General features: G+C 44.5%; 3 protein-coding genes across 5 annotated transcripts in view; 2 read left to right on the top strand and 1 right to left on the bottom strand.

The window, feature by feature from the left end:
- Positions 1–4,163, top strand: part of C13H1orf159 (chromosome 13 C1orf159 homolog) — a 19,502-nt gene extending 15,339 nt beyond the window's left edge. Inside the window, exon 7 of the mRNA XM_060758980.2 lies at positions 1–4,163. This exon is cut by the window's left edge and continues 1,312 nt beyond it. The gene's annotated coding sequence lies outside the window, so the exon portion shown is untranslated.
- A 28,628-nt stretch (positions 4,164–32,791) lies between these two features.
- RNF223 (ring finger protein 223) lies at positions 32,792–50,259 on the top strand. Of its 2 annotated transcripts, none has more exons than XM_060759108.2 (2): positions 32,792–32,972; positions 46,207–50,259. In XM_060759108.2, exon 2 carries the CDS (start codon positions 46,215–46,217, stop codon positions 47,175–47,177), a length of 963 nt encoding a protein of 320 aa, XP_060615091.2. In that variant the 5' UTR covers positions 32,792–32,972; positions 46,207–46,214; the 3' UTR covers positions 47,178–50,259. The 2 variants fall into 2 exon arrangements, with proteins under 2 accessions (XP_060615091.2, XP_060615094.2); XM_060759111.2 differs by lacking the exon at positions 32,792–32,972 and adding an exon at positions 44,332–44,462.
- Positions 50,260–56,178: 5,919 nt separating this feature from the next.
- On the bottom strand, positions 56,179–139,853 carry LOC132764841 (tyrosine-protein phosphatase non-receptor type 11-like). 2 transcript variants are annotated; one of them, XM_067473007.1, is made up of 16 exons: positions 139,773–139,853; positions 108,511–108,633; positions 88,730–88,924; positions 85,284–85,476; positions 82,929–83,048; positions 80,446–80,559; positions 78,664–78,760; positions 77,055–77,134; positions 73,198–73,353; positions 72,845–72,976; positions 68,534–68,688; positions 66,900–66,967; positions 59,705–59,856; positions 57,463–57,563; positions 57,196–57,305; positions 56,179–57,095 (listed from the first exon to the last, which is right to left on the bottom strand). In XM_067473007.1, the coding sequence occupies exons 1-15, from the start codon at positions 139,784–139,786 to the stop codon at positions 57,221–57,223; spliced, it is 1,785 nt and encodes a 594-aa protein (XP_067329108.1). In that variant the 5' UTR covers positions 139,787–139,853; the 3' UTR covers positions 56,179–57,095; positions 57,196–57,220. The 2 variants fall into 2 exon arrangements, with proteins under 2 accessions (XP_067329108.1, XP_067329107.1); XM_067473006.1 differs by lacking the exon at positions 139,773–139,853 and adding an exon at positions 117,821–118,018.
- Positions 139,854–144,179: the final 4,326 nt, after the last annotated feature.

Below are 144,179 nucleotides of genomic sequence, written 5' to 3'. Positions count from 1 at the left end.
GGAGGGGAGAGCAGGTGTGCTTGGTGCATGGCAGTATGATGGGCATGTATGGGCGAGGGAGAATGTGTGAGGCCGAGAGAGGCTCACACCAACAAGCAGGGAGGAGAGAGCAGGCATGCTTGGCGCATGGCAGCGTGATGCGCAGGTACAGGTGAGGGAGAACGTGCGAAGCTGGGGAGGGGCTCATGCCAACAAGCGGGGAGGGGAGAGCAGGTGTGATCGGTGCATGGCGTCTGTGTTCTAAAATGGAGTCTGTGCTCCGAGCAGTCCCAGATCTGATCATGTGGCCAGCAGCCCCTCCCACAACCCCAAGAAATATAGAGTAAAGGGAAAGCTGCATACCAAAACATACATATACAATAGAGTAAGCAAAACTAACAAAATGAAGTTCAACAGGGACAAATGCAAGATGCTCTACTTAGGCAGAAAAAATGAAAAAACATGAGGAAAAACTTCCTAACTGAGAGCTATTCAGCAATGGAACTCTCTCTCTCTGTCCCAGAGTGCGGTGGAGGCTCCTTCTTTGGAGACTTTTAAGTATGGTGGCCATCTGTTAGGGATGCTTTGAATGCAATTTTCCTGCATTCTGGCAGAATGGGGTTGGACTGGATGGCCGACAAGGTCTCTTCCAACTATGATTTTATGACAATGCACGTAGCTCTTGTAGGGAATTTTCACAAGGGAAATAGGTATCGCAGGGAAAGTTAGTATCACAAGCCGTGCCAGTTGTCAGTAGCTCATCAGCTGGCATTGTGGTGAAGGTTAGAGATGAGCATCCTCATTCCGTTTCCCTTCAAGTGAGAAGTTCACACTGCATGGGGGATATCTGGAAAGTAAGGTTACAAGGCACATAGCTCTCACGGAATTTTCACAGGGGAAGTTGGAATCACTGCCGTTTAGCGGGAAACCAGCGGAAGCGAGCGAGCAGTGCCAGTCGTCAGTAGCTCATCAACTGGCATTGTGGTGAAGGTTAGAGATGAGCATCCTCATTCCGTTTCTCTTCAAGTGCGAGGTTGCACTTTACAGGGGATATCCAGAAAGTAAGGTTACAAGGCATGTAGCTCTCACAGGGAATTTTCGCGGGGGAAGTTGGTATCACTACTGTGTAGCGGGAAGCCAGCGGAAGCGAACGAGCAGTGCCAGTCGTCAGTAGCTCATCAACTGGCATTGTAGTGAAGGTTAGAGATGAGTATCCTCATTCCGTTTCCCTCCAAGTGCAAAGTTTCCACTGTATGAGGGATATCTGGAAAGTAAGGTTACAAGGCATGTAGCTTTTGCAGGGAATTTCTGTGGGGGAACTTGGTATCACTGCTGTGTAGCGGGAAACCAACGGAAGCGAACAATCAGTGCCAGTCGTCAGTAGCTCATCAACTGGCATTGTAGTGAAGGTTAGAGATGAGTGTCCTCATTCCGTTTCCCTCCAAGTGCAAAGTTTGCACTGTATGAGGGATATCCGGAAAGTAAGGTTACAAGGCACATAGCTTTTGCAGGGAATTTCTGTGGGGGAACTTGGTATCACTGCTGTGTAGCAGGAAGCCAGTGGAAGCGAACGATCAGTGCCAGTCGTCAGTAGCTCATCACCTGACATTGTGGTGAAGGTTAGAGATGAGCATCCTCATTCCGTTTCTCTTCAAGTGCGAGGTTGCACTTTACAGGGGATATCCAGAAAGTAAGGTTACAAGGCATGTAGCTCTCACAGGGAATTTTCGCGGGGGAAGTTGGTATCACTGCTGTGTAGCGGGAAGCCAGCGGAAGCGAACGAGCAGTGCCAGTCGTCAGTAGCTCATCAACTGGCATTGTAGTGAAGGTTAGAGATGAGTATCCTCATTCCGTTTCCCTCCAAGTGCAAAGTTTGCACTGTATGAGGGATATCTGGAAAGTAAGGTTACAAGGCACGTAGCTCTCACAGGGAATTTTTGCAGGGGAAGTTGGTAGCAGGGAGCTAGCGGAAGCGAATGAGCAGTGCTATCACCTGGCTCATCAACTGGCATTGTGGTGAAGGTTACAGATGAACTATTGACAACTATTTATTTATTTACAGCTTTTATATTCCGCCCTTCTCACCCCGCAGGGGACTCAGGGCAGATTACAATGTACACATATATGGCAAACATTCATTGCCAATTTTGACATGCAAACATATACAGACATACAGGGGAGCTGTCGCTTTCCTCGTCCATCTGCGACGCTGATGAAGCACTTCCACATTCCCCGCATGCTTCCCCGCTGGAATGCTTTGCTGGTCTTATAAATCAGTTTATTTAGTCTCCCCACACTTTTAAGGTGGTACCTAATTTTCCTACTTGACAGATGCAACTGTCTTTCGGGTTGCAAAGGTCGACAACAGGCTACACACAATTGGTTGGAAACCCACTCCAACCTGTGCCGGCTTCGAACTCAAGACCTTTTGGTCCGAGTGATTTTAATGCAGCTGACACTCAGCCAGCTGCACCACAATCCCGGTGCTCGTTCGTTTCCATTGGTTTCCCACTAAATGGCAGTGATACCCACTTCCCCTGTGAAAATTCCCTGTGAGAGCTACATGCCTTGTAACCTTACTTTCTGGATATCCCTTGTACAGTGCGAACTTCGCACTTGGAGGGAAACGGAATGAGGATGCTCATCTCTAACCATCACCTCCATGCCAGTGGATGAGCTACTGATGACTGGCACTGCTCGTTCGCTTCTGCTGGCTTCTCACTACACAGCAGTGATACCAACTTCCGTTGCAAAAATTCCCTGCAAGAGTTATGTTCCTTGTAACCTTACTTTCCGGATATCCCTCGTACAGCGCAATCTTTGCACTTGGAGGGAAACGGAATGAGGATTCTCATCTCTAACCATCACCTCCATGCCAGTGGATGAGCTACTGACGACTGGCACTGCTCGTTTGCTTCTGCTGGCTTCTCGCTACACAGCAGTGATACCAACTTCCATTGCAAAAATTCCCTGTGAGAGCTACGTGCCTTGTAACCTTACTTTCCGGATATCCCACGTACAGTGCAATCTTTGCACTTGGAGGGAAACAGAATGAGGATACTCATCTCTAACCATCACCTCCATGCCAGTGGATGAGCTACTGACGACTGGCACTGCTCGTTCGCTTCTGCTGGCTTCTCGCTACACAGCAGTGATACCAACTTCTCCCATGAGAGCTACGTGCCTTGTAAACTTACTTTCTAGATAACCCTCATAGATTCAAAATCAGGGTTTCCAGAAGAGTCTTCTTGTGCAAATTTCATTCTTCTTTCTCACACAAAAGCTCATCCCTTCCCATCTAAAGAGGATAAAGGACACAGTCAAGATAACACCGTGATGTTTGGATTTGCTCTCAGTTGTCTTTTCTCTCTCTCTTTCTTTCTTTTCAAGCTAGGTAGCGCGTCTCCATTTTTAATGATTCCAAATGCAATATTAAATCGATGTTGAATGTTTCCTTTCTGAGCCGGGAACATGATCTTGAAGGCATCTCCCCCTCCTGAATCTGTAGGCACTTCAGGTACAGAGTCTCCACATGGGTTACGAGTGACCCACCCAACGACAAAGGGTTCACATAGAAATTGAGAGCCTCTTGGCCCTGAAATCTCGAGATAAGTGAGGGATTTTTGCTTCTTCTCATTTCCTTTCCCCGTTCCCATTGGACCAACCCTGTTCCACAAAGGCGGAAATGGTCCACCGACGTTCCAAACTCGATCTCCCCACTCACCGCTTCTGGGTTGGTCGGGATACTATGCAATGATGTTTTCTCATAAGCTAAAGCCAATACTTCCCTACTATGTGCATTTGTGGCTTATTTTAGGTCTGAGAAAAGCCCTTCCTGCCCCGCCTTGACCCTAAAGCACATGCCTATCACTCCTTACAGACTGTGGAAGATGTGTGTTGTTGTCTCACACCCTACAACGAAAGACTCGCTCCTTTTCGTGAGTGTTTCTGCTGCTGCACCATTCAACACCGAGCAAACTGCTCGTACCCACAGTACAATGTTGGCGATTTGGGGACGTTCCTTGTTGGGCTGGTCGATGTGAACACTGGATAGATGCAGCTGCTTCGTTTTCGTATTGTGTCAAATGCAAAAACATGTGTGTTTGTGTAAATCTTATTTTTCCACTCTTCCCCTGCCCCTCACCTACTTTACAAGCTTTAATAAAAGCAGTCCAAATCCTCTATTCAGTGTGTGTCATTTTTAAAACTTTGGATAATGTTTGATGAATAGGGAAGGATTCAGCTAAAAGTTGAGTTGTTGTAGGTTTTTTCAAGCTATATGGCCATGTTCTAGAGGCATTCTCTCCTGACGTTTCGCCTGCATCTTTGGCAGGCATGCTCAGAGGTTGTGAGGCCTGTTAGACCTCACTACCTCTGAGGATGCTTGCCATGGATGCAGGCGAAACGTCAGGAGAGAATGCCTCTAGACCATGGCCATATAGCCCGAAAAAACCTACAACAACCCAGTGATTCTGGCCATGAAAGCCTTCGACAATACATCTAAGAGTTTTCTGGGCTGTCTGGCAATGTCCCAGAAGTATTCTCTCCTGACGTTTCACCCACATCTTTGGCAGGCATCCTCAGAGGTTGTGAGGCCTGTTAGAAACTAGAAAACTGCCATTGAGGGAGGGAGGGAGGAAAGGAAGGAAGGAGAAAGAGGGAGGAAAGAGAAAAGGAAGGAAAGACGGACAGAAGAAAGGAAGGAGAAAGAGGGAGATAGAGAAGGAGGAATGAGGGAAGGAAGGAGAAAGAGGGAGAGAGGGAGGAAAGAAGGAGGGAAAGAAAGAGGGAGGGAGGAAAAAGAGAAGGAAAGACAGAAGGAAGGAGGGAAGAAAGAGGGAGAGAGGGAAAGAGGGAAGAAAGAAGGAAGAAAGGACCAAAGGGGGGGGGGGGAGCTGCACTCACAAAGCTCAGGTGGTGTTGTATTTCAGTTTCCATGTTGACTTTGGTGGAGAGGTGGCTGCCAAGGTAGCAGAAATGATCAACATTTTCTAATGTTACACCAGTAAGCTGTATTTCTGGCATTGGAGAGGGAGAAAGCTACTGTACTCCCAACCCTGCTGTGGCAGCCATCTCTCCACAAACATCAACATTGACACTAAAATACAACACCACCTGAGCTCTGCGAGTGCAGCTTTTTTCCGAATGAAGCAGAGAGTGTTTGAGGACCAGAACATCTGTAGGGAGACCAAGATGCTTGTTTATAAAGCTATTGTCCTCCCAACCCTGCTGTGGCATCCATCTCCACAAAAGTCAACATTGACACTGAGATACAAAACTGCCTGAGCTCTGCAAGTGCAGTTTTTTTCCGAATGAAGGACAGAGTGATCTTGTTTATAAAGCTATTGTCCTCCCAACCCTGCTATACGCCTGCAAGATGTGGACTGTCTACAGACGTTACATGCAACTCCTGGAATGATTCCATCAGCACTGCTTCCAGAAAATCCTGCAAATCTCTTGGGAAGACAAGTGGACAAATGTCAGCATGCTAGAAGAAGCAAAGACCACCAGCATTGAAGCGATGGTCCTCTGCCATCAACTCCACTGTACTGCCACGTTGTCCGGATGCCTGACCACCGTCTCCCAAAGGAGTTGCTCTACTCCGAACTCAAGAACGGAAAACGGAATGTTGGTGGACAGGAAAAGAGATTGAAAGAGGGGCTCAAAACCAGCCTTAAAAACTGGCATAGACACTGAGAACTGGGTAGCCCTGGAGGTCAGCTGTGACCAGCAGTGCTGTAGAATTTGAAGAGGGCGAAAGAGAGAAACGTGCCAAGAGGAAGGCACATCAAGCCAACCCCGACTGAGACTGCCTTCCACCTGGAAATCGATGCCCTCACTGCAAGTCAAGAAAAGGGCTCCACAGTCACGAATCTTGGAAGACAACGAGGGATTGCCTAAGTCAGTGTTTCTCAACCTGGGGGTCGGGACCCCCGAGGGGGTCGTGAGGGGGCGTCAGAGGGGTCACCAAAGACCATCAGAAAACATAGTATTTTCTGTTGGTCATGGGGGTTCTGTATGGAAAGTTTGGTCCAATTCTATTGGTGGGGTTCAGAATGCTATTTCATTGTGGGTGAACTATAAATCCCAACAATTACAACTCCCAAATGGCAAGGTCTATTTTCTCCAAACTCTACCAGTGTTCACATTTGGGCATATTGAGTATTTGTGCCAAGTTTGATCCAGATCCATCATTGCTTGAGTCCACAGTGTTCTTTGGAAGTAGGTGAACTACAACTCCAAAAAAACTCAAGGTCAGTGTCCACCAGACCTTCCCAGTATTTTCTCTTGGTCATGGGAATTCTGTGTGCCAAGTTTGATTCAGTTCCATCATTGGTGGAGTTCCAAAGGCTCTTTGATTTTAGGTGAACTATAAATTCCAGCGACTCCAGGATTATCAAATGACAAAATCAATCATCCCCAACCCCACCAGTATTCAAATTTGGGCATATTGGGTATTTGTGCCAAATTTGGTAAAGTGACTGAAAATACATCCTGCATATCAGATATTTAGATTATGAATCATAACAGTAGCAAAATTAGAGTTGTGAAGTAGCAATGAAAATAACGTTATGGTTGGGGGTCACCACGACATGAGGACCTGTACTAAGGGGTCACGGCATTAGGAAGGCTGAGAACCACTGGCCTAAGTGAATAACCTGGACCCTCCTGTCCTCTAGAGGGAGCCAATCCACTGCTATTTGCAGCCCTGAAGACTGGCAGACTGCCATGTACAGTATTGAAAGGAAAGACCTAGGTATGTTGCCCGTGCGGTGAGATTGACGCCTCGCCGACTTCCTGCTCCCTTCCCAAAAGGAACATGAAGAGCCTGTCATCATAATTCTAAGTCTCTTCATAAAATATTCACAGCCGCGTCGTGAAAGTTGAATGAACCGACAAAAAATATATATATTTCTTGACATACAGCCAAGACGTTTGATTTATACATTGGTTAAATAAAAACCCAAACCAATTACCGCACGGAGCGTTTGAAGTGCCGAAGGGAGTAACGGGATATGCCTACTTGCCCATCTTCTCTGCTCTTTTATTTTCCGCTCTACCCACCTGGGGGAGATCTGGTTTGCTGCAAAGACGGGCGAAATAAAACGCGAAGCAGCATTGTCAAAGCGAGCGGCGATGGTTCCAGCATTCAAAGCAAAGTGACATTGGCGGGTGGGGGGGAAATGGGAGCGAGTGCCGCCGGCAAATTTGTCAGTTGCGCAGCCCCTCTGACCAAAAACGTAATGACCTTCTTCGAGATGACAGCCGCAAAATCAAACGAGCGGGGAACGACAAAGCCGACCGGGCCCGTGACATGTCGCTCTGCGTACCTGAACGACGTTGTCTTGTTTCGAAGGACGAGAAAACAACCCTGACAGCGAGAGCATGCCACGCCTTCAAAAACAAAACCAAAATTATTTTCAAACCGTATGTTGTAAATACCGCTGTGCATGCTGCTACGCCGAAGCCCAATTAGGCTCCCTTCACACAAAAAATATGTTGTTGCTGCTGTTTTTTTTTATCCCTGCATGCATCTTGTCATTCGACAACAGTGAGCACATCTAATAACCCAGCAGAACAGCATGCCTTTGCACTAGGGGTTCTCAATGTAGTGACTGGAGAACAAAATGACACCGTGCTTTGTCGGAAGGGGAAGAGGCTTTTAACGAAGGGCAAGGTGTTTCAGTTCAAATACATACTGGTATCTTCACTCGTTATGCCCGAAGCTGGTCTATAAGGAGCCCAACAGTGAGCACATCAAATAACCCAGCGGAACAGCATGCCTTTGCACTAGGGGTTCTCGATAAAGTGACTGGCGAACAAAATGACACCGTGCTTTGTCGGAAGGGGAAGCAGTTTTAATGAAGGGCAAGGTGTTTCAGTTCAAATGCAGACTGGTATCTTCACTCGTTATGCCCGAAGCTGGTCTATACAGAGCCCAACAGTGAGCACATCAAATAACCCAGCAGAACAGCATGCCTTTGCACTAGGGGTTCTCGATAAAGTGACTGGCGAACAAAATGACACCCTGCTTTTTCGGAAAGGGGAAGCGGGTTTTAACGAAGGGCAAGGTGTTTCAGTTCAAATACAGACCGGTATCTTCACTCGTTATGCCCGAAGCTGGTCTATACAGAGCCCAACAGTGAGTACATCAAATAACCCAGCGGAACAGCATGCCTTTGCACTAGGGGTCCTCGATAAAGTGACTGTCTGATGTTTCTGATGTTCATGCTGATGTTCGTGATGGCAATGGGGGACTCGGGTCTGTTGGCATTGGGGATGAGGGATGAAAGAAGGAAGGACGAAGCTGTCTCAGGAAGATTCACAAGGACACATTCCCTTCTCCCAGCTCAACATCCTCCAGGAGGAAAGAAGGAAGGAAAAAGAGAAGGATGTGAGGAAGGAAGCGTGGAAGGGAATAGAGAGAGGAAAGAGAGAAGGAAGGACAGAAAGAGAGAAGGAAGGAGGGAGGAAAGATGGAAGGATCAAAGGGAGGGAGGGAATGAGGGAAGGACGGAAGAGAAAGAGGGAGAGAGGGAAGGAAGGAGGAAAGGGGAAGGAAGGAAGGACCAAAGGGCAGAAGGGAAGTATGGAAGGAAGTAAGGGAAGAAGGGAGGAAAGAGGGAAGGAAGGAATGATGGGAGGAAGGAAGGAAGGAAGGAAGGAAGGAAGGAAGGAAGGAAGGAGAAAGAGGAAGAGAGAGAAGAAGGGAGGAATGAGGGAAGAAAGGATCGGAGGGAGGGAAGGAAGGAAGGAGAAAGGGAGAGAGAAGGAGGGAGGAATGATGGAAGGAAGGATCAGAGGAAAGGAAGGAAGGAAGGAAGGGGAAAGAGGGAGAGAGAGATGGAGGGAGGAATGAAGGAAGGAAGGAAGGATTGGAGGGAAGGAAGGAGAAAGAGGGAGACAGAAGGAAGGAAGAAGGATCGGAAGGAAGGAAGGAGGAAAGGAAGGAAGGAAGGAAGGAAGGAAGAGGAAAGAGGGAGAGAGAGATGGAGGGAGGAATGAAGGGAGGAAGGATCGGAAGGAAGGAAGGAGAAAGAGGGAGACGGAAGGAGGGAAGGAAGGAAGGAAGGAGAAAGGGAGAGAGAGAAGGAAGGAGGAATGAGGGAAGGAAGGATCAAAGGGCAGAAGGGAAGTATGGGAGGAAGTAAGGGAAGAAGGGAGGAAAGGGAGAAGGAAGGAATGACAGATGGAAGGAAGGAGGAAGAGGGAGGGAGGAAATAGAGAAGGAAAGACGACAGAAGGAATGGAGGAAGGCAGGAAAGAAGGAGAAAGAGGGAGAGAGAGAAGGAAGGAGGAAATAGAGAAGGAAAGACGACAGAAGGAATGGAGGAAGGCAGGAAAGAAGGAGAAAGAGGGAGAGAGAGAAGGAGGGAGGAAATAGAGAAGGAAGTAAGGAGGGAAGAAAGAGGTAAGGAAGGAAGGACGGAAGGAGAAAGAGGGAGGGAAGGCGGGGGGGGGGGGAGAAGGAAGGATGGAGGGAGGAGAAAAGAAAGATGGAAGGACAGAAGGAATGAAGGAAGGAGAAAGAGGGAGGGAGGGAGGAAGGAAGGAAGGAAGGAGAGGAAGAGAGAGAAGGAGGGAGGAATGAGGGAAGGAAGGATCGGAGGGAGGGAGGGAAGGAAGGAGAAAGGGAGAGAGAAAAGGAGGGAGGAATGATGGAAGGAAGGATTGGAGGAAAGGAAGGAAGGAAGGAAGGAAGGAAGGAAGGAAGGAAGGAAGGAAGGAGAAAGAGGGAAGGAAGGAAGGAAGGAAGGGAAGGGAAGGGAAGGGAGGTTGAGAAGGAGGAAGGAATGAGAGAAGGAAGAGGGGATAGGATGGGGAGGGCCTGAGACAAGAGCCCAAGGGACCAAATATGGCCCCCGGGCCTGAGTTTGGGTTTGGGGATGAATGCTGGAAATTGCACTTCCAAATCAGGAGAGCTAAGGCTTGCTAGCATAATGTCAACATGGTTTTCCAGCCATATGGACAGGCCTGGGATTTTTCCACTCCTGCATTTGGAAGCGGTGCGACATGGTTGTGTGTTTACTCTCGGCCAAAGAATCGGCTTCTGGAAGCAGCCGGTTCCAGACAACTAGGCGAGTTGGAAGCCGGGTTCAAAATCCGGGTTCCCTTTCCCTGACTGTTAAACAACGGCACGACGTATTTGATCGCAGTTGTCTTGGTGACACCTTTGTTTTGCAGCCAGGAAAAGGGTGCTGACGTGTCGAGTCGGCTCCCAGGTTGTGCAATAACAGAGATTGATTTGCACGACGCTCCGGAAACGAGATGTGACGATTGGTGGCGCCGTTTGCGTTCAGTCCAGGCAGGAAGTCCAATTGTCCAGCACGGAGAATGCTTCGCAATTCGAATCTATTGTGCATCAATCCAGGGTGATTGGCCACGCAGAAATTCAAACCAGAGTTCTCTTGTAATACGCGGATTACGATGCCACGATGCCTTCTCTTTGAGAACACTCAGATCTCTATAAAGATAGGGAAAATGTCAGAAGATGCACCACCACTGACCTCACTGGCCATGTTCGTGGACACCTCCCTCTCGTAACGGGTTTTGCAAATCCCATAACGGAGTTTTATTGCCTGCACTGAGCTCACCTTTGGAGATGAGAAACCAGAGCAGAGGGAAAACTCAAGGGAGGACTTGGAGTGCTTCTGGTGTCGCTCTGAGAAGGTCCTCCATTGTGCACGTGGCTGCATTGTAGTCGGTGGTCTGTGGTTTGCTCTTCTCCACACTCGCATGTTGTGGACTCCACTTTGGCTCTGTATCTCGTGGTGCCAGAGTGCAATCTGTTCAGTGCCTTCCAAGTCGCCCAAGTTTGCCTTAATCCAACCATGGATTAAGGTCTTAGCCTGCCACTTTTGGACTCTTGCTTGCTGAGGTCTTCCTTAGATGAAGGGCTAGAAGGCATGATCATCAAGTTTGCAGACGACACCAAATTGTGAGGGAGAGCCAAGACTCCAGAGGACAGGAGCAGGATTCAAAACGATCTTGACAGATTAGAGAGATGATTGGCCAAAACTAACAAAATGAAGTTCAACAGTGACAAATGCAAGATACTCCACTTTGGCAGGAAAACCCAAATGCAAAGATACAGAATGGGGGACAATGCCTGGCTCGAGAGCAGTACGTGTGAAAAAGATCTTGGAGTCCTCGTGGACAACAAGTTAAACATGAGCCAGGAATGTGATGTGGCGGCAAAAAAAGCCAATGGGATTTTGGTCTGCATCAATAGGAGCCTAGTGTCTAGATCTAAGGAAGTCATGCTCCCCATGCTCTATTCTGCTTTGGTTAGACCACATCTGGAATATTGTGTCCAATTCTGGGCACCACAATTCAAGAGAGATATTGACAAGCTGGAATGTGTCCAAAGGAGAGCGACTAAAATGATCAAGGGTCTGGAGAACAAGCCCTATGAGGAGCGGCTTAGGGAACTGGGCATGTTTAGCCCGAAGAAGAGAAGGCTGAGAGGAGATAGGATAGCCATGTATAAATATGTGAGAGGAAGCCACAGGGAGGAGGAGGGAGCAAGCTTGTTCTCTGCTTCCTTGGAGACTAGGACGCAATGGAACAATGGCTTCAAACTACAAGAGAGGAGATTCCATCTGAACATGAGGAAGAACTTCCTGACTGTGAGAGCCGTTCAGCAGTGGAACTCTCTGCCCCGGAGTGTGGTGGGGGCTCCTTCTTTGGAAGCTTTTAAGCAGAGGCTGGATGGCCATCTGTCAAGGGTGATTTGAATGCAATATTCCTGCTTCTTGGCAGAATGGGGTTGGACTGGATGGCCCAGGAGGTCTCTTCCAACTCTTTGATTCTATGATTCCTACGAGTATCTCTGTCAATCTTAGGAAGCTATTTCTTGATTTACGGTATTGGCGTGCTAGCTGATATCCAAACAGAGGATAGGCCAGAGATGTTACTGCCTAGGTCCTTTCATTATTGGCTGCTACTTCCCATAGGATGTCAGGTGGTGCAGTACCGATTAAATAATATAATTTCTCCAGCCAGTTCAGTACCTTCCAAGTCACCCCATCTTCTGAGGAAGTCCCTCATCCTGATTCCAGGTTTTAGCCTGCCACTTTTGGACTCTCACTTGCTGAGGTGTTCCTGTGAGTATCTCTGTAGATCTTAGGAAGCTGTTTCTTCATTGAAAGCGTTGGCATGCTGGCTGATATCCGAACAGAGGATGGTCCGGAGATGTCAATGACTTGGTCCTTTCATTGCTGGCTGCAACTTCCCGGCGGATGTCAAGTGGTGCGATACCAACTAAACAATGTAATTTCTCCAGTAGTGTAGAGCACAGACACCCTGTGATAATGCTGCATGTCTCATTAAGACCAACATCCACTGTTGTAACGTGGTGAGATGTATTCCACATTGGGAGTGTATTCAGCAGCAGAGTAGCAAAGCACAAGGGGAGATGTCTTCACTGTGTCTGGTTATGATCCACAGGTTGTGCCAGTCAGCTTTCATACAATATTATTTCTAGCACCCACGTTTTGCCTGATAGCCAAGCACTGCTTCTGGTAAGTCAGAGCATGGTCCGGAGTGACTCCCAGGTCTTTGGGTGTGGTGCAATGCTCCAGTGGGATTCCTTCCCAGGTCATCCTCAGAGCTCAAGATGCATGTCTGTTCTTAAGACAAAAAGCACACGTCTGCATTTTAGATGGATTCGGGATCATCTGGTTTCCCCTGTAATAGGCAGTAAGATCACCTAAAACTTTGGAGACCTTCTGTTCAACCATTTCAAAGCTCCCTTCTTGGGTGGTGATGGCACGATCGTCAGCATAGATGAAACACTCTATCCCTTCTGGCAGTGGCTTTTCATTTGTGTAAACATTGATGGTGGAAGCTGGTTTTCCCTTTAATAGACAGTAAGAGAGGCTAAAGCTTCAAAGATCTTCTGTTCAACCATTTCAAAGCTCCCTTCTTGGGTGGTGATGGCACGATCGTCAGCATAGATGAAACACTCTATCCCTTCTGGCAGTGGCTTTTCATTTGTGTAAACGTTGATTGTGCAATCTAGTTTTCCCTGTAATAGGCAGTAGGAATACCTAAAGCTTCAGAGAGCTTCTGTTCAACCATTTCAAAGCTCCCTGCTTGGGCGGCGATGGCATGATCGTCAGCATAGATGAAACACCCTATCCCTTCTGGCAGTGGCTTTTCATTTGTGTAAACATTGATCGTGCAATCTAGTTTTCCCTGTAATAGGCAGTAGGAATACCTAAAGCTTCAGAGAGCTTCTGTTCAACCATTTCAAAGCTCCCTTCTTGGGTGGTGATGGCACGATCATCAGCATAGATGAAACACTCTATCCCTTCTGGCAGTGGCTTTTCATTTGTGTAAACATTGATTGTGCAATCTAGTTTTCCCTGTAATAGGCAGTAGGAATACCTAAAGCTTCAGAGAGCTTCTGTTCAACCATTTCAAAGCTCCCTTCTTGGGTGGTGATGGCACGATCATCAGCATAGATGAAACACTCTATCCCTTCTGGCAGTGGCTTTTCATTTGTGTAAACATTGATCGTGCAATCTAGTTTTCCCTGTAATAGGCAGTAGGAATACCTAAAGCTTCAGAGAGCTTCTGTTCAACCATTTCAAAGCTCCCTTCTTGGGTGGTGATGGCACGATCATCAGCATAGATGAAACACTCTATCCCTTCTGGCAGTGGCTTTTCATTTGTGTAAACATTGATGGTGGAAGCTGATTTTCCCTTTAATAGGCCGTAGGAATACCTAAAGCTTCAGAGAGCTTCTGTTCAACCATTTCAAAGCTCCCTGCTTGGGCGGTGATGGCACGATCGTCAGCATAGATGAAACACTCTATCCCTTCTGGCAGTGGCTTTTCATTTGTGTAAACATTGATGGTGGAAGCTGATTTTCCCTTTAATAGGCCGTAGGAATACCTAAAGCTTCAGAGAGCTTCTGTTCAACCATTTCAAAGCTCCCTGCTTGGGAGGTGATGGCATGATCGTCAGCATAGATGAAACACTCTGTCCCTTCTGGCTGTGGCTGTTCATTTGTGTAAACATTGATGGTGGAAGCTGATTTTCCCTTTAATAGGGAGTATGAGTACCTAAAGCTTCAGAGAGCTTCTGTTCAAGCATTTCAAAGCTCCCTGCTTGGGCGGTGATGGCACGATCATCAGCATAGATGAAAAACATTATCTCTTCTGACAGTGGCTGGTCATTTGTGTAAATGTTAAACATTGATGGGGCAAGCACGCTCCCCTGAGGCAGGCCGTTCTTCTGTCTTTGTCACCTGCTTCTCTGACCTTGGAACTCAACAAAAAAGCTCCTGTTTTGTAGCAGATTTCCTATGATGAATGCAAGGCTTTTGATATTATGACCTGGGACAGTCAATTGTATTTTACAGTGTTTCCTAGAATTTAGCCCCAAATTCTTAATACTACTGGTTCATAGGAGAATAGAGGTAGCTGTGCGTCTGTACAACAAATTCCAACATCTGGAATTTGTGGGTTTCGCTTATACAGATTTAATTTATCCACAGATCAGCTTGTGACATAAGTTGACTACCGAGTTGTGCTCGAAAACGTTTGACATCATTTTATTTCCGAATCTCTGCATTTTCTCGAATTTTCACGGTTCCACAATCCGCACCTTTCGTCAGCTAAAGTTTTTACTAATTCCTCACATCCGGAACCACTTTGGAAATGACTCACGGAGCCTCAAACGGATTGTGACGTATCTTTCGGCCACGGGCGAATGGCGGGGTTCACTCCAAAGGTGAGATCTGAACTCAGCCCTTCCACCTTCACAGCACGCATAATGCGCCAATCTCGGTAGCACGGCTCGGTGACATTTCCCTCTCCTTGCGGAGCTCCAAAGGCCATATCCATGGCTTAATCCTCTTTTTTGGCTCAGCCGCTCTCTCGAACTCTGCCACCAAGAGCTCCTTCTTATATATATTCCCGCGTAGCTGCAATTTCTATACCGAGCAACGCTTATCTATAAAGCGGCCAGACAAAGCAGCTTTCTCTTATCACATCCCGTTCTTAGCAAACGCCGGCAAGGGGAAATTAATGTCTCTGACGCTAACTGCTTTTCCTCGCAAGAGAAAGAGCCTTGGCCTTCATCGGACTTCAACTGGATGAACTGCAATGTTTTCTCCCCACTTCTTCGCACTATCTGTTTCAAGGTGAAAAGTAAAGAAGGATAGAATCATAGAGTGGGAAGAGACCTCGTGGGCCATCCAGTCCAACCCCATTCTGCCAAGAAGCAGGAACATTGCATTCAAAGCAAAGAGAGAGTTCCACTGCTGAACAGCTCTTCCTGATGCCCATGAAGTGTCTGTGTGTGTTCGGTGTGCGGGAAAGGGCACCCGACATTAGCCAGGTAAGGCTAGGGTTAGGGTTGGAAGGGACCTCGTGGGCCATCCAGTCCAACCCCATTCTGCCAAGAAGCAGGAACATTGCATTCAAAGCAAAGAGAGAGTTCCACTGCTGAACAGCTCTTCCTGATGTCCATGAAGTGTCTGTGTGTGTTCGGTGTGCGGGAATGGGGACCCAAAATTAGCCAGGTAAGGCTAGGTTTAGGGTTGGAAGGGGCCTCATGGGCCATCCAGTCCAACCCCCTGCCAAGAAGCAGGAGAATCAATTCAAAGCACCCCCAACAGATGGCCATCCTGCCTCTGTTTCCAAGCTTCCAAAGAAGGAGCCTCCACCACACTCCGGGGCAGAGAGAGAGTTCCAGTGCTGAACGCCTCTCACAGTCAGGAAGTTCTTCCTAATGTTCAGATGGAATCTCCTGTAAGGAAACGGGGTCCGCAGATCCTCCGGGATCTTACTAGGTCGTTATGGATCACGCCCAGAGTCCAAATAGTAAGCAAAACACAGGTTTATTTCATATTGCACAATAGGAAGGCGGACAGACAGCATACATAGTAGTGCTGATACCAAGCTGCCGCCCCGACTGGCACGACCATTGAGTTTATATACTCTCAGGAGGGCGGTGGTCCAACTTCCCTTCTTCGCCTTATTTAGACATTCCTCGCATGGTGGTAACTTCCCTTCTCGGCCTTATTTGGGCATCGGTACATTGGACCACCCCGAACTCCTCCTCTTCCCAGAAAAACATACATCGGGCAAACCCTTCCAGTAACATAACATGCCCCTTGTACCCTTGTGGTCAACCCTGTGGTCAGCTACCAGTAAACACGTAGCACCTATGTACCCCATTGTTAGCTGTTGTTCCAAGGAGCTATGGGGTAACTATGTTCTCTTCTGGTGGTTCCCTGACATTGTGGGTAAAGTAGTGTTCGCAAGGCTGTTGTCCCCCTCCAGACCCTTTGTCTGCCTCTCTTCCCAAGAGATTTGCAGGATTTTTCAGAGGCAATACTGATGGAATCGTTCTAGGAGTTGCATGTCTGTAGATAGTCCACATCTCGCAAGCGTATAGCAGGGTTGGGAGGACAATAGCTTTATAAACAAGCCCCTTGGTATCCCTACGGATGTCCTGATCCTCAAACACTCTCTGCTTCATTCGGAAAAATGCTGCACTCGCAGAGCTCAGGCGGTGTTGTATTTCAGAGTCAATGTTGACTTTTGTGGAGAGGTGGCTGCCAAGGGACTTTGGTATCCCTACGTATGTCCCGGTCCTCAAACACTCTCTGTTTTATGCAGAAAAAAGCTGCTCTCGCAGAGCTCAGGCAGTGTTGTATTCCAGTGTCAATGTTGACTTTTGTGGAGAGGTGGCTGCCAAGGGACTTTGGTATCCCTACGTATGTCCCGGTCCTCAAACACTCTCTGTTTTATGCAGAAAAAAGCTGCTCTCGCAGAGCTCAGGCAGTGTTGTATTCCAGTGTCAATGTTGACTTTTGTGGAGAGGTGACTTTGGTATCCCTACGTATGTCCCGGTCCTCAAACACTCTCTGCTTCATTTGGAAAAAAACTGCACTCGCAGAGCTCAGGCGGTGTCAGCACTGAAGCGATGCTCCTACGCCATCAACTCCGCTGGACTGAATGGACCATAATAAATGTTGTTGTTATTGTTCCATGATGTTGTTGTTCCGTGATGTGATTGTGTTGTTAATAACGGTACTGCAATGTCAAAAAGCAAAGTCTTGCAAAATAGATTGGAGGAAGGACTGGAATGTTGTTTTATTTGGGGAACGCAAACGCACAACAATATTATGTGTAGGCGACACGTTACTCCTCCTAATCTTTCCCTCTCCCACTTTGGTACTTCATTACCCGGTATAATCCGTCAGTTATTGCCTTTCATATTTTCCTCTTCTTTAATAATGTTATTTATTCATGATGCTTCGGCGCTTGATATATTCATCATATTTATTGTCTTATTAATGTTTTATCATTCTCCCGGACTGATTAACATATTAAGAGATCTTATTAAGGGCTCAATTTTAATTCTCATAAGACGGCTGGCATATTTTTTTGTTTTGATTGTTAAACTTTTAATGACTTTTGAGGGGAAGCAAACACGGAAATCAATTCCGGATGCGATGTTGTCCAATAAAATAACTCTCTGTTTTTTGGTACCAACTCGTTTTTCACTCCAAGAGACAACAACAGCACGAGAATGGTTTGGCCTCATCTCCGTTTGTGGGTTCCCCAGAAGTATATAATTCAAACTATGTGAAGCAAGGTCCAGATATAGCATGCATGGGTAAACTTTCTAAATTGGGGGCCATGTGGTGGGCCAGAGCGGGACCCCCCCCCCCCCCCAGCCATCAAAACCCATTGGGTGACCTGGGGCAAGATCATGGCGAAAACAATATCACAAAGAACTACCACCTCACCCGCTTCATAGAAAATCTGTACAAAACAGGAGCTTTTTTGTTGAGTTCCAAGGCCAGAGAAGCAGATGGCGGAAACAGAAGAACGGCCTGCCTCAGGAGAGTGTGCTTGCCCCATCAATGATTAACATTTACACAAATGACCAGCCACTGCCAGAAGGGAGAGAGAATTCATCTATGCTGATGATTGTGCCATCACCACCCAAGCAGAGAACTTGTTGAACAGAAGCTCTTCAAAGCTTTAGGTGCTCTTACAGCCTATTACAGGGAAAACTAGCTTGCTCCATCAATGATTAACATTTACACAAATGATCAGCCATTGACAGAAGGGAGAGAGAATTCATCCATGCTGACGATCGTGCCATCACCACCCAAGCAAGGAGCTTTGAAATGGTTGAACAGAAGCTCTTCAAAGCTTTAGGTGCTCTTACTGCCTATTACAGGGAAAACTAGCTTGCTCCATCAATGTATAATGTTTACACAAATGATCAGCCACTGCTAGAAGGGAAAGAGAGTTTAATCTATGCTGACAATCATGCCATCACCGCTCAAGCTTTGAAATAGTTGAACAGAAGCTTTCCGAAGCTTTAGGTGCCGTGACTGCCTATTACAGGGAAAACCAAGTTGCACCATCAATGCTTAACATTTACACAAATGACCAGCCACTTCCAGAATGGAGAGAGAATTCATCTATGCTGACGATCGTGCCATCACCACCCAAGCAGAGAGCTTTGAAATTGTTGAACAGAAGCTCTTCGAAGCTTTAGGTGCTCTTACTGCCCATCACAGGGAAAACTAGCTTGCTCCATCAGTGTTTAACATTTACACAAATGACCAGCCACTTCCAGAATGGAGAGAGAATTCATCTATGCTGACGATCGTGCCATCACCACCCTGGCAAGGAGCTTTGAAATGGTTGAACACATCTCTCTGACGCTTTAGCTGCTCTTACTGCCTATTACAGGGGAAAATAGCTTGTTCCATCAATGTTTACCATTTACACAAATGACCAGCCACTTCCAGAAGGGACAGAGTTTTTCATCTATGCTGACGATCGTGCCATCACTGCCCAAGCAGGCAGCTTTGAAATGGTTGAACAGAAGCTCTCTGAAACTTTAGGTGCACTTGGTGCCCGTTACAGGAAAAACCAGCTCATTCTTAATCCATCTAAGTTTTTCCATGACTGGTGTAGAGCCATATGTTGCCATTGCGCTGCATTAGGCATAGGAAAACTTTCTAACTTGGGGGTCGCATGATGGGACAGAGTGGAGTGGACAGGCCGAGAGGGAGATAGGTTCTCCCCAAGCCCCCTCGCTGCCCTTTCCTCCCCTTCCTCTTCTCTTTTGGGGGCAGAAAGTAAAGGAAAGATGGGAAATGTTTGGATCCCAAAAGGGTTGGCCTTGGTCAGGATGAAAACATACAAATGTGAATAGATCAATAGGTACCACTTGTGCAGGAAGGTAACAGCACTCCATGAAGTCATGCCAGCCACATGACCTTGGAGGTGTCTACAGACAACGCTGGCTCTTCAGCTTAGAAATGAAGATGAGCACCTCCCCAAGAGCCGGAAATGAAAGGGGAAGCCTTTGCCTTTGTCTGTGTATTTGTGTGCCATTGTTTGGAGCCCCCAGTAATGCAGTGGATTAAATCACTGAACCTGCTGAACCTGCTGAACCTGCTGACTGAAAGGTCACTGGTTCAAATCCAGGGAGCGGGATGAGCTCCTGCTGTTAGCCCCAGCTTCTGCCAACCTAGCAGTTCAAAACGTGCAAATGTGAGTAGATCAATAGGTACCGTTTCCATGGAACGGTAATAGCGACCCATACAGTCATGCCAGCCACGTGACTTGGAGGTGTCTATGGACAACGCCGGCTCTTCGGCTTAGAAATGGAGATGAGCACCACCCCAAAAAGTCGGACACGACTAGACTTAATGTCAGGGGAAACCTTTACCTTTACTAGTCCAAAATGGCTAGCGGAATTTAACGATAGGATGCCAGAATCTATGACTCTTCTTCCAATGTATACATTCCTTGACCTTTATTTTTAATGTTGTGTTTTGTCCTTCTCGTATTCTCGGTAACCTGCAAACGAGTTTATAGCGTTTCCTTCCAGGAACGGTGTCATTAAGAGATCTCTGCTTATATTGGCAGAAAGCAAAGATATACAGCCGGCTCGAGGGAAGGAGAGCTTGCCTTTGCTAAATGGCTCCTCGTTAAGTTTAAACTGGATTTTGATGTGGGTCCCCCCCCCCCCCAACTTTCCCAAAGTAGTTATTTCCTGCAGTAAACAAAACCGCAACCAACCTGCGTGCCGTTGCAGCCGGGTTGTGTTTCACCTGGAACGGGAGGGTATAACTGTCCAAAAGGGCGTTGAGGTTGGGAAGCCAGCCAATCTCCCAGGAAATCCTTCCACAAACAAACATTAAGTCACTCTGTGTGTGTGTGTTTGCAGAGATACAGCAGTGTGGTACTACTTTATTGGCCATAGATTCATCCCAGAACCTGTGACATAGCATGGGATTTGGCTTAGAATCATAGAATCAAAGAGTTGGAAGAGACCTCATGGGCCATCCAGTCCAACCCCATTCTGCCAAGAAGCAGGAATATTGCATTCAAATCACCCCTGACAGATGGCCATCCAGCCTCTGCTTAAAAGCTTCCAAAGAAGGAGCCTCCACCACAATCCGGGCAGAGAGTTCCACTGCTGAACGGCTCTCACAGTCAGGAAGTTCTTCCTCATGTTCAGATGGAATCTCCTCTCTTGTAGTTTGAAGACATTCTTCCATTGCGTCCTAGTCTCCAGGGAAGCAGAAAACAAGCTTGCTCCCTCCTCCTCCCTGAGGCTTCCTCTTGCATATTTATACATGGCTATCATATCTCCTCTCAGCCTTCTCTTCTTCAGGCTAAACATGTCCAGCTCCTTAAGCCGCTCCTCATAGGGCTTGTTCTCCAGGCCTTTTATCATTTTAGTTGCTCTCCTCTGGACACATTCCAGCTTGTCAATATCTCTCTTGAATTGTGGTGCCCAGAATTGGACACAATATTCCAGGTGTGGTCTAATGAAAGCAGAATAGAGGGGTAGCATTACTTCCCTAGATCTAGACACTATGCTCCTGGGCTCTAGACCAGTGTTTCTCAACCTGGGGGTCGGGACCCTTGGAGGGGTCGCGAAGGGTTGTTAGAGGGGTCGCCAAAGACCATCAGAAAACACAGTATTTTCTGTTGGTCATAGGGTTTCTGTGTGGGAAGTTTGGCCCCATTCTGTCATTGATGGGGTTCAGAATGCTCTTCGATTGTAAGTGAACTATACATCGCAGTAACTACAACTCACAAGTGTCAATGTTTATCTTCTCCAAACTCAACCAGTGTCCACATTTGGGCATATTAAGTATCTGTGCCAAGTTTGGGCCAGATCTATCATTGTTTGAGTCCACAGTACTCTCTGGATGGAGGTGAACCACAACTCCCAAACTCAAGGTCAATGCCCACCAAACCCTTCCAGTATTTTCTATTGGTTGTGTCCACCATGCTCTCTGGATGTAGGTAAGGTACAACTCCTAAACTCAAGGTCAGTGTTCACCAAACCCTTCCAGTATTTTCTATTGGTCATGGGAGTTCTGTGTGCCAAGTTTGGTTCAATTCCATCATTGGTGGAGTTCAGAAGGCTCTTTGATTGTGTTGTTGTTCATTCGTTCAGTCGTCTCCGACTCTTCGTGACCTCATGGACCAGCCCACGCCAGAGCTCCCTGTCAGCCGTCACCACCCCCAGCTCCTTCAAGGTCAGTCCAGTCACTTCAAGGATGCCATCCATCCATCTTGCCTTTGGTCGGCCCCTCTTCCTTTTGCCTTCCACTTTCCCCAGCATCGTCTTCTCTAGGTGACCTCATTGGCCAGCCCATGCCAGAGCTCCCTGTCGGCCGTCACCACCCCCAGCTCCTTCAAGGTCAATCCAATCACTTCAAGGATGCCATCCATCCATCTTGCCCTTGGTCGGCCCCTCTTCCTTTTGCCTTCCACGTTCCCCAGCATCGTCTTCTCTAGGTGACCTCATGGACCAGCCCATGCCAGAGCTCCCTGTTGGCCGTCACCACCCCCAGCTCCTTCAAGGTCAGTCCAGTCACTTCAAGGATGCCATCCATCCACCTTGCCCTTGGTTGTCCCCTCTTCCTTTTGCCTTCCACTTTCCCCAGCATCATCTTCTCTAGGTGACCTCATTGGCCAGCCCATGCCAGAGCTCCCTGTCGGCCGTCACCACCCCCAGCTCCTTCAAGGTCAATCCAATCACTTCAAGGATGCCATCCATCCATCTTGCCCTTGGTCGGCCCCTCTTCCTTTTGCCTTCCACTTTCCCCAGCATCATTCCCTTCTCTAGGCTTTGCTGTCTCCTCATGATGTGGCCAAAGTACTTCAACTTTCCCTCTAGTCTCCTTCCCTCCAGTGAGCAGTCGGGCTTTCTTTCCTGGAGGATGGACTGGTTGGATCTTCTCGCAGTCCAAGGCACTCTCAGAACTTTCCTCCAACACCACAGCTCAAAAGCATCTCTCTTCCTTCGCTCAGCCTTCCCTAAGGTCCAGCTCTCACCTCCGTAGGTGACTACAGGGAAGACCATGGCTTTGACTAGGCGATGGATCTTGGTTGCCAGTCTGATGTCTCTACTCTTCACTATTTTATCGACACTGGACATTGCTCTCCTCCCAAGAAGGAAGCGTCTCCTGACGGGCAAGGGAGAGCATGCGAGACTGGTTAGAGGCTCATGCCAACAAGCGGAGAGGGGAGAACAGGCATGCTTGGCAAATGGTAGCACAGTGCACATGTTCAGGCAAGGGAGAACATGCAAGGCTGGAGGGAGGCTCACGCCAACAAGCGGGGAGGGGAGAGTAGGTGTGCTTAGCACATGGCGTCTGTGTTCTAAAATGGAGTCTGTGCTTGGCCGGCCTCTGCCAAGGAGAGGGCTGTTTCTGAGACTCCAAGCAAAGAGAGAGCAGGCGTGTGCTGTGCATGGCAGCGTGGTGCCATATCTTTGCCAAATTTGGTCCAGATCCATAGTTGTTTGCGTTCAAAGTGCTCTCTGGAGGGAGATGAACTACATCTCCTCTAAATCACTCTCAATTCCTCCCAAGTCCCTGCAGGTGTGGTGTGCATGTGCAGGTGAGGGAGAGTGTGTGAGGCAGGAGGGAGGCTCACATGCCTCATCAAATCCTAGAATTGGGCCGTCCAATCCAACCCTTCCGCCAAGAAGTAGGAAAATCACATTCAAAACACCCCCAACAGATGGCCATCCAAGCCTCCAAAGGAGGAGCCTCCACCACACTCCGAGGCAGACAGTTCCATTGCTGAACAGCTCTCCCACACTTCGGAAGTTCTTCCTCATGTACTTTGAAGCCATTGTTCCGTGTCCTGGTCTCCAGGGCATCTTGCTCCCTCCTCCCTGTGGCTTCCCCTCACATATTTATACATGTCCCTCATCATGTCTTATCTCAGCCTTCTCTTCTTCAGGCTAAACATGCCCAGCTCTTTCAACTGCTCCTCATAGGGCTTGTTCTCCAGATCCTTGATCATTTGAGTTGCCCTCCTCTGGACACATTCCAGCTTAGAGTCAACATCTCCCAACATCTCGCTTACAAGGAACCCAACGTAGATCTAGGGAGGTTTATCCTATGAGCAATGGAGGAACACCACAGTGGTGAACCGTGGGAGAGAGAGCACTCACGTGGATTGCTTCCTTGAGGTATGGAGGGAATGTGGACTAGGGAACCGGTTCACAAGCCTCCCAAGTGAGCCACAAAACAAGGCCTAGAGCAATGGGCATTGTAGGCTTCTTTCCCACGAGTGCTGGCTAGTCATCAAGACTCATTAAGGAGCCATGTTTGGTGAAGGCAAGAGACTTGGGAGCCAAGCTATTTGAGATCTTAGAGTGCTTGTGGTAATAGTGGGCATAGTGTGACCTATAGATTCCATATGTTTTTGAGCATCCCTTACTCCAATATTTCTCAACCTTCCTAATGCCCCTTAATACAGTTCCTCATGTTGTGGTGACCCCCAACCATAACATTATTTTTGTCGCCATTTTGAAACTCTAATACTGGAAGGGCTTGGTGGGCATTGAACTTGAGTTTGGGAGTTGTAGTTCACCTACATCCAGAGAGCACTGTAGACTCAAACAATGATGGGTCAGGACCAAACTTGGCAAGAATACTCAATATGCCCAAATGTGAACACTGGTGTGGTTGGGGAGGGGATTGATTTTGTCATTTGGGAGTTGTAGTTGCTGGGATTTATAGTTCACCTACAATCAAAGAGCATTCTGAACCCCACCAATGATGGAATTGAGCCAAACTTGGCACACAGGCCTCCCATGACCAACAGAAAATACTGGAAGAGCTTGGTGGACATTGATCTTGAGTTTGGGAGTTGTAGTTCACCTACATCAAGAGAGCACTGTTGACTTATACAATGATGGGTCAGGACCAAACTTGGCAAGAATACTCAATATGCCCAAATGGTGGAGTTTGGGGGAAACAGACCTTGACACTTGACAATCAAAGAGCATTCTGAACCCCACCAACAATAGAATTGAACCAAACTTCCCACACAGAACCCCCATGTCTTCAAGGAACTTGTGGATGTGAACCTCCCTCCAGCCCTGGACACTCTCCCTTGCCCGCACATGCGCACTATGGTGCCATATGCCGAGCACGCCTGCTCTCCCCTCCCCGCTTGGAGTCTCAGAAGCATGCAAGCCTCCCTCCAGCCCGGCACGCCCTCCCTCATCCGCACATGTGCACTATGGTGCCATATGCCTAACACCTACTCTCCATTCCCCACTTGGAATCTCAGAAGCATGTGAGCCTCCCTCCAGCCCGGCACGCCCTCCCTCATCCGCACATGTGCACTATGGTGCCATATGCCTAACACCTACTCTCCATTCCCCACTTGGAATCTCAGAAGCATGTGAGCCTTCCTCCAGCCCTGCATGCTCTCCCTCATCCACACATGTGCACTATGCTGCCGTAAACTGAGTATGCCTGCTTTCCCCTCCCTGCTTGGAGTCTCAGAAGCATGCAAGCCTCCCTCCAGCCCTGCACACTCTCCCTCATCCACACATGTGCACTATGGTGCCATATGCCGAGCACGTCTGCTCTCCCCTCCCCACTTGGAGTCTCAGAAGTATGTGAGGCTCCCTCCAGCCTCGCATGCTCTCCCTCACCCACACATGCGCACCATGCTGCCATATGCAGAGCACGCCTGCTCTCCCCTCCCCACTTGGAGACACAGAAGCATGCAAGCCTTCCTCCAGCCTTGCACATTCTCCCTCGCCCACACATGCACACCACGCTGCCATACACAGAGCACGCTTGCTCTCCCCTCCCCACTTGGAGTCTCAAATCAGCCCTCCCCTTGGTTCGGAGACCAGTCAATCACAGTGGAGGAGGGTTTTTGGTGGGAAGATTTGCTGTCTGTTTCCAAAAAGGAAGAGAAGGTTGGGCAGAGATCAACATGTGCTGAGCACGCCTGCTCTCCCCTCCCTGCTTGGAGTCTCAGAAATGGCCTTCCCCTTGCTGAGAGGCTGGCCAATCACAGCGGAGGAGGGCTTCTGGTGGGAGGATTTGCATTCTGTTTCCAAAAAGGAAGAAAAAGTCAGGCAGAGAGCGACATGTGCTAAGCACGCCTGCTCTCCCCTCCCTGCTTGGAGTCTCAGAAATAGCCTTCCCCTTGCTGAGAGGCTGGCCAATCACAGTGGAGGAGAGCTTCTGGTGGGAGGATTCATCGTCTGTTTCCAAAAAGGAAGAGAAGGTCGGGCAGAGATCGACATGTGCTGAGCATGCCTGCTCTCCCCTTCGTGCTTGGAGTCTCAGAAATCGCCTTCCCCTTGGACAGACGGAGGGATCTTCAGCCTTCTCTACCAAAGACCACCAGAAATATATGTTTTCTGATGGTCTTTGGTGACCCCTTCAAAACCCCCTCACAGCCCACCCAAGGTTGGGAAATGCCAGTTTAACCCATTGCAGTACTGGTGAGGACATGGGAGAAAACCGAAGCTGACAAATTCAGCCACTGCGATCTCCAGATTTTAAAGCAAGTAATGGGGAGGAAGACCCCCCAAAGTGTTGCTACCATTCGGAGTAGCCAACCGTAGGCCTGACTCAGCTGATAGCCGCTTCCTCTTGCTATCTTAGCCTCAGTCACTGCCTCCTGACCAGCCACTGCGTGGGAAGAGAGCTTCGTGTTCAGACCAGGAAAATGGATGCTATTCCTGAAATTGTGCAACGGAGGCCTGAGTCACGGAGTCACCCGGCTGTCACGGAGACAGGCATGCCTTCTCTTACACCTCGGAGATGTAATGGTTACATAATCGTTTGCAGAGCTTTCCTGAGTGACGGTGGCAGGAAATGCGCGGTGACCACAGCGGAGGGAAAGGAGCCTCAGATCACCGGGAGTGTCTTGAGATGATCACCAAGGCTGGAGAGAGGCGAGCAGGCGTGCATAACTGAGCAAACCAGTTGGGTGGAAGTCCTGACTCGGCGTCTGGAAACCCAACCATGAAGTCTGGGAGAAGAAGGAAGAAGACTCCCATGTTGATGGAGCAATGGAGCATCTCTACCAGATGTTACTGGGTGGAGTTATGGACCATCAATGGTTTGGTATCTATCCAAGAATCAATAAATGAGGGAGGATAATCTAGTCCGGTGTTTCTCAACCTTCCTAATGCCGCGACCCCTTAATACACTTCTTTCTGTTTAACCATTTCAAAGCTCCCTGCTTGAGCAGTGATGGCATGATCATCAGCATAGATGAAAGTCCCTGCCTCATGTTGTGGTGACCCCCCAACCATAACGTTATTTCCGTTGCGACTTCATCACTGTCATTTTACTCGCGTTGTGATATGCCCACATTTGAATACTGGTGGGGTTGGTTTTGTCATTTGGGAGTTGTAGTTCACCTATAATCAAAGAGCATTCTGAACTCCACCAATGATGGAGTTGAACACAACTTCACACAACTCCCACGACCAACAGAAAATTGGGAGGATTCGCCATCTGTTTCCAAAAAGGAAGAGAAGGACAGGAGGAGAGATCTTCCGCCTTCTCTGCCAAAGGGGTTCCTAAGACCACCAGAAATATGTGTTTTCTGATGGTCTTTGGTAACCCCTCTGAAACCCCCTCCTGACCCCCAGGTTGAGAAACACTGCTCTAAATGAAGGAGAGATAAAATACAGGACATCTGAACAGAAGGCCTTTCACTGACTCCAAAGCAATAATAATAATAATAATAATAATAATAATAATAATAATAATAATAACATACTACCCTCTCATATTTAGAAGAGAGGAGTTAAAGCTTAACTCCAGAAGGCAATGCTGAATTAACATAAAACACACCCCTTTCTGCCCCGGTTGGTCCTGTTTTTTGGGAGTGGTGGCTGTGAGGTTCCAGACTTATGTAAAAGATGTGGTTATGTTGATTAGCGACATTAAGGTAAGGTAATGGTTATGCACTTAGTATATAATAAAGATATTAAGGTGAGTGATCTATTGGGAGGGGGTGAGTGTATAGAGTGACTCAGGACTGGATTTATTTTATTTATCGTGTCAGAAGCGGACCAAGGGTACAGTTGCGTTATACTAAATGTCCCTTCTGACAGTGGCTGGTCATTTGTGTCAATGTTAAACATTGATGGTGCAAGCTAATTTTCCCTTCAGAGAGCTTCTGTTCAACCATTTCAAGGCTCCCTGCTTGGGTGGTGATGGCACCATCGTCGGCAGAGATTAAACACTCTGTCCCTTCTGGCAGTGGCTGGTCATTTGTGTCAATGTTAAACATTGATGGTGCAGGATGGTTTTCCCTGTAAGAGGCAGTAAGAGCACTGAAAGCTTGGGAGAGCTTCTCTTCAACCATTTCAAAGCTCCCGTCTTGGGCAGTGATGGCACGATCCTCAGCATAGATGAAACTCTCTGTCCGTTCTGGCAGTGGGTGATCATTTGTGTAAATGTTAAATATTGATGGTGCAAACTAGTTTTCCCTGTAGTGGGTAATAAGAGCACCAAAAGTTTCGGAGAGCTTCTGTTCAGCCATTTCAAAGCTCCCTGCTTGGATGGTGATGGCACGATCGTCAGCATAGATGAAACTCTTTGTCCATTCTGGCAGTGGCTGGTCATTTGTGTAAATGTTATACACTGATGGTGGAAGCTGGTTTTCCCTGTGATAGGCAGTAAGAGCACCTAAAGCTTCGGAGAGCTTGTTCAGGCATTTCAAAGCTCCCTACTTGGGTGGTGATGGCACGATCATCAGCATAGATGAAACTCTCTGTCCCTTCTGGCAGTGGCTGGTCATTTGTGTAAATGTTAAACATTGAGGGTGCAAGCTAGTTTCCCCTGTAATAGGCAGTAAGAGCACCTAAAGCTTCGGAGAGCTTCTGTTGAGCCATTTCAAAGCTCTCTGCTTGGGTGGTGATGGCATGATCGTTTGCATAGATGAAACTCTCTGTCCCTTCTGGCAGTGGCTGGTCATTTGTGTAAATGTTAAACATTGATGGTGCAAACTAGTTTTACCTAAAATAGGCAGTAAGAGCACCTCAAGCTTTGGAGAGCTTCTGTTCAACCATTTCAAAGCTCCCTGCTTGGGCGGTGATGGCATGATCATCTGCATAGATGAAACTCTTTGTCCGTTCTGGCAATGGCTGACAATTTGTGTAAATGTGAGCTGGAAAGGGATTTTAAAAGGGATTTTTACTACAACATCTAGAATCCATAACAGTGAGGGCCAGATCGGGAATGTAGATGCCTAAGTTAAGATTTCAAGCTCTGTGCTTGTTTATATTGCATCCTTCCAGATGTTGTTGAACAGAAAGTCCAATTTAGAAGAGTCAGAAGAGAGTCTTGTTGGGAATTATAGTTCAGTGACCTCTGCAGTACTATATATTTTCCCCTCGAAATCACAGAGTTCTACAGTTTATTTCGAAGCCTGTTCCATAGTCTGTGTGTTCCCATTTCCTGCTTTTGCTCGTCTTTTCCACAATTTTAAATCCAGGAAAAATGCGTTCAAATAAGTGTATTCTCTGCATGCCCACTGCTCGATCTGCATACCAAAATGAGGCGCCGATGCACCCGCCTGCTTGTTCATTTAGTCGCTCTTTTGCTGCAATCTCTGGAAAGCATCGAAATGCTTAAGGAAATGCAAATGACGCCCGGCAGAAATACATACATGAATATTTCTCCCCGTCACCATTTGCAAAGCCCCTTTGCTCCAAATGCTTATTATTTGCAGCAAACAAAGCCGCACGTTTATTAACAGCCATTACAGAAGCGTAAAGTACTTTAATTGACTCTCTGCTTCTCCTTTCTCCGCAAGGAATACGAGAAGTTTCGGGCTGCTTTGAATAGTTCTGGGGATGGTTGAATAATCTGGGCGACCAGAAGGAGAAAACCCACAGATTATTGAGGACAGAGGCCAGAAAAAGAGGAGTGAGGCTATGCCCTAACAAAAAGATTGCTGGGATTTATAGTTCTCCTACAATAAGAGCATTCTGAACCCCACCAATGATAGAATTGGGCCAAAGAGAGCCACACAGAACACCCCTGCTTTAAACGGACTCACTGGTGTGAGCCTCCCTCCAGCTTCTCACGCTCTCCCTTACCCGCACATGTGCGCTATGCTGCCATGCGCAGAGCACGGCTCCTCCTCCTCCTGCTGACCCTGCTGGGTTACTCTTAAGTCTCACATTACACAGGTGCTTTCCCCCCTGGCTGGAAGAAATTTGTGAGACAACCCTCCAGCCTGTCACGCTCTCTCTTACCTGCACATGTGCACCACGTTGCCATGCGCAGAGCATGCCTGCTTCTCCTCCTCCTGATCCTGCCGGGCTACTTTTAGTTCTACATCACACAGGTGCTTTACCCCCTGCCTGGAAGGAACTTGCAAGACTCCCTTCAGCCTCTCACGCTCCCCCTCACCCCACACATGTGCACCATGCTGCCATGCGCAGAGCACGCCTGCACTTCCTCCTGATCCTTCTAAGCTACTCTTAGTCCCACATCACGTGGGTGTTTTCCCCCTGCCTGGAAGGAACTTGCAAGACTCCCTTCAGCCTCTCACACTCTCCCTTGCATGCACATTATGCTATCATATGCCGAGCACACCTGCTCTCCCCTCCTTGCTTGGAGTCTCAGAAACAGCCTTCTCCTTGCTGAGAGGCCGGCCAATCACAGCGGAGGAGTGCCTTCGGTGGGAAGATGTGCTTTCTGTTTCCAAAAAAGAAGAGAAGCTCGGGCAGAGATAGTCATGTGCTGAGCACACCTGCTCTCCCCTCCCTGCTTGGATTCTGAGAAATAGTCTTCCCCTTTGTGAGAGGCCAGCCAATCACAGTGGAGGAGGGCTTCTGGTGGGAGGATTCGCTGTCTGTTTCCAAAAAGGAAGAGAAGATCGGGCAGAGATCGTAATGTGCCGAGCACGCCTGCTCTCCCCTCCCTGCTTGGAGTCTCAGAAATAGCCTTCCCCTTGCTGAGAGGCTAGCCAGTCATAGTGGAAGAGTCTCTTTGGTGGGAAGATTTGCTGTCTGTTTCCAAAGAGGAAGAAAAGATTGGGCAGAGATCGTAATGTGCCGAGCACGCCTGCTCTCCCCTCCCTGCTTGGAGTCTCAGAAATAGCCTTCCCCTTGCTGAGAGGCTGGCCAATCACAGCGGAGAAGGGCTTCTGGTGGGAAGGTTTGCTTTCTGTTTCCAAAAAAGAAGAGAAGGTCGGGGAGAGTATTGAGTATTCATGCATGTGCCGAGTACACCTGCTCTCCCCTCCCTGCTTGGAGTCTCAGAAATAGCCTTGCTGAGACGCTGGCCAATCACAGTGGAGGAGGGCTTCTGGTGGGAGGATTCGCTGTCTGTTTCCAAAAAGGAAGAGAAGATCGGGCAGAGATCGTAATGTGCCGAGCACGCCTGCTCTCCCCTCCCTGCTTGGAGTCTCAGAAATAGCCTTCCCCTTGCTGAGAGGCTGGCCAGTCATAGTGGAAGAGTCTCTTTGGTGGGAAGATTTGCTGTCTGTTTCCAAAGAGGAAGAAAAGATTGGGCAGAGATCGTAATGTGCCGAGCACGCCTGCTCTCCCCTCCCTGCTTGGAGTCTAAGAAATAGCCTTCCCCTTGCTGAGAGGCTGGCCAATCACAGCGGAGAAGGGCTTCTGGTGGGAAGGTTTGCTTTCTGTTTCCAAAAAAGAAGAGAAGGTCGGGGAGAGTATTGAGTATTCATGCATGTGCCGAGTACACCTGCTCTCCCCTCCCTGCTTGGAGTCTCAGAAATAGCCTTGCTGAGACGCTGGCCAATCACAGTGGAGGAGGGCTTCTGGTGGGAGGATTCGCTGTCTGTTTCCAAAAAGGAAGAGAAGATCGGGCAGAGATCGTAATGTGCCGAGCACGCCTGCTCTCCCCTCCCTGCTTGGAGTCTCAGAAATAGCCTTCCCCTTGCTGAGAGGCTGGCCAGTCATAGTGGAAGAGTCTCTTTGGTGGGAAGATTTGCCGTCTGTTTCCAAAAAGGAAGAGAAGATCGGGCAGAGATCGTAATGTGCCGAGCACGCCTGCTCTCCCCTCCCTGCTTGGAGTCTCAGAAATAGCCTTCCCCTTGCTGAGAGGCTGGCCAGTCACAGCGGAGAAGGTCTTCTGGTGGGAAGATTTGCATTCTGTTTCCAAAAAGGAAGAGAAGATCGGGCAGAGATCGTCATGTGCTGAGCACGCCTGCTCTCCCCTTCCTGCTTGGAGTCTCAGAAATAGCCTTCCCCTTGCTGAGAGGCCAGCCAATCATTATTGATTGTTGTTTTTGTTATGTGATTTATATGATTTGTATTTTATTGATTGTTTATTAATGTTGTGTTATTGATGTTTGTTTGATGTACTTCAGGCTTGGCCTCATGTAAGCCGCACCGGGTCCCTTGGGGAAATGGTAGCGAGGTACAAATAAAGTTTTTATTATTATTATTATTATTATTATTATTATTATTATTATTATTTTACTAGCCGTCCCCTGCCACGCGTTGCTGTGGCACACATGGGGATTCTGTGTGGGAGGTTTGGCCCAATTCTGTCATTGGTGGGTTCAGAATGCTCTGTGAGTGTAGGTGAACTATAAATCCCAGCAACTACAACTCCCAAATGTCAAGATTCTATTTTCCCCAAACTCCACCAGTGTTCACATTTGGCATTATTGAGTATTCATGCAGAGTTCGGCCCAGATCCATCATTGTTTGAGTCCACAGTGATCTCTGGATGTAGGTGAACTACAACTCCAAAACCAAAGGACACTGCCCACCAAACCATTCCAGTATTTTCTGTTGGTCATGGGAGAACTGTCTGCCAAGTTTGGTTCAATTCCATCCTTGGTGGGGTTCAGAATGCTCTTTGATTGTAGGTGAACTATAAATCCCAGCAACTACAACTCCCAAATGTCAAGATTCTATTTTCACCAAACTCCAGAAGTGTTCACATTTGGGTATATTAAGTATTTGTGTAGAGTTTGGTCCAGATCCATCATTGTTTGAGTCCGCAGTGTTCTCTGGATGTAGGTGAACTACAACTCCCAAACTCAAGGTCCAAGCCCACCAAATCCTGTTGGTCATAGGAGAACTGTGTGCCAAGTTTGGTTCAATTCCATCGGTAGGGTTCAGAATGCTCTTTGGCTGTAGGTGAACTCTAAATCCCAGCAACTACAACTCCCAAATGACAAAATCAATGTCATTGATTGAAGATGTGAATGGGAGTCAGAAATATTCCCTAAATGTATGAGATCCACACATGAGTGAGTTTGAGATGCCTTCCCTTTCATCCTTGGAAGAGGATATATGTCTCATGTCCATCTTCCTGCTTAAGCCGCTCGAAGCAGGAATGTTCAGGTATTCCCACTCTTCCGAAAGGCCAAGCCAGGAACTTTGCTCCGTCTGTTGGGAAGCTGCCCGAGCCGGTTGTGTCTGTCAACTCCGGAAGCCCCGCCTCCCTCTCACCTGGGAACTGGGCGAGCCAGCCAATGGGAAGCCTCGCATTGCCATGGTGAAGGACAGGTAACGCTGAGGCATCTCACCTGGCAGGCCGGAAAGCATAAAAGAGCCTGGAGCCATGGCCAGGCTGCTAGAGATGTCAACAGTGTCCTTGGAAGGAAATACTCCGGGAATACTATTCGTGCTGTCCTTTGGGGATAGGAAGAGGAGCTGGAAGATGTTTTCGGGTTGCTGAGAATCCTCCTTTTGGACAGGTAAGTTTTTTTTTGCATATTCTCACTTGGTCTGGATGGTTCTTGGGATCCCTTCCAGGGCTGTGATGACATCGGAACTCCTTTGGTTACAATACTAAAGGTAAAGGTTGTCCCCTAACATTAAGTCCAGTTGTGTCCGACTCTGGGAGTTGGTGCTCATCTCCATTTCTAAGCCGAAGAGCCGGCGTTGTCCATAGACACCTCCAAGGTCATGTGGACAGCATGACTGCATGGAGCAGCGTTACCTTGCCTACCAATCTACTACGATCTACTCACGTTTGCATGTTTTCGAACTGCTCGGTTGGCAGAAGCTGGGGCTAAGAGCGGGAGCTCATCCCGCTCCCCGGATTTGAACCAGTGACCTTTCAGTCAGCAGGTTCAGCAGCTCAGCGATTTAACCCACTGCGTCACTGGGGGCTCCAAACAATGGCACACAAATACACAGACAAAGGCAAAGGCTTCCCCTTTCATCTCCGGCTCTTGGGTCTAACACCACTCCCCGAATTCGAACCGCCAACCTTTCAGTCAGCAAGTCCAGCAGGTCAGCGGTTTAACCGACTGCGCCAGCCTGCCATTATTGCAAAGCATGTTTGTTTGTTGTACGCCTCCCATGTTGTTTTGGACTTATGGTGGCCCTATCATGAGTTTTGGAGCTCCTGGTGATGCGCTGAGCTGCAGAACTTGCTGACCGAAAGGTTCGAATCTGGGGATCTGGGTGAGCTCCCACAGTTAGCCCCATCTTCTGCCAACCTAGCAATTTGAAAACATGTAAATCTGAGTAGATGTAGGTACTTCTTCTGTGGGAAGGTAACAGCCTTCAAGTATTTTCTGTTGGTCAAGGGAGTTGTGTGTGCTAAGTTTGGCCCAATTCCATCATTGGTGGGGTTCAGAATCCTCTTTGATTGCAGGTGAACTATAAATCCAAGCAACTGTAACTCCCAAATGTAAAGTCTATTTCCCCCAAACTCCACCAGTGTTCACATTTGGGCATAGTGAGTGTCCGTGCCAAGGTTGGTCCAGATCCATCATTGTTTGAGTCCACCGTGCTCTCCAGATGTAGGTAAACTACAACTCCCAAACTCAAGGTCAATGCCCACCAAACCCTTCCAGTATATTCTATTGGTCGTGGGAGTTCTGTGTGTCAAGTTTGGATCAATTCCATCATTGGTGCGGTTCAGAATGCTCTTTGATTGAAGGTGAACTATAAATCCCAGCAACTGTAACTCCCAAATGTAAATCCTATTTTCCCATCAGTGTTCACATTTGGGCATATTGAGCGTCCGTGCCAAGTTTGGTCCATTTCCATCATTGTTTGAGTCCACCATGCTCTCTGGATGTAGGTGAACTACAACTCCCAAACGCAAGGTCCGTGCCCACCAAACCCTTCCAGTATTTTCTATTGGTCATAGGAGTTCTGTGTGCCAAGCTTGGATCAATCCCATCGTTGGTGGAGTTCAGAATGCTCTTTGATTATTATTATTATTATTATTATTATTATTATTATTATTATTATCTTTATTTCTACCCCGCTAACATCTCCCGAAGGACTCGATGCGGCTTACAAAGGCCAAGGCCCTTTGATTGTAGGTGAACTATAAATCCCAGCAACTACAACTCCCAAATGTCAAGGTCTATTTCCTCAAACTCCATCAGTGTTCACATTTGCGCATAGTGAGTGTCTGTGCCAAGTTTGGTCCAGATCCATCATTGTCTGAGTTCATCGTGCTCTCTGGATGTAGGTAAACTACAACTCCCAAACTCAAGGTCAATGCCCACCAAACCCTTCCAGTATTTTCTATTGGTCGTGGGAGTTCTGTGTGCCAAGTTTGGATCAATCCCATCATTGGTGGAGTTCAGAATGCTCTTTGATTGTAGGTGAACTATAAATCCCAGCAACTACAACTCCCAAATGTCAAGGTCTATTTCCCCAAACTCCATCAGTGTTCACATTTGGGCATAGTGAGTGTCTGTGCCAAGTTTGGTCCAGATCCATCATTGTCTGAGTTCATCGTGCTCTCTGGATGTAGGTAAACTACAACTCCCAAACTCAAGGTCAATGCCCACCAAACCCTTCCAGTATATTCTATTGGTCGTGGGAGTTCTGTGTGTCAAGTTTGGATCAATTCCATCATTGGTGGGGTTCAGAATGCTCTTTGATTGCAGGCAAACTATAAATCCCAGCAATTACAACTCCCAAATGTCAAGGTCTATTTCCCCCAAACTCCATCAGTGTTCACATTGGGGCATAGTGAGTGTCTGTGCCAAGTTTGTCAAGCTCCATCATTGTTTGAGTCCACAGTGCTCTCTGGATGTAGGTGAACTACAACTCCCAAACTCAAGGTCAATGCCCACCAAACCCTTCCAGTATTTTCTGTTGGTCGTGGAAGTTCAGTGTGCCCACGAGGTCTCTTCCAACTCTAGAATTCTATGCAAAAGGAGGGCCACAATGACAGTTGATGAGCTACTGACGACTGGCAGTGCTCGTTCGCTTCTGTTGGCTTCCTGCTACACGGCAGTGATACCAACATAAGTTGATGGTCAACATCTGCTGGAAGATTTTGCATATTGTGATGAGTTTCGGCATCCCAACTATCCTTGGCAGAGTGCTGCATGCCAGTTCCAATATTTATTTATATTTTAAAGTAGATGAGATGAATGGAGAACTGCTGAGAGGAGGTTAAAGCATAATTGGAATTGCTTCCAGGGCGATGAGGCAGCCTTTTGGAAGAGCACACCTCTGAGCCACAGATTTTGCTTTCCGGTGACTCTTCCTCCTCGGAGACATACTGACTCTTGGTCATTCAATGGCCCGTTGCTGCATGGCAATGGCATGAGATCAAAGGAGGAGGAGGAAGTTGTTGTTGACGTGGGGCCAAGAGGGCTCTGGCATGCCTCCTGGGCACTTGCCTGCAAAGCAGAAAGCAATGAATGCAAGTGACAAGTGGGGCAAATATTTCCAGAATTCTTTTCAGCTCAGGATGACGTTAGGCTGCAACTCCCACTAGTTGCGAGGAGGTGTCAGAGGGGTCTCCAAAGACCACAAGAAAACAGTATTTTCTGATGGTCATGGGGATTCCATGTGGGAGGTTTGAGCCAATTCTATCGTTGGTGGGGTTCAGAATGTTCTTTGATTATAAGTGAACTATAAATCCCAGCAACTACAACTCCCAAATGTCAAGATCTATTTTCCCCAGACTCCACCAGTTTTCACATTTGGGCATATTGAGTAACCGTGCCAAGTTTGGTCCGGATCCACCATTGCATGAGTCCACAGTGCTCTCTGGAAATAGGTGAACTACAACTCCCAAACTCAAGGTCAATGCCCATCAAACCCTTCCAGTATTTTCCATTGGTTATGGGAGCCAAGTCTGGTTCAAATCCATCGCTGGTGGAGTTCAGAATGCTTTTTGATTATAAGTGTACTATAAATCCCAGCAACTAAAACTTCCAAATATCAAGATCTATTTTCCCCAGACTCCACCAGTGTTCACATTTGGGCATATTGAGTATTCGTGCCAAGTTTGGTCCAGATCCACCATTGCATGAGTCCACACTGCTCTCTGGATATAGGTGAACTACAACTCCCAAACTCAAGGTCAATGCCCATCAAACCCTTCCAGTATTTTCCATTGGTTATGGAAGCCAAGTCTGGTTCAAATCCATCACTGGTGGAGTTCAGAATGCTTTTTGATTATAAGTGAACTATAAAATCCCAGCAACTATAACTCACAAAGGTCAAGATCTATTTTCCCCAGACTCCACCAGTGTCCACATTTGGGCATATTGAGTATTCGTGCCAAGTTTGGTCCGGATCCACCATTGCATGAGTCCACAGTGCTCTCTGGAAATAGGTGAACTACAACTCCCAAACTCAAGGTCAATGCCCATCAAACCCTTCCAGTGTTCTCCATTGGTCATGGGAGCCAAGTTTGGTTCAAATCCATCGCTAGAAGAGTTCAGAATGCTTTTTGATTATAAGTGAACTATAAATCCCAGCAACTACAACTCCCAAATGTCAAGATCTATTTTTCCCAGACTCCACCAGTGTGCACATTTGGGCATATTGAGTATTCATGCCAAGTTTGGTCCAGATCCACCATTGCATGAGTCCACACTGCTCTCTGGATATAGGTGAACTACAACTCCCAAACTCAAGGTCAATGCCCATCAAACGCTTCCAGGGTTTTCCATTGGTCATGGGAGCCAAGTTTGGTTCAAATCCATCGCTGGTGGAGTTCAGAATGCTCTTTGATTATAAGTGAACTATAAATCCCAGCAACTACAACTCCCAAATTACAAAATCAATCCTCCCCCAACCCCACTAGCATTCACATTTGGGTGTATTGGGTATTTGTGCCCAGTTTGGTCCAGTGAATGAAAATGCATCCTGCATATCAGATATTTACATCACGATTCATACCAGTAGCAAAATGACTGTTATGAAGTAGCAATGAAAACAATATTATGGTTTGGGGGTCACCACAACATGAGGACTGTATTAAGGGGTCATGGTATTAGGAAGGTTGAGAACCACTAGCTAGTCTCACTAGAATCAATTGAGAGGAATTCTGGGAGTTGTAGTAAAAAAAATATTTTCCTTCTCATCAGTGGATGGAAAGTAATCAATTTTCAATGCCCAGAGAGAAGAAAACAGCCATGAGGGACCATTAGTTGCAGTCCCCACTTCACTCGAGATGTTTTGCGATGATGAAAGGTCTATCATACATACATACATATATGAGGGTTATCCGGAAAGTAAGGATACAAGGCACGTCACTCTCACGAGGAATTTTCTCAGAGGAAGCTGGTATCACTGTCATGTAACAGGAAGCCAGCGGACACGAACGAGCAGTGCCAGTCGTCAGTAGCTCATCAACTAGAATTGTGGTGAAGGTTTGAGATGAACATCCTCATTCTGTTTCCCTCCAAGAGTAAAGTTCACGCTGTACGAAGGATCTCTGGAAAGTAAGGTTACAAGGCACGTAACTCTCATGAGAAGCCAGCGGACACGAACGAGCAGCGCGTCGTCAGTAGCTCATCAATTGGCTTTGTGGTGAAGGTTGGAGATGAGTGTCCTCATTCCGTTTCCCTCCAAGCACAAAGTTTGTGCTGTATGAGGGATATCCGGAAAGTAAGGTTACAAGGCATGTAGCTCTTGCGGGGAATTTTCGTGGGGGAACTTGGTATTACTGCTGTGTAGCAGGAAGCCAGCAGAAGTGAATGAGCAGTGCCAGTCGTCAGTAGCTCATCGACTGGCTTTGTGGTGAAGGTTGGAGATGAGTGTCCTTATTCCGCTTCCCTCCAAGTGCGAAGTTTATGCTGTACGCGGGATATCCGGAACGTAAGGTTACAAGACACGTAACTCTCACAAGAAGCCAACGGAAGCGAACAATCAGTGGCAGTCATTAGTAGCTCATCAACTGGCATTGTGGTGAAGGTTAGAGATGAGTGTCCTCATTCCGTTTCCCTTCAAGTGCGAAGTTTGTATTGTAAGAGGGATATCCGGAAAGTAAGGTTAGGCACTTAGCTTTTGTGGCACTTAAGTGGCACAAAAGGCACTTTTGTGGCACAAAAGGCACTTAGCTTTTGTGAGGAATTTTTTTGGGGGAACTTGGTATTATTGCTGTGTAGTTGGAAGCCAGCGGAAGTGAACGAGCAGTGCCAGTTGTCAGTAGCTCATCAACTAGCTTTGTGGTGAAAGTTGGAGATGAGTGTCCTCATTCTGTTTCCCTCCAAGCACGAAGTTTGTGCTGTACAAGGGATATCCGGAAAGTAAGGTTACAAGACACGTAACTCTCACGAGAAGCCAACGGAAACGAATGAGCACTGCCAGTCATCAGTAGCTCATCAACTGGCTTTGTGGTGAAGGTTAGAGGTGAGTGTCCTCATTTTGTTTCCCTTCAAGCGTGTAGTTTGTACTGTATGAGGGATATCCGGAAAGTAAGCTTACAAGGCATGTAGCTCTTGCGGGGAATTTTCGTGGGGGAACTTGGTATTACTACTGTGTAGCAGGAAGCCAGCAGAAGTGAACGAGCAGCGCCAGTCGTCAGTGGCTCATCGACTGGCTTTGTGGTGAAGGTTGGAGATGAGTGTCCTTATTCCGCTTCCCTCCAAGTGCGAAGTTTATGCTGTATGCGGGATATCCGGAACGTAACGTTACAAGACACATAACTCTCACAAGAAGCCAACGGAAGCGAACGAGCAGTGCCAGTCATCAGTAGTTCATCAACTGGCATTGTAGTGAAGGTTAGAGATGAGTGTCCTCATTCTGTTTTCCTCCAAACACGAAGTTTGTGCTGTACAAGGGATATCCGGAAAGTAAGGTTACAAGACACGTAACTCTCACGAGAAGCCAACGGAAACGAATGAGCACTGCCAGTCATCAGTAGCTCATCAACGGGCTTTGTGGTGAAGGTTAGAGATTAGTGTCCTCATTCCGTTTCCCTCCAAGCACGAAGTTCACACTGTATGAAGGATATCCGGAAAGTAAGGTTACAAGGCACTTAGTTCTTGCGGGGAATTTTTGTGCGGGAACTTGGTATTACTGCTGTGTAGCAGGAAGCCAGAGGAAGTGAACAAGCAGTGCCAGTTGTCAGTAGCTCATCAACTGGTGTTGTGGTGAAGGTTGAGATGAGTGTCCTTATTCTGCTCCCCTCCAAGTGCAAAGTTTATGCTGTACGAGAGATATCCGGAAAGTAAGGTTATAAGGCACGTAGCTCTCGTGGGGAATGTTGGTATCACTGCCGGTAGCAGGAAGGCAACTGAAGTGAACGAGCAGTGCCAGTTGTCAGTAGCTCATCAACTTGTGTTGTGGTGAAGGTTGGAGATGAGTGTTCTCATTCTGTTTCCCTTCAAGTGCAAAGTTTGTACTGTATGAGGGATATCTGGAATGTAAGGTTACAAGGCACTTAGGGGGCCTGGGACAGTTCCACCTTGTCTCCTGCATATGTCATCAGTCAGGGACCCCTCCCCCAGCACCAACTGCGACTCTGGGCCAGAGTGAAGAGAGAGGGGGCCAGGGACAGTTCCGCCTTGTCTCCTGCATATGCCATCAGTTGCGGACCCCTCCTCCAGCACCAACTGCCGCTCTGGGTCAGAGTGAAGAGAGAGGGGGCCAGGGGACAGTTCCATCTTGTCTCCTGCATATGTCATCAGTCAGGGACCCCTCCCCCAGCACCAACTGCGACTCTGGGCCAGAGTGAAGAGAGAGGGGGCCAGGGACAGTTCCGCCTTGTCTCCTGCATATGCCATCAGTTGCGGACCCCTCCTCCAGCACCAACTGCCGCTCTGGGTCAGAGTGAAGAGAGAGGGGGCCAGGGGACAGTTCCATCTTGTCTCCTGCATATGTCATCAGTTGGGGACCCCTCCCCCAACACCAACTACGACTCTGCGCCAGAGTGAAGAGAGAGGGGGCCAGGGACAGTTCCATATTGTCTCCTGTGCTATGCTAATAATATAATATATTGTAATGTAATGTAATATATTGTATATACATATAATATATACAATATTACAATTTAATACAATGCTAATAATAATGATAATTATATATTTTATGTTACACGTAATATTACTAATAATATTACAATACAATGGTATAGTACCATATAGTAATATGTGATACTGATATTGTACTATGCTAATAATATAATGTATTGTATGTATATATATATTGTAAGCCTTTGGGGTGAGAAGGGTGGCATATAAATGTTGTAAATAAATAAGCAAACAAATAGGACGGCCCTTAGTTCTAGTTGAGGAATTCTTGGAACGTTGGTTGAGCTCTGAGTAAGAGATATGCTGCCTTTGAATATGGAAGCTCCTTTGTGATTATGTCAACCACCAGGAATACAGATCCTTAGGCAAGCTCCATGGCTGCTGAACATCCCAGTCAACCTCGGCGCATGTCTAATTACCTTTACACTTCGATATTGGGTGAGTAATACATGCTGCTGTTTCAGCGTTAAGGCACCAGCACCTGACTTGTGGGTGCATCTTTCTCCAGGAATTGTCACATGGACCAGCAGAAGGGAGACAGGTGTGTCACATCCCCACCGGAGTATGCGTTGTGTCAGCATCTCGTGAGGATGACATAGTCCTTCTGGGTTGCATCTGAATTGTCCAGCTCAGTCTCGCTCCTGAAACAGGTTCTACTAGTTTACTTACTTACTTAGGCAATCCCTCGTGGTGTGAGTAGGATTGTCTTCCAAGGTCAGTATCCTAGCAGTGGGTCCGTAGGTCACTATGGAGCCTGATTCTTGATCTGCATGTTCTCCCGCAGTGAGGGCATCAGTTTCCAGGTGGAAGGCAGTCCCGGTTGGAGTTGGCTTGATGCGCCTTCCTCTTGGCATGTTTCTCTCTTTCGCCCTCCATTCAGCACTGCTGGTCACAGCTGACCTCCAGCTCACGATCCCTCCCAGTTCTCAGTGTCTATGCCAGAGTTTACAAGGTTGGCTTTGAGCCCATCTTTCAATCTCTTTTCCTGCCCACCAATGTTCCTGCAAGGAAGCAATCAGAGTGGAGAGAAAGCACAAGTGCTGTCATGTGACAGGAGAGTTGAGGGAAGTTTATTGTTTATTTCTCTGAATTCTGCCACCAACTGGTATAGTGGAGGCCAATTGTTATATGTAATCTATGGTAACTGCCACCAACGTGAGATATGAGGTATTACTGTGAGATATGGCAATACAGACGCAGAATGGATGGAGATGAGACTGTCTGCAACAAAAGCTAACTGGTTTATTGAGTACAAAGCGTGTGGTTGCAAGATTGTAACTTATTTTACAGAACTTTGAATAATACTTGGTTAGTTAAACATTTCACTCTTCCAGGTTACACAGTATCTTACTGAGGTGAAGCTCTTGTTACTAAACAATGTTTCAGTACAGGAATATCTTCCCTGTTTGATCTTTCCTTGATCAAATAAATTAACAAGCTTATCCTTTAGCCTTTCCCTTGACTAAAGAAAACTGGCTATGTTTCTCCTTTCAACCTCCTTAGACTGAGAAACCTCCAGTAGCTATTCACGGCTTCCCCAAAGCCACAATTCTTTTCTTCACACTTCACTCTCCCACTCTACTCTTCACTTCCACTCTTTTACTCCTCTCAGATACAAAATCATTTCCTAACTGACTCTCAAACTGTCTGTTTTTTCAAAACTCTCTCCACTTGGCTCCTCCCACTTCTCCTTCTGCCAGCTTGCCTTGGTCTCCATGGTAACGCTGACTGAGGATCTCTGAAATAGGCTGCTCCAGTGTTACTGTAGTTAACCCAAACACATATATATACAGTTTAAAACATGCAAAGTATTAATAACTTCTGCACAGTTCCGTTTTCTGTTCTTGAGTTCGGAATAAAGCAACTGCTTTGGGAGACGGTGGTCAGGCATCTGGACAACGTGGCCGGTCCAGCGGAGTTGATGGCGGAGGACCATCGCTTCAGTGTTGGTGGTCTTTGTTTCTTCCAGCATGCTGACATATGCCTGCCTGTCTTCCCAAGAGATTTGCAGAATTTTTCGGAGGCAACACTGATGGAATCGTTCTAGGAGTTACATGTGACGTCTGTAGATAATCCACGTCGCGCAAGCATATAGCAGGGTTGGGAGGGGAATAGCTTTATAAATAAGCCCCTTGGTCTCCCTACGGATATCCCGGTCCTCAAACACGCTGTGCTTCTTTCGGAAAAATGCTGCACTTGCAGAGCTCAGGCGGTGTGGTATTTCAGTGTCGATGTTGACTTTTGTGGAGAGACGGCTGCCAAAGGAGCGGAAATGGTCAACATCTTCTAATGTTACACCATTAAGCTGTATTTGTAGCATTGGAGAAGGATTGGCCGGTGACTGCTGGAAGAGCAATTTCGTTTTCTCGATGTTCAATGAGAGGCTGAGCTTCTCGTATGTACTACTCATTTAAGGAGCAGGCACACATTCACATGCCTTCCTTATGGCTCCAAGCATCTCTGGCTGGGTTTGAAAAACTGACTTCATTAGGCGTGGAATTCCTTTTTTATAGTACGCACATAGTAACGAAAATTGAAATACACAGTATGTAACAGCAAATTAGAACTTGAGCTGGGCTGACAGTCGGATGCTCACTCTGACCTGGGCTTCGAACTGGCAACCTTTCGGTTGATAGATCTTATTACTGCTGGTGATTTACCAACTGTGCTATAGCCCGGCCTACAGTACGCACATAGTAACAAAAATTGAAATACACAGCATATAGCAGCAAATTAGAACTTGAGTTGAGCTGACAGTCGGATGCTCACTCTGACTCGGGCTTCGAACTGGCAACCTTTCGGTTGATAGATCTTATTGCTACTGGTGATTTACCAGCTGTGCTATAGCCCAGCCTACAGTACGCACATAGTAACAAAAATTGAAATACACAGCATATAGCAGCAAATTAGAACTTGAGTTGAGCTGACAGTCGGATGCTCACTCTGACCCGAGCTTCGAACTGGCAACCTTTCGGTTGATAGATCTTATTACTACTGGTGATTTACCAGCTGTGCTATAGCCCAGCCTACAGTATGCACATAGTAACAAAAATTGAAATACACAGCATATAGCAGCAAATTAGAACTTGAGCTGGGCTGACAGTCGGATGCTCACGCTGACCCGGGCTTTGAACTGGCAACCTTTCGGTTGATAGATCTTATTACTACTGGTGATTTACCAACTGTGCTATAGCCCGGCCTATAGTACGCACATAGTAACAAAAATTGAAATACACAGCATATAGCAGCAAATTAGAACTTAATTAAAATTAAATTTAAATGCAACCTATTGTATCAAACGCCACTTGGTGGCGCAGTGGGTTAAAACTACTGAGCTGCTGAACTTGCTGACTGAATGGTCGCAGGTTCGAATCCGGGGAGTGGCGTGAGCCTTTACCTATCTATCAACTTTTATCTATCATGAGTTTTGGAGCCCCTGGTGATGCAGTGGGTTAATGCGCTGAGCTGCAGGACTTGCTGATCGAATGGTGGGAGGTTTGAATCCAGGGAGCGGGGTGAGCTCCCGCAGTTAGCCCCAGCTTCTGCCAACCGAGCAGTTTGAAAACATGCAAATGTGAGTAAATCAGTAGGGAAAATAACGGTCCTCCATGCAGTCATGCTGGCCAAATGACCTAGGAGGTGTCTACGGACAATGCCGGCTCTTTGGCTTAGAAATGGAGATGAGCACCACCCCACGGAGTCGGCCATGACTAGACTTAATGTCAAGGGAAACGTTTACCTTTGCTAAGAGATAAGTCCCAGACCTCCAGACTCACCTGTGGGAGACCACTCTCACAATTTATTGTCTAAGTAGGCCTATGTTCAGCTGTCAAATGGGCTTATCTGTCTGTCTTAGGCTCTGGTACGGCCACCACCACCACCTCCTGCCACCACTAAGCAGGGCAGATAGATTCCCTCTCGGGAGATCCCTTGCGGATTTCATGGAGACAGCAACACTCCTCTCTTCTCAGCTGAGGAGAAGCACCGGCTGGGGTATGTTTTTGCATGTTTTTACTTCAGCCACTCTCTCTTGCTTCTTCTTTGCCCTGCTTCAGCGGTGACAGGTGGTGGTGGAACTCATGGCAACCTGAGGTGGCAACGCTAAACCTAAGAATGTCATTGCTTCTCACACAGAACCCCCATGCCTTGAAGGGATTCACTGGTGTGAGCCTCCCTCTAGCCTTGCACGCTCTCCCTCGCTAAATGTGCAGGCGAGGGAGAGCGTGAGAGGCTGGAGGGAGGCTGACGCCAGCGGGTTCCTTCAAGGCGTGGGGTTGTGTGTGGGCTGATGCTTCCACTTACATGCTGGGGAGTGGCTTTCTTGTGTTGCTTCTCGTGCATGGCAGATGGTACTGTTTTGGATCTCATGGCTGAAGTGAGCCTCCCTCCAGTTTCACACGCTCTCCCTCCCCTCCACATGCGTCGACATGATGGAACCTCTCTGCCTGTCCGTCTCTTCCTTTTTGGAAACAGACGGCGAATTCTCCCACCAAAAGCCCTCCTCCGCTGTGATTGGCCGGCTTCTCAGCTAAGGGGAGGGCTGTTTCTGAGACTCCAAGTGTGGAGGGGAGAGCAGGTGTGCTCGGCGCATGTGCAGGGGAGGTAGAGCATGCGAGACTGGAGGGAGGCTCACTTCAGCGAGTCCCTTCAAGGCATGGGGATTCTGTGTGCCAAGTTTGACCCAATTCTATCCTTGGAGTGGTTCAGAATGCTCTTTGATTGTAGGCGAACTATAAATCCCAGCAACTACAACTTCCAAATGTCAAGGTCTATTTTCCCCAAATTCCACCAAATTCCATGTTGAGTATTTTTGCCGTTTGGCCCAGATCTATCATTGTTTGAGTCCACGGTGCTCTCAGGATGAAGGTGAACTACAACTCCAAACCTCCTGGGCCTTACTCCTGTATGTCTTTCCAACAAACAACCTTTGCTCAGAGAAGGTTTGGACTCACAGGTCTGGGTCACAATGGACGGCAGCCATGACGAGTGTTTGCTTGAGGTGCCTTCGTCTTGGCCCCTTCTATTTGTGCCTCTGAAATCCATAGCACTGTTGGTCACAGCTGACCTCCAGTTCTAGGGTCATAGCACTGTTGGTCACAGCTGACCTCCAGCTCTAGGGCCATAGCACTGTTGGTCACAGCTGACCTCCAGCTCTATGTCCATAGCACTGTTGGTCACAGCTGACCTTCAGCTCTAGGGCCATAGCACTGTTGGTAACAGCTGACCGCCAACTCTAGAGCCATAGCACTGTTGGTCACAGCTGACCTCCAGCTCTAGGGCTATAGCACTGTAGGTCACAGCTGACCTCCAGATTTTCTGGCCATACCGTTAAGAAAACTGACAGCAATGCAATGTCTAGTGGGTGAGTATGATTGTCTTCCAGAGATACAGTCTTGGTGGTGGATCCATAAATGACTATGGAGACTTTTCTGGATCCACACAGGCTTTCACATTAAGGACATAAGTTTCCAGATGGATGGCAGTCATGACTAGCATTTGCTTGAGGTGCCTTCTTCTTGTGCCTCCTTGAAATCCATAGCACTGTTGGTCACAGCTGACCTCCAGCTCTAGGGCCATAGCACTGTTGGTCACAGCTGACTTCCAACTCTAGGGCCATAGCATTGTCCAGTGTCTGAGTATGATTGTCTTCCAGAGATACAGTCTTGGTGGTGGATCCAGAAATGACTTTTTGATGCCTCCACTCATAACCTCACTTTTCCTTCTGGTTTCCCCACAGGTTCCATCATGTCCTGCTTCACTCAGATATGGCGCACGGAAGTGCCGGACTCCCCTCCTACCAGCCCCACCAGCCCGGTCCCGGCTGCACCCCATGAGATCCCCATCCCGCTCAGCCCCATTGTCATCACCTCACCCTCCGCGTCCTCCCACTCCTCTGAAAGCAGGCCCTCGGTCTGTTCCCCAGTCTCGTCTTCGGTCTGTTCCCCAGTCTCTTCCTCAGTCTGTTCTCCCGTCTCTTCTTCAACCTCTCCCTCCATCCGGTCTCAGATCTGCTCTCCCATCTGGTCTCCGGTCCGCTCCCCAGTAGACGGGAAGACACGGCTGGGCTCGCCCACGGACAGACCCACCTCTCCCATCGAGTGCTCCATCTGCTTCAACACCTACGACAACCTCTTCAAGACCCCCAAGGTCCTCCAGTGCAACCACACCTTCTGCTTGGAGTGTCTGGCCCGCCTCGCCGCGGCCCGTCCCCGCAACTGTGTCGAGGATGAACTCCCGTGTCCGTTTTGCCGCCAGATCACCGAGATCCCCCTCGAAGGGCCGCCGGGCCTCCAGACCAGCAAGGGCCTCATGGCTACGCTGCCTCCTGAGCACCAGCGAGAGAAGATGATCTGGATGGAAGGCACCAAGATCTGCTGCAGGCAGTCTTCCGACCCAGAGAACGCCGACGACTACATCAGCATTGACATCGCCCCCAGCAAACCCGAGGTCCCCCAGTTGCCCCCGGAGACTTTAATGGGACGCCTGACGCGCTGCGAAATGTGCGACGACTGGAAGCGCGTCCTGCTGCTCTCGGTGTTGATCATCATCCTCTTCTGCATCATCCTATGGCCGCTGCACTGCGCCATGAAGACGGGCAACCTCCGCTGCTTCGCCAGGACGTACACGATGTCCAGGCCCAGCTATGTGACCTATCATCACCCCACCACCCCGGCCCCGACAGTGGGCTCTGTGGAGACTGCAGAGTGACCGGACGCTGCATGTGGGGTGATTTCTCAGGAACGAAGTGGAAGGCTTTTGTGGCTGGAATCACTGGGTTGTTGTGGGGAGAAACGGGCTTCTACTCAACCACGGCATCTGGAGGTCCCATCTTCACTCCCCGGCTCAATAACAATAATATTTCCTCGAATATGACAAGGGAAACCTTCCACTTAAGATGCTGCCAGTCAGCGTGAGACAATTCCAGCAAGTCGGATGGACTAACTCTTACGAGTGAACAGTTCGGACATAACGCACGGACTCTACGTTGCCACTTGATCCGCTCTTGCCGCTCTTCGAATGTATTCAAAGCATTAATGCCACTGTATGTACTTACTTAGGCGATCCCTCGTAGTCCGAGGATTGTCATCCAAGATCGGTGTCCGTAGGTGACTGTGGAACCCTATTGTTGACCTGCATGTTATCCCGCAGTGAGGGCATTGGTTTCCAGACGGAAGGTGGCCCTGGTCGAGGTTGGCTTGATGCACCTTCCTTTTGGCACGTTTCTCTCTTTCGCCCTCTTCAAATTCTACAGCACTGCTGGTCACAGCTGACTTCCATCTGGAGCGCTCAAGGGCCAAGGCTTCTCAGTTCTCAGCGTCCAGAGTTTTTGAGGTTGGATTTGAGCCCATCTTTACACTGATTCAATACCGATGTGGATTCTCAGGAGATATTTAGGATGACCCCACAACCAGGGCCAGCTGTGCAATGAGTCCTGTTGCATAAGGGTGTTGCTATACATTCTTGCCACTCACTAGAAAGGCTGCACATCACATCCATGATGTTAAAGATGATGTAGCATCTAAACCCCTGTTCTTATAAATATACCTCCAGTATATGCGCTGTGGCTTAGACTATTCCAGCATTTCTCAACCTGGGGGCTGCAAGGTGATTTCAGAAGGGTCACAAAAGACCATCAGAAAATATATCTTTCTGATGGTCTTAGGAACCTCTTTGGCAGAGAAGGTTGAAGATCTCTGCCTTCAGTGAGGGCCTCTGCTCTAACTACTAGATCAGTGTTTCTCAACCTGGGGGTCGCGACCACAAAGGGGGTTGCAAGTGGTTTCAGAGGGGTTGCCAAAGACCATCAGAAAACATATATTTCGGACAGTCTTAGGAACCCCTTTGGCCGAGAAGGCTGAAGATCTCTCCACCTGTCCTTCTCTTCCTTTTTGGAAAGAGATGGTGGAGCCTTCCACCAAAAGCCCTCCTCTGCTGAGAATGGAGAGATGTTTCTGAGACTCCAAACATGGAGGGAAGAGCAGGCGTGATGTGCATGTGCAGGCGAACGAGAGCATGTGAAGCTGGAGGGAAGCTCACACCAGTGAATCCCTTCAAGACATAGGGTTCTGTGTGGGACATTTGGCCCAATTCTATCGTTGGTGGGGTTCAGAATGCTCTTTCATTGTAGGTGAACTATAAATCCCAGCAACTACAACTCCCAAATGAAAAAATCAATATCCCCCAAATTCCACCAGTATTCACATTTGGGCATACTGAGTAGTATAGTTTGGTCCAGATCTATCATTGTTTGAGTCCATAGCGCTCATCGTAGGTGAACTATAAATCCCAGCAATTACAACTCCAAAATGTCAAAATTTATTTTCCCCAAATTCCACCAGTGTTCATATTTGGGCATTTTGGGTATCTGTACGTAGTTTGGTTCAGATCTATCATTGTTTGAGTTCACAGCACTCTCTGGATGTAGGTGAACTACAACTCCCAAACTCAACATGAATGCCCACCAAACCCTTCTCTTGGTCTTGGGAGTCCCATGTGCCAAGTTTTATTCAATTCCATAGTTGGTGGAGTTCTGAATGCTCTTTGATTGTATGTAAACTATAAATCCCAGCAACTACAACTCCCAAATGTCAAAGTCTATTTTCCCCAAACTCTACCAGTGTTCACATTTGGGCATATTGAGCATTTATGCCAAGTTTAGTCCAGATCTATCATTGTTTGAGTCCACAGTACACTCTGGATGTGCCAAGTTTGGTTCAACTCCATCTCTGGTGGAGTTCTGCTCTTTCATCATAGGTGAACTATAAATCCCAGCAACTACAACTCCAAAATGTCAAGGTCTACTTCCCTCAAATTCCACCAGTGTTCACATTTGGGCATATTGAGCATTTATGCCAAATTTAGTCGAGATCTATCATTGTTTGAGTCCAAAGTACTCTCTGGATGTGCCAAGTTTGGTTCAACTCCATCTTTGGTGGAGTTCTGCTCTTTCATCGTAGGTGAACTATAAATCCCAGCAACAACTCCAAAATAGAATCATAGAATCAAAGAGTTGGAAGAGACCTCATGGGCCAAGGTCTACTTCCCCCAAATTCCACCAATGTTCAGATTTGGCCATATTGGATATCTGTACGTAGTTTGGCTCAGATCTATCATTGTTTGAGTCCACAGCTCTCTCTGGATGTAGGTGAACTAAAACTCCCAAACTCAACGTCAATGCCCGCTAAACCCTTCGAATATTTTCTGTTGGTCATGGGAGTCCTGTGTACCAAGTTTGGCTCAATTCCATCATTGGTGGAGTTCAGAATGCTCCTTAATTGTGGGTGAACTATAAATCCCAGAAACTACAGCTCCCAAATGACAAAATCAATCCCACCAGTATTCAAATTTGGACTATTAGTGCCAAATTTGGTCTGGTGAATGAGAATACATCCTGCATATCAGATATTTACATGCATAACAGTAGCAACATTACAGATATGGAGTAGCAACGAAAGTAATGTTATGGTTGGGGGTCACCACCACATTAAGGGGTCACAACATTAGGAAGGTTGAGAAATATTGGTCTATTCTCTCTTTTTACTGCATATGACCATCTAAAATACACAAGGGCAGACCTTTCGCAAGCTTAAGACAAGACTGTGATTGCCTCTTTCTCTTCTGGACGTCGACCAAAGACCAGTGTTATCAGTTATGGTGGAAGGATAATTCAAGAGAAGACTTGTACCCACTGATTTTCGTTCTCAGCTCAGATGAAGCTTCCATGTGCCTTAGACTTTTGGGAAAGAGGACGTATTTAATTTTTTATGTGTTAATAAACATTTCAGTTTTATAGAGATGGTGCTGTGTGGTGCTGTTATACGGATAGTGGTTTCCAGAGACTCGCTTTTGTTTCATTTCGCAAGGTCAAGGAAATTGTTCTCAGCCAAAACGAGAGAAAGGCGGTGTGGAGGTCAGATGTTCAGGAGGAGGAGAAAAGTTCCTTGGCTTCCTAACGCAGTGGTTCCCAGCCTTTTGTTGACCAGGGACCACTTTGACCAGGGATCACCTTGATGAGGGACCACTTGACCAGGGGCCACTCTGATCAGGGACCTCTTGACTATGGAACACTTGACCAAGCACCACTTTGACGAGGTCCCACTCGACATGGGACCACTTTGAACAGAGACCACTTGACCAGGGATCACTTAACTAGGGAACATTTGAACAGGAAACACTTGAAAAGTGACCTCTTTGATGAAGGACCACTTTGATGAGAGACCACTTGACCAGGGAACACTTTGATGAGGGACCACTTGACCAGGGACCTCTTTGACAAGGAACCACTAGACCAGGGACCGCTTTGACGAGGACCACTAGAGCAGGGACCACTTGAACAGGGACCTCTTTGACAAGGAACCACTAGACCAGGGACCTCTTTGATGAGGGACAACTAGACCAGGAACCTGTTTGACGAGGGACTACACCAGGGACCACTTGAACAGGAACCACTTTGACAAGGGACCACTTGACCAGGGACCTCTTTGATGAAGGACCACTTGACCAGGGGCCACTTTGATGAGGGACCACTAGACCAGGGACCTCTTTGACAAGGGACCACTAGACCAGGGACCATTGAACAGGGACTTCTTTGACGAGGGACCGCTTGACCAGGGACCTCTTTGACGAGGGACAACCAGACCAGGGACCACTTGAACAGGGACCACTTTGACAAGGGACCACTTGACCGGGGACCTCTTTGATGAGGGACAACTAGACCACGGACCACTTGAACAGGGACCACTTTGACAAGGGACCACTTGACCAGGGACCTCTTTGATGAGGGACCACTTGAACAGGGACCATTTTGACAAGGGACCTCTTTGATGAGGGACCACTTGACCATGACCACTTTGACAAGGGACCATTAGACCAGGGACCACTTTGACAAGGGACCACTTGACCAGGGACCTCTTTGATAAGGAACCACTAGACAAGGGGCCTCTTTGATGAGGGACCACTAGACCAGGAACCTGTTTGACGAGGGACCACTAGACCAGGGACCACTTGAACAGGAACCACTTGACCAGGGACCTCTTTGATGAGGAACTGCTTGACCAGGACTACTTTGACGAGGGACCACTAGACCAGGGACAACGTGACCAGGGACCTCTTTGACGAGGGACCACTTGACCAGGGACCTCTTTGATGAGGGACCACTTGACCAGGGACCTCTTTGATGAGGGGCCACTAGACCAGGGACCACTTTGACGAGGAACCACTTTGACGAGGGACCACTTGACCAGGGACAACTTGACCAGGGACCTCTTTGACGAGGGACCACTTGACCAGGGACCACTTTGACAAGTGACCACTAATCAGGGACCACTTGACCAGCGACCACTTAACCAGGGGCCTCTTATCCAGAGCTAATTTTGAACAGGAACCCCTTTGATGAAGGACCACTTGACAAGGGACCACTTGACCAAAGACCACTTGAGTAGAGACCACTTGACCAGGAAACACTTTGACCAGAGACCTCTTTATCAGGGAACACTTTGACCATGGAGTACTTGACCAGGGACCACTTTGACAAGGAACCACTAGACCAGGGACCTCTTTGATGAGGGAACACTTGACCAGGGACCACTTTGACGAGTGACCACAAATCAGGGACCTCTTGTCCAGAGCTAATTTTGAACAGGAACCCCTTTGACGAGGGACCACTTGACCAGGGACCACTTGACCAGGGACAATTCCCCAACATTGGAACCAAAACGTAGTCAAATTTGGAGGGTATCAGGTTGGGAAAAAGACCAAAAATGTATTTTGGACCCTAGCTCACAGAATCCCCATCAAGCCACGCGATCCGTTTCCAAAAGGAAAGGCTCCTGAGCTCTGATGATGCTGTTGGGGGTTCGTTCTGTATTCCACAGCTAAACAAAACAAACCCTTCAGTTCTATACGTCTCTTAGTAGATGAGCCTCTGATTTTCTGAAGCACGAAAAACACCGAAGCCCCACCATCTCCGTGGTCTGTTCCCTGGTGGTTTCGCAATCCTCAGTATTAAGACATCCGCAAAGCAATCTATATCCTTTTAAGCTGGCAGCAGTCAATTCCACCACCTCCCGATGTGCGCAATGTGAGGGGAAAATATATATATTATACGTATATCCACAACAGTTCCGAGTCACTCATCAGGACTGTTTGCTGAACCTTTTCGGAAACTCATGTTCAGCAAAGGTCACCACGTTCGTACTTATTGCGAGCTTGTTTACGCCATTCAAAGTGGATCGCTGTTAGCAATGTTCAAGGATGATTATATTATATATCCATACTAGCTTGAGAAAGGCATTGTTTGCTTTGGGGAGTTTGGTAATATCTCTGGATGCAGGGTGAACTACAACTCCCAGATCAGAGGTCATTAACGCAACAAACCCTGTCTGTATGCACAGTTGGTCATGTGGGTTTGTGTGCCAGGTTTGGTCCAGATCTGACGTTGTCTGGGTTCAGGGATCTCTGGATTAGGGTGAACTACAACTCCCAACATCAAGGTCCATTACCTCAAACCCCTGCAGTATGTTCAGTTGGTCATGGGGCTTCTTTGTGCCAAGTTTTGCCCCTGTCCATTGTCGTTGGAGGTCTCAGTTTCTCTGGATGCAAGTGAACTATAACTCCCATGAAGGTTAATTTCCCCCAGACATCTCCAGTATGTTCTCTTGGTCATGTGGAGTCTGTGTGCCAAGTTTGGTCCACGTCCGTCATTCGTGGGGGTTGCAGTGGGCTGTGGGAGGCAAATCAGGTGAAGGTACTGCATATCCCATCGTCCGTGGTCCATCCTCCCCCAAACCACACCAGGGTGTATAGTGGGTCATGAGGGGGTCTGGGTGGTCCTGGTCCATCATTCGTGGAGGTTGCAGTGGGCTGTGGGAAGCAAATCAGGTGAAGGTACTGCATATCCCATCATCCGTGGTCTATCCTCACCCAAACCACACCAGGATGTATAGTGGGTCACGGGGGGAGTCTGTGTGCCAAGTTTGGTCCAGGTCCGACATTCATGGAGGTGGCAGTGGGCTGTGGGAGGCAAATCAGGTGAAGGTACTGCATATCCCATCGTCCGTGGTCTATCCTCACCCAAACCACACCAGGATGTATAGTGGGTCACGGGGGGAGTCTGTGTGCCAAGTTTGGTCCAGGTCCGACATTCGTGGAGGTGGCAGTGGGCTGTGGGAGGCAAATCAGGTGAAGGTACTGCATATCCCATCGTCCGTGGTCTATCCTCACCCAAACCACACCAGGATGTATAGTGGGTCACGGGGGGAGTCTGTGTGCCAAGTTTGGTCCAGGTCCGACATTCGTGGAGGTGGCAGTGGAGTGTGGGAGGCAAATCAGGTGAAGGTACTGCATATCCCATCGTCTGTGTGCCAAGTTTGGTCCAGGTCCATCATTCGTGGCAGTTGCAGTGGGTTGTGGGAGGCAAATCAGGTGAAGGTACTGCATATCCCATCGCCCGTGGTCCATCCTCCCCCAAACCACACCAGGATGTATAGTGGGTAATGAGAGGTCTGGGTGCCAAACGTGGTCCTGGTCCGTCATTCGTGGAGGTTGCAGTGTGTTGTGGGAGGCAAATCAGGTGAAGGTACTGTATATCCCATCGTCCGTGGTCTATCCTCACCCAAACCACACCAGGATGTATAGTGGGTCACGGGGGGAGTCTGTATGCCAAGTTTGGTCCAGGTCCGACATTCGTGGAGGTGGCAGTGGGGTGTGGGAGGCAAATCTGGTGAAGGTACTGCATATCCCATCATCTGTGTGCCAAGTTTGGTCCAGGTCCGTCATTCGTGGGGGTTGCAGTGGGCCGTGGGAGGCAAATCAGGTGAAGGTACTGCATATCCCATCGTCCGTGGTCCATCCTCCCTCAAACCACACCAGGATGTATAGTGGGTCATGAGGGGGTTTGGGTGGTCCTGGTCCGTCATTCGTGGAGGTTGCAGTGGGCTGTGGGAAGCAAATCAGGTGAAGGTACTGCATATCCCATCATCCGTGGTCCATCCTCCCCCAAACCACACCAGGATGTATAGTGGGTCATGGGGGATTCTGGGTGCCAAATGTGGTCCTGGTCCGTCATTCGTTGAGGTTGCAGTGGTCTCTGGAACTGAGTGAAGGTACTACAAATCCCACCATCCGTGGCAAGTGTGGTCCAGATCCGTCATTGGTTGGGTTCACAGTGCTCTCTGAATGTATGTGAACTACAACTCTTCTAAATCTTACCAAACCTCTTGTTCAGTTGCAGATCAATTCCTGTTCGCTGTGTGCCATAGGAAGGGGTTAAGTGAGAGGCAGTGCAAATTTGGAGAGAGAAAGGAACCATGGGATATAGATGTGAGAACCAAGATGGCATGAGATGTACATTGGGCTAGGACTCAAATCTTTCATAGCAAAATGGAAAATGTACACAAGGCACAAAGTCCTTCACGCTTAAGCAAATTTGGAGAGAGAAAGGAACCTTGGGATATAGATGTGAGAACGAAGATGACATGGGATGTACATTGGGTTAGGACTCAGATCTTGCATGGCAAAATGGAAATGTACACAAGGCACAAAGCCCTTCATGCTTAAGCAAATCTGGAGAGAGAAAGGAACCTTGGGATATAGATGTGAGAACGAAAATGGCATGGGATGTACATTGGGCTAGGACTCAAATCTTTCATGGCAAAATGGAAATGTACACAAGGCACAAAGCCCTTCATGCTTAAGCAAATTTGGAGAGAGAAAGGAACCTTGGGATATAGATGTGAGAACGAAGATGACATGGGATGTACATTGGGCTAGGACTCAGATCTTTCATGGCAAAATGGAAATGTACACAAGGCACAAAGCCCTTCACGCTTAAGCAAATTTGGAGAGAGAAAGGAACCTTGGGATATAGATGTGAGAACGAAGATGACATGGGATGTACATTGGGTTAGGACTCAGATCTTTCACGGCAAAATGGAAATGTACACAAGGCACAAAGTCCTTCACGCTTAAGCAAATTTGGAGAGAGAAAGGAACCTTGGGATATAGATGTGAGAACGAAAATGGCATGGGATGTACATTGGGCTAGGACTCAGATCTTTCATGGCAAAATGGAAATGTACACAAGGCACAAAGTCCTTCACGCTTAAGCAAATTTGGAGAGAGAAAGGAACCTTGGGATATAGATGTGAGAACGAAAATGGCATGGGATGTACATTGGGCTAGGACTCAGATCTTTCATGGCAAAATGGAAATGTACACAAGGCACAAAGCCCTTCACGCTTAAGCAAATTTGGAGAGAGAAAGGAACCTTGGGATATCGATGTGAGAACAAAGATGGCATGGGATGTACATTGGGCTAGGACTCAAATCTTTCACGGCAAAATGGAAATGTACACAAGGCACAAAGTCCTTCACGCTTAAGCAAATTTGGAGAGAGAAAGGAACCTTGGGATATAGATGTGAGAACGAAGATGACATGGGATGTACATTGGGCTAGGACTCAAATCTTTCACGGCAAAATGAAAAATGTACACAAGGCACAAAGCCCTTCATACTTAAGCAAATTTGGAGGGAGAAAGGAACCCTGGGATGCCCATTTTGGAGGGAAACAAACAGAACATCTAGGATGAAATGGACCCTGAATGAAAGCATTCCTTTTGTGGTTGGTGTTTGGGAAGGACATTGTCAGGGGTTGGGATACTGTCTGTGGTTGTGTATGTAAGTGGACACCTCCTCCACATACACACATACGCACATTTTCACTTTTATTATGCGTATAGATGTGAGAACGAAGATGACATGGGATCTACATCCAACTATGACTCAGATCTTGCATGGCAAAATGGAAAATGTACACAAGGCACAAAGCACTTCATACTTAAGCAAATTTGGAGAGAGAAAGGAACCCTGGGATGCCCATTTTGGAGGGAAACAAACAGAACATCTAGGATGAAATGGACCCTGAATGAAAGCATTCATTTTGTGGTTGGTGTTTGGGAAGGACATTGTCAGGGGTTGGGATACTGTCTGTGGTTGTGTATGTAAGTGGTCACCTCCACCACATACACACATACGCACATTTTCACTTTTATTATGCGTATAGATGTGAGAACGAAGATGACATGGGATCTACATCCAACTATGACTCAGATCTTGCATGGCAAAATGGAAAATGTACACAAGGCACAAAGCCCTTCACGCTTAAGCACATTTGAGGAGAGAAAGGAACCCTGGGATATCCATTTTGAAAAAAAAATTGGAACAAAAATTTCAGAGCGGCCCCGATCTTCCCTCATTTAGCATTTCCCGAACACAAAACATTCATCAACGTAACTGCGAAGTTGATGCATCTCTCTCTCTCTCTGTATATATATATATATATATATTTAGAAAAACAAAGTAAAATTAAATCCGTAAACTCAGCAACAGACGTCCAGAGGCACTTGCAGATCAACTCCAAGTAATCGGTCAAAAGATCAGGGCAGGGGTGGAGTTGGATCTCTCCTGAATAAATTAGGCCACGATTTGTCCCTAACGAGTCGCTCTCCGAAGACCGGCTTATCTGACATTTTGGGGGAAGGCGCTTTGGGAATGAAAGAACGTGGTTTGGTGGTAAAATAAGCAACCATGTTGGTGGCAAACTCCTGCGGCGAGGATCCTCAGGGAGTCCTAGGAATATAAACACAAAGGAACAAAGGTCAACTTGGTAGAATATTTTGCCATCAGATTAAAGACAAGAAGGGTCAGGCACAAATAGAGACGTACGTACCCGTAAACATTGGGGTCCCAAGGTGCTATCTCCCCGACTGGGTTATCCCTGAAACCTTTGCGGCGACGACGTTGAGGTTCTCGTAAACGGCGGCCGGTTCGTCCTCGACTCTAGGTCACAACAAACAGAAAAGAAGGACATTTCTCACACACTGAGGCCTACCTCGCACTGAGGCCTACTAACACTCAGACTGAGGCCTCTCTCAGCCTGGAGTCTTTAAATTCTCTTTACATTCAGTAGCAAGAATGTGAAATTATTGCATCTTACCCCATCTGGACTCTCGGCGAAGGGGGACGGGCTTTGCCTCTGGGTTTCTCCATTGGTGGGTAGCGGATATTCAAGTATTCTTTCTCCTTTCTCATACTTCTCTAAAAGGCAACAAAGGGAAGGGTGTCACTCTGGGATGGATGGGACTGCCTTCCTGGCCCCCTCTCTCCTCACTCTGGGATCAATGGGACTGTCTTCCTGGCTCCCTCTCTCTTCACTCTGGGATCAATGGGACTGTCTTCCTGGCCCCATCTCTCTTCACTCTGGGATGGATGGGACTGTCTTCCTGGCCCCCTCTCTCTTCACTCTGGGATCAATGGGACTGTCTTCCTGCCCCCCCCCCCTCTTCACTCTGGGATGGATGGGATTGTCTTCCTTGCCCCCTCTCTCTTCACTGGGATGGATGGGACTGTCTTCCTGCCCCCCCTCTCTTCACTCTGGGATCAATGGGACTGTCTACCTGCCCCCCCTTCACTCTGGGATTGATGGGACTGTCTTCCTGCCCCTCTTTCACTCTGGGATGGATGGGACTGTCTTCTTGGCCCCCTCTCTCTTCACTGGGATGGATGGAACTGTCTTCCTGGCCCCCCTCTCTTCACTCTGGGATCAATGGGACTGTCTTCCTGCCCCCCCTTCACTCTGGGATTGATGGGACTGTCTTCCTGCCCCACTTTCACTCTGGGATGGATGGGACTTTCTTCCTGCCCCCCTCTCTCTTCACTCTGGGATGGATGGGACTGTCTTCTTGGCCCCCTCTCTCTTCACTCTGGGATGGATGGATGGGACTGTCTTCTTGGCCCCCCCTCTCTTCACTGGGATGGATGGGACTGTCTTGCTGGCCCCCCCCCTCTTCACTCTGGGATCAATGGGACTGTCTTCCTGCCCCCCCTTCACTCTGGGATTGATGGGATTGTCTTCCTGCCCCTCTTTCACTCTGGGATGGATGGGACTGTCTTCCTGTCCCCCTCTCTTCACTCTGGGATGGATGGACTGTCTTCCTGGCCCCCTCTCTCTTCACTCTGGGATGGATGGGACTGTCTTCCTGGCCCCCCCTCTCTGCACTCTGGGATGGATGGGACTGTCTTCCTGGCCCCTCTCTCTTCACTCTGGGATGGATGGGACTGTCTTCCTTGTCCCCTCTCTCTTTACTCTGGGATGGATGGAACTGTTTTCCTTGCCCCCTCTCTCTTCACTCTGGGATGAATAGAACTGTCTTCCTTGTCCCCTCTCTCTTTACTCTGGGATGGATGGAACTGTCTTCCTTGCCCCCTCTCTCTTTATTCTGGGATGGATGGGACTGTCTTCCTTGTCCCCCCTCTCTTTACTCTGGGATGGATGGGACTGTCTTCCTTGTCCCCTCTCTCTTTACTCTGGCATGGATGGGACTGTCTTCCTTGCCCCCTCTCTCTTTACTCTGGGATGGATGGGACTGTCTTCCTTGTCCCCTCTCTCTTTATTCTGGGATGGATGGGACTGTCTTCCTTGTCCCCTCTCTCTTCACTCTTGGATGGATAGAACTGTCTTCCTTGTCCCCTCTCTCTTTACTCTGGGATGGATGGAACTGTCTTCCTTGTCCCCTCTCTCTTTACTCTGGGATGGATGGAACTGTTTTCCTTGCCCCCTCTCTCTTTACTCTGGGATGGATGGGACTGTCTTCCTTACCCCCTCTCTCTTCACTCTGGGATGGATAGGACTGTCTTCCTGGCCCCCTCCCTCTTCACTCTGGGATGGATGGGACTGTCTTCCTTGCCCCCTCTCTCTGCACTCTGGGATGGATGGGACTGTCTTCATGGCCCCCTTTCTCTTCACTCTGGGATGGATGGGACTGTCTTCCTTGCCCCTCTCTCTTCCCTCTGGGAAGGATGGGATTTCTTCCTGGTCCCCTCTCTCTTCGCTCTGGGATGGATGGGATTGTCTTCCTTACCCCTCTCTCTTTACTCTGGGATGGATGGGACTGTCTTACTGGCCCCCTCTCCCTGCACTCTGGGATGGATGGGACTGTCTTCCTGGCCCCCTCTCCCTGCACTCTGGGATGGATGGGACTGTCTTACTGGCCCCCTCTCCCTGCACTCTGGGATGGATGGGACTGTCTTCCTGGCCCCCTCTCTCTGCACTCTGGGATGGATGGGACTGTCTTCCTGGCCCCCTCTCTCTTCTCTCTAGCAGCACCTTGGAGTGGCTGAGCATCCCATGCTGTCTCCTTCTAACATCCAACCAAGCCAAACCCTCTAAGTCCCGCTACCTGTTCCTCTTCTAGCTCCTTCTGCTCCGTTGCAATGTAATGCTGGACGGCCATGTAGACAAACTTGTACTGTGCCTCCGTTTGCACCATTCCTGACCGTTGCCTTCGCACCATCTGGATGGTCTTGGGGATGTCGATGTCACAGTCCAGACCTGTTTGCAGAGGCAAAACCCCAGAGAGGGAGGTGATTTGGGGGAAAGAACAGAAACAAAATGCAAAGTGAGTCCACACACAACAGCCTTGGCTCTCCTGAAGGGATGTCCACACCTCACACAATTAAATGAACATATTCTTCCATTCGAACTATGGAAGAAAACATTTTTGGACGAAATAATGGGCTACATCCGGTCACATTGCAGGTGTAAACACCTTTGGAATAGGTCTCCAAAGGAGGCGTGTCAAAATGTCTCACTCTCCGTTTCACTGAATTTCTCCATATCCCACCAGCATCTTTCTCTGCATTTTTTTTCAGAAATATTCAAAATTAACTAGGTATTTTTAATTACAAAAATGTGAGTCAAGCACCGAAAGTGTTAAACGGATGCAAGGACTCAGCAAAAGCCGCAGCTCTATATAAGCAGGGGTGCCTGTAGCTTAGTAGCCGTCAGTCTGAGGTAAACCTCAGTGGGAGAAAGGTCTCAATCTGCGAGAAGGCCTCACAGTGTGAGGTAGGCCTTAGTCTACTTATGTGTTTATTTATTTATTTATTTACTGTGTTTGTGTACCGCCTTTCTCAGCCAGTTAATAATAATAATGGAATAAATAATAATATAAATATAATAATAAAATAAATATAATATAATAATAGTAATAATAATGATAATGATAATAATTGGATTGAAGAGAAACTACTGGAAATGCTGTCAAGCACCAAAAGTGTTAAATGGATGCAAGGACTCAGCAAAAGCCACAGCTCTATATAAGCAGGGGTGCCTGTAGCTTAGTAGCCGTCAGTCTGAGGTAAACCTCAGTGGGAGAAAGGCCTCTGTGAGAGCGCCTCACAGTGTGAGGTAGGCCTTAGTCTACTTATGTGTTTATTTATTTATTTATTTACTGTATTTGTGTACCGCCTTTCTCAGCCAGTTAATAATAATAATGGAATAAATAATAATATAAATATAATAATAAAATAAATAGAATAGTAATAATAATGATAATGATAATGATAATAATTGGATTGAAGAGAAACTACTGGAAATGCTGTCAAGCACCAAAAGTGTTAAATGGATGCAAGGACTCAGCAAAAGCCACAGCTCTATATAAGCAGGGGTGCCTGTAGCTTAATAGCTGTCAGTCTGAGGTAAACCTCAGTGGGAGAAAGGCCTCAGTCTGTGAGAAGGCCTCACAGTGTGAGGTAGGCCTTAGTCTATTTATTTATTTATTTATTTATTTACTGTGTTTGTATACCACCTTCTCAGCCAGTTAATAATAATAGAATAAATAATAATATAAATATAATAATAAAATAAATATTATAATAATAGAATAAATAATAATATAAATATAATAATAAAATAAATAGAATAATAGAATAAATAATAATATAAATATAATAAAATAAATAGTAATAATAATGATAATGATAATAATAATAATTGGATTGAAGAGAAACTCCTGGAAATGCTGACACGATATGAAGATTTAAAGATCGAACTGCAAAGACTCTGGTACAAGCCAGTCAAGGTGGTCCCAGTGGTGATCGGCACACTGGGTGCAGTGCCTCAAGACCTTGGCCTGCACTTAAACACAATCAGTGCTGACGAAATTACCATCTGCCAGTTGCAGAAGGCCATCTTACTGGGATCTGCATGCATTATTCGCCAATACATCACACAGTCCTAGACACTTGGGAAATGTCCGATGTGTGATCCAATTCAATAGCTGTGGACTCATCTTGTTGTGTTTCAAATAATAATAATAACAACAACAACTTTATTTTTATACCCTGCCTCCATCTCCCCGAATGTAAGACTGTAGGTTTTATATAGCAATATTAAATGATCACTCACAGGCCGGTTTTGCTTGGAAATGAATATATTGCTTGTATCTCTGCAGCAAAGAAAGATACTACTGACTTTTTCCCACCACCACTTCCTTTTATAAACCTTTCCTGCCCATCTGCCCCTCTTCTCAGTTTCCTTATTAGAGCTTGTTGCTTCACAAGGTCCAATACAAGGTTTCCAGCACCTTCTGCTGGCTTCAAAATGTCACAGAGAGAAAACTGAGGCAGCCAGGATGATCCAGTCAGGATGTCACAGAGGGAATTTATGATGTCGTCATGCCGTCAGAAATTGACTCCTGACACTGAAAGGACTCGGGACGGCTTACAGAGGAACAAACCCAAGGAGAAGGCTGAGTGTGAGACAAGGCCTGGTGTGAGAAGCTTCAGTGAAAGAAGGTCCGTGTTGAAAGCCTCATGTGTAAAGCTGGGTGTAAAGCTACTATGTGAAGCTCCTGTGTAAGTTTGTTGTGAGAGGAAGCTCTGTGGAAGCTCTCTCAGACAAGCCTTCTCAGTATGAGAAGGCTCCAGTGTTAGAGAGGCCTCACTGAGAGAAGGGCCTCAGTTTGAGAGAGACCTCAGTGTGGGAGGCTTCAGTATGAGAAGGCTCCAATGTTAGAGAGGCCTCACTGAGAGAAGGGCCTCAGTTTGAGAGAGACCTCAGTGTGGGAGGCTTCAGTATGAGAAGGCTCCACTGTTAGAGAGGCCTCACTGAGAGAAGGGCCTCAGTTTGAGAGAGACCTCAGTGTGGGAGGCTTCAGTATGAGAAGGCTCCAGTGTTAGAGAGGCCTCACTGAGAGAAGGGCCTCAGTTTGAGAGAGACCTCAGTGTGGGAGGCTTCAGTATGAGAAGGCTCCAGTGTTAGAGAGGCCTCACTGAGAGAAGGCCCTCAGTTTGAGGGAGACCTCAGTGTGGGAGGTTTCAGTATGAGAAGGCTCCAGTGTTAGAGAGGCCTCACTGAGAGAAGGGCCTCAGTTTGAGAGAGACCTCAGTGTGGGAGGCTTCAGTATGAGAAGGCTCCAGTGTTAGAGAGGCCTCACTGAGAGAAGGGCCTCAGTTTGAGAGAGACCTCAGTGTGGGAGGCTTCAGTGTGAGAAGGCTCCAGTGTTAGAGAGGCCTCACTGAGAGAAAGACCTCAGTTTGAGAGAGAGTGTGGGAGGCTTCAGTGTGAGAAGGCTCCAGCTTGAGAGATGCCTCAATAAAAATTGGGAAAACATATTGACTCTCAGAGGCCCGAGAGAGGCCTCTCAGCTTGAGAGAGGCCCTATGCAAGCCGCCCCGAGTCCCTTCGAGGATATGTTGTTGTTGTTGTTGTTGTTGTTGTTGTTGTTGTTGTTCTTCTTCTTCTTCTTCTTCTTCTTCTTCTTCTCCTCCTCCTCCTCCTCCTCCTCCTCCTCCTCCTCCTCCTTCTCCTCCTCCTCCTCCTCCTCCTCCTCCTCTTTCTCCTTCTCCTTCTCCTCCTTCTCCTTCTCCTTCTCCTTCTCCTTCAGTCTGAGAGGGACCTCAGTGTTAGTAGGCTTCAGTGTGAGGTAGGCCTCAGTGTGTGAGAGGCCTGGTGTGAGGAGGCTTCGGTGAGAAGAAGCCGCAAGTTGGAAGCCTCATAAGTAAAGCTACTGTATGAAGCTCCAGTGTGATGGCTACTATGTGTAAAGTTGCTGTGTGAAGCTCATGTACAAGTTTGGTGTGAGAAAAGCCTCTGTGAGAGTGAAGATGTTTACCTGCATGAGAAAAGCCCACTCGCACAATAATTTTCTCCCCCATTTTCTATTGGGTTTAAGGCTTAGCGGGTTTTTGGGTTCATGGAGGTTTTATGGGCATTTTAATGTATTTCTCCCCACATATATAGAGAGAGGGGGCCAGGGGACAGTTCCATCTTGTTTCCTGCATATGTCATCGGTTGGGGACCCCTCCCCACAGCACTAACTGCCGTTCTGGGCCAGAGTGAAGAGAGGGGGCCAGGAAGACAGTTCCACCTTGTCTCCTGCATATGTCATCAGTTGGGGACCCCTCCCCACAGTACCAACTGCCGTTCTGGGCCAGAGTGAAGAGAGAGGGGGCCAGGGGACAGTTCCATCTTGTCTCCTGCATATGTCATCAGTTGGGGACCCCTCCCCACAGCACCAACTGCCGTTCTGGGCCAGAGTGAAGAGAGAGGGGGCCAGGAAGACAGTTCTATCTTGCCTCCTGCATATGTCATCAGTCGGGGACCCCTCCCCCAGCACCAACTGCCGCTCTGGGCCAGAATGAAGAGAGAGGGGGCCAGGGGACAGTTCCATCTTGTCTACTGCATATGTCATCAGTTGGGGACCCCTCCCCACAGTACCAACTGCCGTTCTGGGCCAGAGTGAAGAGAGGGGGCCAGGAAGACAGTTCCACCTTGTCTCCTGCATATGTCATCAGTCGGGGACCCCTCCCCCAGCACCAACTGCCGCTCTGGGCCAGAGTGAAGAGAGAGGGGGCCAGGGGACAGTTCCATCTTGTCTCCTGCATATGTCATCAGTTGGGGACCCCTCCCCACAGCACCAACTGCCGTTCTGGGCCAGAGTGAAGAGAGGGGGCCAGGAAGACAGTTCGATCTTGTCTCCTGCATATGTCATCAGTTGGGGACCCCTCCCCACAGTACCAACTGCAACTCTGGGCCAGAGTGAAGAGAGAGGGGGCCAGGGGACAGTTCCATCTTGTTTCCTGCATATGTCATCAGTTGGGGACTCCTCCCCACAGCACCAACTGCCGTTCTGGGCCAGAGTGAAGAGAGGGGGCCAGGAAGACAGTTCCATCTTGTCTCTTGCATATGTCATCAGTTGGGGACCCCTCCCCACAGTACCAACTGCCGTTCTGGGCCAGAGTGAAGAGAGGGGGCCAGGAAGACAGTTCCATCTTGTTTCCTGCATATGTCATCAGTTGGGGACCCCTCCCCACAGCACCAACTGCCGCTCTGGGCCAGAGTGAAGAGAGAGGGGGCCAGGGGACAGTTCCATCTTGTCTCCTGCATATGTCATCAGTTGGGGACCCCTCCCCACAGCACTAACTGCCGTTCTGGGCCAGAGTGGAGAGAGGGGGCCAGGAAGACAGTTCCACCTTGTCTCCTGCATATGTCATCAGTTGGGGACCCCTCCCCACAGTACCAACTGCCGTTCTGGGCCAGAGTGAAGAGAGAGGGGGCCAGGGGACAGTTCCATCTTGTCTCCTGCATATGTCATCAGTTGGGGACCCCTCCCCACAGCACCAACTGCCGTTCTGGGCCAGAGTGAAGAGAGAGGGGGCCAGGAAGACAGTTCTATCTTGCCTCCTGCATATGTCATCAGTCGGGGACCCCTCCCCCAGCACCAACTGCCGCTCTGGGCCAGAGTGAAGAGAGAGGGGGCCAGGGGACAGTTCCATCTTGTCTACTGCATATGTCATCAGTTGGGGACCCCTCCCCCAGCACCAACTGCCGCTCTGGGCCAGAGTGAAGAGAGAGGGGGCCAGGGGACAGTTCCATCTTGTCTACTGCATATGTCATCAGTTGGGGACCCCTCCCCACAGTACCAACTGCCGTTCTGGGCCAGAGTGAAGAGAGGGGGCCAGGAAGAGAGTTCCACCTTGTCTCCTGCATATGTCATCAGTCGGGGACCCCTCCCCCAGCACCAACTGCCGCTCTGGGCCAGAGTGAAGAGAGAGGGGGCCAGGGGACAGTTCCATCTTGTCTCCTGCATATGTCATCAGCTGGGGACCCCTCCCCACAGCACCAACTGCCGTTCTGGGCCAGAGTGAAGAGAGGGGGCCAGGAAGACAGTTCCATCTTGTCTCCTGCATATGTCATCAGTTGGGGACCCCTCCCCACAGTACCAACTGCCGTTCTGGGCCAGAGTGAAGAGAGGGGGCCAGGAAGAGAGTTCCACCTTGTCTCCTGCATATGTCATCAGTCGGGGACCCCTCCCCCAGCACCAACTGCCGCTCTGGGCCAGAGTGAAGAGAGAGGGGGCCAGGGGACAGTTCCATCTTGTCTCCTGCATATGTCATCAGCTGGGGACCCCTCCCCACAGCACCAACTGCCGTTCTGGGCCAGAGTGAAGAGAGGGGGCCAGGAAGACAGTTCCATCTTGTCTCCTGCATATGTCATCAGTTGGGGACCCCTCCCCACAGTACCAACTGCAACTCTGGGCCAGAGTGAAGAGAGAGGGGGCCAGGGGACAGTTCCATCTTGTTTCCTGCATATGTCATCAGTTGGGGACTCCTCCCCACAGCACCAACTGCCGTTCTGGGCCAGAGTGAAGAGAGGGGGCCAGGAAGACAGTTCCATCTTGTCTCTTGCATATGTCATCAGTTGGGGACCCCTCCCCACAGTACCAACTGCCGTTCTGGGCCAGAGTGAAGAGAGGGGGCCAGGAAGACAGTTCCATCTTGTTTCCTGCATATGTCATCAGTTGGGGACCCCTCCCCACAGCACCAACTGCCGCTCTGGGCCAGAGTGAAGAGAGAGGGGCCCAGGAAGACAGTTCCATCTTGTCTCCTGCATATTTAAACAGTCGGGGACCCCTACCCCCAGCACCAACTGCCGCTCTGGGCCAGAGTGAAGAGAGAGGGGCCCAGGAAGACAGTTCCATCTTGTCTCCTGCATATTTAAACAGTCGGGGACCCCTCCCCACAGCACCAACTGCCGCTCTGGGCCAGAGTGAAGAGAGAGGGGGCCAGGAATACAGTTCCATCTTGTCTCCTGCATATTTCATCAGTCGGGGACCCCTCCTCCAGCATCAACTGCCGCTCTGGACCAGAGCGAAGAGAGAGGGGGCCAGGGGACAGTTCCATCTTGTCTCCTGCATATGTCATCAGTCGGGGACCCCTCCCCACAGCACCCACTGCCGCTCTGGGCCAGAGTGAAGAGAAAGGGGCCCAGGAAGACAGTTCCATCTTGTCTCCTGCATATTTAAACAGTCGGGGACCCCTCCCCACAGCACCAACTGCCGCTCTGGGCCAGAGTGAAGAGAGAGGGGGCCAGGGGACAGTTCCATGTTGTCTCCTACATATGTCATGAGTCGGGGACCCCTCCCCACAGCACCAACTGCCGCTCTGGGCCAGAGCGAAGAGAGAGGGGGCCAGGAAGACAGTTCTATCTTGTCTCATGTGCTGTGCTAATAATAATATAATATAATAATATGATATTATAAATATATATTTTATATTACATGAAATATTACTAAAGGAAGTACTATTCACCTTGCCTGTGAATGGTGTCCACCAGGATGTCTATGACGATGATGGTCCCAGTGCGTCCAATCCCAGCGCTGGACAAGCAGAAATGAAAAGGAGCAAATGTTTACAACCATTCAACATGGCGAAGATGACTGCAAAAGATATCCCATTATGGAAAACTAAGTCCAAGGAAGGGCAGCCTTGCAAAATCCAGGCGGTCTACAATTTCCATACAGAAACATCTCATTTGTTCATATACCGTATATACTCGAGTATAAGCCGACCCGAATATAAGCTTCTAACAATAATAGAGAAACATAATGTAATAATAATAAAGTAAAATAATAACTGCGATAATAAAGTAAAATTATAACTGTAATAATAATAGAATAAAATAATGTAAATGTAATAATAATAAGAGAGAAAAATAATAAAGGTAATAATAATAGAGAAAAATAATGTATATAATAATCTTAAATAAAATAATAATAAATGTAATAATAAGAGTAAAACAATAAATGTAAGAAAAATAGAGAAAAATAATACGTGCAATAATAATGAGAGTGAAATAATAAATGTAATAATAATAGAGTGAAATAATAAATGTAAGAAAAATAGAGTGAAATAATAAATGTAATAAAAATAGAGTGAAATAATAAATGTAAGAAAAATAGAGTGAAATAATAAATGTAATAATAATAATAGAGAAATATAATGTAATAATACAGTAAAATAATAACTGCAATAATAAAGTAAAATAATAACTGCAATAATATAGTAAAATGTAATAAAATAGAGTGAAATAATAAATGTAATAATAATAGAGAAGAATAATGTAATAACAATAAAGTAAAAATAATAACAGCAATTAATAAAGTAAAACAATAAATGTAATAATAGAGTAAAATGATAAATGTAATAATAATAATAGAGAAGAATAATGTAATAATAATAAATAAAATAATAACTGCAATAATAAAGTAAAATAATAAATGTAATAAAAATAGAGTGAAATAATAAATGTAATAATAATAGAGCAGAATAATGTAATAATAATAAAATAAAAACAGCAATAATAAAGTAAAATAATAACAGCAATAATAGAGTAAAATAATAAATGTAATAATAGAGTGAAATGATAAATGTAATAATAATAGAGAAGAATAATGTAATAATAATAAAGTAAAAACAGCAATAATAAAGTAAAATAGTAACAGCAATAATAGAGTAAAATAATAAATGTAATAATAGAGTGAAATTATAAATGTAATAATAATAGAGAAGAATAATGTAATAATAATAAAGTAAAATAATAACAGCAATAATAGAGTAAAATAATAAATGTAATAATAATATAGTAAAATAATATAATAAAAATAGAGGAAAAATAACAAATATATAATAATAAAAAGAATAAAATAATAAATGTAATAATAAATGTTATAATAATAATAATAATAATAATAATAACAGAGTAAAATAATCAATAACCCTGACTTGAGTATAAGCCGAGGGTGGGCTTTTTCAGTTTAGAAAAGGGGCCGAAAAACTTGGCTTATACTCAAGTATATATGCAGCATATGCCGCTGTGTCCGCCTTGGTGTCCCAGCAAACACCAGTCTGGCCCAGTTGAGGGGCGCCCCCTCCTGGCCGCTCACCTGCAGTGCACCACAATCGGCCCAGTGCCGGGGACGCTCCTCTGGGCTTTGTTGACTTGATCGAGGAAGCTGAGGACCCCCCCGGGCTCGTTGGGCACGCCGTGGTCGGGCCAGCTGACATACTGGAAGTGCCAGATCAGTCTCGGCTGCTCTTCCTGGAGGAGGGTTGGGAAGAGAGGGCTGAGAACACCCAACGGCAAGCAACACTCTTCCATTTTGCATTTTTTCCCTAATAAATATTAATGGAGGAGGATGGACTGTGGATGATGGGACTTGCTGTACCTTCGCTCACTTCCCGAGACCACTGCTTGACTGATCAAGACCAAACTTGGCAAACATAACCTCCATGACCCCCTTTATGTCCTGGTGAGGTTTGGGGGAGGACGGACAATGGATGATGGGATTTGTAGTACTTTCAAACCTTTCGGTTCCCACAGACCACTGTGGCCCCCAACAAAGACCAAATACACAGGGCCCCCATGACCCACTCTACATCCTGCTGTGGTTTGGAGGAAAATGGACTGTGGATGATGGCACTTGCTGTACCTTCACTCACTCCCCGAGACCACTGCGATCCTCATCCAATGACTGATCAAGACCAAACTTGGCAAACATAACCTCCATGACCCCCTTTATGTCCTGGTGAGGTTTGGGGGAGGATGGACAATGGATGATGGGATTTGTAGTACTTTCAAACCCTTCGGTTCCCACAGACTATTGTGGGGCCCATCAAAGACCAATAAAGACCAAACTTGGCACACAGAGCCCCCATGACCAACATTACATCCTACTGGAGTTTGGAGGAGGGTGGACCATGAATGATGGGACTTGAAGTACCTCCACTCACTTCCTGAAACTGCTGCACCCCTCATCCAATGACTGATCAAGACCAAACTTGGCACACAGAGCCCGCATGAATCACTCAACATCCTGGTGCTGTTTGGAGGACAGACCACAGATTATGGGACTTGCAGTACTTTCACTCACTTCCTGAGACCACAGTGACACTCATCCAATTACCAATAAAGAGCAAACATGGCATAGAGAGCCCCCATGGTCAACTCAACATTCTGGTGAGGTTTGGGGGAGGACAGACTACAGATGATGGGACTTGCAGTACCTTCACTCACTTCCCAAGACCACTGCAACCCTCATCCAATGACTGACCAAAACCAAACTTGGCACGCAGAGCCCCCATGACCCACTCTACATCCTGCTGAAGTTTGGAGTAAGATGGACATCGGATGATGGGGCTTGCAGTACTTTCACTAACTTCCTGAGAGCACTGTGAGCCATATTAATAACTGATAAAGACCAACCTTGCCACACAATGTCTTTCTCAAATAACCTGGGCACAAATAGGCAGGTCCCCAAGCTAGTATATAATAAAAGTCAGTGTTTGTATGCCGAGGGGTGGTGGTGTGTGTGGCAGCTTTCTGATTGGCTGCCACTTTCACAGGCCACTACCACCAGCACGGGTGATGGACTTGGACCAAACATGGCACACATAACCCCCATGATCCACTCTACATCCTGCTGCAATTTGGAGGACAGCAGACCATGGGACTTGCAGTACCTTCACTCACCACTGAGACCCTCATCCAATGACTGATCAAGACCAAACTTGGCACACAGAACCCCCATGGCCCACTCTATATCCTGGTGAAGTTTGAAGGAGGACAGATCATGGATGATGGGACTTGCAGTACCTTCACTCACTTCCCGAGACCACAGTGACACTCATCCAATTACCAATAAAGACCAAACTTGGCACACAGAGCCCCCATAAACCACTCAACAGCCTGGTGCTGTTTGGAGAAGGACAGACCACGGATGATGGGACTTGAAGTACCTCCACTCACTTCTCGAGACCACTGTGACCCTCATCCAATGACTGAGCAAGACCAAACTTGGCACACAGAGCCCCCATGACCCACTCTACATCCTGGTGCAGTTTGGAGGAGGGTGGACCATGGATGATGGGACTTGCAGTACCTCCATTCACTTCCTGTGACCGCTGTGACCCTCATCCAATGACTGACCAAGACAAAACTTGGCACACAGAGCCCCCATGACCCACTCTACATCCTGGTCTGGTTTGTGCGCAAATGGACCATGGATGATGGGACTTGCAGTACCTTCACTCACTTCCTGCAACCCTCATCCAATGACTGATCAAGACCAAAATTGGCATACAGAGCCTCCATGACCCACGCTACATCCTGGTGAAGTTCGAAGGAGGGTGGACCACGGATGATGAGACTTGCAGTACCTTCACTCACTTCCTGAGACCACTGAGACCCTCATCCAATGACTGATCAGGACCAAACTTGGTCCCCAAGCTAGTTAGCCTACCAATCTTAGACCAAGACTCCCCCTCAACCCCACAAACGGTTTTCAAAAACCCAAGAATGTTCAAAGACATCAGAGAGCGGGGAGGAAATTGATTCAATTATTCATTCTCCCTGGTAGGGATTAATAATTGAACACCGCACATCCCTAACGCAGGTATATATATAATAAAAGATGCGTAGTTTTCAGTGAGATCCAGACATTGAAGCCAAAGAGAATATCAATGCAAAACGATTAACACTGATAACTTCATTCACTCCTAAAATGTATTTTTACTATTATTTTACAATCTATCTATATATAATAGAAGTCAATCACAGACAAGGACCACACTTAGCACATAGACACCCCCCCCCCCCATGTCCCATTTTACGTCTTGATGTGGTTTGGGGGAGGACGGACACTGGATGATGGGATTTGCAGTATCTTCACTCAATTCCAGAGACAACTGCGACCCGCACCAATGATGGATCACAACAAAACTTTGCACACAGAGCCCCCATGCCCACCCCCCATGTCGTGTTGTGGTTTGTGGGATGATGGACCATGGATGATGGGACTTGCAATACCTCCACTCACTTCCTGAGATCATTAGAAGCCACACCAATGACTGATCAGGACCAAACTTGGCACCCCGAGCTCACATGACCCACTCCACATCCTGGTGCGGTTTGGCGGAGGATGGACCATGGATGATGGGACTTGCAGTACCTTCACTCACTTTCTGAAACCACTGCGACCCCCACCAATGACGGATCATGACCAAACTTGAGACCACTGCGACCCCCACCAATGATGGATCGTTACCAAACTTGGCACACAGAGCCCCATGACCCACTCTACGTCCTGATGTTGTTTGTGGGATGATGGGCCATGGATGATGGGTCTTACAATACCTCCACTCACTTTCTGAGAACACTGCAACCCCCAACAATGATGGATTATGTCCAAACTTGGCACACAGAGGCCCCATGACCCACTCTACGTCCTGATGTTGTTTGTGGGATGATGGGCCATGGATGATGGGACTTGAAGTACCTTCATTGACTTTCTGAGACCACTGCAACCCCCAACAATGATGGATTATGTCCAAACTTGGCACACAGCGGCCCCATGACCCACTGTATGTCCTGTTGTGGTTTGTGGAATGATGAACCATGAATGATGGGACTTGAAGTACCTTCATTGACTTTCTGAGACCACTGCGACCCACAGCAATAATGGATCATAACCAAACTTGGCATACAGAGCCCCCATGACCCACTCTATATCCTGTTGTTGTTTATGGGATGAAGGACCATGGATGATGAGACTTACAATACCTCCACTCACTTTCTGAGAACACTGCAACCCCCAACAATGATGGATTATGTCCAAACTTGGCACACCCCATGACCCACTCTATGTCCTGTTGTGGTTTGTGGGACGATTGATTGTGGATGATGGGACTTACAATACCTTCCCTCACTTTCTGAGACCACTGCGACCCCCACCAATGATGGATCACGACCAAACTTGGCACACAGAGCCCTTATGACCCACTCTACATCCTGTTGTTGTTTGTAGGACGATGGACCATGGATGATGGGACTTACAATGCCTTCACTCACTTTCTGAGACCACTGTGACCCCCAACAATGACGGATCATGACCAAACTTGGCACACAGAGCCCTTATGACCACATACTGTTGTGTTTTGCAGGAGGATGGAGCATGGGCAATGGGACTTGCATATGGGAGTTGTAGTTCACCCGCATCCACTGAACCCATCTCACATTGGATCTAGACTACACTTGGAGCACAGACAAACAATGCTTTTCTGAAATAACCCAGACACTGCCGGGTCCCCAAGCTAGTAAAAAGGTAAAGGTTTAGATGGCGTCTCAAAGCAGGAATCGGTCCTTGCAAGAAATAAAAACAATAGAAATAGCAAAAGAGGAGGCCGGGAAGGGTACTCACCCTGTCTAGCCGTGCGATCTCCAGCTCCCGGATGTGGTATCCCTGGGCTTCCACTTCGTTGACGTTCCTGACACTGATGTGGCCGTAGTCTTTGGTGCAGTTCTTATCCGGCCAATAGTGGAAACATTTATTCTGGGGAAAGAGAGAGAACAGCCTGCCTCAGGGGAGTGTGCTTGCTCACTCAATGTCTAACATGTGCACAGAAGGGACAGAGAGTTTCATCTATGCTGACAATCATGCCATTTGTTCAAAAGATGCAATTGCCAAAAGACTTGTGTGATAAAGTCCTCAGTTTTGGCAGTAAACTGAATCTGGGTCTGGAATGTCTCACAGCTACGTAAAGTGACACTCACCCTTCCTCTCTCCACTTCTTTGGTGGTCATGACAATGACATGCGTGTTCTCCTGGTACACCATGGCCCAGAAGTCATTCACGGTGGTTTGGAGGCACCCCTGGGTGGCAATGTAGACTTTGCTGTGCTCAGAGCTTTGCCCGTCTTCAGCAATGTTCTAGAATCAGAGAAAAAACAGGACTAGGTTGTGACGTAGCTCGTTGGGAGTCAGCTGGAGCAAAATCACTACTGACCAAAAGGTCATGAATTCAAAGCCAGCCCAGGTTGGCATAAGCTCCCGACCATTTGTCTAGCTTGCTGTCGACCTTTGCAGCCAGAAAGACAGTTGCATCTGTCAAGGAGGAAATTCAGGTACCACTTATGTATGAGGGTTGAATGAAAAGTAATGCCCCCATCTTCGTAACCTCTCAACAGATGGAAGAACTGGCATGCGGCAGGTACTGGCTTGTTCAGTAGCCTCTCCTCTACAGTTCCATTTTGTCAGTAAGCCTTAGCAGAAAAAGTAATGCCTCCACCTTCGTAACTACTCAACAGATGGCAGTACTGGCATGCGGCAGGTACTGGCTTGTTCAGTAGCCTCTCCTCTACAGTTCCATTTTGTCAGTAAGCCTTAGCAGACAAAGTAATGCCTCCACCTTCGTAACTACTCAACAGATGGCAGTACTGGTATGTGGCAGGTACTGGCTTGTTCAGTAGACTCTCCTCTACAGTTCCATTTTGGCAGGAAGCCTTAGCAGAAAAAGTAATGCCTCCACCTTCGTAACCTATCAACAGATGGCAGTACTGGTATGCAGCAGGGACTGGCTTGTTCAGTACACTCTCCTCTACAGTTCCATTTTGGCGGGAAGCCTTAGCATTGAACGGTTGTGCTGTTAAAGTGTGAAGTATGGAACCCTGTGCAGACAGTCGGTCAATGAGACTTAAGCAACGTGCAGTCATTGAATTCTTGATGGCAAAAGATGTTACCCCAAAGGAGATTCATCAGGGAATGCAAGCTGTTTATGGTGATTGTGTTGATGTGACTACTGTGCGTTATTGGGCGAGTAGGTTTAAAGATGTTGAGGTGGGAACATCTGACTTGCGTGACAAACAAAGAGTTGGGCGTCCTGTGACAGCAACCACCAAGTTTCACAAGCAAAAGGTTGACAGATTGATTCAGGATGATCGTCGTATCACGTGGAGAGAAAATTCAAGCCTAATCGGCATTTCACAAGAACGTGTGCGACACAGTATTGATTTGCTTGGCTATCAGAAGATCTGTGCATGATGCGTACATTGAGAGAACTGTGACATGCAGGCTGCAGAAACAGAGTGTCGACTTCTTCTATGACGGCTTCAGAAAACATGTTCATCGTTGGCAGAAATGTATCCAATTGTCTGGTGATTATGTCGAAATGTGAATAGTGGGAGTTTATTTATTTATTGTATCAGGAGCGAACCAAAATAGTTTTATTGCATTTAAAAAACAGATAAACAAACAAACAAAACGCAAAACACAATGAGAGATGTGAGAGAAGCCTCCTCGCAGGATTGTGGAGCATCCGGGCGATCCTGGGCAACGTCTTAATAGACAGCTGATTCTCTCACTCCAGAAGCGACTTGCAAAAATATTGATATGCTTGACAAACAAAGAGTTGGACGTCCTGTGACAGCAACCACCGAGTTTCATGAAGAAAAGGTTGACAGATTTATTCAAGACAATCGTCGTATCACTCAGAGAGAAATTTCAAGCCTAATCGGCATTTCACAAGGTGTGGGTCACATTATTGCTTTGCTTGACTATCAGAAGATCTGTGCATGATGGGTTGCGGAAACAGAGTGTCGACTTCTTCCGTGACGGCTTCAGAAAACTTGTTCATTGTTGGCAGAAATGTGGGAAAGTGAATAGGGGGAGTTAAAGAGCCCATTCTAAGGATTATTTCTGCGTTTGATTTATTAAACTACTAGCTGTGCCCTGCCATGCGTTGCTGTGGCCTATAGTAAAACTTATCAAAGTTGAGGTAGATATCTGGACTATTATGAAAGAGAGGTCCCTACCTATTCCTTCCCCCTTTTCCTCCCCCTTTCCTCTCCTTTCTTCCTTCTCTACCTCTTTCTTTCTTTCACTACTTGGTTTCATCCTTCTCTCTTTCCTTCATTCCCTCCCCCCCTTTCTTCCTTTGCCTTTCTTCCCTCCCTGTTTGCTTCCTTCTTTCACTTTTTATTTCCTTTTATTTTACCACCATCATAACAATAACAATAATGCAGTGCATTGCCTCTGGGACCTGACACCTCTCCCATTCCTCCAGGGTCTCATAGGAACAATAGCATCATAATAATAATAATAGAAATAACAACCTTTACCCGCCACGTGTTGCTGTGGCCAATCTTCCCTCTTTTTCTCCTTCTTTCCCTCCTTCCTTCCTTCCTTCCTTCCTTCCTTCCTTCCCTCCCATCTTTCCTTCTCCTCTTCTTTCTCTATCTCTTTCCTTCCTTCCCCCTTTTTCTTTCTTTTCTGCTGTCTCTCTTTTCTTTCCTTCCATCTTTCCTTTTCTTTCCTTTTCTTCTTCCTGCTTTCTCTAACTTTCCTTCCTTCCCCCTTTTTCTTTACCTCCCTTTCTCTTTCTTCCTTCTTTTCTTCCTTCCTGTCTTTCCTAGATTTTGACAGGGCGGAAAGGGGCGGGGTGGGGTTTGGAGGTGGCGTGAAGTAAAAGGAGGTAAGATTGGGGCGGGGGAGTGATGGAGCGTGGGGTTGCGTGTGTGTGTGCGGCGGCGGGGGGGAGTGATGGAGCGTGGGGTTGTGTGTGCGCGTGCGGCGGCGGGGGGAGTGGGGTTGCGTGTGTGCGTGCGGCAGCGGGGGAAGTGATGGAGTGTGGGGTTGCAAGTGTGTGTGCGGCGGCGGGGGGAGTGGGGTTGCGTGTGTATGTGCGGCGGTGGGGGGAGTGATGGAGTGTGGGGTTGTGTGTGTATGTGCGGCAGGGTTGTGTGTGTGTGCGGGAAGCGGCGCGGCGGGGCTTGGAGTGGGCATGGTTTCCGCAGAGGGAACGTTGGCCGGAAGGGCATGTGCGCGCGCCAGGGAACTTGCGGCTGGGCGCCAATGCGCATGCTCAGTTGTTTTGCCGTTTTGTGAGTGTGTTGTTGTGTTGTGTTTCATTTTGAGTAGATACATTTGTACCTTGTGGGTTGTGTTATGGGCATGGGAATTTTGGTTAAGTTTCGTTGGGGTTTTTTTGAGTTTTGTTTTTTTGCCGTTTTGAGTGTGTTGTTGTGTTGTTTTTCATTTTGAGTAATATGTTTGTACCTTGTGGGTTGTGTTATGAGCATGGGAATTTTGGTTAAGTTTCGTTGGGGGATTTTTGAGTTTTGTTGTTTTGCCGTTTTGTGAGTGTGTTGTTGTGTTGTTTTTCATTTTGAGTAGATATGTTTGTACCTTGTGGGTTGTGTTATGGGCATGGGAATTTTGGTTAAGTTTCGTTGGGGGGTTTTTGAGTTTTGTTTCCTCGTTGGATGCCCCTAACAAATTTATATATATAGATTCCCATCCAAACCCAAGTAACAAAGGTGGAGGCATTACTTTTCATTCAACCCTCACAGGGAGGCTAATTTAACTAATTTATGATGCCATAAAACTCTCCAGCAGCATGCAAAATAATGAGAAAGTACTCCATCGGTGTCACAAGTGGACGGTGAAACAACAGCTCCCCCGGTGGCCGGAATTTGAAGCATACCCTCATGAAGCTGGAAAGTTAAATAGACACTCAAATATATGTTGTGTGTCTATGGCATTGAATGTTCGCCATGTAGATGTGCATTGTGATCCACCCTGAGTCCCTTGCGGGATGTGCAGAGCGGAATATAAATACTGTACATTCTGCTCACCCGAATATAATTGGCATTGATGTAATCGGAGCCTGGAAGGCTCTCGTCCACTTCTCGAAGAGCGACTCGCGTTGTGTCAACTACGAGGAGAGAGAAGAAAGGTGATATAGTTATCCCCACATGGAGGACATCTCCACTTCGAAGAGTGAAAACTAGGCCTGGTCAATCCATGGTTCTAAATGGTTTGAAAGTACTTACAAAACTAAATTTCTGGCGGTGAAAATTTCAGAACTCTAACAAAACTCTCAAAATTTCATTATAAATGGTAGTTCCTAATTGGTTCTATCATAAAAATCACCAATAATGAAATAATAATTAAATTTTGAAAGTTTTGTTAGAGTTCTGAAATTTTCACCACTTACAAAACTAAAGTTCTGGCGGTGAAAATGTCAGAATTCTAACAAAACTCTCAAAATTTCATTATAAATGCCAGTTCCTAATTGGTTCTATCATAAAAATCACCAATAATGAAATAATAATTAAATTTTGAAAGTTTTGTTAGAGTTCTGAAATTTTCACCACTTACAAAACTAAAGTTCTGGCGGTGAAAATGTCAGAATTCTAACAAAATGCTCAAAATTTCATTGTAAATGGCAGTTCCTAATTGGTTCTATCATAAAAATCACCAATAATGAAATAATAATTAAATTTTGAGAGTTTTGATAGAGTTCTGAAATTTTCACCACCAGAACTTTAGTTTTGTAAGTACTAAAGTACTTACAAAACCAAAGTTCTGGTGGCGAAATTTTCAGAACTCTTAACAAAACTCTCAAAATTTCATTATAAATGGCAGTTCCTAATTGGTTCTATCATAAAAATCACTAATAATAAAATAAAAATTAAATTTTGAAAGTTTTGTTAGAGTTCTGAAATTTTCACCACCAGAACTTTAGTTTTGTAAGACTAACAAAACTAATGTTCTGGTGGTGAAAATTGCAGAATTCTAACAAAACTCTTCAAATGGCAGTTCCTAATTGGTTGGATCATAAAAATCACCAGTAATGAAATAATAATTAATTTTTTAAAGTTTTGTTAGGGTTCTGAAATTTTCGCCACCAGAACTTTAGTTTTGTAAGTACTAAAGTACTTACAAAATTAAACTTCTGGTGGCGAAAATTTCAGAATTCTAACAAAACTCTCAAAATTTCATTATAAATGGCAGTTCCTAATTGGTTCTATCATAAAAATCGCCAATAATGAAATAATAGTTAAATTTTGTTAGCGTTCTGAAATTTTTGCCACAGTTCTGAAATTCTACACAGTTGTAAAACTAACAAAACTTTCAAAATTTAATTATTATTTCATTATTGGTGATTTTTATGATAGAACCAATTAGGAACTGCCATTTATAATGAAATTTTGAGGGTTTTGTTAGAGTTTTGAAATTTTCGCCACCAGAACTTTAGTTATGTAAGTACTTTAGAACCACGGATTGCCCAGGCCTAGTGAAAACACTGCAGGCAACAGATGTGTTTGCCACCTATGTCCCCATCTTTCCTCCATAGGCAATGGAGTCCAACTCACATGGCATTATCCCACCCGCTACTGCGATTCCCATTATTCCCATCCCCCCACCCCTAGTTTTTGGGATATACTCTCCAGTCCTTACAAGGAAGGATGTTCTTGTAGCGGTTCTTGGCTTTGTTTTCCATCCGCTGCCCTTCTTTCCGGGGATAGAGAAATTTACACTCCTGTTGCTGCAACATCTGTGCCGGGAAGAGAGATAAAATCTGTAATTCCCCCCCTTAAGAACTTACCGTATATACTCGAGTATAAACCTCCTTTTTTAGGCTGAAAAATCCTTCCTTGGCTTATACTCGCGTTAAGGTTATTTATTATTTTACTCTGTTATTATTATTATTATTATTTTATTACATTAATTATTTTACTCATATTTATTACAATTATCATTAATACATTATTTTACATGATTATTATTATTTTATTACATTTATTATGTTACTCTATTATTCTTACACTTCTCGTTTTACTCTATTATTACTAAATTTATTATTTTACTCCATTTTATTACTTTTATTGTTTTACTCTATTATTACTGTTATTATTACATTTATTATTTTACTCTATTATTATTGTTATTATTATTACATTCATTATTTCACTCTATTATTACATTTATTATCTTATGTTATTATTATTTTTATTACATTTATTATTTCACTCTATTTTTATTGCATTTATTGTTTTACTCTATTATTATTGTTACTATTATATTCATTATTTCCTTCTATTATTACATTCATTATTTCACACTATTATTACATTTATTATCTTATGTTATTATTATTGTTATTACATTTATTATTTCACTCTATTTTTATTACATTTATTATTTTACTCTATTATTATTATTATTATTATTATTTATTTTACTCTATTATTATTACATTCATTATTTCCCTCTATTATTATTACATTTATTATTTTATGTTATTATTATTGTTATTACATTATCATTTCACTCGATTTTATTACATTTGTTGTTTTACTCTATTATTACTCTTGTTTCACTCTATTGTTTTATTCTATTATTATTGTTACGATTATATTCATTATTTCCCTCTATTATTACATTCATTATTTCACTCTATTATTACATTTATTATCTTATTATTATTGTTATTACATTTATTATTTCACTCTATTTTTATTACATTTATTGTTTTACTCTATTATTATTATTATTTATTTTATTCTATTATTATTAGATTTATTATTTTACTCTATTATTATTACTTATTTTCCTGTATTATTATTTCATTTATTATTTTACTCTATTATTATTATTGTTACTATTACATTCATTACTTCCCTCTATTATTATTACATTTCTTATTTTATGTTATTATTATTATTGTTATTACATTATCATTTCACTCGATTTTTATTACATTTATTGTTTTACTCTATTATTACTCTTATTGTTTCACTCTATTATTTTACTCTATTATTATTACATTTATTGTTATTACATTTATTATCTTACTCTATTATTACATTTATTATTTTACTCTATTATTACTCTTATTATTACATTTATTATTTTACTTTATAATTATTACATTTATTGTTTCACTCTATTATTTTCCTCTATTATTGTTGTTGTTACTATTACATTTATTATTTTATTCTATTTATTATTATTATAGTTATTGTTTTATGTTCTCATTGTTATTGTTATTACATTTATTATTTTCCTCTATTATTATTATTATTATTATTATTATTATTATTATATTTATTATTTTACTCAATTGTTTTTATTTTTGTTACATTTACTATTTTATTTTATTTATTATTATTGGAAGATACATATGGACGTTTACACTGAAGGAGGTTAGAATAATGGTTTAATCAGAGATAAATAAACCTCAAACTCCTCCCAGAAGCCTTGCTTGGCCTTCTCGCTGTGGTCTGCCATTTTGTTCAATTCCTTTACTCGGTTTTCGATGTTGGCCGCAATTATTCGCGTGGCATTAAAAGGCTGCAAAAAAGAAAAAAGTGAGGTGTGTTGGAAGCGAAGGCAGCACCCAAAGTACAAAGAGCCCAGAGCCCAGAGCAGACCCTCCTCATAAATGTACAGCAGACTATCAGCTGACTGGCACAACCTGGGGATCACAATCAGACACAGCGAAGACATCTGCCCTTGCCCTTTGCTACTTCACTGCTGAATACGCATGTCCAGTGTGGAACACGTATCACCACACTAAAACAGTGGAGGGAAGGATATGAGAGGCAAAGATGAAGTACTTTGGCCACATAATGAGAAGATAGGAAAGCTTGAAGATGTTAGGGATTCCTCATCTTCAGAAGACAAGCAGGGAAATACTCAGGAATTGGGGGCAGGAGAAGAATCAGACAATGAGGTTACGAAAATGCCCACATTTCTAGGGAGACGAAATGAGACAGAGCACAGACGGCATTCAGCTAAAATAGCTACTAAAAATGCTGAGCTAATTGGGAGACTCCTTAGCACCTCCTGCGTGGGGAAATCAGAATCAGGAGAAGTCAGCTTTCACTGATAACAACGACCTTGATACTGATGTTTTCACTCCAATGGAATCTGCTTAATCTCTTAACATTTACACAAATGAGCAGCCACTGCCAGAAGGGAAAGAGAGTTTCATCTATGCTGACGATAGTGCCATCAACGCTCAAGCAGGGAGCTTTGAAATGGTCGAACTGAAGCTCTCCAAAGCTTTAGGTGCTCTTACTGCCTATTACAGGGGAAACTAGGTTGCACCATCAATGATTGACATTTACACAAATGATCAGCCACTGCCAGAAGGGGGTGTCAGCACTATTTACAAAAACAAGGTTTCCATAACACAAACCAAGTTATTTATGCTTCCTTCTTTACTTCCACACTTGGCTTCTTTCTCATGTAGATATAAACAGTTTCACTCTCACATAGCCCTCTTCTCACACTGGGCTGAACCCTACCTTGAAATACTTTGTTCCTGCTTATCTTCCTACTTAATTGGATTTACCTATTCTCTTAAAGTGCTTTTTTTACTTTGCTGCTTTTACTTCTCTATATAAATAAACATGTAATGTTTGTGGGATTAACAGAACTCAAAAACCACTGGACGAATTGACACCAAATTTGGACACAAGACACCTAACAACCCAATGTATGCCCTTCACTCCAAAAAAATGATATTGTCATTTGGGAATTGTAGTTGCTGGGATTTCTAGTATATAAATAAAAATGTAATGTTAGTTTGTGGGATTAATATAACTCAAAAACCACTGGGTGCATTGACACCAAATTTGGACATGATACACCTAACAACCCAATGTATGTCCTTCACTCAAAAATTGATTTTGTCATTTGGGAGTTGCAGTTGCTGGGATTTATAGTTCACCTACAATCAAAGAGCATTCTGAACTCCACCAATGATTGAATTGAACCAAATATGGCACACAGAACTCCCATGAGCAACAGAAAATACTGGAAGGATTTGGCAGACATTGATCTTGGTTTGTGTGTGTGTGTGTGTGTATATGTGTGTGTGTAATGTTCCTTTCTGGGAATAACAGAACTCAAAAACCACTGGATGAATTGACACCAAATTTGGACACAAGACACCTATCAGGGCAACAAGTGACCATCACTCATAAAAACATTGAAAAGCACAGCAGAAGTTCTGGTGGTGAAAATTTCAGAACTCAGAACAAAACTTTCAAAATTTAATTATTATTTCATTATTGGTGATTTTTATAAATAGCCAAAAAATCCCACAAACATACATTACAGTGCATGCACAAAGCCACATTTATATACAAACACACATGTATACACAGACTGGGCCACAGCAACATGTGGCATTGGATGACTAGTGTGTGTGTGTGTGTGTATGTAATGTTCGTTTGTGGGATTAACGTAACTGAATAACCACTGGACGAATTGACACCAAATTTGGACACAATACATCTATCAGGCCAATGAGTGACCATCACTCATAAAAACACTGAAAAACACAGCAGAAGAGACTTAAAAAGCCAATTTTTTTTTTAAAAAACCCATTACAACACATGTGAAAAACCACATATATATATACACAAACACACATATACTCACACACAAAGAACATATATACAGACTGGGCCACAGCAACGTGTGGCAAGGGAAAGCTAGTGTAGATATAAACAGCTTCACTCTCACATAGCCTCTTGGCTGAACCTGGGCTGAACCCTACCTTGAAATACTTTGTTCCTGCTTATCTTCCTACCTAAGTGGATTTACCTATTCTCTTAAAGTGCTTTTTTAACTTGCTGCTTTTATTTATCTTCATAATGAACTGAAAAGCAATGATAGGGGTCCTTTATGGAGCGCAGCGGTTGCATTACCTGTTTCAGGTGCACAACGGCCCCCGATTTCTCCACCATGGGGTTTTTCTTATAGTGCTCCACCAAGTCCGTGAGGGTGTCGAAACGCTCGCCGCCTCCCACGTCATACTTTCCATCTGGCTACGGGAGAGAAGGGGAATCGTAATTGCCGGCCCATAAGAGCAACTCAGACAGGTGGAAGCACGCCACCTGTTCTGCTGTCAAACAGCTCTTACCCACGGCGTTTACATTATGGCTGCTTCCCTCGCCGCAATTTCCACATCGAAGGAGCAACAGGGAACAAGCCTGCTCCATTTTCTGCATGGCAGCCCAGAGATTTGGAGACAATTATCATGTCTTCTCCTTTAACGTTCTATCCTTCGGGCTACACACCATGACTAATTCTTTCAACCCATGCTTTGCAGGAATTGCTCTCGGATCTTTCCTTATTGTTGCTGGTTCACACAGACTAGAACTGCTCTGTTTCTCTGAGAGACTAGCTTTTCCCTTGCAGGCTCGTTCGGTCCTTAAAGATATCAGGAGAGGCCTTCTTGGTGGGGCTACACCAGGTATGGGCAAACCGCAGTCCGCGGGCTGAACACGGCCCCTTGGGCTCTTTTCTCAGGCCCTCCTCTCTCTCACCACCCTATCCTTCCTTCCTTCTCTCTTTCTTTCATGTCTTCTTTCTCCTTCCCTTCCACCCTTTCGTCCTTCCTTCCTACTCTCTTCCCTTCCTCCTTCCCTTCCTTCCTTCCATCCATCCATCTCTTTCACCCTTTCATCATTCCCATCTTCCTTCTCTTTTCTCTTTCCCTCCCTTTTCCCTCCCTCCCTTCCCTCCCTTTCTCCTTCCATCCTCCCCTTCCACCTTTTCTTCCTTCCCTCCTTCCCTTTCCTCCCTCTCTCTCCTTCCTTCCCTTTTGTCTTTCTTTCATTCTCTCTTTCCTTCCTCCTTCCCTCCATCCCTTCCATCCATCCATCCATCCATCCATCTCTTTCACCCTTTCATCATTCCCATCTTCCTTCTCTTTTGCCTTTCCCTCCCTTTTATCTTTCCTTCCTTTTTACCTCCCTCCCTTCCCTCCCTTTCTCCTTCCATCCTTCCCTTCCACCCTTTCTTCTTTCCCTCCTTCCTTTTCCTCCCTCTCTCCCTCCTTCCTTCCCTTTTGTCTTTCTTTCGTTCTCTCTTTCCTTCCTCCTTCCCTCCCTTCCATCCATCCATCCATCTCTTTCACCCTTTCATCATTCCCATCTTCCTTCTCTTTTCTCTTTCCCTCCCTTTTGTCTTTCCTTCCTTTTACCTCCCTCCCTTCCCTTTCTCCTTCCATCCTTCCCTTCCACCTTTTCTTCCTTCCCTCCTTTCCTTTCTTTTTGTCTTTCTTTAGTTCTCTTTCCTTCCTCCTTCCCTTCCTTTCATCCTTCTCTTTATCACTTTCTTCCTTCTCGTTTTCCTTCTTCCTCCCCTTCCTTCCTTCCTTCCTTCCATCTGTCCCTTCCACCGTTTCACCCTCCTTCACTTTTGCCTTTCCTTCCTTCCCTTCTGTCTTTCCTTCCTTCCCTCTTTCCTCCTTCCTTCCCTCTCTCCCTCTTTCTCCATCCAATCTTCCCTTGCTCCCTTTTGTTCTTTCTCTTTCCTGCCTCCTTCCTTTCCTTCAATTCCTTTCACCCTTTTGGCCTTCCCTCCTTCCATCCCTTTTGTCTTTCCTTCCTTCTCCCTTTCCTTCCTCCTTCCCTCCCTCTTTCTCCTTCCACCCTTCCACCCTCCCTCCCTCCCTTCCCTCCCTCCCTCTTTTCTCCATCTCTCCCTTTCTCCTTCCTTAATTCCTTCCTTCCTTCCCTTTTCTCTTTTCTTCCTTCTCTTTTTCCTTCCTCCTTCCCTTCCTTCCATCTGTCCCTTCCACTGTTTCATCCTTTTTTCCCTTTCCTCCTTTCTTCCCTCTTTCTCCTTCCATCATTCCCTTCCTCCCTTTTGTCCTTCCGACAGGAAGTAGCATCCAAAGTAGCAGTGACATCTCCGGCCCACCCTGTTACGATATCAACCAGCATGTCAATGCCTTAAATCAAAAAATAGTTTTCTAAGACCTACAAAGATACTTGCAGGAACACCTCAGCAAGCGAGAGTCCAAAAGTGGCAGGCTAAGGACCAAGGACCAAGGCAGTGACATCTCCGGCCCATCCTCTGCTTGGATATTAGCATCAAACCAATGTCTTAAATCAAGAAATAGTTTTCTAAGACCTACAAAGATACTTGCAGGAACACCTCAGCAAGCAAGAGTCCAAAAGTGGCAGGCTAAAACCCGGAACCTCAATCAGTGACTGAGACTAGATGTAAAACCCCTTTCTGGTCGTTACAAGTCCTTTCCTGCATCACCTTACCTGATAGCGGATCATGATGTGGGTCACCCGCGGCTTCCGGTCCCCCGTGTCAGCTTTGTCTTCATTTGTCAATACCGACAAAACAAAGTCGCCAGGTTTGCTTTGGCTGCTGCGCACCAAAAAACTCCCCGGTTTGCCTTTCTCGGTTAGGAGTTTCTCGGCCTCTTTGCCCGTCAGATGACCATGGTACCATCTAGAAAAGGGCGGATATCGCGAAAGACAAACTGCATTGTGAAATGAGAAATGCAACTCCCTACTGTGTCAACGTTCACCCATTGGTCTCAGACTGGGTCAGCCCTATCATTTGCCATAGTGGGGAGGGTCAACGGAGTAAATGGCTTTACTCCTATATACACTATTATTATTTACTAGCCGTCCCCTGCCACTCAATGCTGTGGCCCAGTCTGTGTACATGTGTTTTGTGTGTGCATATATATTTGTGTATATGGTTCCTCATATTGTGGTGACCCCCCCCCCCAACTATAACATTATTTTTGTTGCTGCTTCATCACTGTCACTTTGCTACTGTTATGAATCATCATGTAAATGTCTGATATGCAGGATGTATTTTCATTCACATATGAAGCAGAGCAGAAGCCAAAAAGAAAACATACTCTTTAGGGAGGGGAAGAGGAGAGAGAGAAATAGATCATATATGGCAAGGGTGTCTCCCCCCCTCCTCCAAGCCTGGGAGGAGAAGCAAGCAGTAGCAGAAAAGAAAACACACTGTTTAGGGAGGGGAAGAGGAGAGAAAGAAACAGATCATATATTGCAAGGGCTTCTCTCCCCCTCCTCCAAGCCTGGGAGGGGAAGCAGAGCAGAAGCAGAAAAGAAAACACACTGTTTAGGGAGGGGAAGAAGAGAGATAGAAATAGATCATATATTGCAAGGGCTTCTCTCCCCCTCCTCCCAGCCTGGGGGGAGAAGCAGAGCAGAGGATGTTTGTCATCTATGCTTGCCATAGATGCAGGCGAAACGTCAGGAGAAATGCCTCTAGAACATGGCCCTATAGCCCGAAAAAACCTACAAGAACCTAGATCATATATTGCAAGGGCTTCTCTCCCCCTCCTCCCAGCCTGGGAAGAGAAGCAGCGCAAAAGCAGAAAAGAAAACACACTCTTTAGGGAGGGGAAGAAGAGAGAGAGAGAGAAATAGATCATATATTGCAAGGGCTTCTCTCCCTCTCCTCCCAGCCTCCCTAAAGAGTGTGTTTTCTTTTCTGCTTTTGCGCTGCTTCTCTTCCCAGGCTGGGAGGAGGGGGAGAGAAGCCCTTGCAATATATGATCTAGGTTCTTGTAGGTTTTTTCGGGCTATAGGGCCATGTTCTAGAGGATTTCTCCCAGCCTGGGAGGAGAAGCAGCACAAAAGCAGAAAAGAAAACACACTCTTTAGGGAGGGGAAGAAGAGAGAGAGAAATAGATCATATATTGCAAGGGCTTCTCTCCCCATCTCTTCCCAGCCTGGGAGGAGAAACAGCTCAGAAGCAGAAAGGAAAACACACTGTTTAGGGAGGGGAAGAGGAGAGAGAAATAGATCATATATTGCAAGGGCTTCTCTCCCCCTCTTCCCAGCTTGGGAGGAGAAGCAGAGCAGAAGCAGAAAAGAAAACACACTGTTTAGAGAGGGGAAGAAGAGAGAGAGAGAGAAATAGATCATATATTACAAGGGCTTCTCTCCCACTCCTCCCAGCCTGGGAGGAGAAACAGCTCAGAAGCAGAAAGGAAAACACACTGTTTAGGGAGGGGAAGAGGAGAGAGAGAACTGTTTCATCCATTCCTGATAATTCCTGAGGAGGTCCAACTATGTGGGTGACTTGGTGGTGCAATGTTGCCATACTATTTAGAAACTCTTGACCTAGCCCCCTTTTTGGATATCCATGTCTGCATCATTCACAAACGTCCTTGAGAATTGTGCAGCCATAACGTATAGAATTGTTTTGAGAATGATGAAACAGAGTTTGGAAATTTACTCTTTAGGGCTGCGACTGCTAATGATATCGGTGCTGACCCCCCACCCCCACCCCAGGACTCTGTAAAAAATTGTTCAAAACCAAGGAATTCATAGGGAGTGGGCATCGAAACTTTTGAATCTGAAATCTATATATTCTGTATTTACCTGCCTAGCAGACATGCCGATTTGTTTGGCAGAATTATTGCAATCGTCATCCTTTCTGGCTGGAATGAAATAAATATCTCGGTGGCTTCTGCTTCAACTTGGTGAGATTAAATTTGCAATATTGGCTTCTCTATTCTCACCAGGCAACCCACAATGGCTTGGGCCTAATCCACAGCCATTCGAAATTACTCGACAACACTACGGGCCGAAAAATGACTTTGCCGTGAAGGAGCTTCTTGACATTTCTAAGCATTTCATTGGTTGAGAGGCCAAAGCAAAGCTAAGGCCACCATTGGCTACCCTGCTGGCTTGCCAAAGTTACAGCCAATCACAACAAAGCTGGCTCTGGGAGTGGGCATCAAAACTTTTGAATCTCAAATTTATATATTCTGTATTTACCTGCCTAGCAGACATGTCAATCTGTTTGGCAGAATTACTGCAATCGTCACCCTTTCCAGCTAGAATGAAATAAGCATCTCGGTGGCTTCTGCTTCAACTTGGTGAGATTAAATTTGCAATATTGGCTTCTCTATTCTCACCAGGCAACCCACAATGGCTTGGGCCTAATCCACAGCCATTCGAAATTACTCGACAACACTACGGGCCGAAAAATGACTTTGCCGTGAAGGAGCTTCTTGACATTTCTAAGCATTTCATTGGTTGAGAGGCCAAAGCAAAGCTAAGGCCACCATTGGCTACCCTGCTGGCTTGCCAAAGTTACAGCCAATCACAACAAAGCTGGCTCTGGGAGTGGGCATCAAAACTTTTGAATCTCAAATTTATATATTCTGTATTTACCTGCCTAGCAGACATGTCAATCTGTTTGGCAGAATTACTGCAATCGTCACCCTTTCCAGCTAGAATGAAATAAGCATCTCGGTGGCTTCTGCTTCAACTTGGTGAGATTAAATTTGCAATATTGGCTTCTCTATTCTCACCAGGCAACCCACAATGGCTTGGGCCTAATCCACAGCCATTCGAAATTGCTCGACAACACTACGGGCCGAAAAATGACTTTGCCGTGAAGGAGCGTCTTGACATTTCTAAGAGGCCATTTAATTGCTCCGAGCTGTTGTGGTTACCACTGTTTCCAAGAGAGAAACGGTCAAGCCAGCCTTTATGACGTTTAGCCAAAGGCCATTCCAATTTGGTACACAGTGAAACAAAAAACACAATTCATGGAGGGTATAAAATAAAATCCGCTCCCATTTTTGAACCACTTTGGGAATAATTTAATCCAGTGTTTCTTAGCCAGGCATTTTTCCCTGCAAGCCTTTGCAATCCCTATATATGTATCTATCTTGATCTGGGGTGCAGACACCCCTACTCACCTTTCCGAGGTGGGATCCTGGCAATTCAGAGGGAACTTGAGCTCAATGATGTTGCTGTTCTTCTCCCGCAGGAGACCCTGCTGTTCGGTGTAGTACTGGACCAGTTCGGACAAAGTGGCAAACTTCTCCCCTCCGTAGAGGTCATAGTAGTCCCCAGTGTTCTGGATTTTGATATGCGTCACTTCGTCATTCCTCCTGGAGAACAATGGAGAGAAGGGAGGAGAGAGAGAACAAGATCGGCGAATTCGAAGGGACCATAACATCCATAATTCTACATACCATTAAATTCAGATGGCAAGAATTTAACCTCAGCAGACTGAAAGCCAAAACCAAGGTCACAACAACATCTGTTATAGAACTCTAATATGGTGATGATAATGTAGTCTGTGCACATTCAGAAGAAGACCTACAAGCCACTCTAAACACCTTTGCAAAAGCATACAAGAAGCTCAGCCTTTCAGCAGACTGAAAGCCAAAACCAAGGTCACAACAACATCTGTTATAGAACTCCAATATGCCGATGATAATGTAGTATGTGCACATTCAGAAGAAGACCTACAAGCCACTCTAAACTCCTTTACAGAAGCATATGACAAGCTCGGCTTTTCAACAGACTGAAAGCCAAAACCAAGGACACAACAACATCTGTTATACAACTCCAATATGCCGATGATAACATAGTCTATGCGTATTCAGAACGAGACTTACAACATCTTTTAGAGAACTCCCATATGCTGATAATAACATAGTATGTGCGCATTCAGAAGAAGACCTACAACATCTGTTATAGAACTCCAATATGCCGATGATAACATAGTCTGTGCGCATTCAGAACAAAACTTACAACATATGTTAGAGAACTCCAAAATGCTGATAATAATGTAGTATGTGCGCACTCAGAAGAAGACCTACATCTGTTATCAAACTCCAATATGCCAATGATAACGTAGTCTGTGCGCATTCAGAACAAGACTTACAACATCTGTTATCGAACTCCAATATCCTGATGATAACATAGTCTGTGCGCATTCAGAACAAGACTTACAACATCTGTTATAGAACTCCAATATGCTGATGACGACATAGTCTGTGCACATTCAGAAGAAGACCTACAAGCCACTCTAAACTCCTTTACAGAAGCATATGACAAGCTCAGCCTTTCAACAGACTGAAAGGTCACAACAACATCTGTTATAGAACTCCAATATGCTGATAATAACATAGTATGTGCGCATTCAGAAGAAGACCTACAACGTCTGTTATAGAACTCCAATATGCCGATGATAACATAGTCTGTGCGCATTCAGAACAAAACTTACAACATATGTTAGAGAACTCCAAAATGCTGATAATAATGTAGTATGTGCGCACTCAGAAGAAGACCTCCATCTGTTATCGAACTCAAATATGCCGATGATAACCTAGTCTGTGCGCATTCAGAACAAGACTTACAGCATCTGTTAGAGAACTTCAAAATACTGATAATAATGTAGTCTGTGCACATTCAGAAGAAGACCTACATCTGTTATCGAACTCCAATATGCTGATGACAACATAGTCTGTGTGCATTCGGAACAACATTTGTTAGAGAACTCCAATATGCTTATTTATTTATTTATTTATCATCGCAGTAGCAACCACACAATTGTATTACATCTTTAACAATTTTTTAACAAATTTTAACAAATATGCTGATAACAAAGTAGTATGTGCGCATTCAGAAGAAGACCTACATCTGTTATAGAACTCCAGTATGCTGATGACAACATAGTCTGTGCATATTCAGAAGAAGACCTACAAGCTACTCTAAACACCTTTGCAAAAGCATACGAGAAGCTCAGCCTTTCAGCAGACCGAAAGCCAAAACCAAGGTCACAACAACATCTGTTATAGAACTCTAATATGGTGATGATAATGTAGTCTGTGCACATTCAGAAGATGACATACAAGCCACTCTAAACACCTTTGCAAAAGTATACGAGAAGCTCAGCCTTTCAGCAGACCGAAAGCCAAAACCAAGGTCACAACAACATCTGTTATAGAACTCCAATATGCTGATGATAATGTAGTCTGTGCACATTCAGAAGACAGCATACGAGCCACTCTAAACACCTTTGCAAAAGCATACAAGAAACTCAGCATTTCAGCAGACTGAAAGCCAAAACCAAGGTCACAACATCGGTTATACAACTCCAATAAACGTAATATGTGCGCATTCAGAAAAAGATTTACAACATCTGTTATAGAACTCCAATATGCTGATGATAACATAGTCTGTGCACATTCAGAATAAGACCTACAAGCCTCTCTAAACACCTTTGCAGCTCAGCCTTTCAGCAGACTGAAAGCCAAAACCAAGGTCACAACACTATATGTTATAGAACTTCAATATGCCAATGATAACATAGTCTGTGCACATTCAGAACAAGATTTATAACACCTGTTAGAGAACTCCAATATGCTGATAATAACGTAGTATGTGTGAATTCAGGAGAAGACATTCAACATCTGTTATAGAACTCCAATATGCTGATGATAACGTAGTCTGTGCACATTCAGAAGAAGACATACAAGCCACTCTAAACAAATTTGCAAAAGCATACAAGAAGCACAGCTTTTCAGCAGACTGAAAGCCAAAACCAAGGTCACAATAACATCTGTTATAGAACTCCTATATAATGATGATAATGTAGTCTGTGCACATTCAGAAGACAACATACAAGCCACTCTAAACACCTTTGCAGAAGCATACAAGAAGCTCGGCTTCTCATTGAACATCGAGAAAACCAAAGTGCTTTTCCAGCAGTCACCAGCCAATCCCCCTGCCACAACAACATTTGTTATAGAACTCCAATATGCTGATGACAACATAGTCTGTGCATATACAGAAGAAGACCTACAAGCTACTCTAAACACCTCTGCAGAAGCATATGAGAAGCTCGGGCTTCTCATATGCTCGAGAAAACCAAAGTGCTCTTCCAGGAAGTCACCAGCCAATCTCCTTGTCACAACAACATCTGTTATAGAATTCCAATATGCTGATGATAACATAGTGTGTGCTCATTCAGAAGAAGACGTACAAGCCTCTCTAAACACCTTTGCAGAAGCATACAAAAAGCTCAGCCTTTCCGCAGACAAAGCTGGACAAAGCAAAGACCACCAGCATTGAAGCGATGCTCCTACGTCATCAACTCTGCTGGACCGGCCACGTTGTCCAAATGCCCGATCACTGTCTCTCAAAGCACTTACGCTACTCCCAACTCAACGTAATGTCGATGGGACAGGAAAAAGGATTTAAAGATGGGCTGAAAGCTAACCTTAAAAACTGTGGCATAGACACAAAGAACTGGGAAGTCCTGCCCCTTGAGTACTGTAACTGGAAGTCAGCTGTGACCACCAGTGCTGCGGAATTCAAAGAGGCACGAATGGAGGTGGAGAAGGGTGGGGTTGGAAGATAGGCGATAAAATTGGGTTGATTTTACTTTCTGTCCCAGCTTTCTCCCAACTTGGGAACACAACACAACTCGAACGGATTTCAATACACAACTAAATCAAAGAACACAAATTGTAAACAGAGTGACCCCATTGGAACCACATCTTCCGGGAACGTCCTTACTTGCAATCTGATGGCAGGCTAGTAATGTCACTGGATTCAAAAGCCATTTCATGTTGGAGATGCTAAACAAAAAAAAATAATAATCACACAATATGGCCATTGTGCGATTGCGCTTGTCGCTTCGCCTGCAGACAACGGCTTCGCCGCCCCCCTCAAAAAGTCCTTTGTCCACTCTCCCTATTGAAGAAACTTTGGCAGGAAGTTCCCATTGATCCCAATTCAGGACCTTAAAAACCCAAAGTAGGCAAGAATATAGATCTTACAGAGCAGCCCTCCTCAGCGTTAATACAGTTCCTCATTTTGTCATTTGGGAGTTGTAGTTGCTGGGATGTATAGTTCACCTACAATCAAAGAGCATTTTGAACATCACCAACGACGGAATTGGGAAAAACTTCCCACACAGAACTCCACAACCAATGGAAAATACTGGAAGGGTTTGGTGGCCATTTACTTTTGTCATTTGGGAGTTGTTGTTGCTGGGATGTATAGTTCACCTCCAATCAAAGAGCATTCTGAACATCACCAACGACGGAATTGGGCAAAACTTCCCACACAAAACCCCACGACCAATGGAAAATACTGGAAAGGTTTGGTGTCCATTTACTTTTGTCATTTGGGAATTGTAGTTGCTGGGATTTATAGTTCACCTACAATCAAAGAGCACTCTGATCTCCACCAACAACAGAATTGGGCAAAACTTCCCACACAGAACCCCACAACCACTGGAAATTACTGGAAGGGCTTGGTGTCCATTTACTTTTGTCATTTGGGAGTTGTAGTTGCTGGGATTTATAGTTCACCTACAATCAAAGAGCATTCTGATCTCCACCAACAATGAGATTGAACCAAACTCAGCACACAGAACTCCCGCAACCAACAAAAAAAAATACTGAAAGGGTTTGCTGGGCATTGACGAGTTTGGGAGTTGTAGTTCACCTACATTTAGAGAGCACTGTGGACTCAAACAATGATGGATCTGGACCAAACTTGGCACGAATACTCCATATGCCCAAATGTGAACACTGGTGGAGTTTGGGGAAAATAGACTTTGACATTTGGGAGTTGTTGTTGCTGGGATTTATAGTTCACCTCCAATCAAACAGCATTCTGAACATCACCAACGACAGAATTGGGCAAAACTTTCTGCACAGAATCCCACGACCACTGGAAATTACTGGAAGGGCTTGGTGTCCATTTACTTTTGTCATTTGGGAGTTGTAGTTGCTGGGATTTATAGTTCACCTACAATCAGAGCATTCTGAACTCCACCAACGATGAGATTGAACCAAACACAGAACTCCCACAACCAACCAAAAAAAAAATACTGAAAGGGTTTGGTGGGCATTGACCTTGAGTTTGGGAGTTGTAGTTCACCTACATCTAGAGAGCACTGTGGACTCAAACAATGATGGATCTGAACCAAACTTGGCACGCATATGCAATATGCCCAAATGTGAGGAATAATAGACATTGACATTTGGGAGTTGTAGTTGCTGGGATGTATAGTTCACCTATAATCAAAGGGCATTCTGAACATCACCCAACAATAGAATTGCGCTGAACTTCCCACAGAGAACCCACATGTCCCAAATTAGGCACAAATACCCAATGCACCCTAATTTGAATACTGGTGGGATTGGTTTTGTCATTTGGGAGTTGTAGTTGCTGGGATGTATAGTTCACCTACAGTCAAAGAGCATTCTGAACTCCACCGATGATAGAATTGGACCAAACTTCCCACATGGAACCCCCATGAGCCAAATTTGGCACAAATACCCAATATGCCCAAATTTGAATACTGGTGGGATTGGTTTTGACATTTGGGAGTTGTAGTTGCCGGGATATATAGTTCATCTACAATCAAAGAGCATTCTGAACTCCACCAACGATGAGATTGAACCAAACTTAGCACACAGAACTCCCACAACCAACCAAAAAAAATACTGAAAGGGTTTGGTGGGCATTGACCTTGAGTTTGGAAGTTGTAGTTCACCTACATCTAGAGAGCACTGTGGACTCAAACAATGATGGATCTGGACCAAATTTGGCACGAATACTCCATATGCCCAAATGGGAACACCGGTGGAGTTTGGGGAAAATAGACCTTGATATTTGGGAGCTGTCGTTGCTGGGATTTATAGTTCACCTCCAATCAAGGAGCGTTCTGAACATCACCAGTGACAGAATTGGGCAAAACTTCCCACAGAGAACCACATGACCAATGGAAAATTCTGTGTTTTCTGGTGGTCCTTGGTGACCCCTTTCATACCCCTTGCAACCCCCACAGGAGTCGCGACCCCCAGGTAGATAGATAGATAGATAGATAGATAGGAGTGCATTCTTCACTTTTGGAACTGTAGAATTCATCAAGCCTTCCTTGCAGATATGCTCGACCACCTTATCAATGGAGTCCTTTGGTTTATCACCCCCCCCCCCCACCCCACCATTTAAACAATAAGATTAGGATAGGGGGAGAAAGAGGCCTTTTCTGACCCAACTCATCCATCAAGCGTCTGGCGTCTGGGTGAGCTCAGCAGGCAGCGAGCCTCTAAGTGCCTCTGAAATGCAATTAGCCTTCCCACTCAGGAAGGCTACTCAGGACAGGCCAGGGCCAAAAGGGACTCTTAGCTCTCCTAACAGCCAAATGGAATTAACCCCTCCAAGGATCTATGCCTTGCTCCTATGAACCCCCACCCGCCAAAAAACCCCTTCCCAATGTCAAGATTCTATTTTCCCCAAACTCCACCAGTGTTCACATTTGGGCATATTGAACATTCGTTTAGAGTTTGGTCCAGATCCATCCTTGTTTGAGTCCACAGGGATCTCTGGATGTAGGTGAACTACAACTCTAATACCAAAGGACATCGCCCACCAAACCCTTCCAGTATTTTCTGTTGGTCATGGGAGAACTGTGTACCAAGTTTGGTTCAATTCCATCATTGGTGTGGTTCAGAATGCTCTTTGATTGTAGGTGAACTATAAATCCCAGCAACTACAACTCCCAAATGTCAAGATTCTATTTTCCCCAAACTCCACCAGTGTTCACATTTGGGCATATTGAACATTCGTTTAGAGTTTGGTCCAGATCTATCCTTGTTTGAGTCCACAGGGATCTCTGGATGTAGGTGAACTACAACTCCAATACCAAAGGACACCACCCACCAAACCCTTCCAGTATTTTATGTTGGTCATGGGAGAACTGTGTACCAAGTTTGGTTCAATTCCATCATTGGTGGGGTTCAGAATGCTCTTTGATTGTAGGTGAACTCTAAATCCCAGCAACTACAACTCTCAAATGACAAAATCAATTTTTTGAGTGAAGGACATACATTAGGTTGTTAGGTGTTTTGTGTCCAAATTTGGTGTCAATTTGTCCAGTGGTTTTTGAGTTCTTTTAATCCCACAAACTAACATTACGTTTTTATTTATATACTAGAAATCCCAGCAACTACAATTCCCAAATGACAAAATCAATTTTTTGAGTGAAGGACATACATTGGGTTGTTAGGTGTCTTGTGTCCAAATTTGGTGTCATTTCGTCCAGTGGTTTTTAAATTCTGTTAATCCCACAAACGAACATTACATTTTTATTTATATAGATGTACTAGCTGTACCCACCACGTGTTGCTGTGGCCAACCTTCCCTCCCTCTTTTTCTCCTTCTTTCTTTCTCTCCTTCCTTCCTTCCCTCCCTCTTTCCTTCCTTCCCTCTTCTTCATTCCCTTCTTCTTTCTTCCTTCTCTACCTGTTTCTTTTCTCGCTTCCTTTGCTCTTTGGTTCCATCCTTCCTTGTCTCTTTCCTTCCTTCTTTCCCTCCCTCTTTCTCTCTTTCGTTCCTTCTCTCCTTCCTTCCCTCTTTCACTTTTTATTTCATTCTCTTCCTCCTTCTCTCCTTCCTTCCTTCTCTACCCTTTTCTTTGCTTCTTTTTCTCCTTCCCTCCTTTTTTCCGTTCTTCTTTCCCTCTTTCTCCCCCTCCTTTTCGCCTTCCTTCCTTCTCTACCTTTCTCTCCTTCTTTCTCTCCCTCTCTCCTTCCTTCCTTCTCTACCCTTCTTTCTTTCCTTCTTTATCTCCTTCCCTCCTTCTCTCCTTCCTTCTCTACACTTTTCTTTCCTTCCTTCTCTCCTTCCCTCTTTCTCTCCCTCCTTCACGTACTCCTTCTCTCCTTCCTTCCTTCTGTACCCTTTCCCCCCTTCCTTTTCTCCTTCCCTCCTTCTTTCTCTTCTCCCTCTTTCTCTCCCTCTGTCCTTCTCTACCTTTCTTTCTTTCCTTTCTCTCCTTCCCTTCTTCTCTCCCTCCTTCTCTCCTTCCTTCCTTCTCTACCCTTCTTTCCTTCCCTTTCTTCTTCCTTCCCCCTTTCTGTGTATGTGTTTTGTGTGTTTACGCATATATGTGTATATATATCTTTGTGTGTGTATATATATGGTTTTGCACGTGCATTGTAATGTATTTTGGGTGGGGGTTTTTTGGCATTTTAAATACCTTCTGCTGTGTTTTTCAGTGTTTTTATGAGTGATGGTCACTTGTTGGCCTGATAGATGTCTTGTGTCCAAATTTGGTCTCAATCCCCCCAGTGGTTTTTGAGTTCTGTTCATCCCGCAATCGAACATGACATTATTATTTATATAGATAAGTGAAAGCAGGAAGGTAAAAAAGCACTTGAAGAGAATAGGTAAATCCAATTAGGTAGGAAGATAAGCAGGAACAAAGTATGCCAAGGTAGGGTTCAGCCCAGTTTTCATTTATATAGATTACTATTTCACATGCTTTTGCACACTGCGATTTCACACTCCCTGAAAGTGTTAGCATTTCTGTTAACATTAGATTTTGTGGTTCGTCTTTGAGGGAGATCAATCCATGTGCATCAAACTGTTACGACACAAATTACAATAGTATTAGTATTAGTAAAGACTGAAAAGAGCCAACACAGCCATCCCAATGGCCACCCCAAAACAAACCCAAAACTTCCCTCAGAGAAGGCAAAAAAAGCCAATGGGATTTTGGCCTGCATCAATAGGAGCATAGTGTCTAGATCTAAGGAAGTAATGCTCCCCATGCTCTATTCTGCTTTGGTTAGACAACACCTGGAATATTGTGTCCAATTCTGGGCACCACAATTCAAGAGAGATATTGACCCTAAGCTGGAATGTGTCCAGAGGAGGGCGACTCAAATGATCAAGGGTCTGGAGAACAAGCCCTATGAGGAGCGGCTTAGGGAACTGGGCATGTTTAGCCTGAAGAAGAGAAGGCTGAGAGGAGATATGATAGCCATGTATCAATATGTGAGAGGAAGCCACAGGGAGGAGGGAGCAAGCTTGTTTTCTGCTTCCTTGGAGACTAGGACGCGGCTTCAAACTACAAGAGAGGAGATTCCATCTGAACATGAGGAAGACCTTCCTGACTGTGAGAGCCGTTCAGCAGTGGAACTCTCTGCCCCGGAGTGTGGTGGAGGCTCCTTCTTTGGAAGCTTTTAAGCAGAGGCTGGATGGCCATCTGTCAGGGGTGATTTGAATGCAATATTCCTGCTTCTTGGCAGAATGGGGTTGGACTGGATGGCCCAGGAGGTCTCTTCCAACTCTTTGATTCTATGATTCTATGATTCTATGAACCACACGACCAGTGGAAAATACTGTGTTTTCTGGTGGTCTTTGGCGACCCCTTTCATACCCCTTGCAACCCCTGCAGGAGTCGCGACCCCCAGGTAGATAGATAGATAGGAGCACATTCTTCACTTTTGGAACTGCAGAATTCATCGTCAAATGTCAATATGTTGGCATTTAAAGATGTCCCGGCTTATTAAAAAAAAGTAGGAGAAAGAGCTTAATGTTCAGCCAGTCATTTCCAGGCGTGGCCCCGTGTACAATGGCTCTTGCCTCTTCGCTGCTAATGGATTTGGCCGAACTCCAAAGGAGACGTTGCAGAGATTCAGTGGCCCAGATCACCGTCAGGGGAACATCCGAATGGGAGATGCTAATGGGACATGACGTTTGGGGAAGAGCGGCAATTCAGTGGTGAAGTGCATGCTTTCCACATCTGCAAGTCGAGCGAGCGTGATGAACGGATGAGTACATAAGTATTAGTATCTTATTGTCAAAGGTTTTCATGGCCGGAATCACTGGGTGTTGTGGCTCAGTGTGATTCTGAGCCCAAAACCGAGCCCTGTGGGTCTTGTGAGCCAGAATTGTTCCCCGATGAAGAGGATGATGGGATTCAGATTTCTGTGCCTGTCTCAAGTCCGTTCTCAAGGGAAAAGAATGCCAGTGAGCTAGATAACGGCCAGGTGGAGGTGTCTTCGCCGGCTCAGGCTTCCCATGGTGATTGGGTCCAGGTGGACCAAACTGATAAAGAAAACATTGAAGATAGTGAATTAATGAGCAGGCAAGAACGCTTAGATTGGAGGGTCAGGAGGAGTTCTCGCTTAGCTAGTAAGAGAGAAGCCAAGTCGGCAAAAGGTCATCGCAATGCCTTCATGATGGCAAAGGGTATTTAGGCTAGGTTCTTGTGGGGTTTGTTTTGGGCCATGTTCTAGAGGCATTTCTCCTGACGTTTCGCCTGCATCTATGGCAAGCATCCTCAGAGGTAGTCCTCACTACCTCACTACCTCAAGCATCCTCACTACCTCTGAGGATGCTTGCCATAGATGCAGGCGAAACGTCAGGAGAAATGCCTCTAGAACATGGCCCTATAGCCCGAAAAAACCCACAAGAACCTAGTGATTCCAGCCATGAAAGCCTTTGACGGTATTTAGGCTTCTGACTGACAGATTGTCAGTTCAACGTCGCTCTTTACATGAAAGCTTCTATGGATTAATCTTGGCTTTGGGCTTCCTGAATCTTGGATTTTTGGGTCTTGTATTTCACTGTTTTACCACAGACTCTTGTTTGATCATTGGTTAAAGGATTATGCTTCATATTTTTGCCTATGGATCTTGGGAACTGTGTTGCACTTAACCTTTGTTTTAGGAACTTTGCATTGCTTACTTTATGTGTTGACTTTGTTTTTCCTCAATAAACTACAAAATCTACAGCTCTTGTGTGGTGGTGTTTGGGAACAAGGTGAAGCCTGCAACACTCTGAAGACTGCCCGGAAGCCGCAATTAGTCCAACGAGCGGCAGCCAGACTACTAACAGGAGCGGGGTACAGGGAGCATACTACTCCTCTGTTGCGCCAGCTCCACTGGCTGCCAATTAGCTTCCGTGCACAATTCAAAGTGCTGGTGCTGACCTATAAATCCCTAAATGACTCCGGCCCAGTTTACCTGTCCAAACAGATTCTTCCCTGTGAACCATCAAGGTTGTTAAGATCTTCTGGAGGGGTCCTGCTCTCAGTCCCACCACCCTCGCAATCGAGAAGGGACAGGGCCTTCTCGGTGGTGGCCCCTCGGCTCTGGAACTCTCTTCCACTGGGGATCAGAACTGCCCCTTCTATCTTGACGTTTAGAAAACAGGTGAAAACTTGGCTCTGGAATATAGCATTTGATGAGCGAGTCAATAACTCTTGACCACGCAGACGGATGGTGATGAATTGTGATTTCATTCTGACGACTTGGCCTTAGGTAATTATATGATTGTATTTTAACGTATTTTATAGATTAGTGTATTGTGAGGTGTGACGTTTTTATATTATTGTTTATGAATCTTGTGTTGTGAACAGGCCTGAGTCCCTCTTCGGAGGTCGAGAAGACCGGGTTATAAAAGCTCTAAATAAATAAATAAATGAGCAGGCAAGAACGCTTAGATTGGAGGGTCAGGAGGAGTTCTCGCTTAGCTAGTAAGAAAGAAGCCAAGTCAGCAAAAGGTCATCACAATGCCTTCATGATGGCAAGGGGTATTTAGGCTTCTGATTGACAAAGGGAGGTTGTCAGTTCAACGTCGCTCTTTCCATGAAAGCTTCTATGGATTAATCTTGGCTTTGGGCTTTCTGAATCTTGGATTTTTGGGTCTTGTATTTCACTGTTTGACCACGGACTCGTTTGATCATTACGTAAAGGATTATGCTTCATATTTTTGCCTATGGATCTTGGGAACTGTGTTGCACTTAACCTTTGTTTTAGGAACTTTGCATTGCTTACTCTACGTGTTGACTTTGTTTTTCCTCAATAAACTACAAAATCTACAGCTCTTGTGTGATGGTGTTTGGGAGTAAGGTGAAGCCTACTCTGAGTCACATCACTGGGTTGCTGTGAGTTTTCCAGGCTGAAGCATTCTCTCCTAATGTTTCTCTCCTGAAACAACCTACAAACTAACTTAACTAAATTACGACGCCATAAAACCTTCCAGCAGCGTGCAGAAGAATGAGGAAGTACTCCATCAAGGACTCAGTGTCACAAGTAGACAGTGTAGCAGCAGCTCCCCCGGTGGCCGGTATCGAGCATACCCTCATGAAGCTGGGAAAAGCTGGAATGTTAAATTGCCTCTGTGTATGTCTATATATGTTGCATGTCTAATAGGCATTGAATGTTTGCCATTTTGTCATTGGGGAGTTGTAGTTGCTGGGATTTATAGTTCACCTACAATCAAAGGGCATGCTGAACTCCACCAACAATGAAATTGAACCAAACGTGGCACACAGGAATCTCATGACCAACAGAAAACACTAGAAGGGTTTGATGGGCATTGACCTTGAGTCTGGGAGTTGTAGTTCACTTACATCCAGAGAGCAGTGTGGACTCAAACAATGACGGATCTGGACCAAATTTGGCACGAATATTCCATATGCCCAAATATGAACACAGATGGGGTTTGGGGAAAATAGACCTTGGCATTTGGGAGTTGTAGTTACTGGGATTTATAGTTCACCTACAATCAAGGAGAATTCTGAACTCCACCAACAATGAAATTGAACCAAACGTGGCACACAGGAATCTCATGACCAAAAGAAAACACTAGAAGGGTTTGATGGGCATTGACCTTGAGTCTGGGAGTTGTAGTTCACCTACATCCAGAGAGCACTGTGGACTCAAACAATGATGGATCTGGACCAAACTTGGCATAAATATTCCATATGCCCAAATATGAACACAGATGGCGTTTGGGGGAAATTGACCTTGACATTTGGGAGTTGTAGTTACTGGGATTTATAGTTCACCTACAATCAAAGGGCACTTTCTAATTAGGTTATTTTCCCGATCACCAGACTGGGTCAGTAATATAACATGTAATATAAATATATAATTAGAATATCATATTATTATGATTAGTATTATATTGCACTACATTATAATATTATAAATATTGTGTCTATACAATATTTTATATTATATTACATTATTTTATATTATTTCTTCCTCTATTACTCATTTCTTTCGTTTCTGCTCCCAAAGCCAATATTAGAATGCTTCAGTCTTAAAAGTCTTCTGTCCCGCCTGTCATTGCGAGCGAAAAACCCTCTGGCATTTTATGAAGAATGGACAATTACATCCATTTAGCCGGACATTTCCCACAAGGCTGCACCGGAATATGGACATTTCATCCCTCTCCAACCCTCTCTTCCACTGCATCCCAAACATCTCAGCTTGGAATAGCAAACATCTTCACACAAATCTCTATGCGGGTTGCCTATCTGGTAATTTTGTTGACAATATCACGCAAAGGACAACTGAAATACAACACCGCCTGAGCTCTGCGAGTGCAGCATTTTTCCAAATGAAGCAGAGAGTGTTTGAGGCCTGGGACATCCGTAGGGATACCAAGGTGCTTGTTTATAAAGCCATTTCTCTTCCCTTGGCAGCCACCTCTCCACAAAAGTCAACATTGGCACCGAAATACAACACCGCCTGAGCTCTGCGAGTGCAGCATTTTTCTGACTGAAGCAGAGAGTGTTTCAGGACTGGGACATCCGTAGGGATAGCAAGGTGCTTGTTGATAAAGCCATTTCCGCTCCCTTGGCAGCCACCTCTCCACAAAAGTCAACATTGACACTGAAATACAACACCGCCTGAGCTCTGCGAGTGCAGCATTTTCCCGAATGAAGCAGAGAGTGTTTGAGGACTGACACATCCGTAGGGAGACCAAGGTGCTTGTCTATAAAGCCATTTCCACCCCCTTGGCAGCCACCTCTCCACAAAAGTCAACATTAGCACTGAAATACAACACTGCCTGAGCTCTGCGAGTGCAGCATTTTCCTGAATTAAGCAGAGAGAGTTTCAGGACTGGGATATCTGTAGGGATAGCAAGGTGCTTGTTTATAAAGCTATTTCACTCCCTTGGCAGCTACCTCTCCACCAAAGTCAACACTGACAACACAGCCTGAGCTTTGCAAGTGCAGCATTTTTCTGAATGAAGCAGAGAGTGTTTGAGGACCAGGACATCCATAGGGAGACTAAGGGGCTTGTTTATAAAGCCATTTCCACTCCCTTGGCAGCCACCTCTCCACAAAAGTACACATTGACACTGAAATACAACACTGCCTGAGCTCTGCGAGTGCAGCATTTTCCCGAATTAAGCAGAGAGAGTTTCAGGACTGGCACATCCATAAGGAGACCAAGCAGCTTGTCTATAAAGCCATTTCTGCTCCCTTGGCAGCCACCTCTCCACAAAAGTCAACATTGACACTGAAATACAACACCGCCTGAGCTCTGCGAGTGCAGCATACTTCTGTATGAAGCAGAGAGGGTTTGAGGACCAGGGCACCTCCAAGGTCATGTGGCCAGCATGACTGCATGGAGCAGCGTTAAGTTCCTGCCGGAGTGGTACCTATTGATCTATTCACATTTGCATGTGTTCGAACGGCTAGGTTTGCAGAAGCTTGGGCTGACAGCGGGAGCTCACACCGCTACCCGGATTACGTACCGCTTTATGTGGGGAGGCTAATTTAACTAATTTACAACTCCATAAAACCTTCAGGCAGCGTGCAGAAGAATGAGGAAGTACTCCATCAAAAACACGAAATACATTTGTATTTGTCAAGTAGGAAATTTAGGTACCGCTTTATGCGGGGAGGCTAATTTAACTAATTCACAACGCCATAAAACCTTCCAGCGGCGTGCAGAAGAATGAGGAAGTACTCCATCAAAAGCTCGAAAGACATTCGAATTTGTCAAGTAGGAAATTTAGGTGTCGCTTTATGCGGGGAGGCTAATTTAACTGATTTACAACGCCATAAAACCTTCCAGCGGCGCACAGAAGAATGAGGAAGCACTCCATCAAAAGCTCGAAATACATTTGTATTTGTCAAGTAGGAAATTTAGGTACCGCTTTATGCGGGGAGGCTAATTTAACTGATTTACAACGCCATAAAACCTTCCAGCGAGGTGTGAAAGAATGAGGAAGTACTTGCAGATTTTTCCTTTTTTTCCCTACCTGCAAACTATATCTATAAGCAAACAAAATCGGATCAGTTAGGATCAAAACACACTCCATTTACCATTTTGCATGGCTTGCTCTCCCTCCTTAGCAGTTCCATTTTTCGATGGCTGGCCGGAGGCCCAGATACCTCTTAGGGAAGCGCGGCAACGCCAATTCTTGGCCTTTAAATTATTTACAGAGATCCGGCTACAGTTGTTAAATGGATGCTCTTACTTCTGCCCCCCCCCCTCACCCCACCCCTGAAGCCATAACGCTAAACACTGGGGGGATTCAAAAGGAGATGTTTGGAGTCGGCATCCACCCTCACTCCCTTTCATACCATAACGGAACTCAGTAATATCAAATGAAGTTACATTTTGAATTTTCCAGGCTGTCTGGACATGAGCCAGAAGCATTCTCTCCTGACATTTCTCCCACATCAATGGCAGGTATCCTCGCAGGCTGTGAGATATGTTGTGGGGTTTATATATAGAATCATAGAATCATAGAATCAAAGAGTTGGAAGAGACCTCCTGGGCCATCCAGTCCAACCCCATTCTACCAAGAAGCAGGAATATTGCATTCAAATCACCCCTGACAGATGGCCATCCAGCCTCTGCTTAAAAGCTTCCAAAGAAGGAGCCTCTACCACACTCCGGGGCAGAGAGTTCCACTGCTGAACGGCTCTCACAGTCAGGAAGTTCTTCCTCATGTTCAGATGGAATCTCCTCTCTTGTAGTTTGAAGCCATTGTTCCGCGTCCTGGTCTCCAGGGAAGCAGAAAGGAAGCTTGCTCCCTCCTCCTCCCTGTGGCTTCCTCTCACATATTTATACATGGCCCTCATCATATCTCCTCTCAGCCTTCTCTTCTTCAGGCTAAACATGCCCAGTTCCCTAAGCCGCTCCTCATAGGGCTTGTTCTCCAGACCCTTGATCATTTTAGTCGCCCTCCTCTGGACACATTCCAGCTTGTCAATATCTCTCTTGAATTGTGGTGCCCAGAATTGGACACAATATTCCAGATGTGGTCTAACCAAAGCAGAATAGAGGGGTAGCATTACTTCCTTAGATCTAGACACTAGGCTCCTCTTGATGCAGGACAAAATCCCATTGGCTTTTTTTGCCGCCACATCACATTGTTGGCTCATGTTTAACTTGTTGTCCACGAGGACTCCAAGATCTTTTTCACACGTCCTGCTCTCGAGCCAGGCATTGTCCCCCATTCTGTATCTTTGCATTTCATTTTTTTCTGCCAAAGTGGAGTATCTTACATTTGTCACTGTTGAACTTCATTTTGTTAGTTTTGGCCCATCTCTCTAATCTGTCAAGATCGTTTTGAATCCTGCTCCTGTCCTCTGGAGTCTTGGCTCTCCCTCCCAATTTGGTGTCATCTGCAAACTTGATGATCCTGCCTTCTAGCCCTTCATCTAAGTCGTTAATAAAGATGTTGAACAGAACCGGGCCCAGGACGGAACCCTGCGGCACTCCACTTGTCACTTCTTTCCAAGATGAAGAGGAAGCATTAGTGAGCACTCTCTGTGTTCGTCCACTTAACCAATTACAGATCCACCTCACCGTAGTTTTGCCTAGCCCACATTGGACTAGTTTCCTTGGGGGACCTTGTCGAAGGCCTTGCTGAATCCTTTGTGAACATCCTGCGGGTCCTCCATGATGACAACAGTCTTGGACAGCAATGGCTCCCAAAGTGACCCATTTAAGGTGGAGTCAGGTGTCAAACAGGGAGGTGTTCTTGCCCCAACCTTACTCTCCATCTTCATTGCTATGATACTTCATCTTGTTGACAGGAAACTTCCCACTGGAGTGGAAATTATGGCAAGCTGTTTAACCTCAGCAGACTGAAAGCCAAAACCAAGGTCACAACAACATCTGTTATAGAACTCTGATATGCTGATGACAACATAGTCTGTGCGCATGCAGAAGAAGACCTACAAGCTACTCTAAACACCTTCGCAGAAGCATACAAAAAGTTTGACCTGTCATTGAACATCAGGAAAACCAAAGTGCTCTTCCAGGAGTCACCAGCCAATCCCCTTGTCACAACAACATCTGTTATAGAACTCCAATATGCTGATGACAACGTCGTCTGTGCGCATTCACAAGAAAACCTACAAGCCACTCTAAACACCTTCGCAGAAACCTACGAGAAGCTCGGTCTCTCACTGAACATCAAGAAAACCAAAGTGCTCACCAGCCCATCTCCCTGTCACAACAACATCTGTTATAGAACTCCAATATGCTGCTGACAACATCATCTGTGCGAATTCATAAGAAGACCTACAAGCCACTGTCAACTCCTTTGCAGAAGCATACAAAAAGTTTGACCTGTCATTGAACATCAAGAAAACCAAAGTGCTGTTCCAGCAGTCACCAGCCAATCCCCTTGTCACAACAACATCTGTTATAGAACTCCAATATGCTGATGACAACATCGTCTGTGCGCATTCAGAAGAAGATATACAAGCCACTCTAAACACCTTCGCAGAAGCATACAAGAAGCTCGGCCTCTCACTGAACATCGAGAAAACCAAAGTGCTCACCAGCCCATCTCCCTGTCACAACAACATCTGTTATTGTGTTATATCTGTTATCTGTTGTTGTGACAGGGGGATTGGCTAGTGACTGCTGGAAGAGCACTTTGGTTTTCTTGATGTTCAGTGAGAGACCGAGCTTCTCATATGCTTCTGCGAAGGTGTTTAGAGTGGCTTGTAGATTTTCTTGTGAATGCGCACAGACGACGTTGTCATCAGCATATTGGAGTTCTATAACAGATGTTGTTGTGACAAGGGGATTGGTTGGTGACTGCTGGAACAGCACTTTGGTTTTCCGAACGTACCTCAGCCTATCAGCCCACCAGGACCCTAAGATCTTCTGGAGAGTCCCTGCTCTCTATCCCGCCGGCTTCACAGGTGCGGCTGGCGGGAACGAGAGACAGGGCCTTTTCTGTGGTGGCCCCTCGGCTTTGGAACACCCTCCCTATAGAGGTACGATCAGCCCCCTCGCTGATGGTGTTTCGGAAGAGATTGAAAACATGGATGTTTAAACAAGCATTCGGTTAATCCGTTGCAATGAACTTTGATGACTAAGGACTGGCAATCATGGACGACGAATTTTGGATTGTGTTTTTAGTTACGAGATGCTTGTGATTATTATTGGTGGCCCAATAATTTGTATTGTATATATGTTTTATGTTTTAAATTGAATACTGTTTTTAATTGTTGTAAACCGCAATGAGTCGCCGACTTAGGCTGAGATATTAGCGGTATACAAGCATATAAATAAATAAATAAATTATAGAACTCCAATATGCTGCTGACAACATCATCTGTGCGAATTCATAAGAAGACCTACAAGCCACTGTCAACTTCTTTGCAGAAGCATACGAGAAGCTCGGCCTCTCACTGAACATCAGGAAAACCAAAGTGCTCTTCCAGGAGTCACCAGCCAATCCCCTTGTCACAACATGTGTTACAGAGCTCCAGTATGCTGATGATAACGTAGTCTGTGCGTATTCAGAAGAAGACCTACAAGCCACTCTAAACACCTTCGCAGAAGCATATGAGAAGCTCGGCCTCTCACTGAACATCAGGAAAACCAAAGTGCTCACCAGCCCATCTCCCTGTCACAACAACATCTGTTATAGAACTCCAATATGCTGCTGACAACATCATTTGTGCGAATTCATAAGAAGACTTACAAGCCACTGTCAACTTCTTTGCAGAAGCATACGAGAAGCTCGGCCTCTCACTGAACATCAGGAAAACCAAAGTGCTCTTCCAGGAGTCACCAGCCAATCCCCTTGTCACAACAACATCAGTTATAGAACTCCAATATGCTGATGACAACATAGTCTGTGTGCATTCAGAAGAAGACCTACAAGCCAATTTAAACACCTTTGCAGAAGCATACGAGAAGCTCGGCCTCTCACTGAGCATCGGGAAAACCAAAGTGCTCTTCCAGCAGTCACCAGCCAATCCCCTTGTCACAACAACATCTGTTACAGAACTCCAATATGCTGCTGACAACATCATCTGTGCGAATTCATAAGAAGACCTACAAGCCACTGTCAACTCCTTTGCAGAAGCATACGAGAAGCTCGGCCTCTCACTGAGCATCGGGAAAACCAAAGTGCTCTTCCAGCAGTCACCAGCCAATCCCCTTGTCACAACAACATGTGTTATAGAGCTCCAGTATGCTGATGACAACGTAGTCTGTGCACATGCAGAAGAAGACCTACAAGCCACTCTAAACACCTTCGCAGAAGCATACGAGAAGCTCGGCCTGTCATTGAACATCGACAAAACCAAAATGCTCTTCCAGCAGTCACCAGCCAATCCCCTTGTCACAACAACATGTGTTATAGAGCTCCAGTATGCTGATGATAACGTAGTCTGTGCGTATTCGGAAGAAGACCTACAAGCCACTCTAAACACCTTTGCAAAAGCATACGAGAAGCTCGGCCTTTCAGCAGACTGAAAGCCAAAACCAAGGTTACAACATTAGTTCTAGAACTCCAATATGCTGATGACAATGGCATCTGAGTGCATTCAGAAGAAGACCTACAAGCCACACTAAACTCCTTTGCAGAAGCATGAGAAGCTCGGCCTCTCACTGAACATCGAGAAAACCAATGTGCTCTTCCAGCAGACACCAGCCAACCCCTCTCCAATGCCAGAAATATGGCTTAATGATGTAATATTAGAAAATATTGACCATTTCCGCTCCCTTGGCAGCCACCTCTCCACAAAAGTCAACATTGACACTGAAATATGACACCGCCTGAGCTCTGCAAGTGCAGCATTCTTTCAAATGAAGCAGAGAGTGTTTGGGGACCGGGACATCCATAGGGAGATGTCTTTCCTTACCTGACTGATAGCGTAAAGTCTCCCGGGTTGCTTTTGCTGGGCCGGGCCAAAAAGCTCCCATGGACGCCTCTGGTGAGCAGCAACTTCTCTGCTTCGATTCCATTGATGTTCGGATGGAACCACCTAGGAAAAAGACACAGATTTAATCATTTTACGAAAACTGGAGGGAACCTCTGAAACCTCAGGATTTGGGGTTCAATCTGGCCTTCCTGGAATCCAAATCTACCCCTTCCACAGACAAGGCACACCCGTTACCCACAATGTTATTTTTCTTGTTTACCTAAGAAGTAGCAGAAAAATGTCTAATTCGTAATGTGTTACGTTTCTAGCTACTCTAAATAACAACATTGATGAGTTACTATGTTTTTTTAAATCCAAAACAATGAGTAACCATTTGCTTTTGAACAAGTTACATTGTACACAGGAGTATAATCCGACTTTTGGTGCTTATGGGTGTATCTGCAGGAAGGAAAAAAGCCCCAGAAGGCCATTTCAAAGACTAATCACGGACGTCTTTCTCCAAGCGTCAGGCCCACAACCAAGCTAACAACGTCTTTGAAAAATAAAAATATGATCTTAAGCGGTGATGGCATGTTCGTCAGCATAGATGAAACTCTGTCCCTTCTGGCAGTGGCTGTTCATTTGTGTAAATGGTAAACATTGATGGTACAACCTGGTTTTCCCTTTAGTAGGCAGTCATGGCACCTAAAGCTTTGGAGAGCTTCTGTTCAACCACTTCAAAGCACCCTGCTTGAGCGGTGATGGCACGATCGTCAGCATAGATGAAACTCTGTCCCTTCTGGCAGTGGCTGGTCATTTGTGTAAATCGTAAACATTGATGGTACAACCTGGTTTTCCCTTTAGTAGGCAATCACTGCACCTAAAGCTTCGGAGAGCTTCTGTTCAACCATTTCAAAGCTTGGGTGGTGGTGGCATGTTCGTCAGCATAGATGAAACTCTCTGTCCCTTCTGGCAGTGGCTGCTCATTTGTGTAAATGGTAAACATTGATGGTGCAACCTGGTTTTCCCTTTAGTGGACAGTCACGGTACCTAAAGCTTCAGAGAGCTTCTGTTCAACTAATGGACTGAGAGTTTCATCTATGCTGATGATTGTGTCATCACCTCCCTGGCAAGGAGCTTTGAAATGGTTGAACAGAAGCTCTCTGAAGCCTTAGGTGCTCTTACTGCCTATTACAGGGAAAACCAGCCGATTCCTAATCCATCTAAAACGCAGACGTGTGCGTGTAAATGTTGAACATGGATGGAGCAAGCTGGTTTCCCCTGTAATAGGCAGTCAGAGCACCTAAAGCTTTGGAGAGCTTCTGTTCAACCATTTCAAAGCTCTCTCCTTGAGCAGTGATGGCACGATCATCAGCATAGATGAAACTCTCTGTCCTTTCTGGCAGTGGCTGTTCATTTGTGTAAATGGTAAACATTGATAGCGCAACCTGGTTTTCTCATTAGTAGGCAATAATGGCACCTAAAGCTTTGGAGATCTTCTGTTCTACCATCTCAAAGCTCCCTGCTTGAGTAGTGGTGGCACGATCGTCAGCATAGATGAAACTCTCTGTCCCGTTTGGCAGGGGCTGGTCATTTGTTTAAATGTTGAACACTGATGGGGTAAGCACGCTCCACTGAGGCAGGGCGTTCTTCTGTTTTCACCATCTGCTTCTCTGGCCCTTGAGCTTCTGTTCAACCATTTCCAAGCTGCCTGCTTGGGGGGTGATGGCATGATCATCAGCATAGATGAAACTCTCTGCCCCTTCTGGCAGTGGCTGGTCATTTGTGTAAATGTTAAACATTGATGGATCAAGCACGCTCCTCTAAGACAGGCCATTTTTTTTCCATCTGCTTCTATGGCCCTGGAACTCAACAAAAAAGCTCCTGTTTTGTAGCAGATTTCCTATGAAGTGGGTGAGGTGGCAGTCCTTTGTGAGATTATACATTTTTCTCAGGTTCAGCACTTGCGATGTGCAGCTTTTGCCTTTTGCAGCAAAACAGCCTCAGAAGGCCATTTCAAAGACTAATCTCGGAAGTCTTTCTCCAAGCGTCAGGCCCACAACCAAGCTAACAATGTCTTTGAAAAATAAAAATATCATCTTGAGCGGTGATGGCACGATCGTCGGCATAGATGAAACTCTCTGTCCCTTCTGGCAGGTGCTGTTCATTTGTGTAAATGGTAAACATGGATGGTGCAACCTGGTTTTCCCTTTAGTAGGCAGTAATGGCACCTAAAGCTCTGGAGAGCTTCTATTCAACCATTTCAAAGCTCCCTGCTTAGGTGGTGATGGCGTGATCATCAGCATAGATGAAACTCTCTGTCCCTTCTGGCAGTGGCTGCTCATTTGTGTAAATGGTAAAAATTGGTGGTGCAACCTGGTTTTCCCTTTAGTGGGCAGTCACGATACCTAAAGCTTCAGAGAGCTTCTGTTCAACCAATGGACAGAGAGTTTAATTTATGCTGATGATTGTGTCATCACCGCCCTGGCAAGGAGCTTTGAAATGGTTGAACAGAAGCTCTCTGAAGCTTTAGGTCCATGATGGCGAACCTGTGACACATGTGTCAGCACTGACACGCATAGCCATTTTCGATGACACATGGTCGCATGCGGCCGCATATAGAGAAGATGGGGCCACATCCCAAGAAAGACATTTCATCCTCGGCTCCTACACCAGCATTTTTCTATAATGCCGAGATATATGGCATTATAGAAAAAGCAGGTAAGTTAAATAATTAGTTTTTGGTTTATTAAATACAGTTATATATATATATATATATATATGTATATGTATATGTATATATATATATATATACACACATATATACAATATATATATATACAACATAACAAGTAGACAATAAAACTCAAGCAAATCAATTATATATACATATACATATACATATACATATACACATACATATATATATATATATATATATATATATAATTTGATTTGCTTGAGTTTTATTGTGTACTTGTTATGTTGTTGTTTTATTGGGGGCCTTGGCCTTTGTAAGTCCTTCGGGAGATGTTAGTGGGGTACAAATAAAGTTAATAATAATAATAATTACAATAATATATTTTTGTTATTAAACTATAAATATCATGAAATTATGGGGTTTTTTTTCTAGAAGTGACACCCCACCCGAATTATGCTCGTTTTTTTGGCAAGTATTGACACACCAAGCTCAAAAGGTTGCCCATCATTGCTTTAGGTGCTCTTACTGCCTATTACAGGGAAAACCAGCTAATTTCTAATCCATCTAAAATGCAGACGTGTGCGTGTAAATGTTGAACATTGATGGAGCAAGCTGGTTTTCACTTTAATAGGCACTCACTGCACCTAAAGCTTCAGAGAGCTTCTGTTCAACCATCTCAAAGCTCCCTGCTTGAGCGGTGATGGCACAATCGTCAGCGTAGATGAAACTCTTTGTCCCTTATGGCAGTGGCGGGCCATTTGTGTCGATACTAAACCCCAGACCACTTTCTACAATGCAGTCTGAGCCCTGCGACATGCACAATGGAGGACTTTCTCACAATCCAAGTGGCCAGCTTCCGGTCAAAGGACATTTAGCATAATCCAAAGTTTTTTCAAACTTTGTGTTTGTTAATGCATTTTAACTGTCCCCTCAACTCACTTCTGACACGATCAATAAATAAATTCTGGATCAAGGAGAAAGCCAGATCTGGAAGCTATCTAAGACGAAAAAACCCTCCTAATGGCATCCATTTCAAGAGACAACAAACACATGTTTTAAAGATTTATAGTGCCCAACTTCACAGAAACTTGAGGCCGCTTCCAGCAACGAAATAAATCCACAAAGTTAGCAGTGAATCTACTTGCAACGTCTACAGAACGGAGGGCTTTCTTCGCCACCCGTGCAAGCACGCCTTCTCCAAATATCTTACCACGGCAGCTGGAAGAACGAGATAATGAGGTTTGATGATGCTTAAGGACAAGACTGTGTTGGATTAATGTTCATCATGAATTAATGTTCCGGTGGACTGAAAAGCTGTAATGAAGATTGAATGCAAGGCGCACAGTCTGCCGTTCCCGGAGAGCTGTGACTGATCAACTGAAAACTGCAAAAGCTGTGGTTCTCAACCTTCCTAATGCCACGACCCTTAATACAGTTCCTTATGTTGTGGTGACCCCTACAAATGCCAGAAATGACAAAGATTTTCATCTATGCTGACGATCATGCCATCACCGCTGTAGAAGGGAGCTTTGAAATGGTTGAACAGAAACTCTCTGAAGGTCTAGGTCAGTGTTACTCAACCTTCCTTAATACAGTTCCTCATGCTGTGTTGACCCCTATAAATGCCAAAAGTGACAAAGAGTTTCATCTATGCTGACAATCATGTCATCACCACTCAAGTAGGGAGCTTTGAAATGGATGAACAGAAGCTCTACGAAGCTCTTGTTTCTCAACCTTCCTAATTCCGTGACCCCTTAATACAGTTCCTCACGTTGTGGTGACCGCTACAAATGCCAAAAGTGCCAAAGAGTTCCATCTATGCTGACGATCATGCCATCACCGCTGAAGAAGGGAGCTTTGAAATGGCTGAACAGAAGCTCTCTGAATGTCTAGGTCAGTGTTTCTCAACCTTCCTAATGCCGTGACCCCTTAATACAGTTCCTCATGTTGGGGTGACCCCAACAAATGCCATAAGTGCCAAAGAGTTTTGTCTATGCTGACGATCATGAAATCACCGCTCAAGAAGGGAGCTTTGAAATGTTTGAGCAGAAGCTCTCCAAAGGTCTAGGTCAGTGGTTCTCAACCTTCCTCTCCAAAGGTCTAGCACTCTGTTTCTACTAACTTCTAAAATAGAGTCTGAGTCTGAATAGTCCTAGATCTGGTCACATGTTCTGCAGCTCATCCCCTTCTGACAGAACCAAGGTTGAGAAGTGTTGTGCTAGAGCTTTTAAAAAATGCTGGATCAGTAAGGGGGGAAAACGCAACTTAGATTCCATTTATTGTTTTGGACACTTGATATGGCTATCGAGAACCAACAGATTTCCTCCAATAGTTTCCAAAGAAGACACGGCCTTCTACAACTCTAGATCAAAGCACGTATGTCAATGCAAAGTAGCCCTAGAGCAGAGTTTCCAAAGCAAACACAACTTAGTTCTCACACCGTCAAAGTTTTCCAAATTTGAGTTGTCCACTCTCATGAGTCTTCTTCTGCTTTGCTCAACCCAAACAGCGAGACATTTCAGATCTGTGGTTGTTGCAAGCCGGCTTCAAAAGGAGAGCCGGAACACAAAATGTTTTATAAGCGGAGTGGGACACAGACTTCTTTTGTTCCGTTTCAGAGTGATCTCATACGCTTCGGGGAAGGAGTTGTCCCACCATCATACTGTGAATCCCACATAGAATCATAGAATCAAAGAGTTGGAAGAGACCTCATGGGCCATCATCCAGTCCAACCCCATTCTGCCAAGAAGCAGGAATATTGCATTCAAATCACCCCTGACAGATGGCCATCCAGCCTCTGCTTAAAAGCTTCCAAAGAATGAGCCTCCACCACACTCCGGGGCAGAGAGTTCCACTGCTGAACGGCTCTCACAGTCAGGAAGTTCTTCCTCATGTTCAGATGGAATCTCCTCTCTTGTAGTTTGAAGCCATTGTTCCATTGCGTCCTAGTCTCCAGGGAAGCAGAAAACAAGCTTGCTCCCTCCTCCCTGTGGCTTCCTCTCACATATTTATACATGGCTATCATATCTCCTCTCAGCCTTCTCTTCTTCAGGCTAAACATGCCCAGCTCCTTAAGCCGCTCCTCATAGGGCTTGTTCTCCACACCCTTGATCATTTGAGTCGCCCTCCTCTGGACACATTCCAGCTTGTCAATATCTCTCTTGAATTGTGGTGCCCAGAATTGGACACAATATTCCAGGTAAAGTGATCTAACCAAAGCAGAATAGAGCATGGGAGCATGACTTCCCTAGATCTAGACACTATGCTCCTCTTGATGCAGGCCAAAATCCCATTGGCTTTTTTTGACACCACATCACATTCCTGGCTCATGTTTAACTTGTTGTCCACGAGGACTCCAAGATCCTTTTCACACGTTCTGCTCTCGAGTCCCCCATTCTGTATATTTGCATTTCGTTTTTCCTGCCAAAGTGGAGTATCTTGCATTTGTCCCTGTTGAACTTCATTTTGTGAGTGTTGGCCATTCATCTCTCCAATCTGTCAAGATCCCTTTGAATCCTGCTCCTGTCCTCTGGAGTCTTGGCTCTCCCTCCCAATTTGGTGTCGTCTGCAAACTTGATGATCATGCCTTCTAGCCCTTCATCTAAGTCATTAATACAGATGTTGAACAGGACCGGGCCCAGGACAGAACCCTGCGGCACTCCACTCGTCACTTCTTCTTCATTGCAAGTAGAGCAGCCCTCTCGTGACGAACAGGACTATGAGGTGACATTCAGATCACATTTTAATGCCAATCCCAAACACATTGTCCATTCAGCAAAGGACAAGAGGGATCCTCTCACCTCTGTAGTAATTTACTCTATACTATGCAGTTGTAAACGCATCTATAGAGGGATGACCACACGCAGGCACGAATCAAGGAACATGAAAGGCACTGAAGACTAACTCAACCAGGGAAGTCAACCATAGCAGAGCACCTGATGACCCAACTTGGACACAGCGTATTCAATAAACACAGAAATGACGGACCACTCTAACAACGACCACGTCAAGACTACATAGAGAAACCATTGAAATCCACATGCACGTGGACAATGTCAACAGAAAGGAAGAAACCATGAAAATAAACAAAACCTGGCTACCAGTATCAGAAGTTGTGAGGCCTGTTGGAAATGCAACTGGGTTGTTGTAAGTTTTCATGTTCCAGAAGCATTCTCTCCTGATGTTTCGCCCACATTTATGGCAGACATCCTCAGAGGTTGTGAGGTCTATTGGAAACTAGGAAAATGTATATCTGTGGAATCATAACAGTAAATAAAGAACAACACTAAAAAAACAGGGGAATTCCAGACAAAAACAATCAGGTGCAGCTAATCGCCTCCCAACAAAGGATTGCCCCAGGCAGTAAGAAGCCAGACCTTGAAACTGATAGACCATTAAATGCTAATCAAGGAGGCCATGTGAAACATTCACACCTAACTCCAAAAGACAAGCAGGCACATCTAATCACCTCTCAACAAAAGATTCCCCCAGGCACTGCCAAGCCATCAAATGCTAATTAAGGTGGTCAGTTGAAACATTCACACCTAGCTCCAACAGACAAGAGTCCTTTGTCCCACCCTGGACTTTGCACCGATATATAAACCCCATTTTCCTGGTTTCCAACAGACCTCACAACCTCTGAGGAGGCCTGCCATAGATGCAGGCGAAATGTCAGGAGAGAATGCTTCTAGAACATGGACGGACAGCCCAGAAAACACACAACAACCCAGTGATTCCGGCCATGAAAGCCTTCGACAATACACTAAAACACATTTATTCATCAGAAATTGCAATTTTTCAACTGAGTTCCCCAGTACAAAAGGAATAAATGCATCGTGGGGACGAATGCATATGTCAATACTAATATTATACTGTGGTATGCTAATAATATAATATATATAATATAATTAAATTATTATATAATATTATCAAATTATTCCTATATACTATTACTATATATAGTAACATATATTATTATAGTAATAATATTAGCATATTATGGTATGCTAATAATATAATATATTATATATACATACAATATTCATAATATTATAATGTAATACAATATAATACTAATAATAATACAATGCGGTCATGAAAAGTGGGAAGCAACTGAATGAATAAAAAACATATATATACATATATATATATATATAATATTAAATTATATTATATATTATTACTATATTACATTATTACTATATACATACAATATTTATAATACTATAATGTCATACAATATAATACTAGTAATAGTACAATATCCATGCGGTCATAAAAAGTGGGAAGCGACTGAATGAATAAACAACAAATATATATATATATATATATATATATAATCAAATTATTATTACTATATATAGTAACATATATTATTATAGTAATAATATTGTAATATAATAATACTAATATTATATTGTGGTATGCTAATAATATAATATATTAAATATACATATAATATTTATAATATTATAATGTAATACAATATAATACTAGTTATAATATTATAATACAAAATAGTACTAGTAATACAATGCAGTCATGAAAAGTGGGAAGCGACTGAATTATATATATATATATATATATATATATATATATAAAATATTATATATTATTACTGTATTACATTATTACTATATATAGCAATATATATTATTAAAGTAATAATATTGCAATATATAGTAATAACATTGTAATATAATAATACTAATATATTAAATTTGGTACTAATTATAGTATATAATAATATATAACGATATACTTACTATTGTGTATTTGAGTATTTTAAGTTGTCATTGTTTTTTATTGTGAGCTGCTTTGAGTCTCTTTATGGAGAGATAAATGGAGATATAAAATATAAAATAATATAAAATATAAAATAATATAAAATATAAAATAATATAAAATATAAAATACAAAAAATAAAATATAAAATATAAAATATAAAATAAATATAATATATAATATAAAATACAAAATACAAAATACAAAATATAAAATAAATATAATATATAATATAAAATATAAAATACAAAATATAAAATATAAAATACAAAAAATAAAATATAAAATATAAAATATAAAATATAAAAAATTAAAAATTAAAAAATTAAATATAAAATAAATATAATATATAGTATATAGTATATAGTATATAGTATATAGTATATAGTATATAGTATATAGTATATAGTATATAGTATATAATATAAAATATAAAATATAACATACAAAATACAAAATACAAAATACAAAATATAAAATACAAAATATAAAATACAAAATAAATATAATATATAATATAAAATACAAAATACAAAAAATAAAATACAAAATAAATATAATATATAATATAAAATACAAAATACAAAAAATAAAATATAAAATAAATATAATATATAATATATAATATAAAAAATAAAATACAAAAAATAAAATACAAAATACAAAAAATAAAAAATAAAAAATAAAAAATAAAATACAAAATATAAAATACAAAATACAAAAGATAAAATATAAAAAATAAAATAAATTAAAAATAGTCCATCTCCAAATGCACCACATTTGTTGCAAATACATTGCTATGTGGCCTTTAGGAAAAACACTGACCTGTATGGGAAGAGAAGTGCACTTGGAGTTGGAAAAGCAAGAAGCCAAATTTGGGGATCACTCATCTCTTGGCTTTTAATTTTTTCCCCCTCCAAGCTTTCCTCCAAATGGGGCAAATGGCAGAAGGTTGCTGTCGTTCGGTGAAATACGGGATGTGCCAAGAAAGTTGTCGTGCTTGTGAGATTCCTACAGATGTATGGGGGGGGGGGGGGGGAGGAAGGAGTCACAAAGGGGATGAGGCAGGAAATGCACGCACCACGTTGCGACTCCAGAAGGTGGCTATGTGCAGATGGACGGGGCAGATTGTTGACGGTCGTGTTCACAAGTTAACCGCAAACATTTACAGCACAAAGCAACATGTTGCTAAGACCACAGGAGTTTATCTGCACACAGTGCTCCCAGCCAAGAACGTCAGCCTCCCTTCCTGCCCGCTCTCAGCGTCAGAGCAAAGGCACAGCCTCCAGCACGAAGGCTGGGAATTCAGCATCACAAAGGTCCAGCCAGGGCAGACTTTTCTAAAAAGTTTCCAAACTCCCATTTTTCATGAGAAGGCTGCAGCGTTCGTAGGCCTCAGTATAAGTAGGCCTCAGTGTGAGGCTTGCCCTGTGTGAGAAGGCTTCGGCGAGAGAACCCCCAGGATTAAGTGCAGACAGAGAGTTTTCAAAGTCCCGTTTTTCATTAGAAGTCTGCAGTGTTCGTAGGCCTCAGTATAAGTAGGCCTCAGTGTGACGATTGCCCGGTGTGAGAAGGCTTCGGTGAGAGAACCCCCAGGTTTAAGTGCAGACAGAGAGTTTTCAAAGTCCTGTTTTTCATTAGAAGGCTCCAGTGTTAGTAGGCCTCAGTATAAGTAGGCCTCAGTGTGAGGATTGTCCGGTGTGAGAAGGCTTCGGTGAGAGAACGCCCAGGTTTAAGTGCAGACAGAGAGTTTTCAAAGTCCAGTTTTTCATTAGAAGTCTGCAGTGTTCGTAGGCCTCAGTATAAGTAGGCCTCAGTGTGACGATTGTCCGGTGTGAGAAGGCTTCGGTGAGAGAACCCCCAGGTTTAAGTGCAGACAGAGAGTTTTCAAAGTCCTGTTTTTCATTAGAAGGTTCCAGTGTTAGTAGGCCTCAGTATAAGTAGGCCTCAGTGTGAGGATTGCCCGGTGTGGGAAGGCTTCAGTGAGAGAACCCCCAGGTTTAAGTGCAGACAGAGAGTTTTCAAAGTCCCATTTTTCATTAGAAGGCTCCAGTGTTAGTAGGCCTCAGTATTAGCAGGCCTCAGTGTGAGGATTGCCTGGTGTGAGAAAGCTTCGGTGAGAGAACGCCCAGGTTTAAGTGCAGACAGAGAGTTTTCAAAGTCCCGTTTTTCATGAGATGGCTCCAGTGTTAGTAGGCCTCAGTATAAGTAGGCCTCAGTATGAGAAGGTTCGTTAGTAGGCCTCAATATGAGTAGGCCTCAGTATGAGAAATTTCCAATGTTTGTAGGCCTCAGTATGAGAAGGTTCCAGTGTTAGTAGGCCTCATTATAAGTAGGCCTCAGTATGAGAAGGTTCCAGTGTTAGTAGGCCTCAGTATGAGCAGGCCTCAGTATAAGAAGTTTCCAGTGTTAGTAGGCCTCAGTATGAGAAAGTTCCAGTGTTAGTGGGTGTCAGTATAAGTGGGCCTCAGTATGAGAAGGTTCCAGTGTTAGTAGGCCTCATTATAAGTAGGCCTCAGTATGAGAAGGTTCCAGTGTTAGTAGGCCTCAGTATAAGTAGGCCTCAGTATAAGAAGGTTTCAGTAGGCCTTAGTATGAGTAGGCCTCAGTATGAGAAGGTTCAAGTGTTAGTAGGCCTCATTATAAGTAGGCCTCAGTATGAGAAGTTTCCAGTGTTAGTAGGCCTCAGTATAAGTACCGTATATTCCGGCATATAAGGCGACTGGGCGTATAAGACGACCCCCAACTTTTCCAGTTAAAATATAGAGTTAAGACAACTCCCATGCATAAGACTACACCCGTGTATAAGACGACCCCTGACTTTTGAGAAGATTTTCTTGGGTTAAAAGTAGTCTTATACGCCAGAATATACTGTAAGCCTCAGTGTGAGGATGGTCTGATGTGAGAAGGCTTCGGTGAGAGAAGCCCCAGGTTTAAGACCTCGTGTGTGAAGCTGTATGTAAAGCTCCTTAGTAAGTTCAGTGTGAGAGGAGGCTCTGTGAGAGCAAAGCTGTTGATCTGCATGAGATAGAATCCCAGCGTGGAAGCAAAGAAGGAAGTAAAAAGGACTTTCATTTGTGATGTGGAAATCTTGTTCTTGTAAATAATACAATCATATTATTTTGCCTCTTAAGGAAGAGAAAACATTGGTCTGTGTGATTTGAGACTACGCCCCACAGGTTGCCCACCCTTGGGGTAGACAAGGCTAGGGGAGAGGGGCAGACCACCACCTCAAGAAGGTTTCCAGGCTTCTCTGGCGCAGAGCCTCTCCTGTGTCCCGTCTCTCCCCACATCCGCTCCTCCAGCATCATTTAGCCTCAAAAGGACATTAGCAATGCTTCCCTCCCCCTTTCGCTCTATACAACCAAACAGGATGTGTTCAATTGACGTTGGGACTATCTGGTTTGAGTCAGAAGGAAAAACATCTCCCTGGGATACAACACCGGCCGCAGCAGACACTACAGCTAGTAAATCTGTCATCAAGGCTCACTCTGCCTGGCCACTAAAAATAGAACTGATATCAAAATAAACAGACACACAAAGAGCATGCTTTTCTGCACAAAACAGCCTAGTTGGTTATCCTAGTGATGTTCAATTGTTTGAACTGGGAGTTGTGGTCCAAAATTGGAACCTCTCCAGACCCTGTTGTCTCCTCGGCCAGGACTCAACAAACCCACCTCGGTGGGCAAATTATTGGAGATTCCACAGGCAATGGGAAATAAGTATGAGAAGGTTCCAGTGTTAGTAGGCCTCAGTATAAGCAGGCCTCAGTATGAGAAGCTTCAAGTGTTACTAGGCCTCAGTATAAGTGGGCCTCAGTATGAGAAAGTTCCAGTGTTAGTAGGCCTCAGTATAAGTAGGCCTCAGTATGAGAACGTTCCAGTGTTAGTAGGCCTCAATATAAGTAGGCCTCCGTAGTAGAAGGTTCCACTGTTAGTAGGCCTCAGTATGAGAAGTTTCCAGTGTTAGTAGGCCTCAGTATATGTGGGCCTCAGTATGAGAAAGTTCCAGTGTTAGCAGGCCTCAGTATAAGTAGTCCTCAGTATGAGAACGTTCCAGTGTTAGTAGGCCTCAATATAAGTAGGCCTCAGTAGTAGAAGGTTCCAGTGTTACTAGGCCTCAGTATGAGAAAGTTCCAGTGTTAGTAGGCCTCAGTATAAGTAGGCCTCAGTATGAGAAGGTTCCAGTGTTAGTAGGCCTCAGTATGAAAAGGTTCCAGTGTTAGTAGGCCTCAGTATGAGAAAGTTCCAGTGTTAGTGGGTGTCAGTATAAGTGGGCCTCAGTATGAGAACATTCCAGTGTTAGTAGGCCTCGTTGTAAGTAGGCCTCGTTGTAAGTAGGACTCAGTATCAGAAGGTTCCAGTGTTAGTAGGCCTCAGTATAAGTAAGGTAAACAATGATGTCACATCAGTTTGGCAAAATGTGGAGGCCACCTTTTGAAAACCACCAGTCAAGAAAAGCATGACCTTGTTAGAAGCCAACTCTTTGAACAAGTGATATCCATAAGCATTCATGTAATGGCACATAGGTAACTCGGTTGTTACACTGAAGATCAACATTTTTTAGAAAATCATGAAATTATCATTTCTACTACCTTGGCAGCCACCTCTCCACAAAAGTCAACATTGACACTGAAATACAACACCGCCTGAGCTCTGCGAGTGCAGCATTTTTCCAAATGAAGCAGAGAGTGTTTTAGGACCGGGACATCCGTAGGGATATCAAGATGTTTCTCACCTCATTTTTAAATGCAATGAAGTTCAGAAAACGGAGAAATCTGAGCCAATGTGCAGATTGCGGTGAAGAAACACGGAAGTCGGATTTGTTCTTCGGCCCAAGTCTTTGTTTGGGGAAATGCCCATTTCTTGCAGACGGAGCCAACGCTGGTATGGCAGCCACAGGCAATGACCGGCTTTGGCCTACTAACTCTTCACAAGCAGGGAGAAAGTTTCAGTCAACCGACTTCCATAGTTGCCACTAAGCTTTTCCCTAATAACTTTCCACTAGCAATTAGTAGGCTTCGGCCTATTAACTTTTCCTAGGACAATAACTTTAGTCCACAAACTCTCAACGGGCTTGGGCCTACTCACTCTCCTCAGGAAGACATTAGCTTTTTCCCACTGACTAACAGGCTTTGGCCTACTCACTCTCCTCGGGAAGACACTAGCTTTTTCCCACTGACTCTAACAGGCTTTGGCCTACTCACTCTCCTCAGGACGACACTAGCTTTTTCCCATTGACTCTAACAGGCTTTGGCCTACTCACTCTCCTCAGGAAGACACTAGCTTTTTCCCACTGACTAACAGGCTTTGGCCTACTCACTCTCCTCAGGAAGACATTAGCTTTTTCCCACTGACTCTAACAGGCTTTGGCCTACTCATTCTCCTCAGGATGACACTAGCTTTTTCCCACTGACTCTAACAGGCTTTGGCCTACTCACTCTCCTCAAGAAGACACTAGCTTTTTCCCACTGACTCTAACAGGCTTGGGCCTACTCACTCTCCTCAGGAAGACACTAGCTTTTTCCCACTGACTCTAACATGCTTGGGCCTACTCACTCTCCTCAGGAAGACAATAGCTTTTCCCCACTGACTCTAACAGACTTGGGCCTACTCACTCTCCTCAGGAAGACACTAGCTTTTCCCCACTGACTCTAACAGGCTTGGGCCTACTCACTCTCCTCAGGAAGACACTAGCTTTTTCCCACTGACTCTAACAGGTTTCGGCCTACTCACTCTCCTCAGGAAGACACTAGCTTTTCCCCACTGACTCTAACAGGTTTCGGCCTACTCACTCTCCTCTGGAAGACAATAGCTTTTCCCCACTGACTCTAACAGGCTTTGGCCTACTCACTCTCCTCAGGAAGACACTAGTTTTTTCCCACTGACTCTAACATGCTTTGGCCTACTTACTCTCCTCAGGGCGACACTAGCTTTTCCCCACTGACTCTAACAGGCTGCGGCCTACTCACTCTCCTCAGGAGAAAGCAGCTCTTCACACGACAATGGCTCTGGCCCACTGACTCTGAACAAGCAACCTCTGCCTTGCCAGCCATTCCTCCTCGGAGCGGGCCAAGCGGAACCAAACCCCTTTGTGACCTCAACTTTCCATCGCCTCATCAAAATGGAAGGCTTGTGGCAACTCTGTCCTATGCAACACATGTCATCACTTGATGCTGTTAGTGGGCTTCATAAGAAACCTGCTACAAAACAGGAGCTTCTTTGTTGAGTTCCAGAGCCAGAGAAGCAGATGGCGAAAACAGAAGAACGGCCTGCCTCAGGGGAGCATGCTTGCCCCATGTTTAACATTTACACAAATGACCAGCCACTGCCAGAAGGGACAGAGAGTTTCATCTATGCTGATGATCACGCCATCACCGCTCAAGCAGGGAGATTTGAAATGGTTGAACAGAAGCTCTCTGAAGCTTTAGGTGCCATTACTGTCTACTAAAGGGAAAACCAGGTTGCACCATCAATGTATACCATTTACACAAATGAACAGCCACTGCCAGAAGGGAAAGAGAGTTATATCTATGCTGACGATCATGCCATCACCGCTCAAGCAGAGAGATTTGAAATGATTGAACAGAAGCTCTCCGAAGCTTTAGGTGCCGTTACTGCCTTCTAAAGGGAAAACCAGTTTACACCATCAGTGTTTACCATTTACACAAATGAACAGCCACTGCCATAAGGGACAGAGAGTTATATCTATGCTGACGATCTGCCATCACCACTCAAGCAGGGAGATTTGAAATGGTTGAACAGAAGCTCTCTGAAGCTTTAGGTGCCGTGACTGCCTACTAAAGGGAAAACCAGGTTACACCATCAATGTTTAACATTTACACAAATGAACAGCCACTGCCAGAAGGGACAGAGAGTTATATCTATGCTGACGATCGTGCCATCACCGCTCAAGCAGGGAGATTTGAAACGATTGAACAGAAGCTCTCCGAAGCTTTAGGTGCTCTTACTGCCCATTGCAGGGAAACGTAGGTTACACCATCAGTGTTTAACATTTACACAAATGAACAGCCACTGCCAGAAGGGACAGAGAGTTATATCTATGCTGACGATCGTGCCATCACCGCTCAAGCAGAGAGATTTGAAATGATTGAACAGAAGCTCTCCGAAGCTGGGCTGAACGCTAACCTTAAAAACTGTGGCATAGACACCAAGAACTGGGAAACCTTGGCCATTGAACACTCTAATTGGAGGTCAGCTGTGACCAGCAGTGCTGGGGAATTCGAAGAGGCATGAAAGGAGGGCGAAAGGGAGAAATGCGCCAGGGCATCAAGCCAACCTTGGCTGGGACCGACTTCCATCTTGAAACTTTGATCCACCGCGAAGACCCTATGCTTGGAAGACACAAGAGATAGCCTATGATGACGATATGAGTTTGAAAGACTAACGTGGGAGGGCAGTCGGAGGATGCCTCGTGGACACGATGCACATTTTAGCCTCCACACAGGTGCAATCTTTGAATCGCCACTGTTTTCGATCCAGCAAGCAAATGAGGCTTCACGAGCCCCAAAGGAGACAGAGGGCTTTTGTTCCCCGAGGCCTTTTTGGCCTTGCTTTGTCCGCCCTTGGCGGCCGGCCAGCTGGCTCTGCTTCCAAGACCAGAGGGACGGAGCGGTCCCCCTTGTCCCTCGTTTTCACTTCCGTGGAGCATCTTTCCGTGTTTAGCCTCTGTTTACCCAGGCTGCTAAGGGGACCGGAGCTGGGGAAAAGGTGGCGAGAGGGATCTTCCTTTTATATTTAGCATCCCTGAGGCTGGATATAGCAGCCCTGGGTCTATTTAAGAGCAGATTTCCTTGCGTTACGAATGGAGGGGATTAGCAGGTGGCTGCTCTCCGGACGATCCCACCTCCACCTCCGCCAGGACGAGATACGGACACTGGAGATCACAAGGAAGCACGACGTGAAGAGGCAGAAACATCCTTTTCTTCTTCCTCCTGACCTCATTCCAGCCTCCATCCCTCTCTTGCTCTCCCTCTCTCTCTCTCTTCATGAAGCCAAACAGACCAGGAATAAAAACTACACAAAATCAACTAACTCAAAGCTCCTCAAATTGGACAAGAGCACAAGGCCCAGAGGTGTATGGCACGGAGACACAAGGCCCAGAGGCTACTCCCTTGAAGCCCTAAAGCCCTGGACTCTCACGTTGGTGTTCGTTCTTAACTCAAAATGCTGCTTGTCTATCAAAGCGAAATCCGGACTGAGTGGTGGCTCTTAGCCCAAAATGCTCTTAACTCTGGGTTCCACTGTATAACTTTATTTTTCTTAACCCAAAATTCCTCAAAGCAGACAATAGCAAAACGGACAGCAATTTCGCAAAGCAGACAAGAGCACAAGGCCCGAAGGCACAAGGCACAGAGGCTGCTCTCTTGAAGCCCTAAAGCCCTGGACTCTCGCATTGGTGCTTGCTCTTAACTCTAAATGCTGCTCTTATGTCAAAGTAATAGCCCTTCCTTTATGAATTCTTCCTCATGCAGATAAACAGCTTTCCTCTCACAGAGCCTCCTCTCACACCGAACTTTCTCAGGAGTTTTACACACAGCTTTACACATGAGGCCTTACAACTGGAGCTTCACATGCAAGGTCTTAAACTTGGGGCTTCTCTCACCGAAGCCTTCTCACATCAGACCATCCTCACACTGAGGTCTACTCATACTGAGGCCTACTAACACTGGAACTTTCCCATACTGAGGCCTACTCATACTGAGACCTACTAACACTTGAACCTTCTTATACTGAGGCCTACTCATACTGAGGCTTACTAACACTGGAATCTTCTCATACTGAGGCCTACTTATACTGAGGCCTACTAACACTGGAATCTCATACTGAGGCCCACTTATACTGACGCCCACTAACACTGGAACCTTCTAATACTGAGGCCTACTTATACTGAGGCCTATTAACACTGGAACCTTCTCATACTGAGGCCTACTTATACTGAGGCCTACTAACACTGGAACCTTCTCATACTGAGGCCTACTTATACTGAGGCCTACTAACACTGGGACCTTCTCATACTGAGGCCACTTGTACTGAGGCCTACTAACATTAGAACCTTCTCAGGAGCTTTACACACAGCTTTACACATGAGGCCTTCAAACTGGAGCTTCACATGCAAGGTCTTAAACCTGGGGCTTCTCTCACTGAAGCCTTCTCACATCAGACCATCCTCACACTGAGGCCTACTCATACTGAGGCCTACTAACACTGGAAACTTCTCATACTAACTCAAAACGCTCTTAGGTTGGGATGATCTTAAGCCCAGGTTCCACTGAATAACTTTATTTTGCCTATCCCAAAGTTCTTCAAAGCGGACAATAGCAAAGCAGGCAGCAATCTCCCAAGCAGACAAGAGCACAAGGCTTGGAGGCACGAGGCACAGAGACACAAGGCCCAGAGGCTGCTCTCTTGAAACCGTAAAGCCCTGGACTCTTGCGCTGGCGCTCGCCCTTAACTCAAAATGCTGCTTGTATGCCAAAGCAAAACCAGGGCCAAGCTATGGCTCTTAACTCAAAACGCTCTTATGTTAGGATGCTCTTAAGTCAGGGTTACACTGTATAACTTTATTATTGTTGTTCGAGAGCAATCCCTGAGCAGGATCACAAATGACTTTCATTTTTTGAACTCAGTTTGGCGCAAACGAAGGACGCTGAGGACAAGGGAGGGAAGTGGAAAAGGAGAGAGAAACCGGGACATTTTAAAAGGAGCTGGAAACGTGAGGAGTCAAAGGATTGACCCTGACAAACCACAAGTTCTGAGTTTACCACTCACAACTGGTAACGGTCTTGATTTTACAGGTGTGGAAGGGGAGTGAGGTTCTGAAAATGGACCCAGTCCTCAAGTTCCTTTACTCGAAAGGCCGCACACCAACAGAAACGTTCAATGAGATGGAAGAGGTTGATGGTGAGGATATGAAATTTGAGACATAGCTACTATTTTCGTTGCCACCAGCCAACAAAGGTCCATTGAAAAACAGGTGAAGAATGGGACACATTCCAAATATATTTTGCATGCCGGTCACAGGCATTTTTTGCCACCATTATCTCAAAAATAAAAACAACTCTCAAGCTGGAAGCAGGAAGACGTAACCGGAAACGTAGGTCCTCTTTCAATCAAGCTCACTCACACTCCTCCTTCGGATGATTCAGCATTTCATATTCTGTCATCGAGCATGGCTGCACTTCAAAATACAGAAAATACAAAATACAGAACATCCATAACATGGGGATGAGTCAAGAAAAATACACTCGCTAAAACTGCAAGGAACTGTCCTCAGGTGTTTCCAAAGCAACGTTCGATTTGGACACACTCTAGACAACAACCCCCCTCCATAAATTACGAATGTAACGGCAACATGCTTCCCTTAGCCATATGTTTGAAGATAAGATATGTATCGCGGAGGCTGCATGCTTCCTGGGGGATTCCAAAAATAATTATTTCCAAGTTGTTTTCTGCACAAAGCTATTACGAGGGGTGTTCATTAAAGATTTCCCCTGATCCACTTCTATTTATCACAGGATGTTGAAACTACACATGTGAAACAACATAAGTCTCTATAGGATACGTGCCAATTTACAACTCAGAACTCGTAACGGTCTTGATTTTACAGGTGTAGAAGGGGAGGGAGGTCTGAGAATGGACCCAGTCCTCAAGTTCCTTTACTCGAAAGTCTGCACATCAACGGAGACGTTCGATGAGATGGAAGAGGTTGATGGTGAGGATTCCCCATCATAGGATGGAAGACAGAGCAGTCCTCAAGTTCCTTTACTCGAAAGTCCACACACCAAAGGAGACGTTCTATGAGATTGAAGAGGTTGATGGTGAGGATTCCCCACCAGTGGAATACAGAGTACTCTTTAAGTTCCTTTACTCAAAAGGCTGCACACCAAAGGAGACATTCGATGAGATTGAAGAGGTTGATGGTGAGGATTCCCTATCATAGGATGGAAGACAGAGTAGTCCTCAAGTTCCTTTACTCGAAAGTCCGCACACCAAAGGAGACGTTCAATGAGATGGAAGAGGTTGATGGTGAGGATTCCCCATCATAGGATGGAAGACAGAGTAGTCCTCAAGTTCCTTTACTCGAAAGTCCGCACACCAAAGGAGAAGTTCGATGAGATTGAAGAGGTTGATGGTGAGGATTCCCCATCATAGGATGGAAGACAGAGTAGTCCTCAAGTTCCTTTACTCGAAAGTCCGCACACCAAAGGAGACGTTCGATGAGATTGAAGAGGTTGATGGTGAGGATTCCCCACCAGTGGAATACAGAGTACTCTTTAAGTTCCTTTACTCAAAAGGCCGCACACCAACGGAGACGTTCAATGAGATGGAAGAGGTCGATGATGAGGATTCCCCACCAATGGAATATAGACTACACAGAGAAGCCATTGAAATCCACAAGCATGTGGACAATTTCAACAGAAAGGTAGAAACCATGAAAATGAACAAAATCTGGCTACCAGTATTAAAAAACTCAAAAATTACAACAGCAAAACAACAGAGGGGAAACAAACAGGCACATAAAATCACTCTCAACAAAAGATTCCCCCCAGGCACTTCCAAGCCATTGAATGCTAATCAAGGTGATCAGCTGAAACATTCACATGTAGCCCCAGCAGACAAAAGTCCTTTGTCCCTCCCTGGTCATTCCACAGATATATAAACCCATTTTTCCTACTTCCAACAGACCTCACTACCTCTGAGGATGCTTGCCATAGATGCAGGCGAAACGTCAGGAGAAAAATTGCCTCCAGAACATGGCCGTATAGCCCGGAGACGTTCGATGAGATGGAAGAGGTTGATGGTGAGGATTCCCCATCATAGGATGGAAGACAGAGCAGTCCTCACGTTCCTTTAGTCGAAAGTCCGCACACCAAAGGAGACGTTCGATGAGATGGAAGAGGTTGATGGTGAGGATTCCCTATCATAGGATGGAAGACAGAGCAGTCCTCAAGTTCCTTTACTCGAAAGTCCGCACATCAAAGGAGACATTCGATGAGATTGAAGAGGTTGATGGTGAGGATTCCCCATCACAGGATGGAAGACAGAGCAGTCCTCAAGTTCCTTTACTCGAAAGTCCGCACACCAAAGGAGACGTTCGATGAGGTGGAAGAGGTTGATGGTGAGGATTCCCTATCATAGGATGGAAGACAGAGCAGTCCTCACGTTCCTTTAGTCGAAAGTCCGCACACCAAAGGAGACGTTCGATGAGATGGAAGAGGTTGATGGTGAGGATTCCCTATCATAGGATGGAAGACAGAGCAGTCCTCAAGTTCCTTTACTCGAAAGTCCGCACATCAAAGGAGACATTCGATGAGATGGAAGAGGTTGATGGTGAGGATTCCCTATCATAGGATGGAAGACAGAGCAGTCCTCAAGTTCCTTTACTCGAAAGTCCGCACATCAAAGGAGACATTCGATGAGATTGAAGAGGTTGATGGTGAGGATTCCCCATCACAGGATGGAAGACAGAGCAGTCCTCAAGTTCCTTTACTCGAAAGTCCGCACACCAAAGGAGACGTTCGATGAGGTGGAAGAGGTTGATGGTGAGGATTCCCTATCATAGGATGGAAGACAGAGCAGTCCTCAAGTTCCTTTACTCGAAGGTCTGCACACCAACGGAGACATTCGATGAGATTGAAGAGGTTGATGGTGAGGATTCCCCATCATAGGATGGAAGACAGAGCAGTCCTCAAGTTCCTTTACTCGAAAGTCCGCACACCAAAGGAGACGTTCGATGAGATTGAAGAGGTTGATGGTGAGGATTCCCCATCACAGGATGGAAGACAGAACAGTCCTCAAGTTCCTTTACTCGAAAGTCCGCACACCAAAGGAGACGTTCGATGAGGTGGAAGAGGTTGATGGTGACGTTTCCCCACCAGTGGAATACAGAGTACTCTTCAAGTTCCTTTACTCGAAAGGCTACACCAACTGAGATGTTCATTGAGATGGAAGAGATTGATGGTGAGTATTCCCACCTTCCATTCTTCTTCCCTTCCCGCTTTCCCTCCTTCTTCCTTTCCCCCTTTCCTTCCTCTCCTTTCTTCCCTTATCCTTTCGGACTCCAACTCCCAGAAGTCCCACCCAGTTTGTCCAATTTGTCCGGGAATTCTGGGAGGGAAAGTCCAAATACCAGTTGGGACAATATTTGTCCCATTGCCCAGGGTAAACTACAGATCACCTTTGACAGGTGAAACGGAGTGGAAGCACGAGAAATATCGAGCGCAGGTATATCTCCTCTCGCCGTTTTAATAGCACGCAATATTTCCCCGCAGAAAATATTTCGTTTTCTGTAGGTAAATGTTTTTTTTATGTTTTCCCTCTCCAGACAAATTGCTTTAATGGTTTGCGAGGCATCCCTTCCATCTTTTTTGGGGGAAAGCACTTAATCGGGTAAATAAATAAGGTTCTGCTTTCACAACATCAGCGGGAATTCAATCTCGCGGGCTTTCCTGACTATTATACTTGGAGAAACGCATGCTGCGCAAGGATTCAGAATGCAAGAAGGTGGGGACGGCGGGGAGGGGAGAATCCGTCCAGGAAGCACCGTATTTCCTGAGACACGGCCTGGTTTCGAGCGGCTCGGTTTCCGATTGTCCCTTCGGGCCCAAAGCAGGAAACCCGCCAAACGGACAAGCTGCGCCGCCTGATTAAACAACTCCCCTAGACATGTTTCCTGGAAGAAGAAGAAGGAGGAGGAGGAGGAGGACACTGGAACAAAGGCTCAAGCCATGGGTCCTGCTCTCCCTCCAAAGGCCCCCAAAGTCCGGACAGACAATAACACTTGGGTCCCATCACTCCCTCCGTCCTACAGGCCAAAGTGGCTGGTAGATGCCGAAGGAGGTCACCCCAAACATTAGGAAGAAGGTCCTGATGGTCAGAGCTGTCCAACAATCAAAACAAAAGACTGGTTGGGGGTTTGGAGACCCAAAGACATTCTTCCCAAGCTCGGAAATGGACCCACGCTACAACCAGGCTTGGGGGCTGGATGTGGCCCCTTGGGCTCTGTTCTCAGGCTCTCACCATCCTATCCTATCCTTCCTTCTCTCTTTCCTTCCTCCTTCACTCCCTCCCTTACATCCCTCTTTCGCCTTCCTTCCTTTCATCCTTCCCTTCCTCCCTTCCATACTTTCCATCCACCCTTTGGTCCATCTTTATTTCCTTCCCTCTTCCCTCCCTCTTTCTCCTTCCCCCCTTCCTTCCTTTTCCCTCTTTCCTCCTTCCTTCCCTCTTTTCTCCTTCCTTCCTTCCTTCCCTTTGGTCCTTTGTTCCTTCCATCCCTCTTCCATCGATCCTTCCCTCCCTCTTACTCCTTCCTTCCCTCTTTCCCCCTCTTTTTCTTTCTCCTTCCTTCCTCCCTCCCCTCCTTCCTCCCCTCTTTACTTTCTCTTCTACCTCTTTCTCCTTCCATCCATTCTTCCCTTACACCCTTTCTTCCCTCTTTCCTCCCCCTTTCACCTACTTTCCTTCCTTCCCTCCTTCCTTCCTTCCTTCCCTCCCTCCCTCCCTCTCTTTGGTCCTTCATTCCTTCCTGTCCTCTTCCATCCCTCCTTCCCTCCCTCTTTCTCCTCCCTCCCTCCCTTCCTTCTCTCTTTCCTTTCTCCTCTACCCCTTTCTCCTTCCATCCATTCTTCCTTTCCACCCTTTCGTCTTTTCTTCCCTCTTTCCTCCCCCTTTCACCTACTTTTCTTCCTTCGCTCCTTCTCTCCCTCCCTCCCTTTGGTCATGCATTCCTTCCTTCCATCCCTCCTTCCCTCCCTCTTACTCCTTCCATCCCTCTTTTCCCCTCCTTCCCTTCCTCTTTCTCCTTCCTTCCTCCCTCCCTTCCTTCCCTGCGGTTCTTCCTTTATTCCATCCCTCTTTCCTCCCTCCTTCCCTTAATCTTTCTCCTTCCTTCCTTCCCTTTGTTCCTTCCTTCCACCCTTCCCTCTTCCCTTCTTTGTTCCTTCCCTCTTTCTCCTTCCTTCCTTCCCTTTGGTCCTTCGTTCCTTCCTTCCCTCTTCCATTCCTCCTTCTGTCCCTCTTACTCCTTCCTTCCCTCTTTCTCCTCCCTCCCTCCCTTCCTTGCAGTTCTTCCTTTATTCCATCCCTCTTTCCTACCTCCTTCCCTCCCTCTTTTTCTCCTTCCTTCCTTTCTCCCTCCCTCCTTCCTTCCTTCCCTCCCTCCTTCTCCTTCCTTCTTTCACTCTTCCTTCCCTCTTACTCCTTCCTCTTTCCCCTCCCTTCCTTCCTCCCTCCCTCCCTCTCTTCCTTCCCCGTGGTTCTTCCTTTCTTCCTTCCCTCTTTCCTACCTCCTTCCCTCAATCTTTCTCCCTCTTCCCTTCCCTTGATTCTCTCTTCCCTCCCTCCTTCTCCTTTCTTCCCTCCCTCTTACTCCTTCCTTTTCTCTTTTCCCCTGCTTCCCATCCTCTTTCTCCTTCCTTCCTTCCTTCCTTCCTTCCTTCCCTGTGATTCTTCCTTTCTTCCCTCTTTCCTACCTCCTTCCCTCCATCTTTCTCCTCCCTCCCTTCCCTTTGGTCCCTTCCTTCCCTCTTAACTCCTCTTTCCTTCCCTCTTTCTCTTTCCTTCATTCCCTCTTCCCTCCCTCTTACTCCTTCCCTCCCTCTTTTCCCCTCCTTCCCTTCCTCTTTCTCCTTTCTTCTTCCTTCCATCCATCCATCCTTCCCTCTTCCCTCCTTCCCTCTTTTTCCTTCCTTCCTGGCCAGCTTTTGCTCAAAGGACATTTAGTATCATGCCAAGTTTTTGAACTTCATGTTTTCAAATAGAAACCCTTCCCAAGGCGACACTCTTGTTGTTTCCCTCCCAAAAGATTCTCCCAGGCTTTGGTCAGTTGACCACTGAACTTGAAAAACGGGTCCTTTTGAGGGCAGAGGTTGGAGGCGCCACGGTTAGAAATGCGTGTTTTTCGAGCAAGAGCCACCAAAACTTTCCGCGACGGTTATTGCTTGTTCACCTGCAAGTGGAAACTGGTTGCCTCTCTCTTTTCCATCCAGTCAGCGCTCTCGAGAGGAAGCGGCACAAGCGGCTGGCGGGGAAAAGGCACACATACCCAATACGCCCAAATTCAGATACTACTGGGGTTGGGTATGTGTGTGATTTTCTCATTTGGGAGTTGTAGTTGCTGGGATTTATAGTTCACCTACAATCCAAGAGCATTCTGAACTCCACCAACAATGGAATGGAACCAAACTTGACACAGAGAACTCGCATGACTAACTGAAAATACTTTGGTGGGCATTGACCTTGAGTTTGGGAATTGTAGTTCATCTGCATCTAGAGAAGACTGCGAATGCAAACAATGATGCACCTGGACCAAACTTGACAAGAATACTCAATATGCCCAAATACAAACACTGGTGGAGTTTGGGGAAAATAGATCTTGACTTTTGAGAGTTGTAGTTGCTGGGATTTATAGTTCACCTACAATGAAAGAGCATTCTGAACTCCACCAACGATGGAATTGAACCAAACTTGGCACAGAGAACTTGCATGACCTACTGAAAATACTTTGGTGGGCATTGACCTTGAGTTTGGGAGTTGTAGTTCACCTGCATCCAGAGAGCACTGTGGACACAAACAATGATGCATCTGGACCAAACTTGGCAAGAATACTCAATATACCCAAATGTAAATACTGGTGGAATTTGGGGAAAATAGACTTTGACTTTTGAGAGTTGTAGTTGCTGGGATTTATAGTTCACCTACAATCAAAGAGCATTCTGAATCCCACCAACAAAAGCCAAACTTCTCACACAAAATCCCCATGCCTTGAAGGTACTCTCTGTCATGAACCTCCGTCCAGCTTCACATGCTCTCCCTCTCCCGCACATGCGCACCACACTGCCATACACCGAGTACAGTACGCCTGCTCTCCCCTCCCTGGAGTCTCAGGAACAGCCCTCCCCTTGGCTGAGAAGCCATCCAATCACAGTCGAGGAGGGCTTTTGGTGGGAGGATTCACTGTCTGTTTCCAAAAAGGAAGAGATGGACAGGTGGAGGCTTCAAGCAGGGAGGGAAGAGCACGCCTGCTCTCCCCTCCCCTCCTGGAGTCTTAGGTACAGCCTTCCCCTTGGCTGAGAGGCTGTCCAATCACAGCAGAGGAGGTTGTTTGGTGGGAGGATTCGCTGTCTGTTTCCAGAAAGGAAGAGATGGACAGGTGGAGACTCCAAGTGGGGAGGGGAGAGCAGGCGTGCACCGAGCACGCCTACTCTCCCCGCTTGGAGTCTCAGAAACAGCCCTCCCTTTGTCTGAGAGCCTCCCAAACAAAGGGAAGCCATTTCTGAGACTCCAAGCAGGGAGGGGAGAGCAGGCATGCACCGAGCACACCTGCTCTCCCCTCCCCGCTTGGAGTCTCAGAAACAGCCCTTCCTTTGTTTGGGAGGCCATCTAATCACAATCGAGGAGGTCGTTTGGTGGCAGGATTTCCAGTCTGTTTCCACAAAGGAAGAGATGGACAGGTGGAGACTCCAAGCAGGGAGGGGAGAGCAGGCGTGCGCTGAGCATGGATGGTGGAAACTCCAAGAGGGGAGGGGAGGGGAGAGCATGCCTGCTCTCCCCTCCCCGCTTGGAGTCTCAGAAACAGCCCTCCCCTTGACTGAGGGGATGTCCAATCACAGCCGAGGAGGGCTTTGGGTGGGAGGATTCGTTGCCTGTTTCCAAAAAGGAAGATGGACAGGTGGAGCTTCCAAGCGGTGAGGGGAGAGCACGCCTGCTCTCCCCTCCCTGCTTGGAGTCTCAGTAAAAGCCCTCCCCTTACCTGAGGGGACGTCCAATCACAGCCGAGGAGGGCTCTTAGTGGGAGGATTTGCTGTCTGTTTCCAAAAAGGAAGAGATGGACAGGTGGAGACTCCAAGCAGGGAGGGGAGAGCAGGCGTGCGCTGAGCACACCTGCTCTCCCCTCCCCGCTTGGAGTCTCAGAAACAGCCCTCCCTTTGTCTAAGAAGCCATCTAATCACAGCAGAGGAGGGGTTTAGGTGGGAGGATTCGCTGTCTGTTTCCAAAAAGGAAGAGATGGACAGGTGGAAACTCCAAGAGAGGAGGGGAGAGCACGTGTATGCCGAGCACGCCTGCTCTCCCCTCCCCACTTGGAGTCTCAGAAATAGCCCTCTCCTTGGCTGTTGAATCACAGCGGAGGACGGCTTTTGATGGGAGGATTCGCTGTCTTTTTCCAAAAATAAGGAGATGGACAGTTGGAGACTCCAAGCGGGGAGGGGAGAGCAGGCGTACACTGAGCACGCCTGCTCTCCCCACTTGGAGTCTCAGAAACAGCCCTCCCTTTGAGAGGCCGAGGAGGGCTTCAGGTGGGAGGATTCGCTGTCTGTTTCCAAAAAGGAAGAGATGGACAGGTGGAGACTCCAAGCGAGGAGGGGAGAGCAGGCGTGCGCCGAGCACGGCTGCTCTCCCCTCCCCGCTTGGAGTCTCAGAAACTTCTCAGAAGCTTCTGACATGATAAATAAACCGACATTCTACAACTATCACGTACTACAACTATACAAAGAGAGCAAGAAAATGGCCTGTCTGGACCTTGCCAAATGTCTGGCCCGACATCCTCAACCCATGACAACGTGACTATTCAGGATGACGGTTTTGGGAATGTTGTGGGGGATTTTTCAAAGGCCAGAAGGTCAAAGCGAGTGACGTCAGGCTGGAAGAAATGCTCTTCCGAACGGCGGCTCAGAATGAATGCCTTTGAGCATAAACACATCTCGCTGCAATCCAGAGGCATAGGACTCACACTATGGTTGTTGTTTTGATACCAATAATGATTGACACTATTATAATATTGGCATATTTTAACTTGTATTGCAATGCTTTTAAAGTTTGGGACTCCTTATGGAGAGTAAAAGCTGGATAATAATAATAATAATAATAATAATAATAATAAGTGAAACAGTAGTACAGAAATAATAATAATAATAATAATAATAATAATAATAATAATTTCCATGCAGGATAATAATAATAATAATAATAATAATAATAATAAGTGAAACAGTAGTAAAGAAATAATAATAATAATAATAATAATAAGTGAAACAGTAGTACAGAAATAATAATAATAATAATAATAATAATAATAATTTCCATGCAGGATAATTATACTAATAATAATAATAATAAGTGAAACAGTAGTACAGAAATAATAATAATAATAATAATAATAATAATAATTTCCATGCTGTTTATCTTATTATTATTATTATTATTATTATTATTTATTAGTCCATCGGGTTAGCGCTCAGAATCACCTTGACCTACCCCAAGCAAGAAATATTGCACTCTGCCCATGCACAGAGGCGCCCTTCTGAGCTGTCATTATCCTCCCTTGAATAATAATAGAAATAATACCAAAAAAATAAGAATTTATTTATTTATATTATTATTATAAGAGGAAACAGTAGCACAGAAATAATAATATATTATTATATAATTAAATTTATCTATATTATTGTTTATTATTACATCTATTGTATATTTGTTACAAATTATACTAATTGTAATAATATTATAAATAATAATTATTTTATATCATTATTATATTATTATATTTAATAATAATAAATATAATAAATATTATAAATAATATTTATTATTATTTATAATATTTATTATTATAATTAGTATAATTTATTTTAAAGAATAATAATTTATTTTTATTTATTTTTATTTATTTTTAATAATATAAGAATTTATTATTATATTATTCTTATATTATTATATTTAATAATAATAAATATCATAAATATCATAAATAATAATATAATAAATACATTATTACTATTTATAATATTTATACTATTATTATAATATTTATACTATTTATTATTATAATTAGTATAATTTACACTAATTATTATAATAAATATCATAAATAATAATATAATAAATAAATTATTACTATTTATATTTATATTATTATTATAATATTTATACCATTAATTATTATAATTAGTATAATTTACACTACTTATAATAATAAATATTATAAATAATAATTTATTTATTATATTATTTATAATATTTATTATTATAATTAGTATAATTTATTGTAATAAATATACTATATACATTCTAATATTATTATTGTTATTATTTATAATAATAGTAATAATATACAACAAATATTATGATAAATAATATAAATTATTATTACTATCATACAATAAATATTATTAGATATTTATTATTATAACTCACAATTCATTCTAATATTGTTATTGTTATTATTTATAATAATAATAAATATACAACAAACATTATGATAAATAATATAGATAAATTATTATTACTATAATATAATAAAAATTATTACATATTTATTATTTATACTATTACAATTTATTACTGTTATTTAGAATAAGAAATACACAACAAATATTATAATAAGTAATATAGAAAAAATATTATTACTATAATATAAATATTATTAGATATTTATTCTTAAAATTATTACAATTTATTCTAATAATAATTATTTATAATAATAAGTATACAACAAATATTATGATAAATAACATAGATAAATTATTATTACTATAATAAATATTATTAGATATTTATTATTATAACTTACAATTCATTCTAATATTATTGTTATTATTTATAATAATAATAATAAATATACAACAAATATTATGATAAATAATATAGATAAATTATTATTACTCTAATACAATAAATATTATTAGATATTTAATATTAAAACTATTACAATTTATTATATTTACTACTGTTAGAATAATAATAATAAATAATATAAATTATTATTACCATAATATAATAAATATTATTAGATATTTATTATTATCTTACAATTCATTCTAATATTATTATTGTTATTATTTATAATAATAATAATAAATATGCAACAAATATTATGATAAATAATATAGATAAATTATTATTACTCTAATAAATATTATTAGATATTTATTATTAAAACCATTACAATTTATTATAATATATAAATATACAATAAATGTTATAATAAAATATAGTTAAATTATTATTACTATAATATAATAAATATTGTCAGATATTTATTATTAAACCCATTACAATTTATTATATTACTGTTTTTATAATAATAATATACAACAAATATTATAATAAATAACATAGATAAATTATTAATATAATATACAAATATTATTAATAATACTATATATATATATTATATTGTTCATAAATTATTATTACTATAATATAATAAATATTATTAGATATTGTTAAAACTATTACAATTTATTATATTACTTATAATAATAATAATATACAACAAGTATTATAATAAATAACATAGATAAATTATTATTAATATACAAATATTATTAATAATACTACTATATATATTGTTATATATTATATTATTATATTGTTCATAATTTATTATTACTCTAATATAATAAATATGATTAGATATTTATTGTTAAAACTATTACAATATTATAATAAATAACATAAATTATCATTAATATAATATATAAATATTATTAATAATACTACTATATATATATATATTATATTATATTATTATATTGTTCATAATTTATTATTACTCTAATATAATAAATATGATTAGATATTTATTGTTAAAACTATTACAATATTATAATAAATAACATAAATTATCATTAATATAATATATAAATATTATTAATAATACTACTATATATATATATATTATATTATATTATTATATTGTTCATAATTTATTATTACTCTAATATAATAAATATGATTAGATATTTATTGTTAAAACTATTACAATATTATAATAAATAACATAAATTATCATTAATATAATATATAAATATTATTAATAATACTACTATATATATATATATTATATTATATTATTATATTGTTCATAATTTATTATTACTCTAATATAATAAATATGATTAGATATTTATTGTTAAAACTATTACAATATTATAATAAATAACATAAATTATCATTAATATAATATATAAATATTATTAATAATACTACTATATATATATATATTATATTATATTATTATATTGTTCATAATTTATTATTACTCTAATATAATAAATATGATTAGATATTTATTGTTAAAACTATTACAATATTATAATAAATAACATAAATTATCATTAATATAATATATAAATATTATTAATAATACTATATATATATATATATTATATTATATTATTATATTGTTCATAAATTATTATTACTCTAATATAATAAATATGATTAGATATTGTTAAAACTATTACAATTTATTATATTACTGTTATTTATAATAATAATAATATACAACGAATATTATAATAAATAACATAGATAAATTATTAATATTATATACAAATATTATTAATAATACTATAATTATATATTATATTATATTGTAATATAATATATTATTATTTCTGTGCTACTCTTTCCTCTTATTATTATTATTATTATTATTATATTACTGTTTTTATAATAATAATAATATACAACAAATATTATAATAAATAACACAGATAAATTAGGAATATAATATACAAATATTATTAATAATACTATAATTATATATTGTTATATTATATTATATTATATTATAATATATTATTATTTCTGTGCTCCTCTTTCCTCTTATTATTATTATTATTATTTGGGTTCTGATTCACCCTGAGCTCCTGCAATGGAGGAATTCTGCACTCTGCACATGCTCAGATTTCCCCTTCTTATGGGAAGGACCAAGGATTTGCCCCAGAGCATCCTCCCATCAGCCTTACCTGCGGGAGGTCATGGCAGAGGCTCCTCTCTCTCCGCCGCCAATGGAAGGAGTGGCGCCCCACAGCCCAGGCCAGCCGCCACCCCAGGACACGCCCCCTTCTTCCTTATATGGACAGGCGCCCGGGAAGCCCATTGGCCCGAGGACGGAGCGGCCACGCCCCCCGCGCCCCCGCCCAACCGGGCTGGCAGAGCCACGTGCCTGCAGCAGGGGGAAGCCCTCCCTGCCCGTGACGAAAGCAGAGGGAAACCCCGGCTCCTCCAATCCCCTCTGCCTGGCAACAGGCCCCGCCTAGCGACGCCGCAGCTGCTTTTAAAGAGACAGGCACCCAATAAGAGGGGGCCAGGCTAATCTAATCTAATCTATTATAATATAATATAATAATATACAATAATATATAATATTATAATATACAATAATATATAATATAATATATAAATATAATACAATACAATATAATATAATATAAATAAAGTACAATATAATATAAATACAATACAATATAATATAATATAGTATAAATATAATACAATATAATATAATGTAGTATAAATACAATATAATATAATATAATACAATATAATATAAATACAATATAATATAATATAATATGATACAATACAATACAATATAATAAATATAAATATAATACAATACAATAAAATACACTACACTACAATATAATATAATATAATACAATACAATAAAATATAAATACAATACAATACAATACAATATAATATAAATACAATATAATATAATATAATATGATACAATACAATACAATATAATAAATATAATATAAATATAATACAATATAATATAATACAATATAATACAATACAATACAATACAATATAATACAATATAATAAATATAATATAATATAACATAATATAATATAATATAATATATAGGGAGCCCCCGGTGGCGCAGCGGGTTAAAGCACTGAGCTGCTGAGCTTGTTGATCGAAAGGTCGCAGGTTCGATTCCGGGGAGCGGCGTGAGCTTCCGCTGTCAGCCCTAGCTTCTGCCAACCTAGCAGTTCGAAAACATGCAAATGTGAGTAGATCAATAGGTACCGCTCCAGCGGGAAGGTAACGGCGCTCCATGCAGTCATGCCGGCCACATGACCTTGGAGGTGTCTACGGACAACGCTGGCTCTTCGGCTTAGAAATGGAGATGAGCACCACACCACAGAGTCAGACATGACTGGACTTAATGTCAGGGGACTACCTACCTACCTACTAATATAATATATAAGTATAATACAATATAATACAATACAATATAAATACAATACAATATATAATATAAATACAATACAATACAATATAATAAATATAATATAATATAACATAATATAATTTATAAATATAATACAATACAATACAATAAATACAATATAAATACAATATAATATAATATAATAATATTATAATGTAATAAAATATAATAATAATATAATATATTGGATATACACATCTTGATCATAATATTATAATACAATATAATAATAATATATATAATATAATATAATAATATTATAATGTAATACAATATAATAATAATATAATATATTGTATATAGTCATATTGATCATAATATTACAATGTAATAAAATAGAATACTAATATTAATATGTAATAAAATATAATAATCATATAATATATTGCATAGACACATATTGATCATAATATTATAATATAATACAATATTATTATATATTATGTAATATATAATAATATATTACATGTCATATTACTAATAATATTGCCGTATAGTGGTATAATACAATATAGTAATATATAACACTAATATTGTCCTATGCTAATAATATAATATATTGTATTTACATTTTATAATGATCACAATAATACAATATAATAATTTTATATTATATATATGTAATATTACTAATAATATTGCATTATAGTGATATAGTACAATATAGTAATAAATAATACTAATATTGTGCTATGCTAATTATATAATATATTGTATGTACATATTATAATAATCATAATATTATAATGTAATAAAATAAAATAATACTAATGATAAAATAATTATACACATATTGATCATAATATTATAATGTAATACCATATAATACTAATAATAATACAACACAATAATATAATAATTATATATTACATGTCATATTACTAATAATATTGCATTGTAGTGATATAGTACAATATAGTAATATATAATACTAATATTGTCCTAGGCTAATAATATAATATATTGCATATACATACAATATTGATAATAGTATTTTGAGGTCTTCCTTGCTTCTAAGAAAACCCTATTTAATGAATGAGGTCATGATATATATGCATTTATTTACGATCAATGACCAGCACCGAAAAATGTACAAACGTCAGAATAAGAACATAAACATTTCGTCATTAAGAAACAAAGACCGCCAGTGTGTTTAGTTGGCCATGGGTCTTCTGTGTGCCAAGTTAGTTCCAGGTCCATTTCACAACAATGGAGAGAGTCGGAAACACTGGGGTGTCTGTGGTGGAGTTCAGTGCGCTCTTAGATTTCAAGTGAACTATACATCCCAGTACCTACAACTCCTCTAAATCATGGTGAATTCTCCCCAAACCTCTCTAGTATTCTCTAAAGAATAGGAAAAGGTTAAGGGAGAGGCAGTGAGCGGGGTTATGCAAATTCCACACCAATGGAGAGAGTCAGAAACACTGGTGTGCCTTTGGTGGAGGAAACACATTGATAATAATAATAATAATAATAATAATAATAATATCAGATGGGAATCCATAGAAAAGAAAATGAAGGGGTTAAGGGAGAGGCAGTGGGTGAGGTCATGCAAATTCCACACCAATGGAGAGAGTCAGAAACACTGGGGTGCCTTTGGTGGAGGAAACACAGTAATAATAATAATAATAATAATAATAATAATATCAGATGGGAATCCATAGGGAAAAAAATGAAGGGGTTAAGGGAGAGGCAGTGGGTGAGGTCATGCAAATTCCACACCAATGGAGAGAGTCAGAAACACTGGGATGCCTTTGATGGAGGAAACACTAATAATAATAATAATAATAATAATAGATGGCAATCTATAGAAAAGAAAATGAAAGGATTAAGGGAGAGGCAGTGGGTGAGGCCATGCAAATTCCACACCAATGGAGAGAGTCAGAAACACTGGGGTGCCTTTGGTGGTGGACTGGGTGAGGTCATGCAAATTGCACACCGATTGAAAGAGTCAGAAACACTGGGATGCCTTTGGTGGAGGACTGGGCGTAGTCATGCGAATTCCACACCAATGGAGAGAGTCAGAAACACTGGGATGCCTTTGGTGGAGGACTGGGTGAGGTCATGCAAATTCCACACCAATGGAGAGGGTCAGAAACACTGGGATGCCTTTGGTGGAGGACTGGGCGTAGTCATGCGAATTCCACACCAATGGAGAGAGTCAGAAACACTGGGATGCCTTTGGTGGAGGACTGGGTGAGGTCATGCAAATTCCACACCAATGGAGAGGGGCAGAAACACTGGGATGCCTTTGGTGGAGGACTGGGTGAGGTCATGCAAATTCCACATCAATGGAGAGGGTCAGAAACACTGGGATGTCTTTGGTGGAGGACTGCGTGAGGTCATGCAAATTCCACACCAATGGAGAGAGTCAGAAACACTGGGATGCCTTTGGTGGAGGACTGAGTGAGGTCATGCGAATTCCACACCAATGGAGAGGGTCAAAACACTGGGATGCCTTTGGTGGAGGACTGGGTGAGGTCATGTGAATTCCACACCAATGGAGAGGGTTAGAAACACTGGGATGCCTTTGGTGGAGGAAACAACAACAACAACAACAACAACAACAACAATAATAATAATAATATCAGGTGGGAATCCTTTAGCTGTTTGGATGTGCTTGGATTACAGCTCCCAGCATCCTTCTGTTGCCAACGGCTTTAGGTTTGCTGGGAGCTGCAGTCCGAAAAGATAGAAAGCCGTCTCGTTTCCATCTCTGGTTCCTGGGTCTAATTATGAACTAACTTAACTTGCAAGTCGAGCTGAAACCAAACAAACGAGCTGCCATTTGCATTTCCCCATTTTTCACCCATTGGGTGGCCAGACAGGGTTGCTCTGTTTTGCTTCTCGATCTGAATCAAAGACAACAACAATGCGCACTCCAGGTCTGGGCCAGCTGTGGCTCTCCAGATGTTGGGCTGAGACTCCTCTCATCCTTGTGATGGATGGAGTCAGCGGGAGCTCAACAACATCTGGAGGCTCCACAGGTCTCCATGTCTTTACCAGCGAAGAGCATCGCCTACATCATGTTTATGGTCCCCATTGTCATGGGAATAATGGGAAGTGACGTTCGGTTCAGAGCCAGTGACATCGAAGTGAGTCTAGAACGATGCCGACGGGT

The sequence above is a fragment of the Anolis sagrei genome, chromosome 13 (genome assembly GCF_037176765.1).
Source record: "Anolis sagrei isolate rAnoSag1 chromosome 13, rAnoSag1.mat, whole genome shotgun sequence".
NCBI lineage: Eukaryota > Metazoa > Chordata > Lepidosauria > Squamata > Dactyloidae > Anolis > Anolis sagrei.
This window is presented reverse-complemented; position numbering and strand designations above follow the sequence as displayed.

What these genes read in the sequence shown, in the direction of transcription:
- RNF223 (XM_060759111.2), top strand. Translation starts at nt 44,411, where the DNA reads ATGGAGACAGCAACACTCCTCTCTTCTCAGCTGAGGAGAAGCACCGGC. An exon ending in GAGGAGAAGCACCGGCTGGG is followed by an intron (nt 44,463 to 46,206) that starts GTATGTTTTTGC and finishes GTTTCCCCACAG; the next exon opens with GTTCCATCATGTCCTGCTTC.
- LOC132764841 (XM_067473006.1), bottom strand. Translation starts at nt 117,885, where the DNA reads ATGAGTGATCCCCAAATTTGGCTTCTTGCTTTTCCAACTCCAAGTGCA. An exon ending in CAGGATCCCACCTCGGAAAG is followed by an intron (nt 85,477 to 88,729) that starts GTGAGTAGGGGT and finishes GCCCTTTTCTAG; the next exon opens with ATGGTACCATGGTCATCTGA. An exon ending in AGGAGCTAGAAGAGGAACAG is followed by an intron (nt 57,564 to 59,704) that starts GTAGCGGGACTT and finishes GTTGCCTTTTAG; the next exon opens with AGAAGTATGAGAAAGGAGAA.